The 121,896-nt window shown below is 40.0% G+C and overlaps 4 protein-coding genes and 2 non-coding genes across 10 annotated transcripts; 1 reads left to right on the top strand and 5 right to left on the bottom strand.

Annotated features, from left to right (window-relative positions):
• Positions 1–3,274: 3,274 nt before the first annotated feature.
• Positions 3,275–80,460, bottom strand: AP2B1 (adaptor related protein complex 2 subunit beta 1). 3 transcript variants are annotated; one of them, XM_039334609.1, is made up of 22 exons: positions 80,322–80,460; positions 74,176–74,233; positions 70,250–70,355; positions 69,484–69,619; positions 67,169–67,414; positions 59,804–59,994; positions 57,275–57,496; positions 56,632–56,752; positions 55,948–56,043; positions 53,967–54,082; positions 51,673–51,838; positions 50,443–50,541; positions 46,682–46,941; positions 44,925–45,117; positions 36,519–36,560; positions 35,118–35,264; positions 33,828–33,973; positions 33,587–33,716; positions 24,351–24,435; positions 22,765–22,851; positions 9,326–9,480; positions 3,275–7,786 (listed from the first exon to the last, which is right to left on the bottom strand). In XM_039334609.1, exons 2-22 carry the CDS (start codon positions 74,210–74,212, stop codon positions 7,712–7,714), a joined length of 2,856 nt encoding a protein of 951 aa, XP_039190543.1. In that variant the 5' UTR covers positions 74,213–74,233; positions 80,322–80,460; the 3' UTR covers positions 3,275–7,711. The 3 variants fall into 3 exon arrangements, with proteins under 3 accessions (XP_039190543.1, XP_039190542.1, XP_039190544.1); XM_039334608.1 differs by having other exon boundaries at positions 80,326–80,459; XM_039334610.1 differs by lacking the exon at positions 36,519–36,560 and having other exon boundaries at positions 80,326–80,459.
• On the bottom strand, positions 77,645–77,741 carry LOC120304284. The gene has a single exon (XR_005555686.1). It is a non-coding gene; the product is annotated as a Z30 small nucleolar RNA (small nucleolar RNA).
• An 18-nt stretch (positions 80,461–80,478) lies between the features above and the next one.
• Positions 80,479–87,019, top strand: PEX12 (peroxisomal biogenesis factor 12). Of its 3 annotated transcripts, none has more exons than XM_039334613.1 (4): positions 80,479–80,612; positions 82,408–82,541; positions 83,270–83,826; positions 85,225–87,019. In XM_039334613.1, exons 2-4 carry the CDS (start codon positions 82,416–82,418, stop codon positions 85,622–85,624), a joined length of 1,083 nt encoding a protein of 360 aa, XP_039190547.1. In that variant the 5' UTR covers positions 80,479–80,612; positions 82,408–82,415; the 3' UTR covers positions 85,625–87,019. The 3 variants fall into 3 exon arrangements, with proteins under 3 accessions (XP_039190547.1, XP_039190549.1, XP_039190548.1); XM_039334615.1 differs by lacking the exon at positions 80,479–80,612 and adding an exon at positions 80,620–80,794; XM_039334614.1 differs by lacking the exon at positions 80,479–80,612 and adding an exon at positions 80,807–80,958.
• On the bottom strand, positions 86,817–91,918 carry LOC120304248 (general transcription factor II-I repeat domain-containing protein 2-like). Its single transcript, XM_039334611.1, has 2 exons — positions 91,778–91,918; positions 86,817–89,860 (listed from the first exon to the last, which is right to left on the bottom strand). Exon 2 carries the CDS (start codon positions 89,053–89,055, stop codon positions 87,214–87,216), a length of 1,842 nt encoding a protein of 613 aa, XP_039190545.1. The 5' UTR covers positions 89,056–89,860; positions 91,778–91,918; the 3' UTR covers positions 86,817–87,213.
• LOC120304285 lies at positions 91,171–91,267 on the bottom strand. Its single transcript, XR_005555687.1, has one exon. It is a non-coding gene; the product is annotated as a Z30 small nucleolar RNA (small nucleolar RNA).
• Positions 91,919–94,231: 2,313 nt separating the features above from the next.
• Positions 94,232–118,381, bottom strand: UNC45B (unc-45 myosin chaperone B). Its single transcript, XM_039334607.1, has 20 exons — positions 118,254–118,381; positions 114,358–114,519; positions 112,985–113,021; positions 112,623–112,798; positions 112,115–112,204; positions 111,253–111,420; positions 110,596–110,764; positions 108,306–108,476; positions 106,447–106,618; positions 104,321–104,621; positions 103,287–103,381; positions 101,617–101,758; positions 101,318–101,458; positions 101,091–101,218; positions 100,034–100,100; positions 98,593–98,706; positions 97,664–97,779; positions 95,994–96,111; positions 95,706–95,861; positions 94,232–94,602 (listed from the first exon to the last, which is right to left on the bottom strand). Exons 2-20 carry the CDS (start codon positions 114,517–114,519, stop codon positions 94,336–94,338), a joined length of 2,790 nt encoding a protein of 929 aa, XP_039190541.1. The 5' UTR covers positions 118,254–118,381; the 3' UTR covers positions 94,232–94,335.
• Between the last annotated feature and the right edge of the window lie 3,515 nt (positions 118,382–121,896).

The following is a 121,896-nucleotide window of genomic DNA, read 5'->3' as shown; positions in this document are numbered from 1 at the left end:
ATTGCTGGAAGAACACTTTGATTCCCACAATGGATGAATGGCTGCAAAAGTTGATGGAGTTAGCAGAGATGGTTGAATTGACTGCTTTGATTAAAGAAAAAAAACACAGTTTTGTTTCTACTTGGAAACTGCTTCTGGACTTTGTGCTTGAGGTGGAAAAAAAGTGAAACTTTGATTTTGGGTTTTACCGATAAGATAGGTTTGTTGTTATAGAAATGGCTACTTTATATTAATATGTAAAAATAAAAAATTGAGGTTTGATGCTATTATCTTTTTCTACTGCACTAAAGGGAGTCCAAAGTCAACACCTTTTCTTTCTTTCTTTTGCCCTACACTTTCCCCTTCCCTCCCCCCTTACTTTCCCACTATTTTCTTTTGGGTTTTTTTGTGTATTTTATATTATAAACTAATAAAAAATAAAACTATAAAAAAGACCAGATGTTGAATAAAATGTCAACCGTTTGTCTAGAAACATAATGTTGTTGTTGTTTTTTAAAAAAGGGAGCTGAGTCAGGAAAAAAGCAAGCCATTTGTAGACTATCACATTGTATATATGCGTGTATGTGTATGCCTCCGTGAGTGGGAGAGAGAGAGAGAGATTTCTCCCCGCCCCTCACACAGTTTTCCCACTGGAACCATAAAGGGAAAAAAAGTCTAATTCTTCAGCAAAGTGACGGCATAGATACAGCTGCTGATTTGAAGTCAACAGCACAAGACAGTAAACCAGAAGGCTGGGATCACAAGATGATCTGAGACAAGGAAGGGAGAGATGTCAGGTTCTTGAATGAAAGCCTTTAGGGGAGCCAGATAAGGATGTGGGAAATCACAAAGCGACTGTTGGAAGCCAGGCACTTCGACTGTATTGCACAAAGCTGGAAAGCAGAGACAGTGCCACAGGAAATCCTTTGTAGCAACAGCTGCTGCTTACATTTTTCTTTCTTCCGGTGAGATCTTCCACCTACCAGGGCAGGAGGTGACAGAAGCCTGGGGCATCTGACAGGCCATTTCCAAAGTATGTGTCACATAAAATCAGAGGCAATACTTCAGGGTGTCGATAGGACCTAGTCACAGAGACACCACCTTGTTGGCCTTGCCTTTCTTTTAAAGTATTTGTTGGTTGTTGAACAACCAAAACATCAAGACAAACTAAAAATACAGAATTAAAAACAAGAAAATGAACTGGAAACAATGCCAACAACAACAACACTGGGAATGAATTTGTGCACATATGTAAACTTCAGCAAAAGGGTTTAAACCTTCAGAGTCTAGAGCTTTACCATGAATGTTTGTGTAGAAGAAAATTAAGACTTGGTTAACATAGCCAAGAAATGGTGAGTGGATCTGAATAAATGTCTCTTTAATTATAGGTTTCTTAGACATAATACAGATGTTCCTGTTCCAGGGTATAGGGGTTTATCATGTTGATTTTTGTTGTGGCCACAATTTAAGTGTGTTAAGTCTATCCAAAGCTCTGTCGCTTTTTGTCCAAATTTGGCAGGAAATTGTACTGGGTCCCTGGCTTAAGCACGAGGTTGGATTAGACAACCTTTAAGATCCCTTCCAACTCTGTTATTCTATAATTCTGTAATTGTACTACTGGTGCATTTTGTGAGTAAGGGAGGAGGACAGCAGTAGTACAGTGCAGGTAAAGGATATTGGGGACTGCCAAATAAGAGGTACCAATTTATCCTCTGCCAGGATATTCCCTTACCTCTTTTTTTTATAATTTGTTTCAAAAAATGATTGTATAGTATTTCACCACTTCTCTCTGGTCTATACATATGCTGGATTTTTACCATAAACTTAGCCATCGTGGGCCAAGTTGGGGAAGTTAGGGAATCCTGATGCAATAGAGCAGGGGTGTCAAACTCAATTTCATTGAGGACCGCATCAGCATTGCGGTTGCCCTCGGGCCGGGTGAGTGTGGCCAGCTGGGTGCGGCCTACTGGGTAGGCATGGATGGAGTGGGTGTGACCTACTGGGTGGGCATAGGCAGCTCTACATCGTTCGCGTCAAGAATGCCTGTGGAGGCCTGGGCAAGAATGAGACAGATCTGAGGGTCTATGGCAGAAGGGGGTGGACCGGGGCAAGCGCCAAGGCTTGGTCCATTTCTTCATTCCTCACAAAGGGTGACACTTCCCCAGCATGCACCCAGGGGGCAGGGCCGATGCGGCCGGGGCTGGTTCCTCGCTGTTTCTAGACGGCCTTGTGGAGCTAAGACTGAATGCGTTTCAGCATAGATGGTCATCACAAAATTGTACATTGGCTCCCGGCCGGCCTGGGCCAAGGCAGTGGGAGCCGTTCTCTCACTGTTTCCAGGATGGCTTCGCAGGCCACATGAAACCACTTTGCGGGCCGCATCTGGCCCCCGGGCCTTGTGTTTGACATGTCTGCAATAGAGGTAGTCCTTGATTTATGACTACAATTGAGCCCAACATTTCTGTTGTTAAGTAAGACATTTGTTGAATTTTGTCCCATTTTATGACCTTTCTTGCCACAGTTGTTAAGTGAATCACTGCAGTCAATAAGTTAGTGACATGGTTGTTAAGTGAATCTTGCTTCCCCATTGACTTTGCTTGTCAGAAGGTTGCAAAAGGAGATCACATGATCTTGGGAAGACAGCAACAATCATAAATATGAACCAATGGCCAAGCATCTGAATTTTGATCACGTGAACATGGGGATGACGCAAAGGTTGTAAATGTGAAAAATGGTCATAAGTCACGTTTTTCATTGCCGTGATAACTTTGAATGGTCACTAAATGAACTGTTGCAAGTTGAGGACTAGGAGGTGTCAAGGACCTCGAATTTAATTGGAATTTAAATCCCTGCAAAAAAAAAAAAATGTTGCTGTTTCTAATTGGCTGATTTGACTCATTCTTAATTCCAATTCCACTGTTGTCTCTACATATGATGGCATTTTGCCTGAAAGAACAAGTCCCAGGTTTTGGAGGAGGATGAGGTGGAGGTCCTCCTGGTGCAGGTACCACTCAAACAGGTCAAAACTGTGGTTAGACATGCTGAATTTTGGCTAACATGCCCATTGTGGAACTCAGGGAATCAGTATGTCCTTTCCACATTGAGTCTTGCCCTTTCCATCTCATGGTTAGTTGGGCTCAGCTCTCAGAATTCCCAGTTGGCTTTCAAATACAAAGCTGTTTTGCTTGCTCCAAACTGCCCTTTTGGATGCAGGAAACTCATTCACATTACAGGTTTAAACCATTTTTGTTATTCCATATCCGCAAGGGGAAAAAACAAACAGAAAACTCATTCGTCAAACTACAATACCAGGATTTATTGGGAGTAGCCATGACCTGTACAAAACCAATCGTAAATTTGTTGTGTGGATATACTTAAGATTTTGTAGAGAACATACACCATCCATTTGTAATAGACTATACCCATGTCCTACCTTTATACAGTGTATTTAATAAATTGGCTACATCGCCACCTGCCTCCTTTAGACCTTACATAATTAGTTAACTAGGGCAGCACATTAATCACATATGTAATTTTCCCAATGTTGTCTCCTGAGATCCAATATTTTGCATAAAATGTTTCTATTGCAGTAATCATATATTAAAGAACTATGCAGTATTTTCTCAAGTTACAGTACTATAAACATCGTAACACCATAACATCTAAACTCACTGTAACATCTATTTCTGCATAACCAAAGCAAGCCAACATAACAAAGCAAAGCCACCAGAAGCAGTTACCTTCCTATACCATTCTAATGACAAAAATCAAGTACTGAACCTTACTTTGCCTCACCCCCTACCCCTGTCACCAGCCAGTTTGGGGGGAATGAGCATCCCATTGAAACTTTACAGTACAAATATATACTGTATAATGAGCACAACATCGCATCACACATGGAAGAGATTAGCTGTAGAAAGAAGGCCTCTGTGTTAGGTGGAACATCCATGGTGCCAGTAAAATATGACACCCCTTCATTAACCATGGGTTAATATAGATGGAGAGCAAGCACACCGCATAAGTCATGTGAAAAGGAAAGCTGGTCAGAAAAAGTATTATTGATTTAAACTTTCCCCTAAAGAAGTACTGCATTGCTCAAGGATTTGTTCAGAAGAGAGGTCATTGTCTTTGAATGGGTTTAAACTTCTGTATTTAACTTTTATAGTCTTTGGTTTTCATCTCACTCTCATTGTTTTATGTTATATGCAAACTTGTCTCCAGAAGGGGTTTTCAGATCCTACCCTGAAGGATGGATTGGAAATAAAACAAGTGTCTGATCTCTCCAGTAACTAAGAAGCTCCAGCTGTAGTGGAAGACTTAACAGCAGTTTGACTTCTATTACAGCCTAGAAGTAGGAATCACACCAAATGTCTTGCCTTCCACTTCCTTAGTTCTTTCCATTGACATTTCTGACAGAAGACAGTATCAGACACGGCCAATTGTGTAAATTACATTTATTGCTGATACAAAGCAAAGCTCAGTTCAATCATCCAATTTCCATTCCCGCCCCCATGTCAATTGGTTTTGAATGGATGGAGAAAAATCTACTCCCCTCTGGACACATCTCACAGCATGCAGTCAAAAGAACACAGCACCAGGTCCATCAGGAAAAAAAATGGATGCAGAAGCAGTTTCAGGCAGGTCTGTGGCCTTCCCTGCTACCTTTATTTCATTTGGGGTTTTGGACACCAGCTCTGCTGATGTTGGAAATGTGGTTTCACATCACTGATTTGGAGGTGGAAGAGCTCCAAAGCATTTATTCTTGTAAAACAGCTTCCACTCATCTAATTGCAAGAGACACATCTTAAAAATGCTATGGTTCTAAGTTTCTAGGTCAATCCTTTTTACTATCTAAATCAGGGGGGTCAAACTGGCAGCCTGCAAGCCGCATGCGTCACAGGTAAGCCACGCCCATCCCAGCTCCGCAAAGGCAAAAACGATACATCACAATACGTCACAGGATGTGATCAGGTTTGACACCATGATCTAAATGTTGACAAAAAGGTAACTACTGTATGTGCCTTCCTCCACCCCACCCCATCAATGGGAATTGGCATTGAGCGCTCACAGGAAGTCCTTTAAAACTAGAAGAAAAAGGATCTTCTGTGACTTCACTTAGCACATAAAGAAGTAATTGGTAAGCCAGAATAAATGCAGCCCTGCATGTAGAGTATGTGACTGGGACAACTTCCTTGAGGTCCAGGCACAAATCTTCATGACTTGGGACTCTGCTAGCTTCAGAGTGTCACTGGCCGTTTTGCTACGAAACTAGCTAACTTTAGCTAGCACTGCAACTTCTAATTCCTGAGTTACACAATGCCATTATGCCTTCTGGACCGTCTAAGCACAGCATATGGCAGTTGTACAATGACAACACAAACATATTTGTGGTTATTTTATTATGGGAATCAGGCTAAGCCAAAAGCAGGATGCTCAAGAACTCCCAATTTTAAGATGACATAGTGGTTATTGAGGTTCTACTGATCTGTCAGCTACGGGTACTGAATTTGGCTTGCCTATGCAGGTAGTCCACATCACAGCCTTTAGACTTTCCAAAGGAGATTCAAAATGCAGGCAAAGAGCCAATGAAGACACTTATGACCCAGAGTGACTTCTTGATTAGCCATATGTTCATGAAGAAATTAGTTTGGAAATGCAGTTTGAGACACCTGACCAAAAAGAGCCAAGGTCTCATGTGGTTATGAAGCAAGCATGATGGAATTATAGGTAGTCCTTGATATATGACTGTAATTAAGCCCAGAATTATGGTTGTAAGTCATTGCGTCATAAGTCAAGGCACCCATGTGACTGGAAGCAGTGTTCTGGCCTTTTTTGCAGTAACCATTAAGTAAATGTTGGTAATTTGAATGGAAGTTTTTTGCCAGAAACCAGCAAACAAATGCCAGAAACTGGCAATAACCATCATGAATCATTGCCATTAAGCGAGGATGATGAGGACTTGCCCAGTGAAAATATATAATTCTGCTTTGACAGGCATAGTTTGATCAACTTAAACAGCAAGTTCTAGTAATCTGCCTATTATGTTCACAGGTGAGTGATTCTTTAAGTTCCAAATAAAAAAAGGCTTTTCCACCAAGCCTACTGAATATTATCTTGGCCTAGTTCTATAGTTTCTAGTTTCAAAGGCAATGCAGCAGCCCACTGGAAAGTTTATGTGTGCTCCTTGTGTGGGGGTAGGTGGGTGGAGGAAACTGAAGTCAACTGGGACTTCTGCAATGCAGAATTTGCTCAGAGGATCTCCCAGACACCACATCTCTCAGATAGGGTGGGAGATAAAACAACTACAAGAAAGGGGGCAATGGAGATGGGGGCACAGGAGAAAAAAGGTAGACAAGCCAGGAGGTAGCTGACATGGAGAAAAAAGACCATCTTATCTTTCCTTAGACAGAACACATTAGGGGGCTAATGGTGAGACCAGATTCAACATAAAAAACATGTTCCTCAACGATGAAGAAGTGGTAGGGCATAGATCCTTGCTAAAAGTTATATTCTGGTGGAGTGTGGATGGTTGGAACTAAGAGCCCATTTCAGACACACTGGGGTATAGCTTGAACCTGGCACATTTATGTGGTGGCAGGAAAAATCCCCACTGTTTAGGTTTCCAGAGAGATTCCATTACATAGATAGCAAAAAAGGAGACAGTAGAAGTTTGCCCAGTGAGATTGACACCCAAGTCAAGAGGAAATGGTAACTGGATTAAACTGTCCACAGTCAGGATAACCAGACAGTCGTTTCTGCTGCCTTTTTTCTTTTCCCAGCCTTGCTTCTGAAAGCCACTGTATTGGTTGCCATATTTTTTTAAAAAGACACTACACATGCACAAAGCTATCAGAACCCGTTGTTCAATCGGCAGCACATGAAAAGAGTATATGGAGCTGTGATGCACACTGATGCGTGCAGGGGCAGCAGAGGCATTGCCCCTCAATTTTTGTCCCTGGGAGTTCAAACAGCAATAGATTGTCTGTTCAGCTACAAACCCTCAGGTGTCCACAGGATTAGGTTTAGTAAATGGTGGAATTTTTAGTCTATAGGGAGGGAAGGCAAGAAGAGGCCTTAAATAATAAACTACAATTCGTACCAAGTAATCGAATTTCCCAAGGTTAAATCAATAAGCCAGCATTGGTTTCCTTGCAACAGTTGTACAACTAGTCTTGTTTCAATGCCCCTCCTTTATTCCTGCTTATTGTAGACAGCTGGTTCATTACAAAAATTAATCAGCAGTACGCAAATACAAAAGAATAATAAAGTGCAGTGTGTGTGTTTTCTCTCAGATGCCTCTGGCTGGGCAGAGAGAGTGTGTGTGTTTATTAAAACGAAGAAGCATATTACAAAATATTAACCAGAGGCCGACTGTGGTTTAGAAAATGCAAAGCAATGGCACGAGATGAAGAAGCCACAGGAACAAACGAGACAGACATGGCACAGGACTGCAAAAACAGCTGATGCGGAGTGGTTACAAAATTCTCACAGATGCTAAAAGTATCAAATGCAACATCCCCTACTGTTACCGGCACGTGGACACTACTTGCTACCTTGGTTTAGCCTCAGCTTCTGGAGCTGAGGTCTCAGACACAATACAGAGCTGCTTTTCCCAGATCAAGGGAAGGAATGTTCTTTGCCAACACCAACACATGGGCGGTGGCAGTAGATGTGGAGTTAGCCCCGCTCCCATTCCCATGTGGTGAGGTGCTGGCAGTGGTGGTTTGAGAGATTAGTTTTTCAAAATGGCATCATAGACTTGGTAGACGTACTGGGACACTTCAGGGGCTCGGCACTTCAGAGACAGCTGTTGGAGAAAAGAGGGAAGGGGGATTATTTCAGGAGTCCCTGAGCAATTCACCAATGGTGGATGGTTGGGAGGCAGAGCTAAAAACTGCATGAAAATGGCCCCAAGTCCCTTCCCCATTTCAATTTAATTTACCATGTCTGACATTACTAATCAGAATTTGGTTTTTCTTTGTAAAAAAAGCTAGCCAGGTAACCTTGCCCAACATGCTAAACCTCTGTGTACTGCATGGTTAATGTATTCTAAATCAGACCATCACATTCAACAACAAAATAGCATATTTATCTGATCACAGCATGTTCTGCCAGCATAACTGCCCTTCATTAACCTGGTTTGAGGGTTGTGGGTGAAACCAGCCAATCTTTTTCTTAAATATAAGGGTTCAATCATTTCATGGAATAAATGAGAGGAAAGGGACTTGATGCCTGCCAGATGGAGTGAATTCCAAGGCTAATCCATTATTGCCAACGTGACCATGCTAATAAAGATGAGTGTTGGAGACGTGCACACTAGACAGGCCCAAAATTTGCCAGCCAGTGGATTAAATAGATGATTCATTTTCTTTAATCAGGTGACAGCTTTAGTATTCTCATCTGTCCTCCAAATTTTCTGAAGTGATCATTTGAAATGCGGTTATGATATTTAACTAAATTTCTTCTTGAAAACTTGGAGTACAGGTAGTCCTCAACATACAACAGTTCATTTAGTGATCGTTCAAAATTACAGTGGCACTGAAAAAAAGTGACATGACCATTTTTCACATTTATGACCATCACAACATCTCCATGGTTACATGATCAAGGTTCAGCCACTTGGCAACTGGCTCGTATTTATGACAGTTGCAGTGTCCCAGAGTCGTGTACCCACCTTTTGTGACTTTCTGACAACCAAAGTCAATGGGGAAGCCAGATTCATTTAAGAACTGTGTTACTAACTTAACAACTCCAGTGATTCACCTAAATCAGTGGTTCTCAACCTGTGGGTCGGGACCCCATTTGGGGTCGAACGACCATTTCACAGGGGTCGCCAAACAACGCAGTCCGCCATTTTTTCCCCCTTTTCCTTAGCTGTGCTACTCCCTTTTATTCTATTGGCTTTTGAAAGCCAATAGAATAGACTCTCTTGAAAGCCAATAGGAATTGTCCAAGCTGTCTCTGCCCTGCTGAGCCCGCCAAAAGTCCCATTCTGCAAACGGTGCTGCACCAGTTGAGTAGTCCTTGACTTACGACCGGTTGAGTAGTCCTCGACTTACGACCGGTTGGAGGTCGCAGCATTAAAAAGGTTGAGAACCACTGACCTAAACAACTGTGACAAGAAAAACTGTAAAATGGGACAAAACTCACTTAACAAATGTTTCACTTAGCAACTGAAATTTTGGGCTCAATTGTGGTCGTAAATTGAGGACTACTTGTATTTTTTTTTAAGCTGTGAGCACCAGCTCAGTAACAGTTTCCCCAAGGAAATAGCAAGTTAAGACAGAAAGAAGAAAGGCGAGATCCTAAGGTCCAGCACATTTTTACCTGAGCAGCAGGATCTTACCGTATAGTTGGGATTGCCAGGTTGAATGCGTAGTTCGGCCAGTATCCAGATGCCATTGGTAAGCTTCAGGGACTGGTACAGCATGTCCTGGCCTTCCACATTTCTCTTGGCTATGGTATATATATTGTTGTTCTGGAGCTTACTGGAAACCGTATCTAACAGAAGGAAGAAAGCCACATTAGATTTTGGAAACCTTCCAAGCATGTCACCTGTCTGAGATCATACCAGGAGACAGTCTAGAAAATAGTACAAAATGCTATCCCTATTGGCAAGAAGAGAAAGCTGGCACAGCAAGCAATTCTCCTGGCCCACAATTCAACATTAAGAGTAAGAACCCACCTGACAATTTGCTTCCATTCTGTTTCTGACCCTCTGTTTCCCTCTGCCTGATAGATGAACTGAACAGTGCCATGCAAGGTGGTGGCGATGGTGGGGATTTGGGGCTGGGACAATCTCCTAAGAAGATTGTAACTCAGGTTACAAAGCTATAAACCAACAGTTCTGAGGAGACTCTCTCAGATTTAGAGCAAAAAATGAGCGACCATTTTAATATTTATTCCTTTTCTCTCTGTATACATTCATGGATCCAGGTAGACTAATTCAGCCATTGCATATTTATCAGCTGTTAGGGGCCAAAAGCAGTGAAGAGAAGGTTGCCAGTGCCTGCTATCTGAAAGCCTCTGTGGGAATAGGGTACTGAGTAAGTGAGTCTCTGGTTTGTCTTCCTACCTCCTCCTAACTTGTACTGTACTGCTTTTGAACCTGTAACTAAAAAAGACAAGTGGAGGAGAGAGACAAGTCCCTGCTTATGAGGAGCTTAAAGTCAAGACCTTCCGGAGTTGTCATCCTCACTTTCCAGGGCTTCCTTTCCATTCATACCTCTTTCTTAATTGCCAGAAGATTCCATGCTGCACAGTACCCTCGCCAAATGCTGTATCATTAATGTAGAACAAAGCTGGGAAATGCAGCAAATATATCCATAAGCCAACAGATGCTTTTTAACAAACGCTTTCATTTTATGTATTCTCCTAATGTAAAATTCAGAAGAAGCTTTCAAGTGGATCAGATTAGTGCTGGATCCATTTGAGATCCTAGAATGGTTGGTTAAGGGGTCATGACTCACCCCCCTTCCCCTCACACATATGGAAACATAAACATTTGATCTCTTTAATTGCATTCACAATTCAATGGGCTTGTTTTTCTTTTTCTTGGTTGCTGTGGAAACTGAGACACCCAGGCAACTCATCTTTTCCAGGGATTGTGTCCTATGTCTCTATCCCAACTTTCTTCTCAAGAAATTCACTGTACAGAACAGTCATCCCCTTTCCATGCAGAATTAACAGCTGCTCAACACCATGGAGATTTGAAAACATGACTTCCCCTTGAGAATCCTGGGGCAAAAAAAGCCTATTATATTCTATAATTTTGGGGTGTGTGCATTATCTTACTTCAGACAGGATTCTTGGCAGTGCAGAGCTTATGTACAGTTAAGGCAGCAAGCTAGACCCTGGGAGATCGAGAGAGTTCTAGTTTCCTGAGGCTCAAAGTCATCTGGGTGACCTTGGGCCAGTCACTCTCTCAGCTCTAGGAAAAAGGCAAAGGCAAACCACTTCTGAAATCTTGCCAAGAAAACTGCAAGGACAGCCCAGAAAGTCAAAAAGCTGACTTGGAGACACCCAAATAAATAAATAAATAAAAAACTTGTAATCACTTGCCTACTGTCCTTGCAAAAATTAATTCTCCAAACTTGCAATCACATATTTTATAAACTAAGATCTGGTTTGCATTCTGAAGGATTTCAAAACAGTCCAATACACTTGGGTTAATTCCCACGCTCACAAACAACTTGGAGCCCAAATACAAATTTTGATTCAGAATCCAAATGTCCATGCATCCTGCTGACTGTCCCTGGAAACTAGGTGAAAAGTTCAGGAAAAGCAATCCCGTATGAGGGGATGAGGAATACCGAATTACAAATAAATAGATTCAGAGACTTTAATATACACACAAACAGATATAAAACATCTTCAACTTTTACATTTATTTTCAGACTTTTTTTTTTCGGACTCAGGAATTTCCAGCAAAATACTACCTCTGCAATGATCAAACCTGCTGTTTCAGAGGAGGATATACTGGAGGGCTGTCCAAGAGAGTTTTTGATAATTTGAGCATAAGTACCATTTTGTGGCAATTAATATTAAAATGACATGGAGATTAGAAGTGGCTCTAGTTAAGAAGCCTGCAAGATTTCAGAAGGAGAGTTAATGAGCTGGATTTTGTAGAACAATTGATACAGATGTGGGGGGAGAGGACAGTAAATCTTTTTAACAGGAGAACCATGACTGAAGCCAGCCAAGTGGGCTGCACATTGACCTAAGAATAATTGTAAGTTCTTTGGGGCAGGGGATGTATCCTCCTTATCCCCACACTGTGCATTTAATACAGTAATTAGTTTGATTCTTTTAAAAAAAAACTGGTAAGGATCTCCTTTGGGGAACAGGATCATTCACTTTCCTTCAAAGAATGCCAGTCAGCCAGCCTTTCCTCCCTTTCCCAGTCCTCCCATGCCAAGGCTGATGAGAGCTTCTCAGGGAATGAGCCAGGTTGCTAGGCAACATTGCCTGGCAGTGCCTGACACGTGAGGTAGATCGGCATGGACATGTGACGGGCTTGCCTTTATAAATGGGCCCCTATGCAGAATTGCAGCAGAACCTTAGCACCAAATAGGACAGATTATTTGGCAAAGGTTCCTGGAGAGGCACAGAACTTGAAAGGAACACCCCTCCCCATTTGCTGTTGGTTTATCCCAAGACAACTCTTAAAAATACTTTGGATTCCATCAGAGTTTCCCTTTATGATTATCTGTTGGAGGAGGAAACAAACCTGCAGTCAAAAGTTTACCCTGACAGTGGCAGTCCCTCCAGAAATAACACACTCCAAAACATTTTCTTTTTCAAGAAGTGTTAAGCATCTGGATTGATGCCTGAAGACAGAAATTTATCTTGTGTTGAGTATATTGAGCATACATTTCAGGGGATTATACTGAACTTAAGTAAATTGCTGTTAGAGCAAAAGACTTGGCTAGATGGATCTAACCTAGGCTGACTAATTGGGACAATTCATTTTACATCTTTTAAAACCATTGTTCTGCTATAGGTAATAAATTATACCAGGGATGTCCAACCTTGGCAAGACCACGAAAGAGCATTGGGGAAGAGATAGTATGAGAGGGCCCAAAATTTCCCTTAAATTTGATCACTGAACATGAATTGGTACCGTAATTAAATTTTAACAAGCCTATCCATTATTTCAAACTGGCTTTGTGGTGGAATGTAGTCTGGATTCCCATGAGGGAGGACAAAGAGACAGCTAACTTCAGATAGTTTGGCTGGTTGAAAGAGAGTTAAGATGACTCCTCCCTAGCAATTCTCAGGGTATATCTTTAGTGATGCAAGTCGTTAGTTGCCTTAACTATGGCAAAAATTCTGTCTAATGATAAGGAACAATAAAGGAAACTGTTCAAAAATACAGTAATTCTACATGTCTTTCTTGGTTCTTGGGGCCTGACAGGCATTAATCATATATAGTTTAGGACAGTGATGGCGAATCTTTTAGAGACCGAGTGCCCCAAACCTGCCCCTGCCCCTGCTCCACCCCCTGCCCCGTCCCTGCTCTGCCCCCCCATCCTCCGCCCCGCCTGCCCGCAGGGCCACTCACCACCTCCAGGGCCTGCCGCAGATCGCCCAGATAGCCCAGCAGCGCTATGGCGGTCACGCCTCTGCCCGAGCCCTACAGCATCAACTGTGCACAATGGAGTGTGAGGGCAGAGTCTTGTCTACGCTGCCTGGCTGCCATGAACTTGGCTGTGCTGCTCCGCGTGGGCCATGCTCAGGGGTGATTCTTCTTCAGGGGGGCTGCTGGAGAGGAGGGGGTCACGGGCGGAGGCAAGGCTGGGGCAACGGCACGTGTGCCCATAGAGAGGGCTCCGAGTGCCATCTCTGGCACCCGTGCCATAGGTTCGCCACCACTGGTTTAGGACATTATATCTGGAGGCCTAGGTACATTGCAGATATTTCTGTTTGTCCCACTCACAAGGTGTGCTGCCAATCTTTTTCAGCCCCTTCCACACAACATTATAAAAACAGCCATAACAAAGCTTTCTCTAAACCCATCCCATCCCCCTTGCAGCTCTCATTATGATAGCACTTAAACAGAGCCTTGACTACCCTAATTCCTACTCAGCAGAATTATTTTGACATGTGCAAGGGAACACCCCCCCCCCCACCTTGCTATCATTCGAAAGGCACTGGTTTTGTGATCAGTGACTTAATTGCTACATTTATGCCTTTCTAACACTCTGAACTTAGTCACTGCAGGAGGGTGACCTTGCAACTAAGGATGGGGGTGGTAGCAGATTAGGAGACAAGGCAAGCCCCAAGCACACAAGGCATTTAACATCAAGAATGTGCCTTGGCTTAGTCGGACACAAGCCTGTGACTGTGTGAACCACCTACTTTAGAAACGGCATGCCTGCTTTTCTTTTGTAGTGATAATTGGGAATTGGAACATTTTGAAAAGGGGGCAAGGAAAGCGTTGGTGATGTGTGTTGTGAAAGGGGAGCGGGAGGGGAAGGGGGGCAATGGCTGTTGGAAATAGGCAACACTACAATAGTAAACTAAGAAACAAATGGAATCTTATTCCACAGAAACTAGATTCCGTCGTAACTGAAGCAAACATCAGTGCATAGACTTACTTTGATTTGGAGACATATTGAGCCCAAGTCAAACTTTCTGCCATCCTGAAAAGCTTTCCATATGTATATAACTATATAAAATTGATTTTTCTTACTATAAAAATATTTTTAATTATAAAAGATTACACAACTGAATTGAGGCTATAGTAGACATTCTGTGAAAACGCAGCATGTAGTAACTAAACATAGCTACTGAGCCCTATGGATAAAATTAGTATTGTTGCTAATTAAATACTTGTCTTCTGCTGAAAATAAGCTCAGCTAACTGAATCATCAACTGAACTAATATTTTTCATCTCTTTTCCTCATCTTCCTAATATTGGTTTCCCAATTCTAAATTTTAGATTACAGCAGCCTATAGCACTTCAATATCACAATAGTCCAAATCTATGCTCCAACCACTGGTACTGAAGAGGATGAAATTGACCAGTTTTATGAAGCCCTACAGCACCTTATAGAATTAACACCCAAAGATGATGTCCTTATCATTGTGGGGGATTGGAATGCTAAGGTAGGAAGCCAAAAGATAACCGGAATAACAGGCAAGTTTGGCCTTGGAGTACAAAATGAAGCAGGGCACAGGCTAATAGAATTTTGTCAAGAGAATACGATGGTCATAACAAACACTCTTTTCCAACAACCCAAGAGACGGCTCTACACATGGACATCACCAGACGGTCAACATAGAAATCAGATTGACTATGTGCTCTGCAGCCAAAGATGGAGAAGCTCTATACAGTCAGTAAAAGCAAGACCAGGAGCTGACTGTGGCTCAGATCATGAGCTTCTCGTTGCAAAATTTAGGCTTAAATTGAAAAAAGTAGGGAAAAGCACTAGGCCACTCAGGTATGAACTAAATCATATTCCTGATGAATATACAGTAGAGGTGACAAATAGATTTAAGGAACTAGATCTGATAGACAGAGTGCCTGAAGAACTATGGATGGAAGTTCGCAACATTGTACAAGAGGTAGCAACTAAAACCATCCCAAAGAAAAAGAAATGCAAGAAAGCAAAATGGCTGTCTGAGGAAGCTTTGCAAGTAGCTGAGGAAGAAGGGAAGCGAAAGGCAAGGGAGAAAGAGAAAGATACACCCAATTGAATGCAGAATTCCAGAGAGTAGCTAGAAGAGATAAGAATGCCTTCTTAAATGAACAGTGCAAAGAAATAGAAGAAAACAACAGAATAGGGAGGACCAGAGATCTCTTCAAGAAAATTGGAGATATGAAGGGAACGTTTCATGCAAAGATAGGCATGATAAAGGACCAAAATGGCAGAGACCTAACAGAGGCAGAAGAGATTAAGAAGAGATGGCAAAACTACACAGAAGAACTATACAAGAATGAGCTTAACATCCCAGATAACCACAATGAGATGGTCACTGACCTCGAACCAGACATCCTAGAATGTGAAGTGAAATGGGCCTTAGAAAATCTGAGCAACAACAAAGCTAGTGGAGGTGACAGTATTCCAGCTGAGCTATTCAAAATCTTAAAAGACGATGCAGTAAAAGTGCTACACTCAATTTGCCAGCAAATTTGGAAAACTCAACAGTGGCCACAGGATTGGAAAAGGTCAGTTTACATTCCAATTCCAAAGAAAGGCAATGCCAAAGAATGTTCAAACTATCGCACCATTGCACTCATTTCACATGCTAGTAAAGTTATGCTTAAAATCCTACAAGCTAGACTCCAGCAGTATGTGGATCGAGAACTACCAGAAGTACAGGCAGGATTTCGAAGAGGCAGAGGAACTAGAGATCAAATTGCCAATATACGCTGGATCATGGAGAAAGCTAGGGAGTTCCAGAAAAACATCTACTTCTGCTTCATTGACTATGCAAAAGCCTTTGATTGTGTGGATCACAACAAATTGTGGCAAGTTCTTAAAGAGATGGGAGTACCAGACCATCTCATTTGTCTCTTGAGAAACCTATATGCGGGTCAAGAAGCAACAGTGAGAACTGGACACGGAACCACTGATTGGTTCAAAATTGGAAAAGGAGTCCGGCAAGGCTGTATACTGTCGCCCTGCCTATTTAACTTATATGCAGAGCACATCATGAGAAAGGCAGGGCTAGATGAATCAAAAGTTGGAATTAAGATTGCCGGGAGAAATATCAACAACCTAAGATATGCAGATGATACCACTCTAATGGCAGAAAGTGAAGAGGAACTAAAGAGCCTCTTGATGCGGGTGAAGAAGGAGAGTGCAAAAGTTGGCTTGAAACTCAACATTAAGAAAACCAAAATCATGGCATCCGGCCCTCTCAATTCCTGGCAAATAGATGGGGAAGAAATGGAGGTAGTGACAGATTTTATTTTTCTGGGCTCAAAGATCACCTCAGATGGGGACTGCAGCCAAGAAATTAAAAGACGCTTGCTCCTGGGGAGGAAAGCTATGGCAAATCTAGACAGCATACTAAAAAGCAGAGACATCACCCTGCCAACAAAAGTGCGTATAGTCCAGGCCATGGTTTTCCCAGTTGCAATGTATGGCTGTGAAAGTTGGACCATAAGAAAGGCTGAGCGCCAAAGAATTGAGGCCTTTGAACTATGGTGCTGGAGAAGACTCCTGCGAGTCCCTTGGACTGCAAGGCGTTCAAACCGGTCAGTCCTAGAAGAGATCAACCCCGACTGCTCTTTAGAAGGCCAGATCCTGAAGTTGAAACTCAAATACTTTGGCCACCTAATGAGAAGGAAGGACTCACTGGAGAAGGGCCTAATGCTGGGAAAGATTGAGGGCAATAGAAGAAGGGGACGACAGAGAATGAGATGGCTGGATGGAGTCACTGAAGCAGTAGGTGTGAACTTAAATGGACTCCAGAAGATGGTAGAAGACCTGGAGGAACGTTGTCTATCGGGTCGCGATGGGTCGGACACGACTTCGCAATTAACAACAACATAGCACTCTGTCAAATAGGGCAGGCCAATTTCTGGCAATATTGCATAATGAGTATGATCAATGCTAAGGAAAGAAGGAATGTTTAGTTCAATAGTTGGATAGATACAGTATTATCACACCAGATATAAAATACCACCCACATTAATGCATAATCTCTGTACTATAGATTTATTTCCTGCCAGGGGATTACTACCTTAATGCTACAGGCAGATTTAGTAGCTTCAGTGACTCTTGATGCAAGAGACTGATGTAAATTGGAATATAAGTTCCAGGTAAAGTCATCCTTGCCAGCAAAAGCCAAAGGGGAGGGCTGACCTTAAGAGTAATTTACAGCAGAGGTTGAGGGCAGATGTGCTCTGCAGGTATGAGTATAAGGAATTAAGAAAATGCACGGACATGGTTGCAACAATTAAACATGTGTAGGTACAATACCAAATAATGAGCATCCTATATTGAAAGGCATTCCTCTAGTTACGAGAGAAAAAAAGTAGATCTGTAAAATAATGAAGCCCAGGTGTATTAATACTGCAATTTTGTTTTGAATTTTATGTTTACAATTGTATGCTTTAATGTGTGATATTATGCTTCCCTTTTAAATTGTTTTCACCATGCATTTAAAATGAAATAAATAGGACTTCCAGGAGAGGAATGGTGAACTGAAGATGGCTCTGCAAAAGCAGAACTGACAACTGTGGCAAAGACCAAGGAACCAGTGAGTACACTGGCCCTGGATAAGATGATGATGGGAGATTGCACCCATGCACTCCAGATGGCTCTTCCTCAAGAGGAGATAGCAGGACAATGGTTTTCTGTGGGTTTGAACATCTGGAGGCAATGGGAGTAGACATATTGCTCGCTGAAGGACACTAAGTTTGCAAACCTCATTTTTTAATCACTTGGAAACTGTTCTTTAACTACTTCTAAACTATTAGAGATCTTTGAACAACAACTCTGAAAGATGAATGAGTCTGCCAATTCTGAATGAAAGAAAACATTAATCATAAGAATTTAAAAATCTGAATTAAACAGCAACATGCTAAATAAAATGTTGAGTTGTACAGCTTATATGTTATATTAAAGGTGAAAAAATTCTGAGGTGATTTATCTCGGTCTGATTTTTTTTACATCTCAAAAGCCTGGCATTTTAACAGGGGTGTGTACACTTTTTATATTCACTGTATAATATTACCTCTGGTAACCCTTTAAGGACTTTCTGCTGGTACCAGGACTGAAAACATGTTTTATGGATTTGTTTGAAGACTACAGATGGGAAATGGGACAAAGAGATAAATGGTTGTAACCTTAGAGGGGGGTGAAGAGTCACCAAATTTGTTTATACTTGTTGTGAAGGTTGGAATTCACCTGTTTATATATTTATTTTCTTTTTTAAATTATGCTTCTACTTTTCTCCTTCTCTCTTTTACCTTGTGCTTTTTAGTCCTTCTTTCTATTCTCTTTTCCTTAAGTTTAGTTTGCATTAGAGTTTACCATTATAATCAAAATTCTTAAACATTCACACACAAATAAATGTGGCCAGACTCTGGTTATGATCATACCAGTGTTTGAAGAGAAGATTTTTGTTTTACAAGAATATAAACAGTTGGAACAGGGGTCGTGAGGCATATGAATCATGGAAAACTTGAAATTGACGAAGTTTCAAATAACTGTTATTTTGTTATGTTCTAAGGTTAAGATACACACACACATATGATCTTATTATAAATCCAATGGTGGAAAATACAGGGGAATTAACAGGAGATGGGAATGCCTATATTATAGAAATGGAGGAGCCATTCTATGAATTTTGAGTTCACAGAAACAATCATGAGGACGATAAGTAGGGCATAATTTATTGTCAACATCTTCAAACAACATGAATTGAAATTCTATACTCGAGCACCACTGAATGCATAACTTTGGAATCAAACTGACTACATAATAGGAAACAGAAGATGAATAAATGTAGTAATTCAGTCTGTCAGGATTTTTCAGATGCAGGCTGTGCAATAGACCATGAATTACTGATGTCAAATACATGGATTAAACTTCAAAAATTAGTCAATTGAATAAGTGGGCAAGATTTTACCTTGAAGTCATACAATCAGATACAAAGATCAATGCAAGGAACATATTCAATACATTTTTATGTGGGGAAAAACTTGAGAAGTTAGTTAAAAAAACAAAAATGATACACAAATAGATTGTATATTCCTAGCTGGCTGGGGAATTCTGAGAGTTGAAGTCCACATATCTTGAAAGTTGCCACATTTGAAAAACCCTGATCTAGAATCTGCATTTGCACAGTTCCTCATCTGAATCTTTATTTAACTAAATAAGCTTTGGTCATTCCAATCTTGTTGCAGAGCAACTGTGGATCCTGTGATTGAAAACTTTCCAGTGTTTCAAAGGCTGTACATAGCCACATTCCCAGATAATGAGCTTTCTCTCCCATAACAAAAAAGGTGGTGGGAAGCAAAGCTTTTCAAAAGTGAGCTATCATTGGGGAAGTGACAGCATGTGTGGGAATCTGCCAGTCTCACTCAATTTGTGAAGAGCATGAAAAATGGGTCATGTGTAATAAACAAGATTTTATTTCATTAGATTGACTTCCCCCATCTCCTGAGCTGATGTTTTGCTCTCACAGCAATTAGAGAGGTTTTCTGGGCTGCCTTTTCCTCCTGCTCCCCCACTTGCTGGTGTCTGAAGATTGGGCTGCCAAGATTGCACAAAAAAGACAGAGACAGCAATATTGCCAGCTTGATGTGTCTCTGTTGGGAGCAATGAGATTGGCAAGAAAATCTACAGAAGTTCAGCTGATGATTTCCTAAGAAAAGGAACTTGTAATGAAGAGGTGGGCAACAGGAGGCTGCTTGGATGCGTACAGATTCTGAATCCCCTAATATCCTTCCCCCTTTCCATTGGTGTCATTTTAAAGCAAAAATAGTTGAAAACTACTATTAAAAAAGACTTTTTATAATTAAAAGAACCCACCAAAACATTGCACAAAAACCCAGGAAGAAAAAATAAAAATCAAAACCTACTCAGTATGGGACATACTCTCACCTGTTAGCTATCACCAGCACCAAATGGCTACAGATGTATGATTATTTTAAAGATTAAAAACGTCTTGACAATACCACCTATTTCCACATAAAACATATGTTGTGCTTTATGAGGGCCAAACCCACTCATTGCCCCAGACTACACTGAATGGCTGGCAAACATTCCTGTCAGCAACAGAACATAATTTAATTACATTTTGTTACACAAAACTCTGATAGATAAAATAACATTGTTCCTTTATTAATATGTGCTTCATGTTAGTGGCTTTTGGGGCTGGTCAAGCACATTTGACGCTTTGAAAATATGTTGGGGGAGCTCTAGCAAAATGATTTCTGGGAGGGGTATCTCATTCACAAAATTTTCACTACAGGGACATAACTGGTTGCAAAGCCTAATTTATGAAACTAGCAATTGCCACCCCATAAAACCGTCCATTTCTAGAAGATATTGCTCATTCTGCTTATCTTTCTCCTTTTGTCTAATCAGGTGGACAAATAAAGTGCTGTGCTATTTTTATTTTCTGAGAAACTATTTGGAGCTCACTGGTTGCAGAAACTGTTTTAGAAAGCAAAAATAAACTTGGAAATAGAGATGATGTGGGAGGTTAGTGCCTTACTTTCAAACATCCCAATTTTGCACTTCTTAGAATTAAAATATACACAAGAAGTCAGATAAGACAGAAAGCTTGTAGGCACCAAGAATCAGTGTGGTATTGACATCCCTGAACCCTTATCTTATCCTCTCACAAGTTGTGTCTCCACTGCATGCCTTTCTCTGCCTCCCCCCCCCCCACTCAAACCCAAAGTGGCTTAGTGGTAGAGAATAGATCACAGAGGCTCAGTGTGAACAGAAATCATTCCACGGGGCTGGTGCTGCAACAATACAACAGCCATTCCTGTCCCCAGCTCCCCTCATTTCATGGAAGTAGGGAACAATTAACAGCTTTTCTGGGAACTTCAGATCAGGTGAGCTAATTCTGGTTGAAACACGTGGTCCAGTAAGCAACTACATGCCAAGAGATATAGATCAAAATCATCAGTTTGAATTGCACATCAAAACCTACATAAAGACAATGTAGGACAGGCAACACTGATGTTATACATTCTGACAGCTACAATGTGTCAGTCTATGATCATATGCATTTTGCACTAATTGCAGTTTCTCACTATTTTAGAATGCATTGCAGTTTAGACAGGTAGCAATGAGGACATGTATTACTGTAGTAAGATCATTATGGCCTAGATAAGATTGCAGTTGATGAAGAAACTAGGTGAAGGTCCTCCTGGCCACTGCCTTCACTTACTCATTCTACCCCAACTTAGGATATTATCCAAGTCTCAAATCTGGTCTCCCAGGGGTGGTCTTCCTTTTGAGAGACAAGAGGAATCATGATAGATCAAATATCTTGCTAATATTTAACTTCAGTTTATTACTTCCCATCCAGACCCTCTCATTCTCCTGACACCGAGACAAGACCAGCACCGCATCACTGAACCAGCATGGGGTAGTTAATGTACATTTCTACACATTGATGTTACTGCATCCTGAACAGAAGTATGATCTCTCCCAGGTCATAAATAATAGGGGTGAAAACCTGAACTCTGTGACACATCAGATGTGTGGCCACTGAACTGAACCAATTGAGCCATTGCAAAACTACTTTCATCTTCAACCTAAGCAAGTGGTCCAGTAGGATACCATAATCAATAATACTGAAAGCCACTGAGAAGTATAATAGGGTAGGAAAAGATGCTTTCCCCCATTCAGGTTCCAACAAGTCATTTAACCATGGCCTGAAAGGATTCAGATAATGCATTTTCTCTAGAGCCCTTTGCAGCTGACTTTCCAAGGAAAGGCTGACAGGTTTACAGTTGTCCAATATGGCTGAATACAAGGAAGGTCTCTTGAGGAATAGGAGAAGCACAGCCTCTTTCAAGGCTGTAATCTTGACACATTCCCCTGCCTCCTAAACAACCAGGAGAGACATGGACTCATAGCACAGGTGGCAAAAGTTATATTAACTCTATCTACCAATTGGAATCCATAGGCCAAAAAGAAACTCAGTTAATGACACAAGATAACATTCTAATCATTACATTAGACTTCAAGGTTCTGACAAATCTGAGGGACTTTATGAAAGTGTTGTGCACACAATAAACACAGCCCAGCAGATCTTCCTACTCAACTATCTCCAACAGGAAGTTTTCAATCCTAAATAGGCTGCTGGACTGCCTCCCAATAAAGCAATTAAAGGAGAAGAAATATACTCATCTCCCTTACTGATATGATATAGGTTCAAACTTAAATTTGTATCATTTTTTTAATCACCTTTCTCTACCTGTTCTTTAGGTATAACTTCTAGTGCTGCACCTCTTGAGGAGCTACCCATGATTGAAGAACAAAAAGAGTCTGGTTGAGCATGATCTTGTCAGGAGCTTGGATCAGCCATTGTTGCCAGTGGTCAACCAGAGAACCAAAGGAACTGCCCCCAATTCCCCCAATCACTAGGAAACTCCTTAAACTCCCACTGGAATCCATCCATATCCATGGGGCACAATGTGACATAAAAGTCGTGTTGAACATGAGACATAGGAAGTGCTACACCAAACCCAAAGAGCAGCTATTTTCATGCCAAATCATGAGTCACAAATCAAAACTGGCAGTTTTAGGCAAAGCTATAGAGATATTTTTCAAAAAAAAAAAAAAAAATTCAACTTACCAGCATTCAGATGACATTCTTTAATTTGGAACTGAAGTTCATTTTCATTTGGGATGTCTTTCCATGTTGCGAGGAAAACTTGTCGTTCTACAGGATTAGAAACTATAAAACTGAGTTTTCCATATTTCTACAGTTGTTTGAGACTCCCCCCCCCCACACACATACACACACTTTTAGGGCTAAATGAAGATTTATGCAGCATCCCAAATATTAACAAGAGCACTCTCTTCCAGCATATCTTTTGTAAATCTCCAGAGATTGCAATGGGGAAGGGGAACAGACTGTTCCACCCCTCAGTATCCCTTCAGAGCGCCATTTTTGAAGTGGCCACAATTCGTGAGATGGCACCATGCAACTAGGGATGTTGCGGGATGAAGTGGTTTGCTTCCTTTCTCCAACACAAGCTCTGGAGTTCCAGAGATCTACAAAAGGAAAGTGAGTGATTGATGACAGGGGTGGGGGCTTCAGGAGGAGAGTATAGAGTGGAAAAGGCCTGTGGGGACCTGATGGGATGTGATATGGTCGGTCATAGGCTGAATCTACCCAAATGTTGTACTTGTGCTGCAGCAGCTATAATTTTGAAACTGGGTCGTAATTAGCTTTGCGGGGGGGGGGGGAGAAATCTATAGCAACTTTGAACAATTGCTAAGTTGAGGACTTCCTGTATGTGATTGTTATTTGGCTTTCATCCAGAGACACATTGTTTTTTTTAGCTTACTGAGAGCCTGTTTGGTCTAGTGCAGTGGTTCCCAACCTGTGGGTCGGGACCCTATTTGGAGTCGAACGACCATTTCACAGGGGGTCACCAAACAACACAGTCCACCATTTTCCCCCCCCCCTTTTCCTTAGCTGTGCTACTCCCTTTTATTCTATTGGCTTTTGAAAGCCAATAGAATAGATTCTCTTGAATAGAGTCTAATTCTATTGGCTTTCAAAAGCCAATAGGAATTGTCCAGGCTGTCTCTGCCCTGCTGAGCCCACCAAAAGTCCCATTCTGCAAACGGTGCTGCATCAGTTGAGTAGTCCTCGACTTACGACCGGTTGGGGGTCGCGGCGTTAAAAAGGTTGAGAACCACTGGTCTAGTGATTAAGGCACCAGACCACCAAGCATGAAATTGAGTTCTAATCCCGCTTTAGACATGAAAGCCAGCTGGACCAGTCACCGTTTCTCAGCCCAACTCATCTCACAGGGTTGTTGTTGTGGGGACAACAGGAGGAGGAGGGTGTGTTGGATATATTTGCCATCTTATTTGTAAAAATAATAAAGGCAGGATACAAATAAACAAATAAATAATTTATTTTTAACATTTGTTATGTTTTTTATGGATTCCTAGCCATCAGGAGTCACAGGTCAATTGAGCGGCCATGTAAATGTATATAATATAAAAAGTCCTCCATGTCTTCATGAATTATAATCTGAAGATGGGACCTGGGAGAAGAGATTGCTCTCATCCTAGCCAAAATTGGGCAGGAGTGAAAATAAAGTTTTTCAGATCCAAATATCCTGCCTCCACTTAGCCCAATTATTGTAGAAGGGCAGACTTTAATTCCTTCAGGGCTTATTAGTAAACAGATACACCACTTACCCATTTTGCCATCTTCTACGAAAAGCACATTGAGGGGAATAAGACAGCTGAAGTAAAAAACATCAATGTTGTTCTTTACAGCCACCTGCCCCAAAAGAGAAAAACAAATTTGCTATTTTTTAAAAGAAAAAAAGACAATTTCTCCACCCTAATTCCTAAAAGGATTTTAAAAATGTCAGTATGGCATAAATAAATAAATAAATAAATAAATAAATAAAAATACAAAACCCCTTCCTGGTGGGGAAGGCCAATCCCTCAAATAGCACTGCTATTTGTTGTTGTTGTTAGTTGTGAAGTCGTGTCTGACCCATCGCGACCCCATGGACAACGTTCCTCCAGGCCTTCCTGTCCTCTATCATCTTCTGGAGTCCATTTAAGCTCATGTCTACTGCTTCAATGACTCCATCCACCCACCTCAATCTGTCATCCCCTTCTTGTATTGCCCTCAATCTTTCCCAGCATTAGGCTCTTCTCCAGTGAGTCCTTCCTTCTCATTAGATGGCCAAAGTACTTGAATTTCAACTTCAGGATCTGGCCTTCTAAAGAGCAGTCAGGGTTGATCTCCTCTAGGACTGACCGGTTTGATCACCTTGCAGTCCAGGGGACTCGCAGGACTCTTCTCCAGCACCATAGTTCAAAGGCCTCAATTCTTTTGCTCTCAGCCTTTCTTATGGTTCAACTTTCACAGCCAAGCACTGCTATTATTTCATTCAAATAATTCAGAGCAATTAAACCCCAAGCTTACTTGCTTGCTGCAGAAACCCTTCTATACATATAGGCCTTGCATGATGATCCATTTCCTCAGATACACTCAAGTACATTAAAAAGGGACTTGCATTTTATATTGTTTGTATGAATATACACAAAAACAATCATACATTCTTTAAAATGCCGAAGTTAGAAAAAAATGTCTGGAATCTGGGCAAGTATTTGGAGCTAAAGAATTTTAAAATACTAAAAAAAAGAAAAGAAAAGAAGAAAGGAGAAAAGAAAAGAAAAGCAGACTTAGCTTTCCCACTTCCCAGTTGTAAGGCAAGGAATGTTGCCAGATGACATTTAGGTAACTGTCATAATCTATTACTTGACATTTGCTATGTAACCTGTATCAGAATTAACTTAGAGTTATTAATTCTGACCCGAGGAAACCACATTTACACGTGAGCGCATTTTAGAAGATCATCCTGAACTGGGCAGAGGCGCTGAAGAGCATCAGCATACTTAGCATTATCACATGTATACAGCAATGGCTGCATAATTAAATCCAAGATCTCCAGCTTGGAAGAGGGTTACGAATAAACATTCAGAATGCCAGCCCGGATTTTGTAAGGATTGAATCTGGAAGTGCTGAGAGGAAGCCCGTCTATATCTTTTCCAACCTCAAGGTCTTTGACAGGATGTCTAAATTGGCATCCAAAGTTTTCTGTTCCTTGCCATTGATGAGTGTTCTGGGCACCCAGCAGCAATAGAAAGAGTAGAACCTGGCATTCAGACATGATTGGAAGACAAGTAGAAGGAAAACAATGTTTATTTTTCAAATAATCCTGAATCAGTATGTCAGGATTTATTTGGAATCAGTAAAGCACAGCCTGCTAATTAATTCCTTCATGGAGGCTGCAAGTTGGTTCTTTTCTGGCTGCTTCTGAATGCATCCGTTTTCTCTGAGTCTCGGCTAAGAGACAGGGCAAAAATATTCTCCTGCAGACTAAAAGAAAGCTGGTAAATCTGAACCTCTTTAATGTAGGGCCATGCAGGTTTTTCCTTCAAGATGTGTTTTAATTAATTATTTAGGCTTCGGACAGCAAGAGAAAGAATGATATGGTGACAACACTGGAACAGGGAGTCAACATTTTCAGCTCAACCCCACTTTCAATTTGGTAGTTGTAGTACACAAAATATACATTTACAGTCATTTTGAGCTTTACATCTAGAAACCTGAAAAATTATACTGCCAAAAAAGGTCATTAAACCATCAACTTGGTATATACTATGGATTTAATAGCTCTGCCAATATCAGTACTGACAATGATTTCACCATGATTTTACCGAACCTGCCTCAAATCGAGTTTAAGCTGTTCTGATTTTGATTGCAACTATGTCATTCTCAATGGAAAGCCAGGCAGTAAGGGGACTTGAAAATATCTGTAAGTAGTCTAGAGCAGTGTTCTTCAATCTCAGCAACTTTAACATGTGGCCGTGGCGGCACAGCAGAGAGCCGTGATGGTGCAGTGGTTTTAACATGTGGCCATGGTGGTACAGCAGAGAGCCGTGGTGGTGCAGTGGTTAGAATGAAGTATTGCAGGCTAACTCTGCTGACCGCCAGTAGTTCGATCTTGACTGGCTCAAGGTTGACTTGGTCTTTCATCTTTCCAAGGTCAGTAAAATGTGAGGGGCAATTTATTGGGGGCAATTTGCTGACTCTGGTAAACCACTTAGAGAGGGCTGTGAAGCACTATGAAATGGTATATAAGTCTAAGTGCTCTTGCTATGTGTGTACTTCATTTCCCAGAATTCCCAAGCCATCTATTGTGTTGAGGGAATTCTGGGAGTTGAAGTGTACACATCTTAAAGCTGCTGAAATTGAGAAACACTAGTCTAGAAAAAGCATTGTGGAATAGGCAGAATTATACAAGAAAACCAATGCAAAAGATATACTGAGTCAAGAGGTTTAAAACCCAAGATATTGTTTCATTCCCCATGCAACTCTTTGTTAAGTAAATGTAACTAAGTGACAAGATAGATTTGCACATCCAGCCTTACATGCTACAATCAGCTCTAAGCCACTCTCCCTAAGACACCTTTTGTTGCCCCATGAGCTCATGTTCAAATTGCCAAGTGCTTCACAAGAGCTTTCAAGAACAGCTTTTTATCCCTTTTGACTGCCTTAGTCAAACACGTTTCAGTAGTTTTCAAAGTGTCTGCTATCCAGAAGCTTTTCCTGCCTATAGTAAAGGCAATTGCCAAGGAAATCCTGAACAATCCTGCATAGAAGTCTAGGTTTGCAAGACTTTTTTTATTATGGCAAGATCTTCAGGATACTATTATTTTGGGGACTGAATCTGAGTATCCTTAGACAACAGATTTGCAAGATGAATTATAAAAGATGAAGGGGTAAAGCATTAGAAAGCAACTACTACATCTTTAAAATCAGAATAAGATTAGTGTAAATATTTTTAATATTGGACCTAAAATGTCACTATTAAAAGTTTTTACAGCTTTAATCGTTTGGGATCAACAAAAAGGCCAACACAGTGCTCGACTGCATTAACAGAGGGATAGAATCAAGATCACGTGAAGTATTAATACCACTCTTCGATGCCTTGGTAAGGCCACACTTGGAATACTGCATCCAGCTTTGGTCACCATGATGTAAAAAAGATGTTGAGACTCTAGAAAGAGTACAGAAAAGAGCAACAAAGATGATTAGGGGACTGGAGGCTAAAGCATATAAGGAACAGCTGCTGGAATTGGGTATGTCTAGTTTAACGAAGAGAAGAACAAGGGGGAACATGATAGCAGTCTTCCAATATCTCAGGGGCTGCCACAAAGAAGAGGGAGTCAAGCTATTCTCCAAAGTGCCTGAAGGCAGGACAAGAAGCAATGGATGGAAAATAATCAAGGAGAGAAGCAACCTAGAACTAAGGAGAAACTTCCTGACAGTTAGAACAATTAACCAGTGGAACAACCTGCCTCCAAAAGTGGTGAATGTGCCAACACTGGAACTTTTTAAGAAGAGACTGGACAGCCATTTCTCTGAAATGGTATAGGGTTTCCTGCCTGAGCAGGGGGTTGGACTAGATGACCTCCAAGGTCCCTTCCAACTTTATTATTATTATTACTATTATTACTATTATTATTATAATTATTATATAGTTTTATTTAAGATTGTCAAATGCGTTTTTTAATGTCAGACTTCTAATTACATTATTTTTCTAGATTTTAGTTTCCCTTAATTTTGAGTAAAGATACAACACACTCATTTTTTATGAGTAACAAATCAACTGTCCTTTCTCCACTGCTGAATTTGAGATGGCATTATTTTCTACTTTTCAATTATGACTTTGCTTTTTCCAACTTTATTAACAAGTTGGTAAGCCAATTTACTACTATACTTTAAAAAACAGAAAGCAAGGAGCCAGGAAATTTCCACAGGGATGGAGCTCAACTATTATGCTGTCATAAACAAGAGTAACTTATAAGTATTGGATGTACCATAAGATTGTGTTTTGAGTGGTCTACAGCCATAATATTACAAAAAGTAAACTAGACTAGTTTCCAAGGAATTCTTATATGCTCTGAGAATAGTTTCAATATCCCTCATCTATCTAGTACTTGTTTTGCCAGAGAAAGAAACTAAGACAATAGTTTCTTGTATTTTCTTCCAATGGGATGCCACAGCCAGCTACATGCAAATCTCTCTGTGATGATTACTGCATGAAAACATTGCATTTCTTGCTCCTCTTTTTTAGGCACCAACTGGATGGATTCAGTTATACTGCTGATGGGTACGTCATTGGAAGACCAGAAAGTCTATCATGAAAAACATTTTCCATATTATTGTTAGAATTGAAAATGATTTCATAGCACATTGTGTGTGTGTGTGTGTGTGTGTGTGTGTGTGTGAGAGAGAGAGAGAGAGAGAGAGAGAGAGAGAGAGGGAGGGAGGGAGGGAGGGAGGGAGGGAGGGAGGGAGAGGGAGAGAGAAACCTCTGTCTCCTGTCCCTGCCTGCAAGAGGGGATGGATGGACATTCAAGAAATATGTCACATTAATTCAATCCAGCTCTAATGCAGAACATGTGAATGATGCCAAGGACATCATGAAGGGAAATACAAACTTTGTGGTGTTGCTTTCCCATCCCAGATCTGCCCAGTGATAATAAAGGATGGCAAGAAAATGAGGAGAAAGGAAAAGAGTAGAAAAAGGGCAAAAGGGATAAAATATTTAAATATCTACATTCCTTTCCACAGAATTGCTTCTGCACATGTTAATTCTCTTGAAGCTGAATCAGCTACATCACAAGCTGCCTTTTCAGAGGGGATTTAAAAAAAAAAAAAGACAAATGGGAACAGAAAATTCTTCTATCATTAACAGATTCTTCAGTAACAATGACATTTCTGAGTTCTTCTGCTTGACAGCAACTAATTCCATCCAAAACACAGAATTCTTGAACAAGGACTTCCTGGAGAGACACAGTCAGCTAAACCAGCATGTGGCTTGGTTTTAACTTCTGTATCTGCTTGCAACATCTTCAGATAAATAGCGTAACACCTAAGGAAACAAATCACCATAATGGATATATTTGGGCTCCATCCAAATTCTTACTGAAAACTTCCCCTGCTTTCATACTACTCCACTAAGGAAGACAGCTCTGTCACATTTATTTCTAATTCATTTACTTATATCCTGGGACTGAATGGGGGGGGGGGGGTGGGAGGGAATAAAACCTACCAAGTAGAGTTGCTGTTTCTGCAAAAGTAGCTGAACTATCTGGAAACATCGCCCACGTGGGCAATCTTGATGGAGTCGTGCTTCCCCTGAAAGCACTGATTTATGAACTGGGGATCTTCATGGGCAGTGGAAGCTGTAGCCAGAGAAGTCTTTGTGTCTACTTGTGGCTGATGTGCCAGTTGTGGTCATCCTTACATCAGGAAGCCCTGATTGCCATATTATTAGACTGCTTTGTCTTTGAAAATGAACTGCAAGCTACAACTTGCAGGGAATACTGGTCAGACTTTCAGTTGGAGAAATACTGTAGAATTACTCCCTATAGATAGTCCTTGATTTGTGGCCATTTGTTCAGTGACCTTTCAATGTCACAGTGGCACTGAAAAGAATGACTTACAACAGGCCCTCACACTTATGACCACTGCAGCATCCCTGTAGTCATATGATGGCAAGTTGGATGCTTGGCAATTAGCATGCATTTATGAAAGCTGCAACACCCAGGGTCATGGGATTGCCATTTGCAACCTTCCCAACTGGCTTCCAACAAGCAAATGAGAAAAGCTGGATTTGCTTAACGGATGTAGCAAAAAAGATTGTAAAATTGGACACGGTCACGCGATTATTCACTTCAACAACCATATCACTTAGTGATGGAGGTTTCGGTCCCAGTTGCGGTTGTAAGTCAAGGACTTCCTTAATTTGAGATCACTGCACTGTCAGTAAGATTCCAGCCCCAATTCAACCTACAGGGGGATCATCTCTTAGGCCAATACTGCATAGTAGGGATACATCATGGGCTGTCTTGCCAAGCATGAATCCAAATATAGTCTCAAAAGCTGTGAAGCGCAGGGGGTACGTACTAAAGAGTCGGTACTTTTCAGTGATAGCCCCACACTTTGGAATATGCTCTGCCTGGAAGTCTTCCAGGCTTTGACCAAAGGTCCCAAATATTATTTTATTACAAAGAGTTTTCACCCATAGCATCTTTGAAGGCACCTGCTATGTAAATGTTTGGTTAAGCTTATAAATATTCAGATTTTATGTGACAAAATAAACACAAATCTAAGAGTTCATCTACGGGCTCAGACTGGAGGCTCTGCAGCCCACCATCCAGTTCCTTGTTAGAACACAGCCTTAAAAAATACCCTCCTGCTATCTTCTTCTCCAATAACAACTGGAGATAGAATGTTTCTGAATATGGAGGATATGTAGATAACATTTAATCTGTTGGGTTTCTAAAAATAAAACCAGAAGAGCACTCATGTTAAATAAGTAAGTAAAAATATTCACTTGGTCTGAATATATAGAGAAGTGAAACTGGAGGCTGTTTTATGTTTTTATTTTCCCAGTTAAGAAGTTTCTGGCTCACAAACTCCCTGCCTCTGTAAAAGCAGCTACATACTGCATCTCTCTTGTTCTCAACGCCAACCGGGAGCTTCCATATCAAGGCAGCACTATTTCTAGCTGCCTATCATTCATAACACACAGGACAGAACTGCTGAAGAAAATGGTGCTTTTTATGGTTAATAAGCTTCCCTGTTGGGGATACCATGGGAAGATTATTAGAGGAGTGCTGGGAGGGGGAAGTGAAGTGAAGGAGTCACAGTTTGCCTGTATACTGGAATAGAAACCATTGTGTAGAAGGCTATTATTTATTACAGTACCAGAATCAACTCGGGAGCCTGTTGCTTAGTTAAGGCAAAGATGTGGAATAGGCAGAGCAAATTGGAACTTTGTTTTTAATTTCTTTTAAGATCGTTCGCTGCCAAGAGTCACTGAGATGAGCAGCCATACAAACTGAATAATTAATAAATAAATACATAAAAATAAATAAATAAATAAATAAATAAATAAATAAATCCCACCAGTTTTCAGAAATGTTGCACAGGAGAATATGTAATCCCTATCTGCCCATAAAATTCAGTCATCTCAGAAGCTAAGTCACAACACAATCTGTTTTTTGGTTTAGATGATACGCAGACCCAATCCTTATATCATAGCATCATGCACCACCAAACTGCATATTTTAAGAAAATTCTAATATAAAATTAGGTAAATTAACCAGAATATCTAATTTTTAAAAGCCTTTTCATATACTGATCATTGCTATAATGAAGTCCATAAAGTATTTATATGTGATACACCAAATTGCTTTATTTTATTTGTATGAACTGCATAGTTTGCCTGAAGCTAAATTGTTTTGTACCAACTACAGCTTCTTGTTTTATAAGAAAAAAAACTTCCATCACCACATCATTTGACAGTTTCTTGACTATTCAGCCACTTTTGCTTCCACCCCTAACTTTTAATTTTAATTTGTATTAAAATTACCAGAACCAGATGGACTACACCCCAAGATTCTGAAGATGTGATCTCAGAACCACTGAACCATATATTTCAAAGATCCTGGAGCACTGGGAACTACAAGAGTCTGGAAAAGAGCTGATGTAGTTCCCATCTTCAAAAAAGGGGGGAAAATGGATTCAGGAAACTACAGACCTATCAGCCTGACCTCAATACCTGGGAAGATCTTGGAAAAGATAATGATCATGCCAGACAAATCTTATTGCATTCTTTGACAAAATTAGTACACAAGAGGAATGCTGTGGATATAATTTACTTGGACTTCAGTAAGGCATTTGATAAAGTAGACCACAACCTACTATTTGATAAGATAGAAAAATGTGGGTTAGACAGCATCACCACCAGATGGATTTGTAGCTGGCTGACTGGCCATACTCAGCGTGCAGTCCTCAAGGGAACTGCATCTACATGGAGGAAAGTATGTATTGGGGTACCCCATGGCTCTGTTCTGGGCCCAGTGCTCTTCAACATCTTCATCAATGATTTGGATGAGGGGATAGATGGGGAACTCTACAAATTTGCAGACGACACCAAGCAAATTTGCAGACGACACTAAACTGGCAGGAATAGCCAACACTCCAGAAGGATCTTGACAGACTTGAACATTGGGTGCTATCTAACAAAATGAAGTTCAATGGTGAAAAAAGTAAGGTTCTACATTTTGGCAAGAAAAACCAAATGCACAGGTATAGTATAGGTGGTACCTTGCTCAATAGTAGCAACTGTGAGAGGGATCTTGGAGTCCTGGTGGACAATCACTTAAATATGAGCCAGCAGTGTGCTGCAGCTGCCAAAAAAAGGAAACACAGTGCTAGGCTGCATTAACAGAGGGACAGAATCAAGACCACGTGAAGTATTAATACCACTTTACAATGCCTCGGTAAGGCCACACTTGGAATATTGCATCCAGTTTTGATCACCACGATGAAAAAAAGATGTTGAGACTCTAGAAAGAGTACACAGAAGAGCAACAAAGATGATCAAGGGACTGGAGGCTAAAACATATAAGGAATTGGGTATGTCTAGTTTAATGAAGAGAAGGACGAGGGGGGACAGGATAGCAGTGTTCCAATATCTCAGGGGCTGCCACAAAGAAGAGGGAGTCACACTATTCTCCAAAGCACCTGAAGGCAGGACAAGAAGCAACGGATGGAAACTAACCAAAGAGAGAAGCAACCTAGAACTAAGGAGAAATTTCCTGACAGTTAGAATAATTAATCAGTGGAACAACCTGCCCCACAGAAGCTATGAAGGCTCCAACACTGGAAGTTTTTAAGAAGAGACTGGACAGCCATTTGTTGAAATGGTATAGGGTTTCCTGCCTGAGCGAGGGGGTTGGACTAGATGACCTCCAAGGTCCCTTCCAACATTATTATTATTATTATTAAATGCAAATCTCCTCTATCTCCCCAAACCCAGTGTTCTTACCTGAAGATTGTTCAGAGGTTCCATTTTCATGACTGGGCCCAAGGTGTTGAGAGGAAGCGAAACATCAATGCTTTGATTTGGCATCAGAGGAGTGTGAATGGCCAGTGGGGTGCTGGGGATGACTCCAAAGCTGGATGATTGGGGAGGAGAGAGATGAAAGAAGGTGTAACATTCAACAGAGAAGCCAAGAAAGATAAAGCATGCAGCAAAAAAGTGTGTTTAGTTGATTTCAAGGACTAACCTGTTCTTGTTGAACTGAATGGCAAAGTCACTCATGTGTTGAAGAGCCTTGTTGATGAAACTCATATCCATGTAGATATGTCCTTGCCGATGGCCGAAGGTTCCAGAAATTTCCAGGCCTTTGGCTTTCACAGCCGGCAACCAGACCTATAAAGTGAATAGGATTGGCAATTAGAGCAAGCAAACATGGCCTCATAAAGTGTCAGAATAATTTCAGTGAGATTTTTTTATTATGATAGGCAGTAATGTTGAGTGACCTATTCGGCCTATCCACTTCACACCTTTTTATTTATCGGTATATAATGATGATTGAATCTCAGATGGTAGTGTAGATTCTTTCCAGCTGATTTAGAAAAGCTGGAGAGGAAATGTCTCAAAATCCATTACAGCATTTTGAACAGTGTTCCCAATAAATTGGCAGTAAAAGAAGGGAATTTAAAGAGGAAATAGCATGCTGTAATTGGCAACTTGGCAACCTGAAGATGTGTGGACTTCAGTTTCCAGAATTCCCCAGCCAGCATACTGCACACCATAACAAAATAAAGAAACAGAACTACCATCCTAGTTTCACTTAAACCTTTTCACTGTGGTACTAAATGAATTTGATGGAAAGTTTTCAAAGATATTCATTATAATATAATCTAAGTAAAGTAAGCTAAAGGCTCCTGGGAGGTGATGTGCAGCTGAGTTTTAATTGTGAATTCTTAAAGAAGCAGTGGGGGGGGGGTTGCCCCTCCATCTGCAGTGGTTAACTCCCTCCTCAAGAAGTGCTCACTAGACTCAGTGGAATTGGACAATTTTTATCTACTCTCCAATCTTCTCTTTTAGTGGAAGGTTATGAAGAAGGTGGTTACTACAGTTTCAGGGGAGGAAACAGATCCCTTTCAGTCAGGATTAGGGTATGGGACTGAAATGGCATTGATTCATTTATCAAATACATTCAATTTTATATCACATTGAACATTTCAATTTGGTAGAGATTTCCAGAGTGGTTTGAGAATCTAGTTAAAGTTTTGGGAAAAGGAAAAGGTACCAGATCTGGAACTAAAGCTTTAGAAAGTATGACAGTATAAAATGCTTAATCAATTAATCAGGTAAATAAAATATGCATTCTCTAATAATGGGTGCAGAAGTTTGTCAGGCCAAACAGAGCAAAAGGTACCGTTGTTCATCCAGAAACAAAGTCAGTGTGAAACACAAAAGAGAGGCATGCCAAAAAACAAAACAACCTGATGAAGAGACAACTTTGGCAAAAGGAAACAGCTCTCTGGCCATGTTTCCTCACACATACCGACTTGGGAGCCACATATCCACCAGGTGCCATGCCGATGCCGGAAGAGAGTTCAAAGAGGTCATTCAGTCCACTGCTGACTGCAGCTGGGGTAGGTGAGGGAGCAAATGTTGCTGGGACTGATGATGGGATGAAGGTCTGCCCCACCTGCAAGCAATCAAGAGATGACATTTAAACAGGTGGTACATAAGACACTTATATTAAATAAAACATAAAATTGGACAATATTCTGAATATTTTACAACCTGTTCCTAGCATCTTGCTGAATGATCAAGGGTACTAAATTGACATGCTGGTATGCTCTCTGCTTTAAATACCCACTCCTCTATGCATCACTACATGACTGAAGCAGCCACTAACCGCAAACCTCTCTTCTCCAAAAGTCTTTGAAGAGTGAAGGCAAGGACATTCAACTTCCACATCAGTTAAAGATGAGGAACTGTAACATACGATGGTGAGTGAACTCTCCATAAGGAATTCTCAGTCATAACCAAGCCCTTAGCAATCATGCAGTGAAATGGGTTCAAACCTGGTGCTTTCAAAATGGATCCTTTGATCATCCAGAAGTCTCAAGGTCCTCAAGTCCATTTTAAGAAGAGAAAACTCTTTGCTCCAAGGACAATAGTAATCCACAGCTATTGATGACTCTTGGAAATTAGGAATATGAGTTGACCAGTTCTAGTTCATCCAATGACTTTAAAATTGTCTGGAATTTCTCACCAATAGCTGGGGCTCTGGAAGCCTTATGTTTTCCATTTATAGGTTTATGGAGCTCTGGGACCAAGCCAAACCTAAAAGTAGGTTTTTATAAATGACTCTGGTATCTGGCACAAACCCTGGGCATTCTTTAGCTTGTTTTCCTTGTTTCTCTATTTTTTTTCTACAAGCAAGCAATGATGCATCTACTTCACATGGAAAAATATATTGTGATCTCAGATCTCCCCTGTAACAGAGCTCCAAATTTTTTGACTATTCTACAAGTCAAGCTTGCTCCCAAATTGTCTTCTATTTTCTTTCTACTATTTCAGTGTTTTAGATGGTTGTCTGCTTTAATCAAGAGAACATGTTGAGAATGTCTAACATTGGGCTATTTCAGCTGCACAGATTTTAGAAGAATGGATGGGAAAAGAAGGCTACCGAGTGAAAGCCTGTAGCATTTTAGTAGTTAAAGTTGCAGGATGGGAGATCCTGTTTTCAAATCCCCAGTTAATTCTGAAATATATTGGCCAACATAAAGCCTGGTTACAAAGCTTTCATAGGTCTGTTGTGAGAATAAAATTGATGGAGAAAATACTATGTGTGCCAATACTCTTCCTGAAGGAAAGATGGGATATAAATTCAACAAATAAATAATAATTTTTCAATCAGAACTGAAAAGGAAAAAAAATGGAGGGCACTTACTGCTGGGCTGCCTCCAATTCCCCCGCCAAGGTCACTGCCAAGCTGCAAGAAAGAAAAGAATAGAAAAAGGAAGAGAGAGAGAGAGAGAGAGGCAAAAAAGGAAGAGAAAAGGCAGGGGAAAGAGAAAGAGTTCATTACAGCCAAGTTATCAGGTGCCAAGAAATAAAGATCATGTGGTTCCCAAAAAGGCCTGGCACACTGCTTGTCCCCCATCTGTTTGCCCAGAGAGATTATTGACCCAGGAAGGATAGAGAGATCCACAGATTTGAAACCCCCAAATTCCACAGGCAGGAAAGTGGGATTTGGTTGAAAGCACAAGAATATGCACCAAGGCCTTGTGGGCAGCAGAAGGCAGCAGTTGTGACCTAGATATGCGTGAATTTGAAAACTTGCTTTCTAAAAAGCCAAATTGCCCTCAGCCTTGTCCCCACTCTTCACAAACAGCCATGGTTACTTTTCTCAGACCTACCATGAGCCAGGGCTTTTGTCAGCACTAGAGGAGCAATATTAGTGGTCCTCTTTCTTTGCCTTTGTAGACCTATTCATACTTGCAATATAGAGGCAAGGGAATGGGGTGGATATGAACAGCTCTTCTGAACATGTGTGGATCAGTTTCAGAGCAGCCTCTTGCCATTCCCTGCCTGCCCACCAATGTTCCTGGTCTCCAACGTCAGCAGCCCATTGATGTTCTGAGAGCAAAGAGTCCACAAAAGCAAAAAGATGGGCCAAAAATAAACTGACATATATGCACAGCATTTTCACCCTAAAGTGGAGGTTGTTTGAATGGGTATCATGTGATTTTCTATTTCTGGCAGCTCTCTGAACAATTACCCAACAGAACAAAACCAAGCACTCAAGATATGGAACATATATTTAGCTTTGCTCATAGATGCTTGCTGAAAGTTACACCCACCCACTCTAATAAACACTATATTCCCCCCTCCAAAGAATAAAACATTAACCCCTATTCCTTCAAAAGGGGGGAATGTAACCAAGTAGAAATGAGAACTGCTGTAATATGAAAAGCAATCTTACAATTCAAGATGATAGTACATCAAATTGTTCAATTTTGAGTTCATAATTTTTATAACAAAATCAAGGAGGCAGCATTTTCACATTTTAGGGAATAAGCAACTTCTGCATTGCTTTTAAATAAACAAGTGGTGATTTCTTTAAGATGTAAGTTGCCACGGTTAAAAAACACTGATTTAGAAGATTATTAAAAATCCCAAAGATGGATTAAATTTGTATTTGGCATATGGGGTTGGGCTACTTTTTTTGTAGTGTTATGAGACTCATTTTCTAGCCTAATATCAGCTATTTGTGATTTTTATGCTTAAATCTACAAAATGGGAAATAGGTCAAATGTAGAAAAAGCGGACAATTTACTATAGTTGGCTGTTCTTTTTCAGAGACAATGGCTTCAGAAAACAAACAGATAAGGAATCAAAAGATTGCATGTACTTTCACACAGCCTCGGATGTCCACTGAAATACAAGCAAACAAGGACCATTCTAATATGTCACGCTAATACAATATATTTCCTTTGAACAGGATTTGAATTACCACAGACATGGACAGGAATTGGTAATGTGGCATCTCAGGATGCCATAGCACCTGCAGAACAGTAGACTGTGTCCACCTGCACATATTTGTTCAGATAATTTCTTTTTAAGTGAACTGACTAAAGTATTAAAACACTAGCAAATATTTCAAGATGAGTGTTTTCCCATAAGACCTAATAAAACCTGGGGCATCTTAAATTTTTTAATTGATTTTCTAAAATTAAAAAAAATGTTTTACAATTAGCACCTACACCACCATATAAGATTACATAATTGTGCCCACTAACAGGAAAAGGCTATTGACTCTTGATGAAAAGCTGCAATGGGGAAGGAAAAGGACACTGTCTTAGAAAGAAACAGAGTTGTGCTCTCAGACCCCATTAAAAAATGACAGCAATCTGTACCAGTATCAGACTCATGGAAGGACAGTTATGGCTTGATGGAAAACAGATGATCTCTCACTCTTTCAGTCTGAACGCTACAGTTTTGGAGTGGGATAATAGCCTGAATACTCATCCATTATGACTTCCTCTTGCAGAAATGATCATGGGTGGTTATTATCCCCTTTCCTGTTATAGCCAGGAAAAGCAGGGCTTGTCTAGCAAAGGTAAGGAAAGCAAAAGCCCCTGTCAGATTCATTCTGAACAAGGCAAGAGGCAGAGAAGTTCTGGTACTCTGGGGAATTTTTCTCAGTCAAGTGGAAGGGGGAGAAGCAGTCTCCCCATCAGCTGGCAAGTGAGCTTCTTACATAAAGCAGCATCAAAACAACTTGTGAATAATTCTACATAATAGAGCCAGATGTTTTTATCTGCTTTCATCAGCTCCTGTGCCAAGTTTATCTCATTAAAAGAGCCACAGGCTGGGAAGCCAACCTTGAAAGATACAAATCAAGGTTTCTTGGCTCTTACAATCCTATACTTCCTTGCTCCTTCTCTTTTAAACACAAACACACACTGCTCCCCCAAGAATTGCAAAATGATGTAATGGGGAGGAGAGAAATCCAGTGTCTCCTGTTGACAAGTTTGTGGTCTAGTACCTAAACCAGAACCTAGATCAGGACTTAAATAAGAATTTGTGGCTATTTACAATTTATATACTTTTTAGGTCAATAAAATAAAAAGTGGGTAATATGAATGCCTACAATGGGGAGCAGGCAGCAGAAAGGCTTTTGGGTGTGCAAGAATCAAATGAAGTGCCCCAACTTTTGTATGTATGTATGTATGTATGTATGTATGTATGTATGTATGTATGTATGTATGTTTTGGTGTCATTTTTGTATAACTTGGTATTTCTGGATGCTGCTGCTGTTATTGTTATTCTTGAGATAGTCAATGGTCAATGATTAATACAGCACCAATGTTTGGCTCCCACTAACCTTAAGAGGCCTTGCAATGTTCACCATATACCGTACTCAAAGTCAAAGAACTCCCACTCCCACCATATTTTAAAATATGATTGTTCACCATCCATATCCAGTCTTGATTTCTGAAAGAACCATCTGCCTCTTCTTCTTACTCTCCACAGTATATGATTTTGTTGCCCTGCAGTCTATAACATTTGTAAAATACTTTAGTTGTGCATGGCATCTTTATCAGTACCTCCATTAATTAAAAGGTATTTGTACCCGTGGAGGCTTTTATAACCCATGGGTAACCAAATGTGTAAGGGATGAGGACCCTTAAGTAAGGCTCCAAAGTTTTTGGAAGGCCAAAGGAAGTGATGCGGTAACATCACCAGAAGAGGCTGGATTGAATTTTTCAGCCCCTTGTATATGTTTTGTAGGACAATAGGATGAGAATGGGAGTTGGTCCTCAAACAAAACCTTGAAAAATTGTTTGAAATCACCATTTTAGGCCTGATTTCAAGAGTTTTAACATTGGAAGTCAAAGTTCTTTAAATCCCCAAAATCTTTTTGCTCCCAATTTCAACCTTAAAGCTCATCTCTGCCCCACAAAATAAAAAACAATACAGGCTGAAATCAGCCCCCCCACATGAGGATTAGTGGCGGTAATAGAGATAGAGATAAGAGGAGAAATGGCTTCCTGCTTAATTCCAAATTAAATTAAAACAATATCCAGATGTTCAAATTTCCAGACTGGGGGCCAGAAATGCATTACAGGGGCTGCTGCTACTTTTTTATTTGAAGCAAATCTCCCCCCACCCTCCACATCCAGGTCATCCTCAGCCCTTTGGATCTGAATTCCTGGTTTTAAATTTTAATTATTTCATAGGATTTATTCCTATTTTACTAGGCAAGAAGAAGAGGTGAAATGCCAATATTTTCTTTTTAGTGATCTCAGTCAACAGCTTTCTTTTTAGCATGGAAATTTCACTGGCAGCTTTCTGAACAGATCACTGCAGCTGTTTCATATTAAAAACTGACATTTTGACACCTCTAATGCTATTTTCAGTAGTGCCTCTCCACAGAACCACAGTATTGTCCCTAAATTACACAAATGATCTCCTACTCCTTGCAGATTGGAATGGCTTCAAACCAATAATAATAATAATAATGATGATGATGATGATAAAGTTGGAAGGGACCTTGGAGGTCATCTAGTCCAACCCCCTGCTCAGGCAGGAAACCCTATACCATTTTGGACAAATGGCTGTCCAGTTTCTTCTTAAAAACTTCCAGTGCTGGAGCATTCACCGCTTCTGGAGGCAGGTTGTTCCACTGGGTAATTGTTCTAACTGTCAGGAAGTTTCTCCTTAGTTCTAGATTGCTTCTCTCCTTGATTAGTTTTCATCTGTTGCTTCTTGTCCTGCCTTCAGGCGCTCTGGAAAATAGCTTGACTCCCTCTTCTTTGTGGCAGCCCCTGAGATATTGGAACACTGCTATCATGTCCCCCCTCGTCCTTCTCTTCGTTAAACTAGACATACCCAATTCCAGCAACTGTTCCTTATATGTTTTAGCCTCCAGTCCCCTAATCATTTTTATTATTCTTCTCTGTTTTCTTTCTAGACTCTAGAGTCTCAACATCTTTTTTACATTGTGGTGACCAAAACTGGATGCAGTATTCCAAGTGTGGCCTTACCAAGGCATTGTAAAGTGGTATCAATACTTCTCGTGATCCTGATTCTATCCCTCTGTTAATGCAGCCTAGCACTGTGTTGGATTTTTTGGCAGCTGCAGCACACTGGTGGCTTATATTTAAAAGATTGTCCACTAGGACTCCAAGATCCCTCTCACAGTTACTACTATTGAGCAAGGTACCCACCATACTATACCTGTGCATTTGGTTTTTCTTGCCTAAATGTAGAACCTTACTTTTTTCACCATTGAATTTCATTTTGTTAGATAGCGCCTAGTGTTCACATCTGTCCAGATTCTCTTGTATCCTAAGTCTGTCTGCTGGAGTGTTGGCTATTCCTGCCAGCTTGGTGTTGTCTGCAAATTTGATGAGTTCCCCATCTATCCCCTCGTCCAGATCGTTGATGAAGATGTTGAAGAGCACTGGGCCCAGAACAGAGCCCTGGGGCACCTCACTACACACTTCCCTCGATGTAGATGCAGTTCCATTGAGAACCACACACTGAGTACGGCCGGTCAGCCAGCTATGGATCCATCTGGTGGTGATGCTGTCCAACCCACATTTTTCTATCTTATCAAGTAGTAGGTTGTGGTCTACTTTGTCAAATGTCTTACTGAAGTCTAAGTGAATTATATCCACAGCATTCCTCTGGTCCACTAATTTTGTCACTTTGTCAAAGAATACAATAAGGTTTGTCTGGCATGATCTGTTTTTGACTAACCCATGTTGGCTTTTAGTAATGACTTTGTTTGCCTGTAGGTGTTCGCTGATTTGTTGTTTGATTATCTTTTCTCAATTTCTAAATTGAGGTTACATAAAATTCCAATACTCAAATAAGATAAACACAGAAAACAGTCCTGAGACAAAGTGAAAGGTGACAGGAAGTAAATGTATTTGAAGTTTGCAAAATATATCGGGAAGCCCAGATGTCTGGTCCTTTTAGTGTATTGTTCTTTGGATGGGAACAGTTGGCAAAGTACAGAGAAGGCTGGATCTTTTATGAGAAAGGTTTTGCTTTGTTCCACTCCACAAGTATCAGGTGAACTGGATTGCAATCAAAATGGTACATAGATGGCTGGTTGGATAAATTAGAAGTGATGAAATATGCAGTCTCCAGGAAGTGCTGAACCACGAGTCCTACAACCCCTTTTAGCAGTGCTGACTGAAGCTGCTAGGGGCTTTGAATCTGTCACTTCTAGTGGGCTGCAATTTCTACTTTTGACTCTAAGCTCCTTCTTTTGTAAAGTATTCAGATTCTTTTCAGCTTAAACTTGCCTTAAGCTATTTCCAGTTACTCTGACACTCCAAAACCTCCTTTTCACAAAAGCCAGACATGCTGGCCAGCTTTGATTAGAATTTTATCTACTTCACACTGCAAGTAGAAACCCTTATGACTGGATCTTTCTCCTGAACAAAACCAATTATAACTCAAATATGAAAGCTACCAGCTCCAAAATTCAGGCTGAAATAGAAATGCTTGCCCCGACATGTAGAGGCAAATTGTAGAAGAACTTTAAATCTGCTATCTGAGTCATTTGAGACTGCATGCAAATTTAGTTTTTATCAGGGATGAAAGAACACAGACCTCAAAAATTCTCACAATGGAGGTGGTGGCAGCTTCTAGGTATAACACCAGGAAGACTGCAGATACCTTGACAAATACAAAGTTGCAAACTCCCCCTAGCATTCCTCCTCCTTTTGCTCTTTTGTTTGGTATTTGCTATTTTGTTTGCTGCCACTCTAGAAGGGCTGAGGTTGAGGATCAGTTACTCTGAGGGTTCATTTGACAAGAACAGATTTGTTCCACCTTATAAGGCTTAATTCCAGAAATCTGCTAAAACCTTATGGACCTGGTTTCCACTGAAAACCCACATCAAAGTGAGCCAATATTTGCTATGGTGTTGCCAACATCTTGCAATATTACATGGAGCATATAAGTCCTGTCATTCAGAAGCCAAACCTCAGATATTCCTGAGGTTGTGTTCAAAGTCTTAAGAATCTCAGGAGCATGGGCCCCCCAAGCAGTTGGAAGCTTGTTTGAGAAGCCTTAGCTCACTTTCTTAGAAACAGTTGGATTTTATTGGAGAGCTAAAGGTTACCCAAAATGCCTTGCTGCAGAGGATCTGGACAGCGCACAAGCAATTCTATACATATGCAGTGGATATGAGATTGAAACTTGCTTGCTAAATTTGGAGGTCCAAGCATCAATGTGAATTGCAATACCTATGCAGGAAGGTTCAGATCATAAAACTAGGTACTAACTATCAACTTGTTGGAAATCTCACATTGTGCTAAACATGCAAATAAATTCCTAGGTCTCTATAAAATAAAATGCTTGGAGATGCATAGATAATTAACTGTAGTTGCCTAGTGGTGGTGGAAGGGGGTTGATTATCATTTGTTGTAGTGGAGAGGAGGTTGGGAATTGAAAGTCATTAGGTTTTTTTGTCCAATCCTGAGAAACACCAATCACTTATCTTGTATCCAGGCCACAGCTAACTGATGGAATAGTAGGTTTAACTAAAGAATTGTCCGTGTATTAAACCATTAATTTTATTATTAAGCTGCCATGAGTGATCAGAGTGCTGCCTCGAACTACCCTGAATGTATCTCTTTCCATTAACCCAACATTTCTGGACAGAATGTGTCATGGGGGCAAACTCTAAAATGATCCCCCAGATCTCACAGATTTACTATGAAGTGTTTTTTTGAACAGACAAGGCGCAAGTAGAAGTTACCTCTGTAGGACATACTGCAGGAATCCAAACACACCCAAAGTCTTTGTGAGCTAGTTTGAATTACTGACTATGAATCACAATTCATAGATAGACAATGAATTCAAAGTCTAGTCATAAAACATTCTAATGGCTATAAGTGATTTTCAGACAGCTGGACTTGTGAAAGATTTTATATAAAATAAACGGTAAAATTTATTTTAAAAAGAGAGCCACATTCTATCTGTCTGTCTGTCTGTCTATCTGTCTGTCTATCTTTTCAGAATGAACATGGTAACTCCATTTATTTACTACAGTTATTATAGTTAAATCATTTTTTTATAATAATAATAATAATCTAGTTTTTGTTCCAAACTTAGAGTTACTGGCTAGTAGATCAATTTTGGTTCATAAACTATGGTTTCTTCCTTAAAACTGGTTCACCCATGAATTAATGCACAATAAACAACTCATATTATGGTTCCATGTAATGCGTCTATACTGTGCCCTAGTTTTGTTCTTATGCTTCCCAGCTGTTATGCAAAATAACAGCCTCTGTTACAATTCATTGTTATAAGGAACTGACACAATGAACCAAAGCTGCCAAGGGTGATGCTAGATATTGTATGAAACATGTACCTAATGCTAAAAATCAGAAGCATTTTTTCTTCTCTTTTCTCTGCTAACATCTAGCAAGAAACACAAACACGACACAGCCATACTCGTTTCTGCTGATGCACAGGGATCAGACCATGAACCTCTTAAACATTTTCCACAATGTCGTTTAATTTTTTCCTGATCTTTTCTGTGTATTTGTGAAGATAATAAAGGCAGGAAACAAACAAACAAATAAAGCAATACCCCAAATAAGCAAGTAAAGTTATCTAACTTGATAACTTGTAATCTGCAAAGCAGAAAAAGAGCAAAAAGAAAACAAACATTTTTGCCTCCTCCAAGTGGTAGTGACTTGGATCCCAATAACATAAAGGGAAAGAAGGTTGCCAGCAGCCTTGGTTTTGAGTACTATAGAACTAAACAACATATATCACTAAGAATTTTAGTCCATGTTCAGCAAAAGTCATGCTTACTCACCAGGCTATCAAGTCCACCTCCTAAAAGGTCCACAGCACCCATCTGCATGGAAGACACTTGGGGAACATTCACTGGAGGCCCCAGATCAAGGTTCAAGAGGTCACCCAAGAGATCTCCTTGGGACGGAATCACCTGAGGTTGCTCCAGGTTTGTGGCACTCATGGTTCCCACAGGGCTGTCTCCTGCATCAGTACTGAAGGCATGGGGGGGGGGGGTAGGGGAGAAAGGAAAAAGAGTTCCTTGGTTTCACTGTCAAAGAACAACACAAAAGACTTTCTCTTGCAAGCTGCTCTAAACAGACTTTGTAGCGCAACTATTTGTGTGAAAGTAGCCCTTGCAAGGGGGGAGGCTGTGAACTGTAAAATAATTTGATGGCAAACTATTGCTATTTATTTAAAAGCTGAATTCCATAAATATCTACCCAATATATAAGGCTGTTGAAATACAGAATAAAACACTGGGCAAATAAAATCCAATATTAAATAACGGACTGAAAATTTTAAACAGCATCGTTTGGTCATTGTGATAGAACAAGGGCAGCTGTGCAATTAATATCCTGCCAAATAGCTTGGGAAGAACTTTCACTCAAAATAAGCAAGGGAAACTTGAGGTCCTGCAGGGGTTGCTAAACTACAACTCCCAGGTTTCCTCACCATTATTTAGGCCATTAGGAATTGGAGTGCAACATGATCTTTTGGATCACAAGTTCCTCAACCCTGATTCAGCCAACATGGCCAGGCAAATTCTCATATTTTCTGGCAACCTGCCCAGAGCTGCTTTGCAGGGTGAGATGGGCAGCATACAAATTCAATAAATAAACTGCAGATACTCAACTTACAACCAGCCGCTTAGCAATTGTTTGAAGTTCTGATGACCCCATCTGGGGGTCCTTACAACTGGATTCAAAGTTCTGACAGTCCCCCCCCGGTCATGTGACTACATTTCAGATGCTCTGCATTTGCTAGTTTGTTGCATTCTGTGGTCACATGACCATGCTTTACGACAGTTTTGCCAAAAATCAGCATTTATGTTTGGTTTTGGGCAAAACTGCACCCAAAGTAAACCATCAGTTTGCTTTAACAACCAGTGCAAAAAAGTTGTTATGGCCTCCATTATGGATGTGATTGCTTATGACCTACCCTGATTCAGGCAATGTTTCCTGTATGTCTCACATTTTCTGGCAAGATATTATGTGACTGCTTATGAACTTTCTTCCCATGTGTTCTCAACTTACAACCATTCATTTAGTGACCATTCAAAGTTACAATGGCACCGAAAAAAAAGTGATGTGACTGTTGTTTTTCACACTTACAAATATTGCAGCATCTCCATGATCGCGTGATCAAAATTCAGATGCTTGGCAACTGGCGTGCATTTATGAAGGCTGCAGTGTCCCAAAGCCACGGAATCACCTTTTGCAACCTTCTGACAAGCAAAGTCAGTGGGGAAGCCAGATTCACTACCATACTAATAACATAACAACTGCAGTGATTCACTTAGCAACTGTGGCAAAAAAGTTATAAAATGGGGCAAAATTCACTTAACAACTGTCTTATTTCAGAATGGATACTTTTGCGGTCATACATTGAGGACTACCTGTATTGTTTCCATGTTCATGTGAATTTTGAGTCTGTTTTTAAATTTTGTATTCCAAACCAGTCACATAAAATTGTAAGGGCATCAGGACAGGGTAATATTTCTATATATGAGCTTTTTTTTAAAGCAAATAACTGAGAAAGTCACTCTGCCTCTCTCACCTTCCATGATGGATGGGCAGGTGTTTGCGGTGGATTCCATGGCTGCCTTCCACAAAGGCATTGGGTGGTTTGTGATACACTGATGCCAACGAGCCAATGTGGCAAATGAGCTCATCCAGCAGAGTGGGCTCAATCAAGTCTGTCTCTTCAGAGATCAGGGGCTTCTCTGACAAAACCACCTCTTTGGCAGTGACAGGGTCTGTGGAGAGGAGTCGCCAGTAAATGTAGCCACGATCACGTAAATCTGGGTTGTCAGAATCCTAAGGCAGAAAAAGGTTTTCTGTTAATGGATATTGATTTGGAACAAACTTTGACAGAGGAATACTGAGGTTGAAGGGGAAAAGAATGCACAGGAATCTAATGTCAAAAATAGGTCTTTTTAAAAATATTTTCTAGAGAAAAATCACCAATATTTCTCACATATCTGAAGCTTGATAAGATTACACAAGATTGGGCACCCCAGAATGGGACTTTTTAGTGATAAAAAGTCCTTTCTGTAAAACTTTAAATCTGCGTTCCATGGGACACAAGAGTCCACGAGAAACTAAAGGAAAAAAAGTTCATTCAAATGCAACCATTTTTTTAATCACTAAAGCTTGACCAAGGATTCTGGATTTTTTTAAAAAAAAATTGCAAGTTTTTTAGCCAGAAACTATTTGAAACCCTTGGTTTAAAGTAAAACAATTTGTAAGCCTCTTTTCACTTCCAAATAAACATTTAAAAGTCTGAGAGTTCTTTAAAAATATAGTGTTTTACAAATTTCAACAATGTTGTCAGAATGAGTTCAGTACCCCTCAGATTGGTTTTCTTTGCACAATTGTGTTTAAATCGATTAAGTGTAGGGAACATGGTTAGTGTGCAATGTTAACAGTTAAAATGAGTTAGCACAAGATTGGAGGTGTAGAAGTGGTGTAAAGGGAGCCAGTTCCAGTCGCCTCCCCATCCCTCTGTTGTATGATTCAAATAGGGATGAAAAATTGACAGATTCCTGCTCCTGACTGAGGAAGCATTGAACCTGTAGATTTTATTTAATGTTCTGGGAAAGAAAACTCAAGAAAGAGACATCTTTACAAACTCTGGCTACTCCCTGTTTGATGGGGCACTGGTACAAGTGGTACAGTTATTAAACAAAGAAAGAAGCTGCTGGAACACAAAGTTAAGTTTTGTTCTCTGGGTATCCACTGACTCATCTGTCGAGCTATGCCAACTCATGTAAACTTAATTGCAAAATGTTGGTTTTGGTCATCATGTTCTATTTTGGTCATTGCTTATTTCTTGAGATCTGTTTTCTTTGATGGAGTTTTAAAACCATACTATTCATCATATGAATGCACAATAACAGAAAAGCACAGATGACCCCTTGGGGTTGTGATTTCAGGAGTGAGAAGCTAGCAGGATGTCAATATTTAGAAGTATATTTTATACTATCAAGGAAGATACATTTTAAATGGCTCCTGAAACTTGTGGAGGTATACTCTATTTTCCATTTTTGATTCTTCACATATAAATTAGGTCTCCCTGATAAGTTCTGGAGCAGTGTATTTTTTTAAAATTCTCAGTTTCTATAATATGGTTTAAAAGTCATAGGAGATTTTTTTTCCCTTTGGATGTCATTAAATTATGACTCATAGCACTTCTTACCATTAGCTGGGCTACTGAAAACTATTGTTCAGCAGTATATGAAGGGCCACAGGTTCTCTCTTCCACAAACCTATCACCATAACTATCCTGTGACTCTGCCTCATATTCCAATCCTCGTGCCCAATGACACAGGAACATTTTCAAGGCCAACTGGGTCAGGCTATTATAATCTCTGGAGAGATGATGTTCCAAGGAACAGATGCCATAATAGAAAAGGTTCTCCTCCTAGATCCTGCCAGATGGCACTGAAAACTATTGTTCTGCAGTATATGAAGGGCCACAGGTTCTCTCTTCCACAAACCTATCACCAGTGTGATGCATCCAGTTTTGGTCACCACGATGTAAAAAAGATGTTGAGACTCTAGAAAGAGTACAGAAAAGAGCAACAAAGATGATTAGGGGACTGGAGGCTAAAGCATATAAGGAACGGCTGCTGGAATTGGATATGTCTAGTTTAATGATGAGAAGGATGAAGGGGGACATGATAGCAGTGTTCCAATATCTCAGGGGCTGCCACAAAGAAGAGGGAGTCAAGCTATTTTCCAAGGCGCCTGAAGGCAGGACAAGAAGCAACAGGTGGAAACTAAGCAAGGAGAGAAGCAACCTAGAATTAAGGAGAAAGTTCCTGATAGTTAGAACAATTAACCAGTGAAACAACCTGCCTCCAGAAGCGGTGAATGCTCCAACACTGGAAGTTTTTAAGAAGAGACTGGACAGCCATTTGTCTGAAATGGTATAGGGTTTCCTGCCTGAGCAGGGGGTTGGACTAGATGACCTCCAAGGTCCCTTCCAACATCATCATCATTATCATTCTTCTTATTATTATTATTTTGTAGCATACCTCTCCTGCTGGATTTAATAGAATTGGGAGAGGCAGTCCCTCAAATAACTGGCCTCATGCCATGAAGGGCTTTATAGGAAACTACCAACACCTTGAATTGACTATCTACTGTAAATAGCCTTCCTTGTTTGAAAAGTGTTTCTTGGATAAAGCCATGCGACTCGTAATAGGGCATCCTTGCACTTAAGACTGGTGATCTGTTTTCCCTACATTTAATGTTGGTGAAAGTACCATGGCTGCTACACAAGCAACAATAAAACAACTTATGGAATCCTTGCTATTGCAGAGTATGTCAGCCAAACCAAAGGTAGTCCTCAACTTACAACAGTTTGTTTAGTAACCATTTGAAGTTACATCGGTGAAAAAAGTGATTTATGACCATTTTTCACACTTATGGCCATTGCAGCATCCCCAAGATCACGGGATCAAAATTCAGACACTTGGCAACTGATTCATATTTATGACAGTCGCAGTGTCCCAGGATCACTTGACAACCTTTTGCAATCTTCTGACAAGCAAACTCAATGGGGAAGCCAGATTTACTTAACAACCATGTTATTAACTTAACAACTGCAGTGATTCACTTAATAACTGTGGCAAGAAAGGCCATAAAATGGGGCAAAATTCACTGAACAAATGTTTCACTTAGCAACAGAAACGATGGGCTCAATAGTGGTTCTAAATCGAGGACTACCTGTATGTGACAGACTTTTTTTCCTCCAAGAAAAGAACTAGATACAGTATTGTTAACTGTGAGAACTGCAAATGAAACCCCTTTGGAGATGGGAGTTTACCACCTCTGATTACCAAAAGCTAGCTATTCCATGGTTTTCTGTGGACAACAGAAAGACAGTCAACCATCTCTGCTGTTGTCGAATAATAATCAGAGATGCACTGCTTGCCCATAAAAAAAATGTAGAAGCTGCAATCAGACATCCCAATCTATACTGACTCACAGACATGCTTCCAACTTTAATTTATTTAATCCCCCTTTAAAACAATCAACACCAGCATTCATTATCCCTAGCACTGCTTTTCTTTTTTAAAAAAAAACACGAGCTCTTTAATGTGCAGGACAGATACTGGCATGGAAAGTAGCCACACATTGCTGACCATTCCATGTTGATATTATTCAAATATTACCAGCAACCAGTTGGAAAGGGTTCCAAAGTCACTGCAGACAATATAACCAAGAATTGGGAAGACCTTTTGATAGCATGACAGTGATGCTAACACTTTTCAGCATAGGAAGTGCAGGTAAAGAGGGTCTGTGCCTTACCTGTGTAGCAAGACTCAGAACTTGCTGGACCAATTCCTGTGTTTCGGATGGCTTCTTCAAAAATAGCTTTACAATGGCAGTCAACAAAGTGAGCTGCACCTGGAGGAAAAGCAAGAACAAAGAAATGAGGAAGGTTTTTGATGGACAAATTACAAATTACATTTTTTCCTGATCTCAGGAAATATTGCCTTCAATGGGATATAAGTTTAAACAAAGACAGAAAGGTTAAGCAACTGTGTGATGCAGCTCTTCCTGCAATTAATAAAGAAAAGAAGCAGCTCTAAATTTAATCTAGCATCCTGCTTCCCCCAATTGCCAATCAATCTAACGTCTCCAGGTAGCAGTAAGCAAGTCTGGGGGAAAAACAGGTCTTCCATATTTACCCCTGAGCAGCTGGTGCTTAGGCTATATTACTCTAAACATGGATGTTCTATTATCTATATCAGGGATCTTCAAACATGGCCCTTTTATGACTTGTGGACTTCAACTCCCAGAATTTCTCAGCCAGCATGCATGGCTGAGCAATTCTGGGAATTGAAGTCCACAAGTCATAAAAGGGCCAAGTTTGAAGACCCCTGATCTATATTCTACTGGGGCTTCTGCATAAGCTGTCAGAACTACACCAATTACACAAAAGTAAGAGAGATGGGCAGATCCAGAGCAATCTGAGTTATAGACCAATGCAAAAAACTTTGCAGGGAGAAGCTAATACTGAGACATGAAAAAAAGGAAAGATGTTCTGATCAGTTGCTGAGAAGCAAGAACAAAACTGAGTCAGTAAAAGATGATAGACAAATACAATTAACAAAGACAAACCGTTCTCTGTTGAGATAATATCCCGATTACATTGCAAAGCTATTTTTAAATACCTTCAGGGATGAAGTGACAGCTGTCTGCCAAAGTCAAAAATATGAATGTACTTGGAATTTGGCAGAGATGTGGTGACAAAGATGAAATCCCAGTTTTGTCTTAAAAGAGTTAATGAAAAGCAAACTCTTCCCCAGCTGCTGGGAATTAGGAATAGTTGGACGTATCCAGAGGGCAAATAGGAAAAAGTTGCACCAGCAGGGGTTTAGCAGCACATAATAGAGAAGCAGCACTGTGGAGAAAAAACAGCTTGTGGAAAGAAAAACATGGGCAAGCTTTTGGCCAGAATCAAGCTGCTGAAATCAAGGACCCAGTTTTTTCCTTCAGAAAACTGAGACAGGAATATGGAGATATCAGTATTACCTGAGTGCTTTCATCATGGAAGCCTTCCAGAAAGCTCTCCAAGAGCTCGTCTGCATTGTCAATTCTCTCTGCATATTCTCCCACAATCCAGATCATAGCTGCTCGGGCATCTGGCTCATCCAGAGAATCAAGGTTTTCACAAAGTGTGGCAATGATACTCTCATACCTAATTTAACCAAGGCAGAATTGGTTAAAACTTCTTATGCCCTTATCAAAACTTCTTGTGCCCTAAGTTTTTTTCTCCCAAAAACAAACCTTGCATTCATCCTCCTTTTGCTCCAAGATCTTCAGATCCTGGTTTTAACTATTGTTACAGCCACTTTAATAATCCCCTATCCTCTGTTTACCAAGTATCTTCCCTTGTCTACTTCAAATCTCTGCAAAGCACCTCATCCCATGGTCCCATACCTGCTTTCCACTTCTGGAATAATTATTGGTATTTCAGATCATCAATCACTAGTGTTGATGAAGACATGTAGATGAGTTGAGCAAAAACAGATTAGATTTTAGCAGTGGTACATATCAAAGGAGATTGGTTATCTTTGTTGACCACAAGTTCAATATGAACCAGTATTGTGATTCAAATGCTAAAAAGGCATATCGAAAAAAAAAATTTTTTTTCCAATCTATTTTGCCGTGGCCAGACATAACCTGTAGTGTTGTGTCCAATTCTGGACACTCTAGTCCAGGGTTAGGCAACCCAAAACACTCAAAGAGCCACTTGGACCCATTTCCCACCAAAAACAAAACACTGGGAGCCGCAAAACCCTTTTGATATCTAAAATGAAGATAACACTGCATATATCCTTTTTTACCTTTATTATAGGTGTGTGTATGTGTGTGTGTGTATGTGTATGTGTGTGTATATACACACACACACACACACACACATATACACATTAAAAATAAAAGTAAAAATATGACTCTTGGGAATATCCATACTATTAAAACAATGATCACCAAGAGAATGCTTTAAGAGAATAAAATTACATACACACACAGGTAAAAAAAGGATATATGCAGTGTTATCTTCATTTTAGATGTCAAAAGGGTCTCTCTCTCCCTCCCTCTCTATCTGCCCTTGGTCTGCCACTCCTCTTCCCCCACTCTCTCTCTCCCTCTCTCTCTCTTTCTCTCTCTTTCTTTCTCCCCCCCTCCTATCTGCTGCTCACCTGGCAAGCTTCAAGCTGTTGTCCAACAACCTCCGGGGTAAGCAACCTCATCTCTTTTATGACTCATGGACTTCAACTCCCAGAATTCCTGAGTCAGCCTAGCTGGGCTAGCTAGTTTTCTCCTGCCCTTCCTGCTTCCTGCTTCCTTCAGAGACGCAGCAAAGGGAGGAGCTCCGCCCAGAAAGCTTTTCAGCTCCTCGGAGAACACTGTGAGTGCACTCTCTTTTACACATACACACACACACATACACAGAGAGAGAGAGAGAGAGAGAGAGAGAGAGAGAGAGAGAGAAGCAGGGAAATGCAATTGCCTCTCTCTGTCTCTGTCTCTCTCTGCAAAGGCAGAGGAGGCTGGGAGCCACAGGGGAAGGCTTAAAGAGCCGCATGCGGCTCCGGAGCCGCAGGTTGCCGACCTGTGCTCTAGTCTTATCAAATGGAAGTGAAATTATTCTCTACTGCCCCAGAGGGAAAGACTAGAACCAATGGATTAAAACCATAAAGTAGGAGGTTCAGCCTAAACACCATAGAAACTAATCAAGGAGAGAAGCAACCTAGAACTAAGAAGAATCTTCCTGATAGAACAATTAACCAGTAGAACAACCTGCCTCCAGAAGCGGTGAATGCTCCAACACTGGAAGTTTTTAAGAAGAGACTGGACAGTCATCTGTCCGAAATGGTGTAGGGTGCAGGGGTTGGACTAGATGACCACCAAGGTCCCTTCCACCACCACCACCAACACTACCATCATCATCATCATCATCATTATTATTATACCATGAGGAACTTTCTGAGTGTACAAGCTGTCAATTTGTAGTACAGGTTGCCACATGAAATGGTGAATTCTTTTTCAGAGAATGCAAATGCTCTAATGGAAGAGGTTGGACTAAACGGATTCTAAATTCCCTTCCCACTTTGTGATTCTAAATCTATGGAGAATAATGCATTCACTGTATTTAATCAATGCCACCTGATTTTTCTCAAATTAAGTTGCCCTGTCACTACTCATTCAGGTGTTCCTCCACTAGGTCAATTAAAGGCCATACAAATTGGCATCCCTTAAGTAAGCCACAATTAGTATTGGCAAGGTCGCTTCTGCACACTTCATTTGGTAGTTGTACTTACTTGTTGGGATACTTGCGGAAGATGTCTCGGATGACCACGATGGCTTCCTGCACTACATAGTTGACTTTGGTCTGGATGAGATCCAGAAGTGTGCTCACGCAGCGCTCAGCAGATTGCTGTCAAAAAGGACACAAAAGAGCAGAAATCTTCAAGTAGAAAGTTTGCTCGAGTATAAAGGCTAACCTGGATATGCCTCACGATTCAATAACTTCACCTACATGTATCACATCCACTCCCTTTTTAGATTTATTTATTTATTTTAGTGGATGGCAAAAGTGTTAAAAAGCACTTCTCAATGAGCAAATATGAAACTATTTGCTATATTCACAAATTCAAAAGTAGACTGTTTATACAGTCAGTACATGATAAAACTGCATACAGAGAGTCTCTGGGGTTTCTCTGATATGAGCTCAGAGGGCACTACTCCACAATATGTCACACTGTCTGCTTTGGAAGAGCGTAGGAATCCTAAACCCGGGCATCCCTTGGGCAACGAAACAGATTCTTCCACAATGGCAGCCAGACAATCCTTGTCATCTCCTGGCTTAAAACACATCACTATGAGAAGACGTCCCTTTTTAGAAATCAGAAAGCAGAGATCATGTTCCACCCATTCAGAAGAAACTGTCCTTGCATGGAAAACATCCCTAAATGCCATGAAATGAGACATTTCAGTCTATATTTGCTTAATGGAGATTGTACGCTATACTCGAAACACATTTGCTGCTAATACCATTAATATTTTTTTAAAGTTATGGAAACTGTCTTAGGCACATTATCAGTCTATGAATGAATGCCTGTACTTCTTTGTGTGATGGCTCTTTCTAATCATATAGACAGAAAGGACCACCTTTCCTCAAGTGTCAGTATACGGTACATATCGAGGGCCTTACTAACTTAATCAGCCTCCCCTGAAGACAGGCATTTTTCCCAAGATTTTCATAGATTTGAATATTTCTGGTTTAGTAGAAACCATTGTTGATACAAGAGTCTATCCAACATGAATCACTGTCCTAGGAAATGCAGTGAGAATTAGTCTCCAACATCTCTGATAAAGAGACCACGGAGAAGCTCCGCCTGTCTCAACCAATTATCTAATCTTAAACTAAACAGTCTGATGGCAAATAAAGTAGCTTTATTTCTAATGCTACAATGTTTAGGTGGGTTTCCATGTCTAAGGGAAAAAAAAATACAGCTGGTCCTCAACTTACAATCATTAATTTAGTGACTCTTCAAGTTACAAGGGCAACAAAAAAGTGAATTACGAATGTTTTTTACACTTATGACTGTTGTGGCATCCCCAGGGTCACGTGATCAAAATGTGGGCACTTGGCAATTGGCATTTATGGCTAGCTCCTGATAAGCAAAGTCAATGGAGGAAGCCAGATTTACTTAATGACTGTATGATTCACTTAACAACTGCAGTGATTCGCTTAATAACTGTGGCAAAAAGGTCGTAACAGGGGACAAAAGCCACTTAACCACTGCCTTATTTAGCAATAGAAATATTGGGCTCAATTGTGGTCATAAGTCAAAAACTACCTGCATAGCCTAACAGCAGAGCACTCTATCATATGGAAAAGCCAGGCATTCCTCCATTTGTCCTAGAAACTCGAAATTCATCATTTTAAAATTGTTATCTGCTGAATTTATCGAACATGAAATCCTGCTGATTCACCCCCAAATATTTGCCCTTTTTTAAAAAGCAAAAGCATTTCCCAGTGTTGGCTCCTATGTCGGTTAAGCTCAATAAATAACAAATCATGTTTATTGTTAGAAAAGCTGCTAGGGAGTTTGGAGGGGTTGGCAATGGTAGAGGAGGTCAGTCTGTTCCAGAGATAAATGCATTTTAAATTGTAACAGTTCCCTGCTGACTGAACTAGTGTACACCGCTCAGAGAGTGCTTGCACTTAAAGCGGTATATAAGTCTAATAAATAAATAAATAAATAAAAGCAAAATCAGGGAAGAAAAGCTTCTCACTTCAACTTTGATGGCACATCGTCCAATGGCACGGACAGCTTTGCGGACAAAGTCCACATCCACTTCTGTGGCGTACTCCTTCAGTTCTGCTAAAACCTGTTGGAAATAAGTAAAAAAAAAAAAAACCCTCAGATTAAGTCTGAGTGTGACACTATTTCTTGTTGCCCTTGTCCCCTATTGGCTTGCTACTACTGATATGATCCAATAAAAGGGAAAAAAGTTTACAAGTTTCTAGACCATCTGTTACAAAGAAATACAAACACATTGGAAATGTATTACAGCAGGAGATCGTAATCATTTTAAGCCAGTGGACAGATTTGGAATACTGGGACCATGTTCTGGGCATTCTCATCAAAGAATTCCCAGGGTAGGAATGGCCATACCCATAGATCCATTTATCAGAAGGCCAACCAAGCAGAGGGCTGTAGCCACACCCTTATTATTGTCTGTTTAGGTTGGGTTCGAGTCATGCAGCATACAGACTTGTCAGAGAAAAGAACTAAGGAAGGCAGGGAGCTGGACACAGTCAAGAAACGTGTTATTTGTCACAATGTCATCCCAAGGCACCAAGATGGGGGGGGGGGGTCAGGGATTACAAGTAACTGCAAAGCTCATGGCAAAGTATTTATTGGAAGACATTTTCTAGACAAATGTGAAATGAGACCCATTGGGTCCCAGACTGACCTGAGCAATGTTGGCCTGGGATGCTAAGCGAATCATGATATCGAGTTTCTCCAGCTTCACGTAGATGGGGTCATTGTATTTCACAAAAAACACCTTGATCTCTTGCTTCAGGATTTCAGGCCTGGGAAAGGAATGAGCACACACACTAAAATTATCACCAAGCTGCACTCTTGTTCATTCCTGACAAAAGGCAGATTTGCATTTGTTTTCCAGTTAAAGAACTGCCATGCAGACTAACAGGAGATGTGAAAGCAATTCTAGTCAGCTCCCTATCACCTACTTGTACCTCTGAATATGATGGATTATATTATCCTAGTTAGCGCAGACACTCTGCTGGCTGGGAATAATGGGAGATATAATCCAACCTACTAGGAAATCTGGCAGGTAAGAAAAGCTGTATTAAATCATCTGCAAATAGAACAATAACAGTGGTCCAAATTTCTCTATTTCCCCCCTTTAATGGCATTTCAAACTATTTACCAGTAGTGCACTTTTTGTGAGCCAATGCCATTAAATAACTCTGTATTAACATATCCCTGAAGTTGCAGAATACCAGGATCAGCCCAAGTTGAACAAACAAAACTGTCTCATATGTAGTTATTCAATCAGAATCTTTGAAACAACATCCTTCCTTGTGCCTGACCTTTTCTGCACAATCAAGTTGATGTTCCTCAAAGCAACATATTGGACTTCAGGCTCGCCGGACAGCAAGGTGACCAATGGAGGGGCCAGTTTCTTCAACAACATGTTGTAATAGTCAGAATCCTTGGGAAGGAGCTCTAGGAACTTCATTAGGACTTTGACAGCCGAAAGCACAACAGCGGAGTTGGCATGAGAGAGGCGAGGCGTCACCCGTTCGCATATGCTGCCAAAGAAGAGAAATAAGAATAGAGGCTAAGACTGTTCTTTTCTCCTGAAAAACCCTGGCTATGCTGGAGAGACACATTTTGATAATCCAAAATTAGCAGGCAACACATGGGGTTTTTTTAAAAAAGAGTTTTGCTGTGCAGAACCAGATATCCAATTAAGTAGATCCTCGAGGGTCTTGACTACAATATTTTCTGTTGATAGTCATAGGTGCTAATAAAGAAGCAGACAAGCAGTGCATATTGGAAATAGCTAATCTACTGCTGTTGGTTCTTAACATCCAGAAATAAAACTGGTTCAGATGCAATCTGAAATACCTGGATTAATCAATCTCAGATTGTTTACTGATTCTCAGCCATTAAACAATAGCTCAAAAAGAGAAATTTTACTGTTGTCCTAAAGTGCATTGAGAATCAGCATTAAAAGGGGAAGGAAGTTTCACTAAAGGCAACTGACAAAAATGTCACAATAGCTGTCATTTATCTGGCCTGTGGAAAATAAGCTCAGACATTAAAATTAAGCCTCCTTCAAGTCAAACCTGACTCCTCATGGCACGGAGATACCTGAACAATTTTCCTGCCAACAGTACAGAAGGAGCTCCCTGCTATTTCCAAGATGTTTTTCAACTTCACAATCTCTGTTGCTATGCTCCTGGGATTCTCTGGTAGCCTCAGATCAAGGTAGTAATTGGGCCTGATACTGTTTAGCTTTGAATGTTAGATCAGAGGGCCCAGGTAGTGCTACCTGTTGGGATAATACGGTTGGGAAGCAGTTCTCAGTTCATGGGATGGCAAAAAGAAAACTACATTATCTGATTTCTGCTTCATACCACAGCTTCCTACACTCCTTCAAAATCTGCTCTATAAGATCTGAGAAGTCTGCAGAGCAGATTTTAAGAGTGGGAAGTGGTAAGGGGAAATCACACCCCTCCTATTCCTCTTACAGAAACCTACCTTTGGATAATATCCAAAGAAAGTTTTGAAGTTCTGCATGCCAACTCTGTTAGTGGTTTAATATTAACACTGGGTTTTCTTAATATCTGGTTTTAATGAGAACGTATCCCTAACCACAGAAGCTTCCTGGACAACTTGAGGCCAGTTGCTTTGCCCCAACACAACCCATTTCACAGGGTTGATGTTCTGGGGGGAAAAAATAGGGAGTTCCACGATGCTATAAATTTAATGTATACAATACATAAAAAATAATGCCAGTCTGCTTCTTGAACATGCCACTATCTTTAAGTTGTGTATACCTCAAGGAATTGCTGAAGAATAACCAAAGTTAACAACTGTCGATCTAGAATTTAATTCTACTCTAAGCAATTTTTATACTGATAGAGATAAAGAAGGTCTGAGAAGATGGAAATCAGCAATTATCCTTATCTGAGAATTCACTGTCAAAAAGAGCTAATAATAAGCCACTCTCTAACTCTCAAGGTTGTGTAGGGTGACTGACAATGTGGTAGGTTCTCAACTGCAGGCAATTCTGGAGGCTGTAGAATAGCCTGACCCATTTTAAAATGGCTACGCGATTGAGACTGCATCAGTTCTAATTATCTAAAAATCAAGATAAGATGGATGACTTATTCTTGATTTTTCAGTGACTTTAGATACCATTAAATGATTAAATGATCTTTCTGGATCATCAAATAGATTTGAGAACAGGACACATGGCTTTGCAATGGTTCTACAGGTAATCCTCGCATCACGACCACAATGGAGCGTGGCCTTTAGGTTGTAAGTTATTGCAGTCATAAGTTGAGCCATCACATGGCTCAACTTAATTTTATGACTATTTTTACAATAGTCATAAAGTAAGCCAATGAGGCTCTAAAGTGAATCATGAGGCCATTAAGCAAATCCAGCATATCCAATGGGTATTTTTTTTTCCCCTGGAAAATGGTAAAAACGGTGCAAATCACAATCCCATGGCTATGGAATGCGGCAACTGGTCAGAAACTGATTTTAACTGCCGATCTATTCTTTCGTTATACTTGTTCATTTTATTTGCTTTTTCACTTGCCATTTAATTACTCTGAATGTCTCTATTTTACATTTGTTCTTTATCATTGGTGATCAAGAGAGTTTGGCAGATGGTTGTATAATCAAGTTAAATAAATATAAGTAAGCCAGGGCTAGCTTAGTGTGATCTGTGAACCGAGCCAGAACTGGATATTAGAAAACCTATGGGCAGGGTCTTCCACTGTACCCCCTGCCACAGTGAAGAAGTCACAGAACTTTATCAAAGTTTCAGTAAAAGGAAAGGAGAATTCCCATTCAAGCAGAGCAGTCATAGATCAGCCAACCTTTGGGCTTCACGGTCATCCTTTGGGTTGTAGTTGGAAAGGCAATCTAGGATGAATATCTGCCCCCACTCCGTGCATTCATTTAAAGCGGTGAGTAGCTTGTTGATATTCTGAGGGTTCAGATCTAGCAGATTGCTATTTGGATGAGATTCGCTGATTTCAGACAAGGCAGCAACAGCATTGGCCACAACCTGGCAAAAAGAGAGAGCAAAAAGCTTGATACTCAGCAGTGGAGCAGAAACTTCAGAATGCTGCTTACCTTGCATGAACTTCTGAAGTCAAGTCTGCAGGATGGATGGAGATTTTTTTGAAATGATTAAGTTGTGCTACAGCTCATTTCCTTTTAAAAAAAACCATATTGACTGATTTAAATAGAACTTCTGAACAATGGATCAATTCAGCCACATTTTTTAATATTCATATATTACTTTTTCACATGGACTGACAGGGGTTTACAAAATCCCTGTTTTGTATTCAACCAATTAAAAAAAATATGTAATACAGGTCATCCTCAATTTATGACCATAACTGAGCCCAAAATTTATGTTGCTAAGTGAAAAATTTGTTAAGTGAGTTTTGTCCCATTTTACAACTTTTTTTGCCACATTTGTTAAGTAAATCACTGCAATTGTTAAGCTACTAACATGGTTGTTAAATGAATCTAGTTTCCCATTGACCTTTCTTGTCAGAAGGTTGCAAAAGATGATCCCATGACCCTGGGACACTACAATGTCATACATGTGAGTCGGTTGTCAAGCATCCGAATGTAAATCACGTGATCATGGGGATGCTGCAACAGTCATAACTGTGAAAAATGGTTACAAGTCACTTTTTTCAGTTCCATTGTAACTTTGGACAGTCACTAAGTGAACTGTTGTAAGTCAAGAACTATCTGTACATATATTTATATACTATGTCTCCACATGGGCTGACAAGAGTTTACAAAATCCCTTCAACCAATAAAAATAAATACATAAAACACTGTAATATAAAATTGGTATTTATCCATAATACACATGAGTATTCAGAAAAAAATATTAACCCAGAAGGCTCTTTCTGGAAGATATTCCCTTTTCTCTATTACATGCTCAGAGACAATGGTTCCTTTAAGATTACACATGCCACTCTGTCTACATTTGGCTTTTTGAATCATGATGATTAAAGAATATATAGCTAGCGAGATTTGCACATTGCATTGTCATAAGTCGTGGCCTATAAACTACAAACAGTAGCCAGATTCACATAACATACTAAACCAAAACATCATTATTTATTCTTATTTATTGGATTTCTGTGCTGCCCATCTCACTCATACAGTGATTCTGGGCAGCTTGCAATATAATAAAAGTTTAAAAGTGTAAAAAGTCAATTATAATAGAACAAAAAGATAATTATAATTAAAAGTTATACAGCTAAAGTTATACAGCTAAATCTCTTATCCATTTATGGACAAGAGAAACTGTCAGCTGCTTAGGGTATTCAGGGACTAGACTCTGGATGCATGGAAAGGCTCCAGAGTTAAGTTTCTGGTTCAGAGTTTTTCTGCAACCCAAGAAGCCTCTCTCTCTCTGGATGGCTGGAGGATTCTGGGAGTTGAAATCCACACAGTTTCAAGTGGCTACGGATAAGAACACTGCTTGAAAAGTTGTCACCTATCTGATCACAGCAGCTTCTTATCTATCATGCTCTGAATATGCTGACCAACAATTCTTCTACCCTGGCTCAAAATTCACAGCAATACATTTTAAAAGAGGAAAGTAAAAACAAGGAATGTCTTTCCAGGAAAATGGCATCATATGTGTATCTATTAAACAGGAGATATGATCAAGCATTTAAAAACACTGACTCTGGGGTGCAGTAGTTTATTATTAGGACTCAAAAGCCGGGCACCATACTTAATATAATTAATTCCTGTCCCTATCCTATACAGTCCTATATAAAAAGAATTTCTAAAATTCGGGTTTTTTTTTAAATTATCCTGTTTTTCTTTTACAACAGAACAAAAGAGGGAGAAAAATGGATTTCTACACTTTATATCCAGCAGCCTATGAAGAATGCCAGTTATTGGAGAAAAGCTTCTGAGAATGGAAAATCACAGCTGGCCTTCGCAGTGGCTGGGAAGATGAAAGAGGCAGAACCACAGGGGTCTTTCCAAAGCTGCCCCCCATTCCACGTTCAGAATAAAAGCACATTGGGAGGAGTGGAACATTAGGGATGTGCTGCTTGAGTGAAAAGAAATATGCCATTATGTGCAAATCTGCCTGCTGGGAAAGATCCAGGCAGGTTCAACTCTTTGGGCCTGCCTAAACTCTCCCTCGATGCCATTTAATGAAGTGAAAAGATGGTGACCTACAATCCTTGGCGATACAGTGAAAGGATACATTCGCCATTTCTAGATTTCTGACATTGTGTAGGCAAAGATCAACAATGCAAGAACAACAAACCAACAAAGAACTTATGTAAACAAGGGCTTACCAAAATAGGAATACTTATACCCCACTGAGATCCTGCTTAACTCCACACAAAGATCCCAGATCTCTGTCACCAGCTAAGACTGTCGGGGCACAGTATTATGCTACATGGACACTAGTCCCTGCAGTTTTCTTGGCAACATTTTGGTCTAGTGCAGTGGTTCTCAACCTTTTTAATGCTGCGACCCCCAACTGGTCATAAGTCGAGGACTACTCAACCGGTCGTAAGTCGAGGACTACTCAACTGGTGCAGCACCGTTTGCAGAATGGGACTTTTGGCGGGCTCAGCAGGGCAGAGACAGCCTGGACAATTCTTATTGGCTTTTGAAAGCCAATAGAATTAGACTCTATTTAAGAGAGTCTATTCTATTGGCTTTCAAAAGCCAATAGAATAAAAGGGAGTAGCACAGCTAAGGAAAAGGGGGGAAAAATGGCAGACTGCATTGTTTGGCGACCCCCGTGAAATGGTCGTTCGACCCCAAATGGGGTCCCGACCCACAGGTTGAGAACCACTGGTCTAGTGGTTAAAGCAACCCCTATTGGCTAGAAACCAGAAGACTGAATTCTACTTCTGCCTTGGCATGAAAGCTGGCTGGTGGCTTTGGGCCAGTCTCTCTCAGCCCAATTTACCCCACAGGATGGTTGTGGTTGTGGGGTCAATAGGAAGAGAAAGGTGTTATCCATCTTGAGTTATTTATAAAAATAATAAAGGCGGGTTAAAAAAACTGGTTTGCCATTGTCTCTTCCTAGAGCTGAGTGACAGGCACAAAGTCACCCAAATGGTTTTGTGCTTAAAGCAGAACTAGAATTCATGGTCTCTCGCTTTCCAGCCTAATGCCTTAACCGCTACAGCAAAGTATAGTGGTTAAGGCTCTCTTATATAAAATAGCCAACTGTATTTTGTTATCTTGGATTTAGGGTTTGTCACAGAGTATAACCTAGACACTGACTGAAGCACAAGAAGACACTACTTCAGTTTTCTACCTGAAAGCTTTAAAGCAGTGTTTCCCAAACCTTGTCCTTCCTTATCAAAAAATCTTTTTACCCAATGTAAGTAAAATATTTTAGGTCAATTTAAATGTCCTTGTGGTGATTGGGCATTGGGTTCATGTGTAATTATCCAAGGAAAAATCACTTTTACCCAATTTTTCCAGTATTGGGAAGCACTGCTTTAAAGCAGACTATACTGCCCTCAATGTCCACACCAACTCAACTATTTGGTCTACAATCTCCATAATCCTTAACTATTCACCATGCTAAACTGGCCTGATGGGAGCTGTAGTTGAAAGCATCCAGGTTGTTTAAAGGAGAAATTACTGGGGGATGAGGAGAGAGACACTTTTGCACAAGTCAGTCTCTGAGGAAAAAAGCTTCATTTATTATTCTTTTAAGCCAAACAAAGACTAAGGTTGCATGGGGATAGATGACAATGTTAAAATTCCTGAAAATAATTAAAAGGTAAGACATAGAGCAAGGCACTGTAAAATAAAAACATAACACAAGGAAAAAAATTAAAAAGAAATATTATAGATCAACCTCTAACTTTCCTAGAAGTTGAGTACAATATTTTCCTTATAACTTGGGGAATCAATGACCATAAAAGAATTGCATGCTGCCCTCTAATGGCTTGTTAATTACAACAGAATTGGTCCAAAGTGCTTTAGATTTCCAAAAAACTGAGGACTTATGGAAGGTTTAAAAGTCAAATTCTAATCCAACTCTGCCCTGCAGCCAGTTCCTGTCAGGTCCAGCACTGCAGGCTGGGGAACAGCATCACTGGACATTTACAGAGGGCCAAAACTTTAGCAGAAGGCTACTATCTATAAGCCTCCTTTTGCCTTTGTTGCTTAGTCACCGGTCTGAGTGTCTGATGTGGAACAGCGATCTCCAATTCAAAAACCAAGAAAGATATGTGTGATTCCTCCAAGTAGATTTCTTTATGGTTCCTCCCCATAGACAGAATCTTGCCAAACTAAAGTATGCTATCACCACCGTAAAGCATATATTCTGGGAACTATTAGGAACGTCTGAAAGACTAAAAATCCAACAACTATTCAAAATGGTTTCTCTACTAAAATAATAATCTAACTGGGCTTGAAAAGGAGTTCTAAATTAGCATCCTGGGCAGATGTTCTCCAGCTATTCCATTCATATTATTTTTCCTACCAGCAGCATCTCGCCTTTCTTCTCTCAGCATTTTGTCTCCACCTGGTGTCCTTTCCCTTGGGATGCTGCTTCCTCAGATTCTCTTTTGTTCTTACACCCATTACTGTGACAATATCCTCCTAGCAATCTTCCTGTCTTTCTCAATCATCCAAAATATGTTTGATAACACAGTAGTATGACAATGGACATAACTTGCTCAGCAATTCATGAGTTCAACAGTCCATCTGCACTTTAATCTATTTGTGGATTATTTCATTGGCCAAAATCATTCATTTCTTTTAAAAAGAATGCACCCCTTTGTTCTTTCTTTCTTCTGTTCCTTCTTTATAAAAAGATTTCCACCTGGAGTCTGGATGATGGGCAAAATAAAGAAATCAAGTTGGCTTTCGGCTCATTCTTGCTGTGGTGAGAAGATAATGTTGCTGAGAAGTCATTAATATTCATGCAAGCAAACCTGAATAGAGGCATCTTAAACAGATGCCTTCTGAAAGCCAGAAGGGTGTATGGTTTTCTATAAGGGGGGGGGAGCACTCAGGGAAGAACCAGCAAAAACCAGACTTCAGTGCTACCACCTCAGGAAAACCACAAGGTAATCAATAACTATTGTTTTTCCTGCAAATCATAGTCTGGGATATTTTGTGGCATCTTGCCAACACTTACATCGCTATTCAGAAGGTTTGAGCTACAGAGCCAGTATTCTGGTCAGCTTGATCTGCTCCAGAACTGAAAGGAAAAGGCAGCGAGAACTTCAGATTTAACAGTGAGCAACCCATGGCTTAAAAGCTGCATGCTGCTTCAACACCCTTTGGAGGCTCTTAGTATCTTACCCCTGAAAATGGATGGGGTGAAATGGGTACTACAAGCCTTGGCACTGCCTGCCAAATTCCTCCAACTGTCCCCCCTGCAGAAACTCCTTTGTGGAGGTATCAAGATCAAAATAGATGTCTTAAGTCTCTGCAACACCTAAGGCATCCATTTTTAAACCCTCTCAAAATGGAAAAGCTGGAAGACTTGAATGTCTCCTATGCAATCCCCAGCAAAACACAGAGAAAATGCTGTCCCAGGGTAAAGGTTTGCCAATTTATCCTTAAACTCCACAATCCCCTCGCTTTTCCATCAGCTATTCTTCTTCCATAAATCTTTTGACCACCAAATCCAATTTTTGTTACTCTCAAGCAATTACCAAAAATCCTGGAAACTGGAAATGTGTGAAACTGTGAAAGCCCTTAAGTTGGCATAACCCAGTATTTAAAACAAAAACTAAAGATCCCAAATACGGGAAAAAGAGAACATTCTAGCCCTACCCACACATAGCATGATTCTGACAATCATCTCCTTTGCCCCGTGCAAATGTTACCTGCAGCCAGACAGAAAAGTTGCTGGGCATAGCTTGCCCAGAACTGTGATCTTGGACACATATGAATAAAGTACCCTAATGTTTCAAGGTGTCTTAAATATGAAGCTGGGGGACAGACAAAATGTCTACTCAGAAAGCAGCAGATGCCACAATGCAAACATGCATGAGAGTAATGAAGTTTAATAAAACAAAAACAAACATTCTCAGAAAGCTAAATTTTTTAGTGCCACATTCCATTCAGAACGACCAATTCATAACTCACAAAGCTAACCCATTTTTTCCAAAGTATCTTGTCCAAGATGAATTAAAAGCTTCTTTTAAAGTAATCTTTAATCACTTAGCGTCTTTCACTTCCAATAAACTGATTGATTTAAGTGGGCTCATCTTTGCTACAATAGCAACAGCAATAGCACTTACACTTATATACCACTTCATAATCCTTTACAGCTCTCTCTAAGTGGTTTACAAAGTCAGCATATTGCCCCCAACAATCTAGGTCCTCATTTTACCAACCCTGGAAGGATGAAATGCTAAGTCAGCCTCAAGCCGGTCAGGATCAAACTCCTGGCTGTGGCAGAGTTAGTCTGAAATATTGCATTCTAATCACTATGCCACCATGGTTCCTTAAACTTTGGTCTAAATTTATTTTTCAAAACCTGTATGCCACCCATCTTGCCAAGGTGACTCTAGGAAGCTTATAGATATTAAATAAAATGCTGTATAAAATAATTAAAACAATAAATACAGATCTTAAATTTAAATAAAACTGAGCAGGATAAAGAAAGAGGGTGGAAAGTGCACAAAGGTAGGAGGTGCAGTGCTCTCTACTCCATCAGCCACCTCCAAAATGTACATCCCCATTAGTGCCCTAGACTAGTTGGCATAACCGTGTCTTCAAGGCTTTTTGGAAGGCCAGAAAATTGAGAGCGGATCTGACCCCTGGGGGCAAGAAGTTCCTTGGTTGATGGGGACTGCAGCATGCCCCTTCTGCCAGCATGGGTGAAGCAGACTAATCCCATTGGGGTGAGCCAGTTTCTCAGATAGTCTGGACCCATGCTATGCTGTATTTCAATCTGGAAGATCCACAAAGCAGGGGCAAGTACAAAGTGAAGGTAAAAAGCAAAATACATGTAACTTCCTTTTGGTATAAGAAAGAGATTAAAACTGTTTGCTCAGATTGAAAGGTCCCAAGCTAAATATACCCCTCACAGTCAGCAACTCAATGTTCCTTCTTTGCAAAAACTGGAAAAGACTACAACTAATCTTGCGTCTCCTGTCTACAAAGCATGGCATCTACCACTAAGCACCAGAACCAAGCAGCATCACCTGTTATTTGAAGCAGGGCAATTTCAAAGGAGATTAATACTTTACCATGGGATTAGAGTCTGCAATGAGATCACGCAATGAATCCAGAAAGCCCTGATCCTCCACCATTTGGGCATTGATGTCATGCAGTTTGGCCACACAGACAGCAGCGGTCTTGCGCACATACGGGTCTTCATCCTTCAGACATTTCCTGAGAGGCTCACACAGGTATTCAGTGATCTTGTCCACACGGATACATCCCATGGTGCGCACGGCTAAAGCACGGATGAGAGGGTTGGGATCCTCACAGTCCTGGGATGAGGAAATTAATAAACAATGCTATACAGATTGGCTCTGTGCAACAAACATTAGACATTTTATCCAGCACAAGAGGGCTTTTTTCTGTTCTGGGTCAAACTACACTTGGAACATCACAAGCCACTTCATGTTCTGGAGGATTTATATTTGGAAAGCTGCAGATTTCTCTTAGAACAGGTGGATTGTCAGGATCCTGAGAAACAATCTAACAAACAATGTAACAGCAGATCTCTGGAACATTGTGCACATATCTTATTAATAGCAGCAGTTCCAAAAGAGCACTTGTCCTATCTGCCTCTAAAGTGTCTATGAGTTTCTACTTACCCAACTTACTTGACATTACAAAAGGACCAGACAAATGTTACTACTATGTAGGGAAAGGATAACCATTAATGCAAATAAATGGAAAGTTGAAGAACTCCACACACCTATGTTCTGGGGTACGTCAGGGAGAGAAGAAAAATGATCTTGACCAGGAGCAAGGACTGAATTAGATATATTAATCAGAAATGCATTCAGCCCTTAAACAGAATCCTTAGATTTTGTGATTATTTTTAAGTTTTCTAGTTCCTGAAAAAAATAACAGATTTCCAAATGGAAGAGTCCTTTTTGCTCAAAAGTGGTTTTTTTCCACCCCATGTCTGATAGTAAAGAAAGGAATCTCTCAATCTAATTTCTGCTGTCAAGTAAAATTACATCAGCAGCTGGGAAATCAATGGCTTGGCAATTAACAACACTGGGCTCAATCAGTATCAGACAGAAAAGAAGCTGAGAAAGTCAGCTAGGACAGAGCAACACCATTGCAAGATTGCAGCTTGGAAGCTTGGGGGGGGGAGGAGAAGGAAAGGAGGTAAGAAGTAAAAATGTAATGAGTTAGGATGTTGTGCAAAGCCCTTCACACACAAACACACACACACACACACACACACACTCCCGGCCAAATAATTTACTTAAAAATGAGCTTGGAGCCTGCATGAGCCGAGCCACTGTAGTACCAATCAAAAGTGTTATATTTCAACCATAAGACTTGGATTCAAATCTTTACAGAGCATACTAGTTTTTTTCAAACTGATTATTTTGAAACTTGATATGTTTATATATTACATTAAACCTGGTTTTTGCTCAACTGTTTGCTGAATAAGTTATCATTGTGTGGGCTCATACAACACACTAAGGAAGGAATAGGTAACTCTGTGGTTTTGTTTTTTTTTAACTAGAGGCCACACTTGTTTTAAAGACTTCTAAGAGCAATAGAGGAGATAGCAGGGATAACTTAGAGAAAGCAGGTGTCCCATTATTGGCCCATATTTTGGGATGAAGTCAAAAAGTGTGTTAAATTTAGTAGAAACATAATGTGCTTTTTTGCTTATTTCAATAATGAAAGCCTTCAACATTTAAAATTGAGTTGTGGCATTTTGCCACTGAATGTAGGCAGTGTGATCTACCCAAATTATGTTCACCACCATAAGCCAAACCAAAGCAACAATGATAGTTTAGCACAATGTGTAAACTTAGTCATTCACTTTTTCTGCCTTATTTGATTTGTATTGTAATTTTTTTTTTAAAAAAAAATCATACTGAAAGCCAGTTTGGCGTATTGGTTAAGATCTGGCCTGGAAACCAGGAGGCTGAGAGTTCTAGTCCCATCTTAGGCATGAAAGCCAGCTGGGTGACTTTGGGCCAGTCACTCTCCCTCAGCCCAGTCTGCCTCACAGAGTTGTTGTTGTGGGGGAAATAGGAGTATTAAATATGTTCCCCGCCTCGAGTTCTTTATAAAAACAAAGGGGTAATAAATAAATAAATAAAGTATGACTCTAAACTTCTTCAAAGTAGGCAGAAATGAAAATGAGGGGTTATTTTGGGTAAAAAATATTGTATATCTACATAAGAAGAGTCGTTATTGAGGTTATGCATATATCTGCCATCACACTGTCCGTATACATTTTTATACCCAGCTCATATGGCTCTGGGTGATTTACAGTATTAATATATGCAGAAATTTCCCACCAAATTATTATTTTGCTATTGAAATAAAGCAAAGACGCATAAATATTGCAACTTACTTTCACAAAACTGTTCACAGCCATGATGGCCATATCTGGCTGACTTTTGGCATAGTTCATCAAGTAGAGATACACCAGCTTCTTTAGCTCCAAATTATCTGTCTGCATGCAATTCACTACATCAGGGAAAAGGGAACTGGACAAGAAGGACAGCCAAGTTAAAGCAGTAATTTCTAGACTGGTGGCAGTGATTAATATGCTGAAGTTAATTAGAGAGATCCAAATTTAAGACCCCATTTTGTTAAAGAACTCCTTGTGACTTTGGGTTTAAGACTCTCTCAGCCGAACCTAATGCACAATATAGAGTGGTGTTCCCCAGCAAAAAGCATCTTTAAATTATGTGGACTTCACCTCCCAGAATTCCCTAGCCGCATGGCTGGCTGAGGAATTCTGGGAGGTGAAGTCCACATAATTTAAAGATGCTGAGTTTGAGGAACATTGCCATAGAGATAAAATAAGGGGAAATTGCCCATCTATACTGAATCTCACTAAGAAAACTCATCATTATCTGACAGCATCTGTTTTCAGATAAAATCATGTTTCATTTGCAGAACACATACTGTATTATAGGCCTTAGAATCTAAAGCAACATTTTGGGGGCCGTATTTGGTCTTTGTAGGTGGCATGCCATTTAATCACTGGGCAAAGCAAACACAAAGAGATTTCCTAGGCCTTTATTCATTTTTCCCCTTCTGCCTCATTAAAACTTACACTTGGGTGGAGAAGTGGGAAAAACAGCAAACAAGAGCCATTAGAGAGATGTTACCTGACATCCTTCCCCACTGTCATGGCAGCAATGACTTTTTTCACTGCTTCCTTCCTCTTCTCCTTTTTTTCATTGTTGAGTTCAGCTTTCAGTTCAAAAATTTCCCCTGCAGAGAGAAACTATAAATTAACAATGTCAACTTCATACAAAGAAAATTTGTATAAAATGTTTTATAGATGGCACCTTCCACCAGCAAGATTAGCAAAAATGTTTAAAAATATATCAGATAGATGTTGGAAATGTAAACATAATATAGGCACGTATTATCATATTTGGTGGACATGTGGGAAGGCAAAGGCCTATTGGAAAAGCATACATATCTGGTTAGAAAAAATATTGGGCGAACAAGTGGATTTTAAACCTGAACTTTTTTTATTAGGCATTATGTCTGAAAAGATTAATGAGCAGAAATTATATTTAATTCCACATATTACCACAGCAGCAAGAATAATTTTTGCACAGTACTGGAAGAATGAAGGATTGCCATCAGAAGAAGAAATAATCACGAAAATATTGGAATGTGCAGAGATGGACAGACTAAATATGAGGCTGAAAGACAAAGAAGATACAGACTATTATAAAATTTGAAATTTATTTTATTCTTGGTTAGAGAAAAGAATGAAGGATTAGGAAGTGAACATGTATTAGCTTAGCAAACACCAGACAACTTGTTTGATGGGAAAAATTAACATATGTTGATGGAAAAAATAATAATAAAAAAGATTGTTGGCAAAAATTTCCCCTGCAGACAAACATACGAGGACCACAGTCAAAAAAGTTCAGCAAGAGCAATTTATTCCACTCCCTCCAACTAAAAATTCTGTTTTCATCAGTGGATAACAGATGCATCCAGGAAACCCTTGACCTTAGAATCTGGAACTCTGTCTGATGTGGTCCCCAGAACCTGCTGAGACCCAAATATCTAATTATTATGACAGATACAGGCAGTTCCTATTCAGCAATCACAACTTGATCAACCGGTTGGTTGTTGTCGCTAAATGAAAACATCAAGATTTTTATGCTTTTCCTTCAGTTTGCCTGTGCTTTACAGCCTTGCAAGGATTGTAAATGGAAGGATTAGACATGAAGTTATTTTTCATCACTGTTATAAATGCCAAGTCAATAAATGAATCAATCACTACAGAAGGACTACCTCTATAGCAAATGCATTGCTTTTAAAGTGAATTAGGTTATCTTAACCATAGGCTGCAAGAATGACCTTCACACGTTCATTGCATAGTGTGAAGGAGCCCTTTCTCTTCAGCCTTATAGTTACAGGCTAACAACAAGTTAACTGCTGTTAAAAGAATCAATTCCTCCTTGCCAGGAACAGAGGGTGGGGAAAAAGCCCAAGAAGCACAGGGCCCGGTTTCTTTCAGAAGCTGCTTGGTGCAATCATTCCAGTGTCTCTTTGGGTAAATGGCTCTGCAATTAGGCACATTCGCCAGTCAGTCATTCTGTGAACATACAGGTCCCCCATGGCAGCAATTGTTTGTGAGAGTTCTCACTAAATGCTCTCACATTTTAAGTATAAAGGACAGTGAAAAAGACAATGCTCAAAAATGGCACAACTCGAAAAATCGCAGCAGGGTTAAAGACATCAGGGATTTTTAAGAGTCATTGCTTTGGCAACCTAGAGACAGCACTTACAATTTTGCACTAAAGTATTTGCTCATTTTAAAAATATCTTTGCCACTGCATGCTATCAGAACTCAGCGGATGCTACGCAAACTTCTGATACCGTTTGAGAGCAAAGATAAGCCAAAATTCAGAATATCTGAAAGGGAAGCAAATCCTTTTTCACAGAACAGGCTGTTCCAGGAGTAGTTTGGAGGCCATCTGCGGTGTTTTGGCTGTCTGCAATAGTCTGATTTGGAAATACAACATTTAATTTCTGATTTGATTAATTTCACACATCTTTGCTACAAACCTGTATTCAGTTTGAACCAGAGAGGAGAAAACACAAATGTCAAAGGAGCTTCTGACATATTGGTAACCTACACAAGTATCTCATATTATCTCACTTCTCAAAAGCTGTAGAGACCAACTGATTTGAATGTAAACACACACAAACTGGACTGAAGCATGCAGTGTTTCTCAATTTAGGGATGTAAGGTGTGTGGATTTCAATTCCTGAATTCTGGGAGCTAAAATCCACATATCTTAATGTCACTGAAGATGAAAGCAAGGATGATTTCTGCACATATTTTTGGAGGATACTTTATTACAACAGGCATTGTTGAATTATTGTAGCATTTATAAATTATGAAATTAGACACCCTTTTAAGCAAAAGGGCAGAATTAGTAATGGCCCTGCAAATCAGGAGATCAGAAGAAGGTGGGGGAAAGGGAAGAATCATCAGCTTATTTAATGATTGCATGGCTCCCAGGAGTTGGCAGCTATGAAGATCAATAGTTCAGCTGGAAGCCAGGAATCTCTATTGCTTAAGAGGGGGGAGAAAGAGAAGTGGCAATGCAAGAATAGGTAGAGTCTGCAAACCTTTGATAGTCAAGGATGATCAGAACAGCAGGTGTATAAATGGTCTTATCCAATCTCACAACTTCAGCAGATCTACTTGCTGAGGGGCAAGATGTAATCCCAACCTCAGCAATCAAGTGGTAAGTCAAAAAGTCCCTTAAAGATAATACACAGCTACCATATTAATTGCCAGAAGAGCTCCATATGTAGCAGGCATCAAAAATCTGCCCTTTTTTTTGTAACAAGAAAATTCAGCAGAGCCTTTTCCCATTACTTTAAAGTTGAAAAATTGAAATTCAGACTTTTTTTTTAAAAAAAACCAACAACAACCAGCCTGCAAAAATAAAAAGTGGTAAAAGAAAAATCCCAGCCCAACCATATACAATAGGATTAAACCTATTTTGTATCTCCATTTCAACTGATGGATGGGCTTTGGTTCTATGGTTTTACGGCTGTGGGATTTTACTGTTGTTGTGAGCTGCCCAATCCTGTGTTTAGATAGGCAGCCATATAATCTTATATGTAAATGGCTTTGATGTTGACTTTGCATATTTTAAGAGTCCAGTTGCCATGATTTGTAAATGACATGTCAACATGTTGTATGAACTCAACCAATCCTTATTCCAAAACATTTGGTTCAATAAAAATATAGCTTGATTGTGTTACTGCCGCCACATCAAAGAGTCTGGCTGGAAGATCTAAGATGCATGTAGTATTGTTTCTTCTGGTTACAGCCTATGCCAGATTAATTTTCTTTCCACTGTTCTTGAGGTTGCATTGAGGTTAGTAGCTTAAAAACTATGAGTGTGGGAAAAAGTTGAAATTGTGGAAATAACTTTTCATTGTATTTCAACTGATTAAAAACTAACTACCCTTCTTTCAAAAAAATCCTCACGGCTAAGCTTAATTTGATTGGCTTGGCTAGACTGTTAGATGAACTATGCCAGTGCTTCTCAACGTTTGTGTGACGGTGACCCCCGTCACACAAACGTGCCGCGCATGCGCGGCACCACCCCCATGCGCGGCGCGGCGCCGCACGCATGCGCAGCAGCGCCCCCAGGCGCAATGCACATGCGCGGCAGTGCCCCATGCGCCGCGCGCATGCACGGCACCGCCCCCGAGGGGGAAAAATGGCGGATCGCCTTGTTTGGCGACCCCCGAGAAATGGTCGATCGATCCCAAATGGGGTCACGACCCATAGGTTGAGAACCACTGAACTATGCCATCTCATCTTATTAATAAAGCCATTTAAAAAATGGCTTAGTAACATGTGTGAACCAACCCAGTCTCTTTATCCATTTGATCTACAGTAGGGATGAAGAATGCTTTTATCTTAATTCTCATATCAGCTTGCCCTCTCATGTAACCCAGCAAGAGGTAGTGGGAGGCAGATTGTATCCACTGTAGAGAGTTAAAAGGCAACATCACATTGCAGTTGAACTCTAACCTTTTTTATTGGTGGTGAAGTATTTGGAGTCTGTCATGATTTTGGATTCCTATTGCACCTAGGAGGGAAAAAAAAACCACTCAGTTTAAGAAATCTGCACCTCTTTTCATAGCAAATGCATTTGTGACTGCTTCAAAACAGAGTTTTGTTATCTGCTTGAAACTGTAAATCTATTAGTTCCAATGTACCACAAAATCGTAAATAGTATTCAATATATTTAAAAACCCAACTTTTTAAAATAACCTTCTATATGACAATCATTCCAAAGAAAATTAACAGATCAAATAATACTAATAATCAACTTTATAGTTTTTATTGTAAAACTTCACACTGAGTTAAACTAATGACCCTTCCTAAAATCTGATGGTCAAATGTTGCAAATTGAGAGATGATCATTTTTATGGCAATAAAAGGTCTTCAGTGTCCTGCTACGTTTTATCTATAATATTAGGTAATTATTAATATCAGTATGTACCAGAAAAAACAATGTAAAAAGAGAAAAATTACTCTCTAAAGGTATGAAGCAGTTTTTATGCTCAGAATTATATATAAAAATACATTTCACTTCTTTAAGTACAGATGTTGATAAAGTCAAACCTGTCTCAAGTAATTGAGGTGCCAATACATACAAAGAGTCACATACTAGATTCAGTTTTTGTCTCAGGTCAGTTGTCATATGATCTGTTGTTGGACGCTATTATCATCAGTCAGTTGTCATGTGAGATCACACTCTAGTTGGCCTCTAGCTTGCTAGTGCCACTCATCCCTGCAGGCAGATTGGCCTGTTTGATCAGCCAACCCTAGGCAACTGATGAAACCAGCTGATTTCTGGAAGAAGCTTGGGGTTTTCCCCGTGAATTGGCTGGGTAGCACATCTGAGGCCTTGGTTGCAACCTGGAATTGGCAGTTAACTGAGGCTTTTGCCTGGATTATTCCTATGAAGCCTCTCTGTGCACTGATTCTGAAGCGCACCTCAATTCTCTGAGTCGCTCCGAGAGATGAAGTGCAAGAAGACAAAGAATACCTTAAGCAAGAAAGGCTTGGAACATCTCCAGGACCATAGCGAAGGGTATTCATGCTATCTGATAGATAAAAATTTCTTAGATTTGCACTTTTTCTGGGCAGGACCAAGTGAACTGCTTGGGGGCGTCATTGCATTTTGAATCAGCTGTAGCTCCTGGATGGTCTTCAACAATAGCCCAATATTCAATTGTAAAGTGACTAAAGCATGGGTGGCCTCTTAAGTTGTCAAGGAAAGGGTGCAACTGGGGCACAAGGTGACTCTGTGAAAAGGCCCTCTTGGTTATAACTACTACCTGTTCTGCAAGTGTAGGAAGACCCCCATCAGTCTTGAATGAAAAGGTGCAACAAAAAAGTATCGATATTTTCTCTGTTCCAACAGAACAGCTCCTCCAAAGGGAATGGGGAATACATATGTAGGATATAGTACCTTTTGCCCATATGTTATTGCTGTTTTATGAGCTGCACTGGTCACCAATAAAGCCCTTCATGGAATAGGGACTGGTTATTTAAGGGACCGCCTTTCTCCAATTATTTCTGCCAATCTGGTATGATTGAGCAAAGTGGATGTGCTCCTGGTCCCTTCAATTAAACACTGTCATCTAACGGGACCGAGGAAGCGTGCCATCTCTGTTCAATCCCTGCTCTCTGGAACATCCTGAGGTCAGAATGTTCATGGAAGCCCTGTCAATTTATTTCCCTGAATTTTGTTTATGTAATTTTATCTGGGTATCCTATTTCTTTTAAATTATGTATTCTTTGAAATACGGTAAGCATCTTTTTGGAGTCAGAAAGCTTTGAAATCCAATCAATAAATAATGACAATCATAACAAGAGTTTTTCTCTAAAGCTAAAGACCACCCATCCTCGATCTAATTCAAAAAGCCAGGAAGGAATAAATGAATACACAGAAGATGCTTCTTTCAGCTAAGCAGCACTCGTGACTGAAAGCTGTTTCATCACAGCAGCCCCTGCCTCCCCCCCCCGCCACTACACAACTTCAGAGGAAAGAAGACACAAACTATATTGTTTCCAATCTGAGAATCATCTCTCCCTAACAGCTTTAAGAGTACTTCATGGGTGCCAGCAAGAGCCAGCATTTCAAAGCAATGTGTCTTTCTTTGCACAGGAAACTGGTAGAGCAGCCCACCCTCATGGGCTGAGAATTAACCCCTACTTAATGACAGGGCAGAAACATATTTGTGGCAGAGAATTAACCCCTACTTAATGACAGGGCAGAAACATATTTGTGCCTGAGTGGCGGAGGGGAGAACATATTAAACTCTATCAGATTAAAGGAAGGGAAAAACTATCCTATTCAGTTCATAGGAATTAAATTTGATACTGGCTTACAGGAATCAAAAACTATCTCTATTGCTAACCTTAGTGCTGGCAGCCAAAATGGTATTGTCTTCCCTTCCAGCATCCCTCAAGCATAATTGTATTTACATTGGAACAAAATCTCAATCTGTTATCTACATATCCAGTTTTATACAGATCTTGTTTTAAAGTAGCATTATTTTCCATTTCTTTTACTTTGAAAAAGATATATTTATTAAATTAATTCATATAAACACTCAATTGACATGTGATTTGGGGTGGTGTACACACACAAAAATATTAAAATAATAAAACGTTGCACCCAGGGCAACTTTACACTACCAAAAACAATCCAAGAATAAGCAAGCTGAATACAAATTAGTTCACTCAGTACCAGGGGAAAAAACAGGTCCTAAGAGACTTCTAAATAGGGTGATCCAAATATCTCTGGTCCATAGGGCAGGTCTGGGTCCTATTATCTGCTTGAGTGATGAGACTAAGAGAATGACCACCCTATCAGATCTTATTGGAGAACAGAAGTTATCAACAACAGCTTGTGCTGCAAATAACCAGGTCCTATGCTACAAAGTTTTAATTAACTGTGTCTTAGGTTTTCAAGATTCAACTGTTTATTATTCCCTGTAAAAGACATATCATTTTTTCTAGAGGAAAAAATGTCTAAATTTTGCATTTATCCTACATGTGTATTTCTACAATGAGAAGAAATACACATCTTTCTCTGGTGGGAAAATGGCTTTGCTGTGAGAAAGAGCTAGCTTCCTTTACATTTTTAATTCCATCTGATTCTTCCTCTAGGATTTTTCTTTAACAGTCACTTGTCAACCCTGTAACTGGAAGGAAGTGGTGCTTCCATTCTAAAAATTGTAGCAATTTTTCTATTTCTGCTTCTCAGAGAAAGTGGGAAGAATAACTCAGTTTTCATCCACCAATCACTGAAAAAAAAGAATCTTCACACATGCAACGGTCTACTTAAATCACTTTAAATGCAATAGATTCAACTCCTCCATCCCATGAAATCTATTTCTGCCCCAAACATGTCCAACAATAGGCCTCAGATCCAGAGATAAATGCAAACAGAGAATTCCCAGGGGAACCAGACTGCCAAAACCTGCTCAGAGAGAAGATTAGGTGATCACGCCCTGGTCAGAATCAAAACCAAAGTTCTGACAATACCAGTTCAGACTATACTTCACTCATCATTGCATTTAGCACATCTTGCAGGGACCTCTTTGTCAGGCCATGTACTTCAATACTCTCTCTCCAAAGAACCAAGCTTTTAGTACATTCTTCTCTTCTGAGCAATCTGACTGTGATCAGAGTGCTGTAACTCATGGTTAACTAACTATGATTTTTTTGGGGGGGGGAAGCCCTTAATTTTCAGGATTGGAATTCCACAAGAAACAAACTAACCAGATAGATTAGTTCATACACAGTAGGAAAAATGTGGCTAACCAGATTTCAGTTTAGTGTGTTGTGTGAACCAAGACTAACACAAGGCTCCTCTTCGCCTGTTTAGATCAGAAACATTTCCTATCTTGAATTTAAAATATTCCAGGGCATGCTGATAGCCCAGATGCTGCATGGGGCTGAAATCTGGAGATGGGATAAGGAGGTTATTTTAGACTGGAAGCAGTCTAAAACATCTTAATAAGGAAAATCTTGGGGCTCCCCAAGTCACCTCCATAGCTAATCTAAAATGGATGTTGGGTTACTTTCCTTTGCTGTCAGAATACATCATGCATTGCTGGGGCACTATAAGAAACCAGAAAGTCTTCAAGAATCTACCTTGCCAAACTTTGCTTTCTCATCAATGGACTGCACTTTTGTCACCGATCTTAATTCAACTCTTAGGAAACAGAAAATATTAGATTTTTTTTAAATGTTTGGTGTAGGGTGCTGGCCTAGAAAGCAGAGACTGTGTGAGTTCTAGTCCCACCTTATGCATGAAAGCCAGTTGGGTGACTTTGGGCCAGTCACTCTCTCTCAGCCCAACTCACCTCACAGGGTTGTTTTGTGGGGAAAAGAGGAGGGGGAAGGAGTATTAGACATATACGTATGCCACCTTTATTTACTTATAAAGTGACCTTTAGTTCTGCCACGTTCAGTTACTTATAAAGCAATAAAAGCAGGATAAAAATACAATAAATAAACATGCTACTACAGCACAGATTTTAATCACTATAAAAACACAGAAGCCTCTCCTAGTACCTGGTACCTAGTACCAGACTATGCCTTCAGATATCTTGAGGAGAGATTTTGTAAACACTTTGTTGAACAGTGACTCTGTCCCCTTGGTGCCTAAGTGAAGGATATTATTTCATTTTGTCTTCCATTGCCCTATTTACAATGAGATTTTGACAACATTATTAATGGTAAACGAATTGAAGAGCCTGGGCTGAAATGGCTAAATTGCAAATATGTTTAACTTTAGTAGCCAGATTGCTACTTTTGCTCTGTTGTCATTTAAACGCAAGTTCTTAATCACAACCCTGGTTGTATCTTGTTTTGGCCTCTTTGTATCTAACATTCTTTATTTTGTTATATTGTATTTTATGCCATGTTATAATGTTATGACCTATAGTTACAACACGAAATCTTACTCATTTTACTTGACTCCCAACCATGAACTACTAGGAAATTCCACCGGATATCTACTTGAGATCCTGGCTTGATACTTTTCATCTGCAACAATAACGCCTGCCAGCTCTGCTCTGTCAAATTCTTTAATAAGACATCACTTTACATAGACAGCTAATGTAAAACATTCTCAACACCTTGGGGATAGTTACACTCTCTCCGTCCAACCTGCCTCACAGGTCTCTTATTCTAGGGAAAAATAGGGGGAGGGGACACTATATACCTGCCTCAAACTCCTGTATGAATGGTAAGCTGTAACTCTAATAAATACAAAATGTTCATTTTGTTCTATAACTGGTTTACTTTATAAATGGTGACTGACTATATCCACCTTATTAAACTGGCTCACTGTGAAGACAACTCTTAAGTTTTTTCACACAGAACCTCAAGATCTCCATCCCAAGGACAGCAAATTACTTTTTCCAGCTACTCCCATCTATGTTTTCTAACACAGAGACGTTCTCCTCCCTCCCCAACCAGAGAAATATCTTGTAAAAGTTGTGATTTTTTGCACACTCTCGCCTCACAACCCCTTCCTGTTCCTAAAATTCCCTCCTACTCCTCCACCTGACCCCAAATTCTTAAAAGATATTTATAGAAAGAACTCCAGCCTCTCTCTCCCTCCCTCCCCATACTTGTCATCTAACCAGTCCAAAACTTTCTCCTCCAGTATTTTTGCTCACTTTTCTCATTTTCCCCAACGCTTCCATTGCAAACTGTAAATTCCTCGATGGCAAGGGACTCGCCCACCTCGTGGTCTTTAGATTTGTGCTTATAAAATAGGAGCTATTAAGGCCTGCAGATTAGGCGAGGGGCAACTGTGACTATCTCCCCAAGATAGATAATTATTCCCCCCCCCCATCACCTTTCTACTTCTCTCCCCAAGCAACGATGTCACACTTTTCTTCCTGAGAACAGGAACCTGTAAGCTCCACCCGGGAAGGGAGCCATTCTGACTGGGGAAAAATTATGCTATTCACCTTTCCCCCACCCAACTACCCAGTAAGGTACCCCCACCGGAATGCCAGGGAAAAAAACCGACCCCCGCCCTCATACCAAGCCTCCTCCCTACCCAAGGGAGGAGCAATTCATCCTCCCCCCCCCGCCAATTCCTCAATGGGCGGAACCACAGCCTATCCCCAACTAACCTACCACGAAGAGGGGAGTCTTCGAAAAGACCTGATACTGAAGAAAGGACGACAACGAAGGAGGAGGAGGAGGAGGATGGAGCAGTAACGGCCAGAAGCAACCGTAAAACTGCCTCGCTTGGGAGGAGACCGGAAACCGGGCTGTCTGGGAAGACCAACCAACGATATGCGCCACGCCTTCCTGCTTAGATCGTCTGCAGCCACAGAATTTCAGTGGCCTAGATGGACATATCCATTTTCTTCCGGTAAAAACACTCCTATTCCTGTAACAGAGGAACGTCGCTCCATAAGGTTAGATGCGACTGCTTGTAAACTGCTTTTCATTTTTAGCTTTCCAGACCGAGGTTTGAGCGTAGAGAGGGTTTCCTCATATAAACTTATGGGGCATTTTTTTCAACATCAAGAGCGACTGTTCTCCCACGGAAGAGTCCTCCCAACAGAACTACGCCTGTTTGCCCTCTTGTAACTCTATGGTACGGTAGAAACAAACTAAAGGAAAGCCTAGCGCGGCCTGAATTTTTGCAGCACTGAACGGCGAGCGGTAGCAGCAACCACCGGGGAGGCGGCCGTACACGGAGGGCGGTTGAGGTGGGGGAAATCCTGACCTGCCCCTCTCCAGCACATAGGGCGCAGAAGTGTAAGATCATCCTTGTAATTTTTCCGCCCGCTTTTTCCTGCCAGAATGTGGGGTCTAGCCCTTACCATTGATCACAAAGCAGTTTAATGGCCAGAGTCATTCATGGCATCAGGCGGCTTCCTTTGTGGATTCATTTGGTCTTAAGAGTTGGTGCCGTTTGATTGCAGCGTCCTCGGGTTTTGCATCACGCTCGCCTAGTTCACCAAGTTAATTTGTTTACCGGTAGTCCTCCATTTACAACAGCTCGTTTAGTGACTCTTCAGAGTTGCAACAGCACTGAAAAGAAGTGATTTATGACCATTTTTCACACTTATCACCCCTGGAGCATCCCCTTGGTCACGTGATTTACATTGGATGCTTGACAACTGACTCACATTTATGACAATTGCAGTGTCCCGGGGTCATGTGATCACCTTTTGTGACCTTCTGACAAGCAAAGTCAATGGGGAAACCGGATTCACTTAACCACCGTGTTACTAATGTAACAACTGCAGTGATTCAGTTAACAAATGTGGCAGTAAAAGGTGTGAAATGAGCAAATGTTAAAACTCATTTAACAAATTTCTCACTTAACCTAAATTTGGGGCTGTTTTGGCCATAAGTGGAGGACTATCTGTATTTCAGCAAGGATTTGAATCCAGCTTTCTTTCTGACCATACCTGCGACACCTTTCAGAGAGATGCAGCGGCCTTGAATTCCCTCAGATTTCTTCCAGGCTCTTTTCCTGGAGAGAAAGGCTTGGGTGGAGGACTGACAGGATGGAGCAAGGCTGTTGGTGAGGAAAACGTATGAAGCAGCAGGCAAGATTTGGAGTAAAATTCCATTTGATGGAATGGTTAAGTTTCAAAGAAGCTAGAAACCAGGAGACTGGGAGCTCTAGGCCTCCCTAAGGCATAAAAGATAGCTGGGCAACTTTGGGCCATTCATTCTGCCTTAGCCCAACCTACTTCACACAACTGTTGTGGGGAAAATAGGAGGCAGAAGTATTAAATATGTTTGCCACCTTAAATTATATATTAAAAAGACAGAGAAAAAAAATCTGAAGAAAATGATAGATATAAGGTACATTTGTGCAAAGTACTTACTCATGGTTAAACTTGGTTGACTCGATGTCACCTCGTTTGCATGGCAAGGTGGACTATGTGCTAATCATGGGTTTTGTGTTCACATAGCATATTAGGCTAAACTATATGATATGTGGCTTGGTGCATCCAGCAACTATGAAGAGCCATGCCGATCTTATATACATCTTCATCGTCCTTGAGGGAAATAGCTTACTGTATTAAATAACTTGCCATTTTTCAATCAAATTAGAAATGAAAAGATCAATAATTTAAATATATCCATATATCATTCTAGACAGAAAGCTTGAGGGCTTTTGTAATAATGTCTTCTAAAACCTAATTCTGTTTTGAATTATTTTGGAAAGTTTGTTTGTTTTTATTCCAGAAGAGACCATGGCAGAACATGGAGCTCATTTCACTGCCATCTACCCATATGTGGACAGGCCTTCTATATTTGAAGTTGTTGCCCAAGACAGTTTGATGACTGCTGTGAGACCAGCATTTCAGCATGTGATCAAGGTGAGAAGAATGGTTGGTGAGTATTGAGGGAAGGATAACCATTAATTTTCTGTGCTTATCTAAGGTTGAATAATAGTCAGAATAATGAAGGAAATATGAAAGCATGGAAGGACCGGAAAAAAATTGCATGCATATGTGATGTCCCATCTTTTTTACAGTTAGAAGATTTATTTTAGGTATCAGATACAGAAAGAAAATCCTGTCTTAGACCTTGCAGTCAAACCAGGATAATTGGATCAGTGAGTTTCCACTAAGCTTAAAATGGAAGTCTAGATTATATAATCTGTAAATTAAAATTTGTGGCTTAGAATTTTTTTTCATTTTTCTGCTGAAAATAATTAACAAAGCAAATTCAGTTTACACATTATCAATGTGGATTCCAATTTATAAATATGGCCATAAAACTTTCCAAAGATTATGAAATTCTGAATTTGAGAGAAGAGTAAATTATGGAATATTGTAATAGTATTATGTTATTACTGTATTTTAAATTTGTGTTTGTGTGTGTGCTAGCTATATCGTGTTTTTAGATCCTGGTCCTGATTCAGTAATGGAACACAACTTCTAAGGCCACATAGCCCTCATCTTGAAAAAGGCTGTGTTATCTTGCAACAATCTCAAAGTAAAAAATCCACAAAGTAGCCCAAACAAAATGTTTCAAACATCAATAAAAATGTCTTGGCACATTCAGGTTTATTACTCTTGCCCTTGATTGTCTTTTGTTCTAGGTATTGGCTGAATCCAATCCTTCATATTATGGTTTCCTATGGCGCTGGTTTGACGAAATCTACACCATCCTGGATCTTCTACTCCAGCAGCATTACCTCTTCCGATGCAGTGCTTCTTTTTCTGAAAATTTCTATGGCTTGAAGAGAGTTGCACTGAAAAGCAAAAGGAATCAACAGAGATCTTTGGCCACTGCTGGACTATCCCAAAAGCATCACTGGAAATCTCTCTGTTTGTTGGTCCTCGTTCCATACCTGAGAACTAAACTGGAAAAGTTGATCTCCCGTCTCCAGGAAGAAGACGATTATTCTATCCATCCTCCGTCATCCTGCTGGAAACGATTTTATAAGGCCTTCCTGGCTGCCTACCCCTTTGTGAACATGGCTTGGGAGGGCTGGTTTCTGGTGCAGCAACTATGTTACATTCTGGGAAAGGCTCAACACCACTCCCCGCTGCTGAAACTGGCTGGTGTGTATTTAGTCAGGCTGACAGCAGACGATTTGCGGGCTTTGGAAAATGTACATATAGCTGCTGGTGATGTTCTACAGTCATCAAACAGGTGAATAGAAATGAAAACCCTAAAACAGCCACCCCTTGCTGTTTTTGCTTCCTTCCTTCAATGATTGGGTATATTTATATATTCACAATGTTTGTATATCATCTAAAAACTAATACTCGCCAGGCAGTTAATGATAAAAAAAAGCGTAGACCATAAAGATGAAAATTTAAGAAAAAGATCTTATGATTACTACACCTGGGAAAAATTAAGAAAGAAAAGCATCTTCCAACGAGCACCGAAAGATTGAAATAGGTCAAGACTCTAAAATCTTTTATGCAGGCAGTCTTTGATTTACAACCATGATTGGGACCAAAATTTCCATTGCTAAGCAAGGTGATTTTAAGTGAGTCACACCTGATATTATCTTTTTTGCCATGGTTGTTAAGCAAATCACTGCAGTTGTTGAGTGAATCATGTGGTTGTTAAGCAAATCCAGTTTTACCCATTAACTTGCTTCCTGGAAGCTAGCTGGGAAGATCGCAAATGGCGATCACATGACCCTTGGAAATGGCAACCATTGTAAATACCTGCCGGTTGCCAAATGCCCAAATTTTGATCATGTGACTCTGGATGCTGTATTAGTCATAAGCATAAGGACTGGTCATTCATATTTTTCAGTGCTGTTGTAACTTTGAACAGTCGCTAAATGAATGCTATAAATCAGTGGTTCGGGACCCCATTTGGGGTCAAACGACCATTTCACGGGGGTCACCAAACAATGCAGTCCGCCATTTTTTCCCCCTTTTCCTTAGCTGTGCTATTCCCTTTTATTCTATTGGCTTTTGAAAGCCAATAGAATAGACTCTCTTGAATAGAGAATTGTCCAGGCTGTCTCTGCCCTGCTGAGCCCGCCAAAAGTCCCATTCTGCAAACGGTGCTGTACCAGTTGAGTAGTCCTCGACTTACGACCGGTTGAGTAGTCCTCAACTTACGACCGGTTGGGGGTTGCGGCATTAAAAAGGTTGAGAACCACTGCTATAAATCAAGGATTACATATAACTCATTTAGCAAGTACACCTGGAGAGTAAAGTTATGGCTAAGATTTTCCCTATTTTTGAGGATCAGTTTCTCTAACAGTAATTTGAGAGCCATCTATTGAGTGGGAGTGCCAATTTTCTGCTTACAACTTTTTTATACTTTGTTTTTTCCCCTCAAATTAATCTTACAAATATTTGGGGGGTGTTATATCTCTAGTTGTTAAATGCTGGAAACCAGGTATTTGGATGACTAGCTAATCATAGTTGTATCTCAGGGATTTATGGTTTTTTTCTCTTAGAGGAGAATTCAGATTGCCTTTTTACTGTAACCCTGGATTTGCATCTTAATGTTTTCCACGTTTCTTAATAATAGCATGAATTCAGTTAATTTCTTTTTTATATATCTTGCCCCTTTCTGCAGCATGAAAGAGCAAATGAAGTCCGCTGGGAAAAAAATCCTAGGGGCCCTGGCTTTCTCCCTGTCCACTGGCCTCTCTGTGGGCATCTTCTTCCTCCAGTTTTTGGAGTGGTGGTATTCAGCTGAGAATCAGGAGAACATCAAATCACTGACTGCTATGCCAGTCCCACCACCACCTGTGCACCTGGACTATGAGACTGATTCACCTCTTTTGCCAAAGCTCAAGACAGTGTGTCCATTGTGTCGTAAAATTCGTGTCAACGATACAGCCCTCTGCACTTCTGGCTTTGTTTTCTGCTATCGCTGTGTCTACTCTTATGTGAAGCATCACCAGCGGTGCCCCATCACTGGCTATGCCACTGAACTTCAGCACCTTGTCAAACTATACACACCTGAAAACTGAGAGGTCCATCCTTTGATCTTTATATAAAAACTGGAATGCTACATTGCATAATCGGGTGTTTTTTTCTGATTATACTAAGCATAGTTTTTTGGTAATAAAGGGGTTAGCTTTTAAGAGTGTGGTTACAGGTTATACTGTCAACTGTTGTCTTTGAGCTGTCTCACCTAATTGATTTCCCCCCTAATATCTATTACGTGAAAACAGATTAGCTGAGAAAGATTACTAGATAGAAAAAGGCCCAACCTGCTTCTTATCCATATGACTTGAGGCACATTTCTAGGGGTAAATAACTTTTCATAGAAACATTTGGTCATTGGCTGGCCAGCTCAGAGCTACAGACCAAGTTGCAAACGGTTTAGAAAAAAAAAATAGCTTTACTTTACATGTAAGCATAAAGTCATGCATTTAATAATGACTTTTATTACATCATAAATTATTACTACATTTGAATTGGAAGAACCATCAAGGCACTTCTAGGTTGAAAGGATTAGCCAGTGACATCACCATTGCCCATGAGGGTGGCCAAGGAGGCTCCTTTCATGTCCCCGGTATTTTCCCACCAAAGTGCTACCTATTTATCTACCTGTATTTGTCTGCTTTTGAACTGCTAGGTGGGCAGGAGCTGGGACAAATTGACAGGAGCTCATTCCTTCAGGCAGCTGGCTCCTGGGTGTTGAACTGCTGAGCCATCGACCTCTCAACGGTCTTCTGACTCAGCATTCTAATCACATGAACCATTGTGGCCTCCATAATACATTGTATGTTGATAACTTTCAGCTGCACACTGCTGTAAGTGATCATAAAAAGACAGAAAAGCTTCTGAGGGCAACCTGAGCAGCTAATCTTTAAACATTTTTTGGCAGCAGCAAGGTAGCAGTTGTCATCTATAAAGTGTTCACAGCAAGGGGCTGGGTTATTTACAAAACCTCGTCTTCCTTGTTTCCGTCCATCCCACCAGGTCCAACTAGAGGAGAACACTTGGGGTCCTCTCAGTTGAAGAAGTGGGCCTACGTCCGCTGCGACCTAGGAAGAGTGCCTTTTCTGTCATAGCACCTGCCCTCTGGAAAACCATATTCCTCAATATATTATATTAGTCCTGATGCTGCTGGTCTTTTGCAAAGCACTGAGACCTAGATGTTCTCCAGAATATTGGGGTTGGAAAGGGTAGCCTATGAAATGAGATGAGATTGTATTGTTCAGAGTTTATTGGGTTTTTAGCAACCATTGTAGGTTCTCCATATTTTCTTGATAATTGTTTTGTGTGTTGTTTTAGCCACCTAGAATCACAGCTGCAAGCCATGTAAGTCAAATGATACATTCCTCAAAATAGACGTACAAGAAACTGCTTAACAGAGATTGTATTTAGACATCATGATAAATATTGACATTTTATTACAAATGCTTTTATGTTGCTTCAACCAGTTTTTACTTTAACAAACTCTACGGGAAGAACAAGCCTAGATCATCCCAGGGTTTGGGTTCTTCTAATTCTTCTGGAACAAGAAGATAAGCTTCTCTTTGATTAAATGAAAAATAAGTTTGGTAAATAAACATAAACAAGATTACAAATCCAAATCCAACATACCACTTTAGGAACTCAAAGGGATGTGTGAATTGTTAAATCCTGGGTCATTTGAGCCAGATGTTTGGCATCTTGTCTTGCCTGCAAGTTCATTCAGATTTGAGGTTAAATTCTGAGCTGTGGAAACTCTCAGGATAGAGTGGAGCTGTGCATCAGTGAGAAGACTTCTGTGTACGCTTTTGTTCACCTTCATCACAGAGAAAAGTTGCTCACACAGGTATGTACTCCCAAACATGCAGAGCATTCGAGCAGCTTGTAGATGAAGTTGGGGCATCGTTTCAGGAATGAACGTGGTGAACTGTGCGGGCCCTACAGAATCATACTTTGCCTTAAATGTGCTGCTACACTGGAGTTCTATCAGCTCCATCTGGATATTTATGGGTGCTTTTGCCACTTCAACTGCAAATGGATTACTGAGCAATCCAAAATTGAATTTCTGTTCTTCAAAGTCAACAAAGCGACGTGCAAACTCCATTTGAAGTGCATTCAGCTTATTAGCAAAATGAGCATCTAAGAACACAGCGCTGGAGACCTGGTTTGTGATTGTTTGGCAACAGGGAAAGTGACTCAGGTTTCCATGCTGCATTTGAGTCTCCCACAGTCGCAGCTTAAATTGAAAGGCTTTCACTGCACCATACATGTCCATGATCACACGGTCCCGTCCCTGAAGCTGAAGGTTTAGTGCAGTGAGATGCTTAGTTATGTCGCACAGAAAAGCTAACTCGCATAGCCACTTTTCATCCCACAGTGCTGTGCAGCCTTTTCCTTTACTTTCCATGAACTGACAGATTTCCTTACGCAACTCAAAAAATCTATTGAGCATTTTTTCTTGATTTAGCCACTGCATCTCTGTGTGATACGGAAGATCACCGAGTTCAGAATGTATTTCTTCCAAAAAAGATTTGAATTGATAGTGATTTAAGCCTTTGGATCTTATAAAGTTAACTGTCTGTGTTACAGTGCTCATTACATGTTCCATCTTCAGGGTTTTGCTGCATAGTGTTTCCAGGTGTATGATGCAGTGATAAGCTGTCAGCTCACCTGTGCAATTCTCGCTCTTCATCTTCTCTCGCATCCTTCCCACTAATCCACTCTTTTCCCCACACATTGAAGGTGCTCCATCTGTTGCCAGTCCTATAAGTTTGTCCCAGGGCAGTTTCATGTCATTTACACATTTAGATACTGCTTCAAATATGTCTTTTCCTGTGCTAGTGCCATGCATTGATTTAATATCCAAAAGTTCTTCTGTAACGCATAACCTTGAGTCCACTCCACGGATGAAGATTGCCAGCTGTGCCGTGCCAGTGATGTCAGTGTTCTCAACCACAGCAAGGGAATACGCAATGAAACCTTTTCCCTTTTCAATCAACTGTACTTGTAAATCAGTGGCAAGCTCACATATCCGATCAGCAACAGTATTTCTGCTTAGGCTTACATTCAAAAATGCTTGCTTTTGGTCTGGACACAAGACTTCGCACACTTTAATCATGCAGTGCTTCAAAAACTCCCCCTCTGTAAATGGCCGGGCTGATTTAGCTATCTCTTCTGCCACTATAAAACTAGCTTTCACAGCAGCTTCATTTTGTGCTTTTCTGAACATATGCTGCTGTGACATCAGTCTCACTTTAAACTCTTCCACCACCTTTAGCTTTTGCTGTATGTTCAGGTTTTTATAACTGTCCCGATGTTTCGTCTCATAGTGGCGTCTCATGTTATATTCTTTAAGTACAGCCACATTACCTCCGCAAACAAGGCACATGGCCTTATTTTCAACGTTGACAAACAGGTACTCTGCTTCCCACCTCTTTTGAAAGCACCTGTTTTCAAAGTCCACTTTCCGTTTGGCCATTTTGGGGGGTTTAAATATCAGTATAGGCACGCAGGTCTTCTTCACTGCAGATGTTGTATATATGGAGTATGAGACTGCACAGAAAGCTCAAAGTCCCAGGTGCTGCGTGAGGCGAGCAGTTGTGAGCGCTCTAGGTATCCACTCTGGAGCCTCAATAGGATGCTGTGAGTCCGGATCTTCTCGGGTATAAGAGGGTAGCACTCTTCACGGCACTCTTAAGGTCCCAATAACCTGAGACCAGAAAGTCTGAGCAGTAGAGAGACCAAGCCGCAGATCTCTCGCCCAGAGGGGCAGCAGCAATTTGAAGGAAGAAGAGGAGGCGGTGAGGCAGGGAGGGGTAAGAACTGAAGAAACACACGATCCAAGCGCCTTCCGTCCCTTTTCTTTCCTTCCCTCGCCAGCCACTCGCTTTCAAACAGAGGGCGCTTTAGCCAGGCCCACCTGTGATTACTGCTGCTGCACAGCTCCACGTGTTGGAGGTTTCCACTGCCTGTCCTCTGTTAGTGCTGCTGCCACTGACAAGACACCTGAAGAAGTGAGGAGGTAACTATTCAATCACTCCTACTAGTTTGCTTGTAGGCTAGATCACGGGCTGGATCTGGGCCTTGAGTTTGACATGTCTGACTTACAGTGTTTATATAACTGTTGTTCTTTGTATGCAAATCTTGCAACTCTGTGTCCTCTGCTACTTGAGTCCTTTTTAAATAGAATAGAGTGTTGCTAAGAGGAATTCTCTTCAGAATTACCTTGTACAAGCAGAAAATTCTTGTTACCGCCTCTGGTCATGTCAACAGTAAGCCATCACCTGTAGAAAACAAAATCCAGTTGTTACCATCTTTAGAGAATAAATCTTGGACTTGACCATTTGGGCTTTCAGTCCAATCACCTGTGCAAGAATCCAAATCAAAGCATCACCTCTCCTCTACTACATCTAGTGAAGGGGAGTCAACCACCTCCTAATATGCTGAAGATTTTTCAAACTAGCATCAGCAAAAGTTTGTAACATAATGGAAACTGCCCAAATAATCACATCACAGAATCAGACTTGGAATGGACCTGCATGGTCTTCCCTTCCAACATCCTCAAGCATAATTGTACTTACATTGGAACAAAACTGTATCCACATATACAGTTTTAAAGTAGCATTATTTTCTATTTCTTTTACGTAGAAAAAGACGTATTTATTAAATCGATTCATATAACCACTCAACTGACATGTGACTTGGGGTGATGTACACACAAAAAAATTATTAAAAATAATAAAATGTTGCCCCCAAGGCAACTTTACACTACCAAAAGCAATCCAAGAATAATCAAGTTGGATACAAATTAGTTCACCCAGTACCAGGGGAAAAAACAGGTCTTAAGAGACTTCTAAATAGGGCGATCCAAATAAATAGGGTGATCCAAATCTTTCTGCTCCACAGGGCAGGTCTGGTGACAGAGAAGCTCATCTTCTGGGTCCTATCATCTGCTTGAGTGATGGGAATAAGAGAATGTCCACCCTATCAGATCTTATTGGAGGACAGAAATAATCAGAAACAGCTTGTGCTGCAAATAACCAGGCCCTATGCTACAAAGTTTTAATTAACTGTGTCTTAGGTTTTCAAGATTTAACTGTTTATTTGCTATTCCCTGCTATTCCAGAGGAAAAAAATGTCCAAACTTTGCATTTATCCTAATGCTCCTTTTCTACAATGAGAAGAAATAAACATCTTTCTCTGGTAGGAAAATGGCTTTGCTGTGAGAAAGAGCTAGCTTCCTTTACATTTTTAATTCCATCTGATTCTTCCTCTAGGATTTTTCTTTAACACGTCACTTGTCAACCCTGTAACAGGAAGGAAGTGGTGCTTCCATTCTAAAAATCGTAGCAATTTTTCTATTTCTGCTTCTCAGAGAAAGTGGGAAAAATAACTCAGTTTTCATCCACCAATCACTGAAAAAAAAAAAGAATCTTCACACATGCAACGGTCTACTTAAATCACTTTAAATGCAATAGATTCAACGCCTCCATCCCATGAAATCTATTTCTGTCCCAAACATGTCCAGCAATAGGCCGCAGATCCAGAGACAAATGCAAACAGAGAATTCCCAGGGGAACCAGACTGCCAAAACCTGCTCAGAGAGAAGATTAGGTGATCACGCCCTGGTCAGCATCAAAACCAAAGTTCTGACAATACCAGTTCAGACTATACTTCACTCATCATTGCATTTAGCACACCTTGCAGGGACCTCTTTGTCAGGCCACATCCTTCAATATAGCCATTCACTGCTGGCAATTATTTTTGCAATTCAATATCGCAAAATGATATTTCTAGGAAAATGAATATCAATGCTATTAATTTTAAATTGTGGGCATAAAAAGTCAGGGCATCACTAATCTCCTAAGCACCCACTTTCATCCAGCTTTCTTTGTTCCTTAATGGTAAACAACCACTGGTCCACGCAACCTCTGGGACCCGCCTTCCGCTGTGCTTGTCACGTGTCTCTTATTTTGTGTTCCTACAATCCGCTAAACCAGCATTTCTCATTCTTGACATTTAAGATGCGTGGACTTCAATTCCCAGATTTCTGGCTGGGGAATTCTGGGAGTCGAAGTCCACAAATCTTAAAAATTGCCAAGGTTGAAGAACACTCACTTGAAAATACTCTAAATGACTAAGTTCAGTTTACCGCATAAGAAACTATAAAGTTTAAATATAAGCCAGATTCATATGCCTACCACGTATTCAGCAAGTCCCGCGTTGCTCCGACATTTTAAAGTCGCGCATCAAGGAAGGGAACGATTTCTGCACGAAGCTTCTAGTCCCACCTACAGCACTCCGGATCATACTTCCTGTTTCCGGTCACTCACAGGCTCTAATCCTTTTTAACTTCAACTCCTAACAATCATTGCGGCGAGGGAAATATCACATTTTCTCACGAGAGTTTTTATACCCCGGATCAAGGGTTCAGTTTGGTGGGCGTGTATTCTGTGTCTGCTTGTTTCACCTCCCCCGCCCGCTAATAAATTCTGTAATTACCAAAATGTCTTCGAAAGCATTCTGTTTGATATATTTGTGCAACGTTCATGTAACGGAGTGATTGTTTAATAAAATTGGAATCTGTCTGCATATTTATCTGCCAGTCAAACTAGGAATGTGAGATTGTTAGACTATTTGACAAAACGAACCTAGGTTTCTATAGCTTTTAACATATCTATTGCAATATTATTTAGTTTATCTATAAAGCCACATGCTACTAAGGCTTTAAAATCAATAAATTGGTGTTTTAAATTTAATAAAGTATTTAAAATATTTTTTAAAAAGTCAGGTAGCAAAGATGTTCTAAGGCAGAGGTCTTCAAACTTAGCTCTTTTATGACTTGTGGACTTCAACTCCCAGAATTCCCCAGGCAGGCGAACATTCAAAAAATCCAAAATGGAGAAAATAAAGCATTTTGCAGACCTATGCAGCTGAGGAAAGATTTAAGTCACATTTAATAAAGTGGACTGGTTTACCAAACTTTTTTCATGATAAATCTATCAGTCTTTAAGATACTGCAGGTGTTTTATGGGTTGGAAGGACATGTTGATTTGCTTGATAAACGAAGAATGACTAGGCTGGGGCTAAAACAGTAAAGAACACAACCTCTAAAAATATAGGGAGAGGATTTCCCTTGGTGTCTTACCAGTGGATTCCATGATCAATGCAGCAGAGGTCTGATATCATCACAATTTTTTCTCCTTAGCCAGAAATTTAGGGGAAAGGACAAACAGGAAAATGCCTTCTCCTTTATGTTTAATTGAATGTTATTGCCAGATGGGATGGGAAGGTTATTGCTTTTTTATTGTTTTTATATTGGATTTTTATCTTTGTAAGCCACCCGAAGTCACTGAGTTGGGTGACTACATAAACTTTCTTAAATAAATAAATAATTGGGAAAGAAAAACCCAGTACAGGTAGTCCTCGACTTACAACAGTTTGTTTAGTGACTGTTCAAAATCACAACAGCACTGAACAAAGTGACTTATGACTGTTTTTCACACTTACAACCATTGCAGCTTCCCCATGGTCACATGATCAAAATTCAGCCGTTTAGCTACTGACTCAGATTTATGACGGTTAGTCTCCTAGGGTCATGTGATTCCCTTTTGCAACCTTCTGTCAAGCAAAGTCAATGGGAAAGCCAGATTCATTTAACAACTTTGTTACTAGCTTAACAACTGCAGAAATTCACTTAACAACTGTGGTAAGAAAGGATGTCAAATGGGGCAAACCTCATTTAATAACTCTTGCTTAGCAAAAGAAATCTTGGGCTCAATTGTGGTTGTAAATTGAGGACTTGTAACTGGAAGCCAATTTGTAAAAATGTAGGTTATCTGGTCCATATTACCCAACTACAAACCTCGGATGCAACTGGCATCAAAAATGTCTGTTTAAAAATAGTGTTTATTTTATTGAAGAAAACATAAAAGAGAAGCACAGAAGAGGGTTAGGCTTAGCAAAAAAAAAAAAAAAGATTGGATTGAGAGAGCAAAAGTCATCAAAGGGACAAAAGGTAAACTTAATTAAAATAGAGAGAGCCTTATTGGGAAACTGGTTGTAAAAGGAACAGGTGAGGTTTTAAGCGGACATGAAATATAAATGACTACATTAATACAATCCTGATCCAGAGAGAGAGAGAGAGAGAGAGAGAGAGATTCCTGTGTCTTGGAAAAGGCTTTTCATTCTACTAGCCTTTTGAACCTTTCTGCTTGAGCACTCTTTCCCCAATCCCAATCTCCAGGAATTTCTTCTCAGTTTTTCTCGTTTCTGTTTTTCCTTAAACAAAACACTGGGGGCTGCTACTCCCTATCATTTGTATTTTTTAAGAAGGCCCTGAGAACCTGTGAGAGGTTCAAGACATTGTTAGAAATAAAGACAGTTACTTGAGATAGACATTTACTTTTTCACTGTAGATTCAGTCAGACCAGGAAGAGTGGTATCCACCAACTGGGATGTTACCAAGCACATTGCATATCTGACTGACATACCAGGTACTCTGATTTTAGGGGTTTCCTGTTGTCAAAGAATTGGTTAGGCAGGCACTTCAAAGAATAATTTTCTTAGCCAGGACAAAATTTTGGGACCCCCCAAGCAATTAATTAGAAATTATTTTGATGATTATTTCTGAAGGCAAAAGAAGAATAAGTGGCAACTTTGAAGACAATGCTTTAATTTTCTGATCATTTTCCCATACACATTCATTCCAATTTCTCCTTTATCTCTGATTTGTGTCATTTTATTTTTCCTTGCTTCTTCATGGCTGAGCCAGGGGTTTGATCAACCCATAGTCCATTAACTTCACAAGGCATTCTCGAGCCACATTAATAATGTGTTGTCTTTTAGGATCATCTGCTTCTTTACCAATGATGGTCAGGATTTCCAACATCTCGCACTCCACCAATTTCTTTGCCAATTCTTGGTCTGCGTGGATTAAATTGTAAACAATCACCACCCCACGGTGCTGGACCTCCTGCTTTTCGTGAAGGCAGAGTCTCTGCAAAATCTCCAGCCATTGGGTTGTCTAAACAAATCAGAGTTATTATTAGTCTGAAGAAATCAGAATGATTAACACATACGCCATGCAATTTTGTTCATGGAGCCCTATTACAAAAGTGGGGAAAGGATAATAATTTAGGATATTAGTCATATTAAAAAGATTGTGAGCATGGCAAACATTGCTTTTCAGAAAACTAAGTAAAGTAGTATTGCAATAGCCACCAGTAGAATTTTCTATAGTCATAATCTATCCAAAATATTTGCTGAAAAAAAAACAAATAAAGTATGCAATTTTAATTAAAAGATTTTAATTGAAATGGATAGTGTCTGATTCTAAATGTATTCAGGTCAGGGTAACTTCATGATGAATTATTGATTAATTACTATGACCTTATTCTCTATTTGTGGGAGAGAAGAAAAAGCTTTACTTACTAATTTACTTTTTCTTTTTTAATTGGCCTTGTAATGGAGTTTTATCATTAAAAGGTAAAAAAAATGAAAACACCATCCCACCATCTTTTTGTGAGGAAACAGGAACTAATGAAGGATAGATTCATACCACCATATAGAACAGAAATCCATAAGAGATAACAAGAGTTTGGTGTAGTTAAACCAGGAGACTGTGAATTCTAGTTCTACTTTAGGCATGGAAACCATCTGGGTAACTTTGAGCCCAACCCACTTGTTGTCATGGGGAAAATAAGAAATGTAATATATATTTGCTGTCTTGAGTCACTTATAAAGTAATACAGATGGGACAAAAATCTATTAAATAAAATAAGGGATGAAATATTAATATTGTAATATTCCTAAAATTTTGATTCCTGGATTGCCTTGGGCCATTCCAGCACAGTAATAGCATTTTAAGCAGGGGACAATTTGCAGATCTTATGAGATGATGGATAGGAGTGAAAAAATGGGAGAACAGCAGAATGATGCCTCCTCTCCTTCAAGGAGCACAGGTATTCCATTGTGTTCATATGTGTTCTTGAAACCCTACTATCAGTACATGAAAAAGTAACTAGCAAAGGACCACAGAATTACATAAAGCAAATCAGCATTTTGAAAACAACTTTAACCTCGCATTTTTACCTAGACACTGAGGATGAAAAGCAAGAAGAGACTTACCACTTGAGTTAATTTATGACAGAGTGTTTTATGGGCTGCAGTGAGCATTGCGAGGGCTCCTGCAGCTGCATTCTGGACTTTGTCATCATCCTCGCCACATAACAGGACAATCAACTTGAGTCTGTCATTTCCTTCAGCAATAAATCTATCTTGAACCTGGGAAAGTTGGGGAGGGAAATCAATTAAATTGTTGCTCCATAAAATACAGTAGTATTGAATATTCCTAGATGAAGAAGCTGTAGACTGGCGATCCCTTCACCAGAATTTTCAGGAGATGGAAATGCATACCTCTTTATTGACTACAAGGTTGCACATACATTCTGTGGCTGCTTGTCGGAGCTGATCATGGTTTTCAAACATGTAGTTTTCAATGTCCGGTAGAGCTTTCTCTTTGATGATCTTTTGTCTGAAAGAAGCATGTGGATTTTAATTACTGCATCAGGATGCTGAAAATAAAAAGTATGAAACTGATAGGGACTCTGAGAACAGGCTAATCTCCACTTTGCAAAACTTGGCTCAAAGACAAGTTTTGCTTTAAATCATAGTTTACTGCAATTAAAAGATCTTTTGGCATCACCAATCCTGTATTACCTCCTCTAATGCTGCAGCTGTTGTTATAGCGATGCAAAGTTTTTTTTATGTCCACCTGTTAGAAACCTGGTTCTTGTACAACCAATGTAACTTGAATTTATTTATTTCACCTGCTTCCTTGGAACTGAGGAAGGATTTATACAGGGCATTGGCGTCCAGCTCTGCCATTCATCCATTCATTCCAGTTTTCTCTGATTATATTAGATATTTCTTACGTATTTCAAGGAAATATTGAAAAATCTTAATTTTCCAGGGTCTGAATATTGAATTAGTTTCTCTGCTGCTATAATGGAATCAGGAAAGTTTAGGAGCTCTAATTCTAATTACTGCTGAATAATAATAATAATAATAATAATAATAACAACAACAACAACACCATTGGCATTGACAAATTCGCTATTAGTCAATTGCAAAAGGCGGCCTTATTAGGAACTGCTTCCATCCTGCGACGATATCTGTAATACCATCAAACATCCACATCTGCCTATCCCAGGTCCTGGGTAAGGACTCGATAGGTAGACAAAATGCCAAATCCAGTCTGAACATCTGGCTGACTGTGCGATGATCGATAATAATAAACAGTTGGAAGGGACCTTGGAGATCTTCTAGTCCAATCCCCTGCTCAGGCAAGAAACTCTACCATTTCAGACAAATGGTTGTCCAGTCTCTTCTTAAAAACTTCCAGTGTTGGAGCATTCATTAGATCATTTGTTATTAAGTGATTAAAAATACAGTGACAAACACCATATAAGAGTTAACAACAAAACTTTTGTGGAGATTTATAATCTACAGTAAATCAGTATTTCTCTTTTAGAAGTGTGGGCTTCAGCTCCTAAATTGCCCAACCCATTGCTGGGGAATTCTGGGAGTTGAAATCTTCATGTCTTAAGGTTGCCAAGGCTGAGAAACACGGATCTAAGTAAAAGAACATCATCCTATCAGATCTTAAATTAGCCCCACCCTCCTGGCCTTTAGTAAGGCCCTGAAGACATGGCTCTCCCACCACGTTTAGGGGGGGGATGGGGCCCATCAGTGGTGGAGAGTTTTTACTGTGGCTGTGTTGAGTTTGACACAATGAACTTTGCCACTTATGTTTATTTTTATCTAAGTGGTTATTGATCATTTTTGGTATATTGTTTTTTAACCTTTTTTATTGGATTGTTGTTTCTAACTGTTGTGAGTTGGGCTGCCCAACAGAGCAATTCAATAAATACATGGAAGTAGAAATGGTATGATAAAATATAGTGGAGGAAAAAAAGATCACAAAAAATGTGGTTAATAGGAAAAATTGTGAAGATATGGATTAATTTTCTTAATCAATAAGAACGGCCTGTTAAAAATAATCTAAACACAATTCGTTGTCTCACCTGAGTTTGTCACTTCTTCCAGAAAAGTTGGTGAGTCCTAACAATGCCTCATAATTTTGTAGCCCATCACGCTCAGTATTCAACAAACTGACCAGTGGTCGCACAACTTCATACACCTAAAATGAAAACAATAGTGTAGAATCTAAATGGTAAGGGGCCTGGCATAAGGAGAAGAAGGAATAACATTGAGGAACAGAATGAAGAGTTGCATCCAAAACAACTTTTGCAAAAAGTAAATTGGAGTTTTGACTAAAATTGTAACCATAGACAAGACCTTCCTTAGTTCTTAACAAAGATTATGAGGAGGGGAAAAACACATTCAAACCTGCAAGATTCTATGAATTTATAATAAAAATAGTGTTAGTGTTCACAACTTTGCTTTCCTGTTTAGCTTGAAGGAAAAACTTATGACGAATGGTTAGAAGTGTTGAATATATTTTCCCTGAGAAAAGAAGAGCAGGAATCCCCAATCCCCGGTCTGTGGACCAGTACCGAGCTGTGGCATGCCAGCAACCGGTCCACACAAACAAGCAAAGCCCCATCAGTGTGATGCAGGCAATACATGAAACCACGCCCCCTCCGGTCCACAGAAAAACCTCTCTCCATGGAACCAGTCCGTGGTGCTCAAAAGGTTGGGGACCTCTGCTGTAGAGGACATTATAGTTGTCTTCAAATACTCAAAAGACTGTCATATAGGAGATGGAGAATTATTCAGAGATGTTTCAGAACACAGGACAAGAAAAATATGATTCAAATAAAAGAAAGTAGATTTTGTTTGGATATCACAGACAACTTCCTAACAGGAAAAGCTGTTCAGTAGTGAAACAATGTGAGGCAGCTTCATATATTTATATCCCCGAAATGCAGCTTGTTCCCGCAATTGCTTTACTGTTTTATCAAGATGTTGCAGGACACATGAATTTACTCACCCTCTCCCCAGGGAATGCTATGTCAGGGTTGGAAACAGCAGCAATCTTGGCCAGGGCATGGGATGCTTTTATTTTGCCAACATCTGTGCCTTCCAAGGCCAGTGGTATAAGGGCCTAAAGATGAAGAGAAAGAAATAAGATAATTTATTGATATAATTTATATCCAATCTACAGTATCAGCTCTTGCAAAAAGACATAGCACAAAAGGAAAACAAATGCACAGGGAAAAGGAAAAAAATATTTTTCTGTGATAGCATCATAGAAATGAAGGAAAATAGTTTGAATAAATCCTAATTATTGAAGGGATGGAGGAAATAAGGGCAGAGGGAGAGAGGGAGGGAGGGAGGGAAGGAAGGAAGGAATAACTATTACATTTTTAAGACTTTTATAATTAATATACCAATTATGATAAAATTATATCTATGAGGGAGACACAAGTTGCTTTTAGGGATTTGATTCAATCCTTGATAGTACAGGTAGTCTTCACTTAACAACCATTCATTTAGTGACTGGTTTGAAAAAAAAAATTTATGACCAATTCTGCACTTACAATCATCACAGCATCTCCACATTCACGTGATCATGCTTTGAGTGATTAGCAAGTGTTGTGCAAGTCAGTCACAGCATCGGGATTGCCATTTGCGACATTCTCTGCTGGATTACAAGCAAAGCCAACAGGAAAGCTAGCAAGTCAGTGGTAGCAAGTCATGGTCACGATGTCTTATTTAACAACTGTATGTGATTCAACAACCATCTGAGATTGCTGGAACTGCCATTGCTAAGTGGGGCTGTCACTTAATGTTTCTCTTAATGATTGCTTCCCTTCGAGGTAGAGTTGCTGGGCCACTAGCTATATCCAAATTAAAGGACATCAAATGAGTTAATCACAAATATAAATCCCAAAATTGGATCACTACTACCAAGATAAAGAGTCTAAGACTACTCAGACCCAGGCTCAGATGGAGCTGGGATGCTGTTCAAGAAGAGGGGGCAAAAACAATAATTTAAATTTTTTAAAAGGGATATGGGCTGGACATCAGAAAAAAAATGTTCTACTGTAGTGGTAAGAATTGGGCATAGGAACTTGGCTATTGTCTTTGCACTTTGTGTGAACCAGGCCACAATGGCAAGCAATAATGTGGTAGCCACTAGATCAGTGGTTCTCAACCTGTGGGTCGGGACCCCATTTGGGGTCGAACGACCATTTCACGGGGGTCGCCAAACAAGGCTGTCCGCCATTTTTTCCCCCTTTTCTTTGGCCACGCCCCTGGCACCCGGTGATGTATAAGTGGTTGGGGGTCATTACAACATGGGGAACTGTATTATGGGGTCGCGGCATTAGAAAGGTTGAGAACCACTGCACTAGATCCTTGCCCTGGTTACATGCACATGTGAACCTAGCCCATCTGTTGAAGTTGAAGAAACTGTAGGAATAAGTTACCTTTCCACCCCCTTGAGCAACAATGGTACCACGATCCTTGGAGTCTTCACACAAAGCGAGAAAAACTCTGCCAGGAAGGAACAGAGATGAAAGAACCATTTTAAATTACAATTGTTGCTCATATTTCTGGTTTATCTTTCAGTATATACTGTTTTTTTAATAGAATATTGTAATAAACAATGTGACACAGCAGTCAGGATTACATTTCAAGTAGGAAGGATCACATAGAGCAGTGTTTCTCAACCTTGACAATTTTAAGGCATGTGGACTTCAACTCCCAGAATTCCACAGCCAGCATTGCTGGCTGTGGAATTCTGGGAGTTGAAGTCCACATGCCTTAAAATTGTCAAGGTTGAGAAACACTGACATAGAGTGAGAGAATAACAGAAGAACAGAATTGGAAGGGAACCTGGAGGTCTTATAGTCCAATCCCCTGCTCAAGCAGGAAACTCTATATCAGTGGTTCTCAACCTGTGGGTCGGGACCCCATTTGGGTTCGAATGACCATTTCACGGGGGTCGCCAAACAACGCAGTCCGCCATTTTTCCCCCTTTTCCTTAGCTGGGCTACTCCCTTTTATTCTATTGGCTTTCGAAAGCCAATAGAATAGACTCTCTTGAATAGAGTTTAATTCTATTGGCTTTCAAAAGCCAATAGGAATTGTCCAGGCTGTCTCTGCCCTGCTGAGCCCGCCAAAAGTCCCAGTCTGCAAACGGTGCTGCACCAGTTGAGTAGTCCTTGATTTACGACCAGTTGAGTAGTCCTCGACTTACGACCGGTTGGGGGTCGCGGCATTAAAAAGGTTGAGAACCACTGCTCTATATCAAACTGGACAAATGGCTGTCCAATCTCTTCTTTAAAACCTCCAGTGTTGGAGCACCCGCAATTTCTGGAGTCATGCTGTTCCACTGATTAATTGTTCTAACTGTCATGAAATTTCTCCTTAGTTCTAGGTTTGTTCTTTCCTTGATTAATTTCCATCCATTGCTTCTTGTCCTGCCTTCAGGTACTTTGGATAACAGGTTGACCCTCTCTTCTTTGTGGCAGATAGAATTACCTAGCTAAAAGTTCTTTGGTCTGATCTGTCAAAATAGCAGTGTCTGCCTTCACCATGCAGACCAAGGTAGAGATGACTCCAGCTTTGATCAGACGCTTAACTCGATTTCTAACGAAGTCTTTTTTGTCCTACGGGGAGAAAAGAAAAATGAGATTTGCCTGATAATGATGGAGTCGTCTTGAGTATCAAGACAAATTGGTGATCCTTAGAAGAATGATAATGCCTACCTTGGGATGTTCCTCAGGTACGTGTTGCTTAGAAAACTTGGCCAGCTGTACAAGTTCAGGGACAAGTTCTTTGACATCATAGCTGTTGGTGCAGTTCACCAAGAGGCTGGCCACCGAGTAAAGGACAGTCTTGTCGCTTGTCTGCATACAGCCAAATGAAGAAATTCCAAGTTACTATATACCACCAGTCATTTCAAATGTTAGTGCTCTCCCCATGTGGCAACCCTGATGTATGAGAATAGCCTCCCCGAGGCCTAAGGAACAGGGATTTGTAGCAAACCAGGCTCTAGATTTCCTACCTTGGCTAATTCGAACATGGCTTGCATGGCTGGCTCGTCTTGTACGAAATCATCCTTCACATCGGCATCCAAAGTCAAGTAAGCAAGACCTTCCACTGCCCACTTTCGAGTACGGGTGTCAATGTTGGGATTGCATAGCCATCTGAATGAACAAGACAGTTATAACGCCTCTTGCAGTACAGAGGTTTTGGTGAGAAAGAAACTGCTTGCCCAAGAATTGGGGATTTCCTTCCAGCCTGTCTGGCCCTTCAGTATAAAAATTTAAGAAGAGTCCTGTGGATCAGCATAATTCTTATTTAATGTAACATTATATGAAGTGGCTGGAAAAGGACTGGAAAAGTGAGGAGGGATAAATAATCAAGAGACTGTTTCTCCCTATGGACATTTGCCTGTCCTATCAGATCAGACAAGGTGGTCCCTTCCCTTAAATGCTGCCATCTTATGGGTCTTAGGAAGCATGCCTTTTCAATGGCAGTTCCTGCCCTATGGAATATCTTTCCCCTTAAAGTTTGGCACATCCTTATTCTTTTAACTTTCTGAAAAGCACTCAGAACCTGGTTTCCCCCCAAGGGTGAGCTACGTTTTAGTCATGGTGCCAGTTTTTTGGTTTAATATTTTATGATACATGAGATATGGTTTTATGTCTTAGTTGCGAGCTGCCCAGAGTTTGGTAAAGGATTGGAATGAACAAACAAACGAGAGGGAGGAAGGGAAGGAGGGAGAAGTCTCTCGGCACCATATCTCATAAACAATCATTCAGGCTAGATGGGAAAAACTAAAGAAAAAGTATTTTAAATCATTCAGAGGCACTCTACCATAAGGAGCACTGTAAACAAGAATGGAAAATTCTTAAAATTCCCAAGATTCTGTATTTACCCCGCAGTATGACTAAATATATTTTATTGAAATCTGTATACAGGTAGTCCTCGATTTATGACCACAGTTAAGCTCAAACTTTCCATTGTTAAGCAAGACAGCTGTTAAGTGAAAACTTTTGACCCATTTTACAACCTTTCTTGCTACAGTTGTTAAGTGAATCACTGCAGTTAAGTTAGTAACACGGTTGTTAAGTGAGTCTGGCTTCTCCATTGACAGAAGGTTGCAGAAGGTGATCACATGACATCAGGCACTGCAACCATCATAAATACAATTGCCAAGCTTCTGAATTTGGATCATGTAATCATGAGGATGCTCCAATGGTTGTAAGCATGAAAATGGCCATAATTCACTTTTTTCAGTGCTGTTGTAACTTGACCACTAAATAAATGATTGTAAGTCGAGGGCTAGTGTAATTTTTGCTTCTTTGATTTTGCCCATTCTGTGACCAATCAAGTGCATTCTGGAAGCTCTGAAGTATGGACAGAAGTATGGGCAGATACCAGTATGGACATTCCTTTACAGTTGCTCCCTAAGAGCTAGGTATTAAATCATGCTGCTTGTAGATAAGGAGTAAAACATTGTCACCAAGATTAGTCACTCTAGCTCTATGGCTGCAGTATTTCCTCTCTTTTTAAATAGCAAGCTGATAGTTGCTGCAAGATGAATGAGATGTTTCTCTACCAGACCTTATAAGGCAGGAGGCTGTGGCTGAAAAGATAGGGAAGAAAGAGAGGCATGGGAGTCAACTATCTCCCTATGACCTCAGCTCCCAAAATAGACCTCCCACTCACTTGCGGCATTGTTTTGCTAGCTTTTCAGTGGATCCCTCTGCAAATTGTCTCAGACCATAGTCGGTTCCTCCAGCAGAACCCAGCTTACAAAGCCCCTGGGGAAAAAAATTAAAAGAAAGATTGAATATCCATTTATCAGACTCCAGTGAAAAAATTATTTTAATTACAGGATTGTAGCTAGTCTGGGAAGTTGGAAAAAAAAATCCTGGCACAAGGCAATGACAATTCATTTTCTTGCTAATAAGAAAACTTCACAGATATGTCCACTGTAATCAGTTTAACTGAAGAGCATCTCTGTTTTTTGAATGATAGAAGGGCACCAACAAGTTTAAAGCCTCTTGGGCTGAAAGATTTAGGCCTGGATGTAAGTCTTTAGCTGAGATAAGCTTATTATCTTTTAAGTCCCCAAATAGATTTGTTCTGTTTCTGCACCAACTCTGGGTGACTTCCATTATCTTGCTTATCTAGGAGATTAAAAAGATCCATGCTAAAAGAGCAAGAGTGATTCTGAAACTCTGAAAAAAGAAAAACTAAGGAAATACTTTTGGGTGAGACCATAAAAGTCTCTTTTATTTAACACCATTCTTTTGCAAGCAAACAACCAAGAAATGTCTGAAGGCAAGCAACTAAGCTCAGACAACACTAGGAACTCTGAAGTCTCAGTTTTGCCTTTGGCAATGTAAATACTGAATCTTTGAGGTAATAAGTCTGAGAAATATTTCTCCCTATCAGAAATTTGGGAAGCTACTATCACCCAATGCAATTGATTCAAGACTACAGTTCTGTCTAGTCCAGATTAACTGATAAATTAATCTGGTCTTATCTTAAGGATGAGAACTGTGATGGAGCGAATTTTTGATTAAGACTTACAACAATTGCTCCCTGCTTGTCATTAGTGCCACAGGTTAGAAACATAGATTTTACCTTAATTATAACTTCATTATGAAGTTTCCATAAATAAATGAGCAGAGTTCCTTGCCTGATTCAGAAGACTATCATCAAACAGATTAGGATAAAGATCTAAGAGAACTAACCACTAAAGCTCTGATCTTGATCTTTTCATTCAGAGTCTTTTTGTAAATTTCCTTCAGTAGGGTGATTCCATTGGTGATGATGAACGTGGCCCGACTAAGTTTGGTTGAAGCATGGATGAGAGCTTCCACAGCTATTAGCTGATCAATCTCCCTCTCTGAGCCACAAATCGCCACCATCATCTCCATGACACCGTTCATGCTCAACAGTTTGTTTCCCAAATCAAAAGGTCCTTGTAGAACTCCAGACACTGTCTGGATGGCATGTAAAGTCTTGTCCATATCCTTGGGGTCAATTTTACTCCTGGAGGCAGGAAAAAACACATGAAAGAAAGAGAATAATAGTTAAGGTTAGCTGATGGTAGGCATAATATTTGTCCTTTGGTTCGGCAGAGTAGAAGATGTGATACCACATTGATATCGAGCATATTCCTTTTCTTCTCTCTGAATTATTCCTAGCTACCTATTCATTGTTCCTCTACTATAAACTACAGTAACGTAAGGTTTTGTATGTTTTCCTTTACTTTCCAGGGATCTAGAGCAGGTCCTTTCTAAGATACTTTCCCTATCCCCATTCCTTCTGTGATAAGACACTGAGATGTCTCTTGTCTGACAGTTGCACCAGCTGCAGCTTTCTCCTCTTGTCTCTTAAGGATACTCAGAAATCATTAGAACTCTCCAGAAAAAAACCCACAATTTTTCTTTCCAAGGTAAAAAAGAAAAAAAAAAGATTTAAAGATTAAGGGAATCCAATATGGTAGTTCTCGCTTAGTGACTGGTCACTTAGCAACTGTTCACAGTTCTGACAGACCTCCCCAGAGCTACTTATGACCAGTTTCAAAGTTCCAATGGCTACTCTCTTGTGTCCACCTAATTGCATTTTGGGCCCTTGGCAACTGGCTCGCATTTACAGCCATTTGCAGCATCCCGTGGCCATGTGAGTGCAATTTTTGTTACTTTTTGTCGGTTTTCATCATTTATTACCAGTTTCTGTCAAAAACACCCTTTGGGGAAAATAGCTTTGTTTAACAACTGCTGCAAAAAGGTCATAAAATTGGGAATGATTGTGAGATGAGTCTCTTAACCATTGCCATGATATACGACAGTAATTCCAAGCTCAATTACAGTTGTAAGTGAGGATTATCTGTACAGAAAAATTTTCCTTCTCATTTGAGTTATCAGAAATGCTCCACCATGACAGTTTCGTCAGTAGTGCCTCAGATGTATAGTGAAAATGCATTAATTTCTAATCAGAGATTGAAATTATTAACTGATTACATTTATTTATTATTGGAGCCTGGTGGCGCAGTGGTTAGAATGGAGTACTGCAGGCATACTCTGCCCACAGCAGGGAGTTTGATCCTGACAGGGCTGAAGCTTGACTCAACCTTTCATCCTTCCAAGGTCGGTAAAATAAAGACCCAAATTGTTGGGGGCAATATGCTGACACTGTAAACTGCCCGAAGAGTGCTGTAAAGCACTATGGGTTAATATGAATATCAAAGTGCTATTGCTATTTATTAAATGTATGTGCCACCCATCTCATCAGAAATGGCCCTGGATGACCTACAAATTCATAATCTACCCAGTGACAATATAAGAGAAGCTGAGGTTGAGACATGAAAAAGAGTATTTTAAAACACCATGTAGGAGATGACCAGGCTGAGCCATGACCAGGGAGGGATCAAACATGTCATCAGTCTCAAATCTCTTTCAACCTACAAGAGATCGAAGCCTAGCCCACCTTGAATTCCGTTGACTTGTATCTACCGCCAATTTGTTTTAGTCGTTAGTAGTTCAGATTCTTGTAGAGAAAATTAGCATGCAATAAACCTATGTTTATTTGAATTGCCTGGGCTCCTGATTTCCTGTACTTGACACACCAATAGCAAAAAGCAGATGGATTTATTTTGGAAAGAGACAATTAGCCCTTTAGTTTTGTGCAATCTGGAAAAAAGAGGTTCAAACAACTCACAGAGATGAAATTAGGTTTCACTGAGACCAATCAACAGGACATATCCCACTAATAGTCTACCTCCATGAAGTTTTGGATACTTCCATTGGATTGCTGAATTATGTTTCTCTTGCTTTTGGTAAATGTTTCAAGGACCGTAATCTGTTGGACTCACTTAATGTACTCTTCACAGATCAGTCTGAAGTTTTCTCTTTCTGGGTCACATCTCAGGTCATCATACAATTTGTTCAGAAGAACTGAAGCTGTAAGCTGTGTATTTTCTGTTAGAGGGAGACAGTCGGACATCTCTGGAATCTGGCCAGCAACTTTCAAAATCTTTTTCAAACCTGGGGAAATGAAACGATGATAGGGAAGTAGAAGAAGATAGAAAGGGCACAGAATCAGTTTAACTTAAAACTGCAAAAAGTCAATCTGCTAGATTTGTAGTCTGAAATAAATTGGGGTAAATTGAAAGCTAGAGTCACACTGTATATAAAATTGAAGTTTGCACCTTTCTTCTAAGGATGCATCTGCAAGACAACAAAACATCTTATGGATGAATCATTTTGGAGAAAAATATTGTGAAATAAGGATTTTCTTATAAAAAGTGAGTCATAAAACTACTTAGACAGCCATCAAACTCTATGTGGATGGAAAATCTATAATGATTGATAGTAGAGCTTCCATTTTCAGAGGTAATATACTGTTTGTTGAGGAACAATAATGGAAAAAGGATTTTGCCTTTCTGCCCTGTTTATTATCTTTTCATAAGCATCCATTTTGTTTTCTGTCTGAAACAGGACAATGGAGTAGAAACTATTCCAAGAGCCCTTGTCTTACATGATATCTCATAAATCTTAGTGTTTCACTTTTAAATTTATTTTATTTTAAAATTTATTTCACCTATACATGTTAGAGCATTGGAGATCCTAGTCCAAAACAGAATTGCATCATGTTCAGAAAATATCTAACTCAACCTTTTTCAGTGTTGAATCTCCAGTGGTGTTGACCAATTATTCCCACTGTTCTTGATGACTGGCCTGGCTGATGGAAGATTGTGAGAGTTACTCTCCATCATTGAAAGGTGAAAGAAGTTAACAGGAGGAATTACTTGATTTGCTAGGATCCTAATGTTTGTAAAATTCTGGATTTAGGATTATATGTAGAAAGCTGTAGAAAGCTTATAGAAAGCCAGCTGGGTGACCTTGGGCCAGTCACTTAGATTAACTCACCTCACATGATTGTTTGGGAGAGGGAAGGAACATTAAGTAAATTTATTGCCTTGAGTTGTTTACAAAAAATAATAGGTGGATAATACATAAATCAAATAAAGTAAGACATAGACAGAAAATCTTTTCATGCCTTTGTTTCTGATCTGCAAATAGCATCAGAAGGATTGGCGGAATCTTTTGCCTTTACTGCAATAGCAATAGTAATTAGACTTATATACTGCTTCATAGTGCTTTACAGCCCTCTCTAAGCAGTTTACAGAGTCAGTATATTGCCCCCAACAATCTGGGTCTGCATTTTACCAACTTCGGAAGGATGGAAGGCTGTGTCAACCTTGAGCCTGTCAATAAACAGAGTCAGCCTGGAGTACTGCATTCTAACCACTACAGCATGATGGCTCATAGAATGCTGAGTTTGGCGCAATTGGCAAATGAAATTAGACAGCTAAGGGGTGTAATGCAAAGTGACCTCCTTTGAGCCACAAATGGCTCTATCTTCAGCCAAGAGCAGGGAAAATCAAGCAAATTGAACTTCAGGTTTCACTTAGGCTAAGGATGCACAACCTCTTCTGGGCTGAAAGCCAGGATCTTTGGGAGAAGGTGGGACCAGGGCAAAAGCTTAATCTGATTTCATTTCATTTTCATTTAAAATGAATCAATATGGAGTAGTGTAACTACAGTACATTTCCAGTTATGCATTTAATAATGTTCTTTTTTATACTAAAAATTAGCTTGGCAAAATTTTTTGAAGGTCTGTGAGCCATAACTCTACACAAGAGAGAAATTGCATCTAGGCATTGCTTACCATTATCAATTACAAATATAGTGCGACTATTGTCATGGATTCTCAGATCCCGTCTTGGCACATTTTTGTTGAGTAAATTGAGAGCCCTGTCCCGGCCCTGACCGGATACCTTTTTACTGGGAAGCATATCTAAAAGATGGGCAATGATTGCCTTTATATCTTTTTTTGTGTCTGTAAAAAAGAAGAAATCAGGATCAATCAAAATTATTTAAATTAGAATTTCTATGGTGGTAACCATCTACAGGTGCCAGCTTGCTTATTTTAGATACATGATTTTCCATGATTTTCAAATAGCCAGTTGCATAACCATTAATGGTGAATCAGAGCAGTTTCCACATGCAATAATAAAAAACAGTTTATTTTTCATTTACTGGAGCCACAAACTGTTCCTATAGCCATTTTGTGAAGGGGCAGTGAAGGAGCAATTAAGAATTATATAGAAAGGAAGTTGTTGCACTAGTTAGAAAATATGTTATAAATAAGGAGACTAATACTTGATAAATACCCTAGTCCTTTTGTGCCAACTTGTGAGAAGAAGAAAAGAAAGAAGAAAAAGAGAAAACCAGAGGAAGAAGACTTCTCGGTGAGCTTGTGATTTTCATATGTCCACTAGTAAAACTATTCAAATACACAACATTTATTTTAGAAGAAACTGATAAATCCTGAAGAAAACTGTAATAACTCTGAGGGTAATGACCTCCAATGATTATGACCTACATTCACAAGATTACAGTTTTTAGAATTCTTGGGAGAAACTATGATAGTCATAGTATCATAATACCAGTAGGCATGGTATTATGTGACATACCAGTTTGGCTACTACTAGCATTTTTCAGAGCTAAATTTACATTGGACATTGTTTCTGAACAGAGTCTAGCATTCTCGAGAGGGCTAAATCTGTGTCTAGTACAGACTGACAGTTGCAGACATGGAGGGTCTATCAGTCTGTATGTCTGTCTGTCTGTCTGTCTGTCTGTCTGTCTGTCTATCTATCTATCTATCTATCTATCTATCTATCTATCTATCTATCTATCTATCTATCTATCCATAGCAACTCTTGTGCATCCAACATTGCAGGGTGATAGGAGGGAGCAATTAAGAATTTGCTCCTTGACTAGTGCAGCAGAGCAACAGAGCAATGTTGGTAGCAAGTCCCTTTCTACCTTCATGGTGGCAACAGCCAGATATGGCCTCTGGAGCCAGAATAGAGCAAGCAAAATGCTGCGACCTCCACTCAAGCGATAAAATCAGTAAGGAGGAGGTCCAGACAAAATCCTTTCTGCCAGTGCTAGGGATGAGAAAAAAGCGGGTATTTAGCAACTAGAAGATGTTCCCTCCATCTTTTAACTTTTAAGTTATACTGTATTCTTACCTGGGTCTCATTTTACTGATGTATTGAATTTTAATATGGTTTTTATGCTCTTATCTGCAAAGTGCCCAGAGTCACTCTGAGTGTGAGATGGGCAATATCTAAATTTGATTGATAGATGATAGAAAGATAAATAGATAGTTGAAAGATAGATAGATAGATAGATAGATAGATAGATAGATAGATAATAGATAGATAGATAGATAGATAGATAGATAGATAGATAGATAGATAGATAGATAGATAGATAGATAGATAGATAGGTTAAAACATATAAGGAACAATTGCTGGAACTGGGTATGTCTAGTTTAATGAAGAGAAGGATGAGGGGTGACATGATAGCAGTATTCCAATATCTCAGGGGCTGCCACAAAGAAGAGGGAGTCAAGCTAGCCTCCAAAACAGCTGAAGGCAGGACAAGAAGCAATGGATGGAACCTAATCAAGGTGAGAAGCAACCTAGAACTAAGGAGAAATTTCCTGATAGTTAGAACAATTAATCAGTGGAACGACCTGCCTCTAGAAGCTGTGAATGCTCCAACACTGGAAGTTTTTAAGAAGAGACTGGACACCATTTGTCTGAAATGGTAGAGTTTTCTGCCTGAGCAGGGGGTTGGATTAGATGACCTTCAAGGTCCCTTCCAACATTATTATTATTATTATTATGATAGATAGATAGATAGATAGATAGATAGATAGATAGATAGATAGATAGATAGATAGATAGATAGATAGATAGATCTGTACAGATCATTTTTTCCCTGCCCCTAACTACATCAGGCTTTGGCCCCCAACTTTGCTTCCAAGAGTATACAACTCACAGTCCCCCTATATTTTTTCCTGCTAAACTAGGGATTTTAAAATCACCTATGATGCACCACAATTCTTAACAAAGCTGGTAGGCTTCTCCAATGATAGTTACCCAGTACCAGGGCATCCTCCTTCCCATGTTCTTCCTTCTTGCCTTCTCCAGTTAAAGAGTCAATTATGGCCTGCAACAGGTTGGAGACCGCCAATGAGATCTCTTCATGATCTATGGACATCCATAAGCAGATTTTGTTGATTCCCAGCATGTGCAATATTGCAGTGGCCTATCCAAGTAAGGAACACAACATAGTTGTCTGAGTATCCCTCCTTCAGTTATCATGCATATGCCACATTGAACTGGATGAGTTTTGCACCACAGAGATATACACATACACCATTATGGAATCTCTCATACAATGTGCTAGTTTATGGTGGCAAAATAATCAGAAGGATCATGGTAGCTAATAACACCTTTCAATAAAAGGCAAATCATGAAAGCTGATGCCTATTAATTAAATTAGCTAGTTAGAAAAGGTGCTATCCCACCTGATTTTTTGGTCACATATTATGCAGAGGGAACAAGTTTTATTTTGTGGATACATTCTCTATAATGTTTCTGGGAGACTTGGGGGCATCTATAAGGGTTTTAAAAAGTCAAAATGGTGTGCATAACACCAAAGGTGCTCTGCAACATTTTTTTTCTTTGTCTTCTTCCTGCTGACCTGAAGCTATTCATGCAACAAACAGATTTCAAGACATGCTTCTTTCTTACCCGCGCCATGTGTCTTGTGCACATCCCTGAAAGGGTCCTTGTTGCTGCCAGGATCAGCTCAGGATTTTTAGTTTCTATTAACTTCAAAAGCAAATTCAAGCCATTGTTTTGGAATATCCTCTCTGCTCCTGCTTCTTCTCGGCCAAGAACAATGAGGTTGTTTGCAGCCTGATTTTAAAAAGACAGCCAAAGAACAAAAGGACCATAAATTCAGATACCCATCACTGTTTCATATTATAGAATGAATGCTTAGATTGGAGCTCAAGTGGATATAACACTTCCTCCAATCTGAAGTGCATAATAATTATATAAGTATAAGTATGAGTATGTGTGTGTGAAAAAGACTTATATGCCCAAGTCATCCAATGGCTTTCATGTTTCTGCATGAATTGAATTTCTCTGCTTCCATTCCTCAGTTTCTGTAAACTGTTTTGAAGCTGGCTACAACCAATATAGACAAGATTAAGAAATCAGCTTTACCACAAAATTAAAATACTTTTATTAAGATTTGCTGTAGTAACAGAATCTTGCAAGTCTAACACTACTGTGGCTCCTCCTCCTCTTATACTTCTGTGAATTAGAGAGGTGTCCATCTGAATGTTTTCACATGCCCTTCTGACTTGGGCTAAGCCATGTTTTTTGCCTTGCTGGTTTGATCTGAACTATTTCTGTCAAGGTCATCCTCTTTATTGTGTACACAATGTGATTTTGTTCACTCTTGTTGCCTTAGATTGCTGAGTAGAGGCAGAGAACAATGTAAGCCAACCAGGCCTTTCCCACCAGCCAATTAGCAGGAGAATGGAAAATGGCATTTTCTTAGTCAAATGAAGAACAAGAAACAGTTCACATTAAAGAATCTCACCTTCTCTCGCTTCTCTTTCTCACTCTTTTCATCCAGGAGGATTTCAAACATTTGCTGCACTCTGGCATCAGTGGAAAACTGAAAACGTAACTATGTCAAAGATGAAGGAAAGAACAGAGATTATTATTTAATTTTTATTGGGTTCTTGGTAATCTCTGAGTTTGCTTTTTCTTTTGCAGATTTTTCATCCCTGGGCTAGGTAACATCACCAGTGGATGGGAGAAGGAAGTTGCTAACTGTTTATATATGATAGTTTGCCCTATTAACCCTGACTGGGATATAGATGGTCTTTGTTTAATGAACCCTTGTTCAGCAACCATTCCCACTTGCAATAGTGCTGAATGAGTGGTCCTTACAATTTGAATTTCCAGCCATCACAGTGCTTTGCAATCATATGATCATGATCCAGGTGATCACATGCACATATAGAACATATCCACCTCCAACACAAGAGAGAAATGGTCTGACCAGTTGGCTGATCAGTGTGTCAAGCCTGCCAATCATTTACCTTCTCCTGGATGTTTGTGCCCAGACGTCGAAGGGCCTCCTGAAAACTTTGGTTCCGAGGTTCAATGGTGGCACATCTCTGGACATCTTTGAAGGCCTGATCCAACTTTCCCAGCTTCTCCAGAGCCTGGCTACGTCGGTATAAAGCCTTAATATCAGAAGGGTTGATGTCAATAGCTAGAAAGAAAATAATGACAATAATGATACCTGACAGCAGCCACATTGACCAAGAGAAGAGTTGCATCTGTCTTCTCTTCTTGTTCCATCTATTTCTATCCCATTTGTTACATTTTTTTCCTATCCAAGTACAGTACAATATTTGTAATGAAGCATCTAAAATATTTTAGCCATAGTTTAACTTACCTTTAGTTGCATCTGACGTCACTTGGGCATATTTCTCCTATTTTTTTTTTCAAAAAAAAGAAATTTTTATTAGTGATTAAGAAGGTTGCTCATGGGATGTTCATTCTAGTTTGACATGAACCAAATTCTCTCCTTCTCTATTCTTTTTATTTCTTCATCTCTGCTGCCACAGAGAAGACCCTTCTATTTCTGGACCTTTAAGAGAGGGGATCTGTAACATTCCTTGCCTCCCTGCTGTGAAGGGTTGGGTAGATATAACCAGGAAAATATGGTTTTTCAAATACCCTGTTTACCTTGAAGGGCTGACATAAAAACATTATATAATAGGACATGGTCTAAATGGCATCTAAGATATCTTACAGTTTTATGGTTCTGTTTTTCAAGTATATTACCAAATAAATGTCACAACCCTAACCCTCTAGATCAGGGGTGTCAAACTCAATTTCACTGAGGGCCACATCAGCATTGCGGTTGCCCTCGGGGGGCTGGGAGTGTGTGGCCAGGGTGGGTGCGGCCTACTGGGTGGGCATGGATGGAGTGGGTGTGGCCTACTGGGTGGGCATGGCCAGCTCTACATTGTTTGCATCAAGGGTGCTTGTGGGGGCCTGGGCAGGAGTGGGACATATCTGAGGGTCTCTGGCAGAAGGGGTGGGACCGGGGTAAGCGCCAAGGCATGGTCCATTTCTTCATTCCTCACAAAGGGTGACACCTCCCCAGCATGCACCCAGGGGGCAGGGCCGACACAGCAGGGGCTGGTTCCTCACTGTTTCTAGACGGCCTTGTGGAGCTAAGACTGAATGCGTTTCAGCATAGATGGCCACCACAAAATTGTACATTGGCTCCTGGCCGGCCTGGGCCGGGGCCAAGACAATGGGGGCTGTTCCCTCACTGTTTCCAGGATGGCTTTGCAGGCCACATGAAACCACTTCGCGGGCCGCATCCGGCCCCCAGGCCTTGTGTTTGACATGTCTGCTCTAGATGTGTTGGATTTCAATTGTCTGAATCCCTAGTGAGCAGTGCTATTTTTATATAATTATGTGGATTGTGTTTATATATTTACTTCTCTTCTGTCATGTTCTCATCATATGCTAAATAATAAACTGCCATTTCCAACATCAAGTGGAAAAAGTTAGAGGTCTTGAATCTCGTGAATTCTCATGAGAGGTTGTCAAAAATCTCATGAGATCTTGGCAAACCATTAAAAGTTTGTGCAACCTTTGGATTCTCTTGGGAGATAATGGCCTTTGGGGGATAGATATACCATTTTGATATCATATGGCTTGTCTCCTGGAGGCATTATATTGTTGATTTTTCTGACACTCTTTATATGTATTTGAAGAATCTTTCCTCACCTCCCCATAACATTCCCTTACCTTTTTCAGAAAACATGCTGCTCGGTTTCGATATAACACAGCCTGGAGTGATGGATCTTTAGCAAGTTTAAGTGCTCCGGAATAGCTTTTAATAGCATTGTCGTAATCATTGCCTTGAAAGAACTTATTCCCTTCTTCTTTCAGTTGCACAGGGTCCTCCATCTAGAAACGAAATAAACAGGCCTTTTTTAGGAACGTCTCTAGTCACATGGCCCAGTCACTACTAAGGAAGAGACTAAGGAAAGCAGCTGTTCTGTCTCTTATTTCTTAAGATTTTCTGTAGGGTGGGGGAAGGGAAAAAATGCAAGAAATAGCTAGAAAGCACAGTGAGTCTGTGGAAGGACAGCACCCCCCCAAGAAATAAATATTTTGGGGGATATTAAAAAGGCAGAATATTATATCTCCCCAAAAGAATAATGGGAGAAAATCTAAGACAAAACCAGCCCTCAGAAACCAACTCCCTGTCCCAAGCAGGAACCAGCTCTGTAGAAATGCAGATTTGGTGATTCATTCAGGAAGACTAGGGCCAGGAAGCTTGGAGCTGATGTGATTAGAAAGACAAAGACCACTAAAATCTACATACCCCACCCAAACTCTAAAGACATGACCTTTAGGACATAATAGGATTTAACCCAACACCATCAGAATACCAAAAGGATATGCTCAAAAGATCAGGTCAAAGTTCATGCCACAGAAACAGGAAAGAACCTCAAACACAAAATCCCAAGAAGGTATAAAAATCCACCACTCCCAAATACATGTGGTCAGCTTTCCCAGAGCCACATTTCTGTCTGTCTCTGCTGTTCAATAAACTACAAACTTCTTTCTAAAGCAGTCTCCATTTTGTTTATTTCCGGCTTGGACTGGATTCTGAATATTTTTCTTTCAACAAGTCACAGTAGAAGACCAAAACCTTCTATAAAAATAGATGGAATGTGTCTTCCCTGGAACACCAGTAAGACTTTTAGAAAAAAATCAGACCAGGTTTCTCAGTTCTAGGTGATCTCCAGATAAAATACAAGAAACAGAAATGCATATAAAGAAGCAGAAGTTTAATATAAAGAAGAAGCTTAATGAAGAGAAGGACGAGAGGTCACATGATAGCAGTGTTCCAATATTTCAGGGCTGCCACAAAGAAGAGGGAGTCAAGCTATTCTCCAAAGCACCTGAAGGCAGGACAAGAAACAACAGATGGAAACTAACCAAAGAGAAAAGCAACCTAGAACTAAAGAGAAATTTTCTGATAGTTAGAACAATTAATCAGTGGAACAACATGCCTCCAGAAGCAGGACGTTTTTAAGAAGAGATTGGACAGCAATTTGTCTGAAATGGTATACGGTTTCCTGCCTGAGCAGGGGGTTGGACTAGATGACCTCCAAGATCCCTTCCAACTTTATTATTATTATTATTATTATTATTATTATTATTATTATTATTATTATTACTACTACTACTAATAATAATAATAATCCCAGACTGGAATTTATCAGATATACAATACAAAAGAAAAGCAAAATAATAGGCAAATAGGAAAGGGAAAGAAAAGGAAAAGAGAGGTATAAGATAAAGGGGGAAAGAAAAAAAAAAGCATTGAGTTCCAACTTTTTTCAGCAAAGTACAAAATAGACTTGCAATCTCTACTTTTTGCTTTACTAGTTTAACAAGTATTAGTCAATTCTATTACAACTAGATTAATCAGCAAAACCCAAAGTCAAGATTTAGGGTTTTTTCTGTCTCAAGCACAAAGTCCAATAGAAATAAAAATGAATCTGTTCTTTTTATCTAATTAAAACAGTCTATTTCGCCATCTCTGCTAGTTCCATCACTTTTTCCATCCATTCTTCTGTTGTGGGGACTGACAGAAGGCTGCCCCATGATTTGCGTGGAATGTTCTTCAAAATGGACAAAGCCAAAATTCATGGTGGGAGAATTTTGAGGGTCTCTGATTGATGACTGTTGCTCCATAATTGAATTACTTGATTTGGACTGTACTGACCCAGATGACTACTAGATGGCAGCAGAAAGATGTACAACCCTCTGTTGCCATCTTGTGATGGTCTGGATTTTGTTTTAGTAGTCTCAGCTTAATTTCTCAATTTCAAACAAATTGCATAAAAAGAGCCAAAATTGCCCAACATCTCAATTTCCCACACAGTTCATATCAGAATATCTTGGATTAATTTGGTTTTACCAGATTCATAGCCTTGGCAGCCTTTCTTACTCTTGGCCAGGGGTAGGCAACCTTGGCTCTTTTATGACTCGTGGATTTCAACTCCCTTGGCTCTTTTATGACTCGTGGATTTCAACTCCCTTGGCTCTTTTATGACTCGTGGATTTCAACTCCCTGAATTCCTGAGCCAGCCATGCTGGCTCAGGAATTCAGGGAGTTAAAGTCCACAAGTCATAAAAGAACCAAAGTTGCCTACCCCTGCTCTTGGCTGAGGAAGATAGAGGCTGTAGTTTGAAACATCTGGGAATACCCTTTTATTTGCTTTGTTATACTGTGGGCAACACTCACTAGCAGGCTTTCATTCTAAGAATTCCTAATAACATCATCATTCATCATAACATTCAAGAATGTTTGGCATTTTTTGTTACAGGTAGTCCTTGATTTACAACCATTTATTTAGTGACTGTTTGAAGTTATAAAGCACTGGAAAAAGTTACGTAGGAACATTTTTCACACTTACGACCATTGCAGCATCCCCATGGTCACATGATCAAAATTTGGATACTTGGCATATTTATGATGGTTGCAGTGTTCGGAATCACGTGATACCTTTTGCGACCTTCTGATTAACAAAGTCAATAGGGAAGCCAGATTCACTTAACAACCGTATTACTAATTTAACAACTCTCATGATACACTTAACAATTGTTGCAAGAAAAGTCATTAAAATGGGATAAAACCCACTTAACAACTGCCTCACTTAGCAACAGAAACTTTGGGCACAATTGTGGTCGTAAGTCAAAGACTACCTGTACTTTACCCATATCAAATATACCTAACTTTGATTGCATCTCTTTCATAGTTCTCATCCATCTTCATCAATAATTTCTTAATTATCTTTGGACATCATTTATATATAATTATATATAATTCATATATCCAAAGTAGTAGATTTTAGTTTGAAGACAGCCTATGATATATCTTCATACATTTATGAGGACCATTCATTAATAAAAATATAGGATATAAATCCTATCAATCAATAACTTTTCCTTCTTGACTTCTAGTCCCTAAAGTATTTTGGCAACATTTTTCAGAAATGGTTCATCTTTGCCTTTTTTCCTTTTTAGGGATGAAAGAGAGGGACTGAAGCAAAGTCATCCAGCTGACTTTGTGCTTAGGTGGGAATAGGTCTCACAGTCTCCTGGTTGCTAACCCAGTACCTTTAGCTGCTATATCAGGCTGGCTCTCATTAAATAAACAGTAAGTGCAGAAATGGGTTATCACATTCAAGTAGTCTTCTTTTATCTGTGAAGAATCCTGTGAAGTCACTATGCAACAGTGTTTGGCCCAAAGAATCAAACTTGTTAAACTGTATTTCTCTGATCCCATTCCAGTACCAATAAATCCACTGCTTTATTGGTTTCAATCTTCGTATTTCTGACCCCACATTGAGAATCTTTATTGCATTAGCTGCTAATGAAAAAAATATCTACATCCTCTGTACTTGGACAATTTTCAGATGCCTTTGGGAATTGTCCCAATCATCTGATGAGAAGGGGAAAAAAATCCAACCACAGTGCACACACGCATACGCACAAACACATATATACATACACTTGTAATAATCCTTGGCACTCAAGCAAAATATTCTCTTGGGATTGCTATTGGATATTTTCCCAACCTATTTGCTATTAAATCCCTATTTATACTTTCCTTTCCTTACCTTGCACAGTTTCTCAGTTCTTGAGATAGTCACCAACTTGGATTTTTTCTTGTGGATCACTCAGTCGTGGACACTGTCTTTCTTGGAATGAGTTGATAAGTATGGCTGCCTGGAGTTAAATAGAGGTGTGTATATATATATATAGCTCAATGAGATAGTCAAGAGCCAAGGACCAAAGCACAGTGACCAAGACCTTAGGGGTGAGAGGCTAATTTCCAGATTAATCACATGGTTTTCAATTTGGCACAAACAATACAATTAAAAAATTCACAAAACCCCATATCCAAATTTTGCACCAGCCTTCGGCAAAGTTCAGTGGTGGAGCTTTTGAAGGCAATAATGCAATGACTATGGTGCTTTGCCCACCCTGCCAAAATGTACAAGCCCCTCTTCCCTTTCTATTTAAGGAAGAATGAGACATTTGAAACTCTGGAACAAATGGCTTCACTCCAGAATCCTTGGAGAGATCCAGCAGCAGCTGTGACAGACAGGGCATCTCTAGTAACTTCCAGAACTCACCACCCCATCAGAAATTATATTCAGAAAGGACATTTCCAAAAACAAAACAAACAACCCCCCCCCCAAGAAAAATACACACTTTTGTCTTCAAGCTATACTATTCAAGCTATACTATGAAAAAGTAAAGGAACAGATTAGTGGGCCTGATGGGAAATTGATCAGTTTTTATTAACAGAATTAATAGCCATTGTATGAAGATATGGCCAATATATGAAAATATCCATCCAGCCATATGCACACACCTGTTCAAACATGATATTTAAATATTGTAAAATATTAAATCATCCTCCTCATCCTCATCCTCCTCATCATCAAATTTGTAGATAACACTAAGCTGGCAGGAATAGCCAACACTCCAGAAGATAGGCTTAAGATACAGAAGGATCTTGGCAGACTTGAACATTGGGTGCTATCTAACAAAATGAAATTCAATGGTGAAAAAAGTAAGGTTCTACATTTAGGCAAGAAAAACCAAATGCACAGGTATAGTATAGGTGGTACCTTGCTCAATAGTAGCAACTGTGAGAAGGATCTTGGAGACCTAGTGGACAATCATTTACATATGAGCCAGCAGTGTGCTGCAGCTGCCAAAAAAGTCAACACAATGCTAGGCTGTATTAACAGAGGAATAGAATCAAGATCACTGAAGTATTAATACCACTTTACAATGCCTTGGTAAGGCCACACTTGGAATACTGCATCCAGTTTTGGTCACCAAAATGTAAAAAAGTTGTTGACTCTAGAAAGAGTACAGAGAAGAGCAACAAAGATGATCAGGGGCAGTGATGGGATTCAAATATGTGAGCAACTGGTTCTCTGTGTGGATGCCACTTCTGGAAATCCATTCTGGGCCTGGGCAACAAAAAATTAGTACCAGTTCTGCCGAACTGATACGAACTGGCTGAATCCCACCACTGACCAGGGGACTGGAGGCTAAAACATGTAAGGAACAATTGCTGGAATTGGGTATGTCTATTCTAATGAAGAGAAGGATGAGAGGTGACATGATAGCAGTGTTCCAATATCTCAGGGGCTGCCACAAAGAAGAGGGAGTCAAGCTATTCTCCAAAGCACCTGAAGGCAAGACAAGAAGCAACGGATGGAAACTAACCAAAGAAAGAAGCAACCTAGAACTAAGGAGAGATTTCCTGACAATTAGAACAATTACTCAGTGGAACAACCTGCCTCCAGAAGTTGTGAATGCTCCAACACTGGAAGTCTTTAGGAAGAGATTGGACAGCCATTTGTCTGAAATGGTATAGGGTTTCCAGCCTGAGCAGGGGGTTAGATGACCCCTAGATGACTAGATGACCTCCAAGGTCCCTTCCAACTTTTTATCATTATTATTATTATTATTATTATTATTATTATTATTATTATTATCATCATCATCATCATCATCATCATCATCTAGCCATTGTCTATCTACTGCAGGATGAAGGCCTGTTCCATATGTTTCCAACCAATCCTGACCTTTCTTTTGCCAATTGGGCACGCAATACTTGTTGATGTTGTTGATCCATCTTGTTTTAGGTCTTTTTCGTGGACGCTTTTTTATCAAGTGGGATCCATTCTGTGACTGCCTTAGTCCACCCGCCATCAGTTCTTCTTGCTATGTGACCAGCCTATTTCCATTTCAGTTCTTTTACTCTCTTGATGATATCATATACTTTAGTTTGTTCTCTAATCCATGTGCAGGTCTTCCTATCTTGTCTTGTAATGCCGAGCATGTATCTTTCCATGGCTCTTTTATGCCACTCGTAGCTTTTGTATTGTGATCAGGGCCTTAATGAGGTGAAGGGGCTTGTGTGGGTAAATGTAATTGTGGGCTATATCGTCGGACATGTATATATCCAGAAGGGTCTCCCAAGGCGAACAGGCCATGATAGGTACCCCAGACTAACACCGATCACATCTGCCAACCTGCATTGGACCAGCATGGCAAATTATGGTCTGTTCTATCATGAATTCCTTTTACAAGAAAAAAGCTAGCAGAAAATGGACATGGAAGAGTCCATCTGGGTAAATTAGCAAAATGGACTACATCATATCAACTGATAAAACCATATTCTGCAATTGTACTGTAATCAATCATTTAAATGTTGGAAGTGACCATAGAACGGTAGAAGCTAAAGTGAAGATAGACTGTAGAAAAGAGCATATGAAAATGATAAAGATGTCACCAAGAAAATAAAATAAAATGAAGAGCTGTTAGAGGAGAACAGTGATTTTTGAGTTAATCTATCAAATTGCTTTGCTCTATTGCAAGATTTGGAAAATATGAACATTACGGACCAAAATGAACTAATAGTCAAAAACATCCTTGAATCTGCTAGATCCATAGCACCACTGGAAAATCACTTTGTACAGTCAAAAATCTCTGATGAAACTATTGGTTTAATGAAAAAATGATGGACAATGAAGAATACTAGAAGTTTTACTAATAAACTGGAGTACATTGAACTTTGCAAGACCATAAGAAAATGTATCCAAGAATAAACATGTCAGTTTGACATAAAGCTTGTGAAAAAGGCAATTGAAGAAAACAAAAGGATTAATAGAGCAAAATGCAAGCTTATAAATACAAAAAAAAATTTTGCACTAAAATGTGAAGACGGCTCCGTGTGTGGAACAAAGTATTAAATGTCATTATATATATCACACACAAACACACTTCTAAGGAAATATGGAGATCTAAATGAGTTTGTTGTAAAGTATATTCATGGAACTGGAAACAAAAGATAAGTAAAAGATAATACTTGTGCATATGTTTGAATCAGTCTGACTCCTGCCAACTGCTTGGATTAGTCCTTATGGTTTTCTTGGCACATTTTTCTGAAGTATCTTTGTTCCTAGGGCTGAGAGACAATGACTGGCCAAAGGTCACTCAGTGAGCTGTGCCTAAGGGAAGACTAGAACTCTCCCTGTTTCTAGCCTGATATCTTCACCACTACATTAAACTAGCTTTCACTACATCAATACATACATTATTCACTTTTATCCTCTGTCTAAGGAAGCTCACACTATCCACCAGAGCAGTAACGAGGTGCTATAAAGTGTTAAAGGAAAAGTCTTTATCATGATTCAGTCCAAGCTGGGAATAAACAACATGGCGACTGCTTTA

Source organism: Crotalus tigris, unplaced genomic scaffold (genome assembly GCF_016545835.1).
Source record: "Crotalus tigris isolate CLP2741 ecotype Arizona unplaced genomic scaffold, ASM1654583v1 scf7180000017632.1879674, whole genome shotgun sequence".
In the NCBI taxonomy this organism is placed as follows: Eukaryota; Metazoa; Chordata; class Lepidosauria; order Squamata; family Viperidae; genus Crotalus; species Crotalus tigris.
Note: the sequence above shows the minus strand (reverse complement) of the source record. Positions and strands in the feature narration are given on the sequence as shown.

Bases quoted from the DNA above. Each gene is read 5' to 3' on its own strand.
- UNC45B (XM_039334607.1), bottom strand. From the start codon at position 114,519: ATGGAGGACCCTGTGCAACTGAAAGAAGAAGGGAATAAGTTCTTTCAA. The intron at 112,799-112,984 runs GTAAGTTAAACT...TTTTCTTTCTAG, and splicing joins GACGTCAGATGCAACTAAAG to CTATTGACATCAACCCTTCT. The intron at 95,862-95,993 runs GTATGCATTTCC...CAACTTTCCCAG, and splicing joins ACCTTGTAGTCAATAAAGAG to GTTCAAGATAGATTTATTGC.
- AP2B1 (XM_039334609.1), bottom strand. From the start codon at position 74,212: ATGACAGACTCCAAATACTTCACCACCAATAAAAAAG. The intron at 67,415-69,483 runs GTAAGTTGCAAT...TCCTCATCCCAG, and splicing joins CTGTGAACAGTTTTGTGAAA to GACTGTGAGGATCCCAACCC. The intron at 54,083-55,947 runs GTGAGAAGCTTT...CCTTTTTGACAG, and splicing joins GATGTGCCATCAAAGTTGAA to CAATCTGCTGAGCGCTGCGT.
- LOC120304248 (XM_039334611.1), bottom strand. From the start codon at position 89,055: ATGGCCAAACGGAAAGTGGACTTTGAAAACAGGTGCTTTCAAAAGAGG.
- PEX12 (XM_039334613.1), top strand. From the start codon at position 82,416: ATGGCAGAACATGGAGCTCATTTCACTGCCATCTACCCATATGTGGAC. The intron at 82,542-83,269 runs GTGAGAAGAATG...CTTTTGTTCTAG, and splicing joins CATTTCAGCATGTGATCAAG to GTATTGGCTGAATCCAATCC. The intron at 83,827-85,224 runs GTGAATAGAAAT...CCCTTTCTGCAG, and splicing joins GTTCTACAGTCATCAAACAG to CATGAAAGAGCAAATGAAGT.